Source organism: Xiphophorus couchianus, chromosome 20, assembly GCF_001444195.1.
Source record: "Xiphophorus couchianus chromosome 20, X_couchianus-1.0, whole genome shotgun sequence".
Taxonomy (NCBI): domain Eukaryota; kingdom Metazoa; phylum Chordata; class Actinopteri; order Cyprinodontiformes; family Poeciliidae; genus Xiphophorus; species Xiphophorus couchianus.
This window is the reverse complement of record NC_040247.1, coordinates 25,100,083-25,206,592: the sequence shown is the minus strand read 5'-3', so window position 1 is coordinate 25,206,592 and position 106,510 is coordinate 25,100,083. Positions and strand designations below refer to the sequence as shown.

Genomic DNA, 106,510 nt, shown 5'->3' with positions numbered 1-106,510 from the left:
ATAAAAAAGTATTAACTTTTTTTTAAAGCTTTTGTTGCGTGTATTTTAAAGGTACTTTTTATGCAAGTCACCCTGAATGGAATAAAAAAGTTGAATTTTTCAAACAAAAAAAAAATTCGCGAAATCCCTGCTAATTCAATGCCAAATTAATTCATTAGAGGGTTTCCAACCACGCAGATCCTAAGTTTCACTGCCCCGTGTCATTTGAAAAGTCCAGCCACTACAAAGTGGCGGGTGCAGCATGTGGGTGCAGCCCCCACACAGCTGTCAGATGGTGGGTGGGGTGAAGGAGGCTGAGGAGGAGGAGGAGAACGGACAGGTAGAGGCAACTCCTTCATCACATCCATTTCTGTACAAGTCTCCTCCCGACCTACAAGCTCCTCGCTATCTCACGTACACACACACACACACGCACACGCAGAGAGGGGCTGTGTGCTCCAGCATCACTGTGGAGCGGTGTGCAGGCTGCTGCTGGAGGCACGTACTCACCGCCACGCACTGCGCTCCATCAGACACTCTTCCACGACCATGAGAGGCTGCTCCAGCCGATGCAAGTCCACGCAAGTCCAGGGCAACGCGGGTAAGAGACGTCGCTGTTTTTTATTGTTATGATGATTATTATTATTTTATTGAATCCGTGCGTTTAGCTGCGTTGTTGCTGTCATTTTAGCAAGATAACAGGAAGCGACCGTAGGGTCTGCACGTCTCTTTAAGACGTAAACAGGAGCGCTGCTGCTGCAGCTGCTGCTGCTGCTGCTGCTGCTTCACCTTTCCCCTACATTCAGCATCGGACAATAATCTTTGCTGTTTACAGTCAGCAGCCTGTTGGTAAAAGCAGCCTGGACCGTAACAGGGGACGGAGAGGCAAGGCGGCTCGATCCGGGCTCCAAACCAACATGTCAGATTTATATAAATAAAAGGAAGATGGAAAGAAAAGAGAGAATCAGGACGAGACGTCGCGTTTCAGTGTAATTTCCTGCCTCGGTGGTTGTGGTAGATATGCTGGCTGTGTGAGGACGTGGTCGGATTGTTTACAGCTGTTTGTTGTTGTGATTGTGCGGCTCTTATCGGACTGGACCGCCGCGACGCGACGCAACACGTCCAGTCCAGTGACGTCATGCTTGAAGCCCCAGATCCAGGCTCCGGAGCTGGATCCTTACTGAGGGGATACATACGGCCATCACACACACTTCTATATTGGGAAGTGACTTGTCCGGGCTAAAAGGCAGCTAGCTGCAATCAGAGCCTGGCAGCTGCTGGGAGGAGGAGGAGCTGAGCTCTGCTTCCTGTTCATGCTCTGGTGTAAACTATGCGAGGCACCTCACTGAAGAATCTGTTTCCAACATAAATAGCTGCCCTAAAGTGTCTTAAAAAAGCAGGCGTCGACCTTGACCTTTGACATTTCGTCACAAACTTCAGTGTTTTGCCGCTTTACCAAAAAGGAGTGCGCGACTCTGCCTGGGTTCCGGTTCCTGCAACAAGGACTGAGATAACTTGGTGCGGAATTTTAAGGCTAAATACAAATCTTAAAAGTGTGGTGTGCTTGTGGAATCCAGCCCTCTGAGTTAATGAATAAGCAAACTGGACATCTTTCCATGAACAAGGAAAACGTACAAAAAATAATTTTAAATTGTGGATGTATGATCCATTTCCTACAACAACAAAAAAAAATCGTTCATGCTTAGTTTATTGCTGAGTAATTATTTTAAAAAACAACATTTTTGGTCATTTTAGCTTTTAAAAATGATATTATATTTGGCCCAATATTATTTTTGGCTCATGTGACAAAAAGATTCGACCGTCCAGATCTAGTCTTTAGCTGACTTAATGTTAACCACAACTTTGCTTTGATCTAACGCATGTTATTGTATCTGTGGCTGTAGATTAACTCAGACATCACTGTAAGATCTTTTGCTAGTCCAACTGCTTTTTCTTTTTCAGAAGACACTTTTGTTTTGCTAAACTGCTAAAAAAAAAAAAAAACATGTTTTATGATGGAAATTATTTGGTTCAGAAATACTTTCATTTCGCACATTGATCCAGAATGATTCATCCTCCCATCAACTTACAATCATTTCTCTGTCCCAGCTAAAAATAATTCTACACGTATTAACAAAGCACCCTAACACCATGATGCTGCCACCACCGTGTTCTATGGTGACGGCAATTTGGTTTCAAAATAACTTTATTTTTCACATTGATTCAAAATGATATATCCTCCCATCAACTTGCAACATTGTCTTCTGTTAAAAAAAAAGAAAAAAAGCAGAGCTTTCAAAGAGCATGATGCTGCCACCACCGTGTTTGATGATGGAGGCAATTTTGTTCGGAAATAATTTCATTTTGTATGTAGCTGAACTACGACCTGAGCACATTGTTAACATGCAAATAGGACTATTTCCCTCTTTCTATCAAAGATTTTTTTTCTTGCCCTTTTCCCACAAATGATAGATTTAAGTTGTCATGGCGACAGGTCCTCCAGCGTTACTACGGCCCTCTTGGTTGCTTTATTGTTCAATGCTCTTCCTACCGGACCTGTCGGCTCAGCTGGACGGCCGTGTCTTGGTATGTTTGGAGCCGAATCGTAGTTTTTTTTCTCTCTTTGATGAAATGCATGTGTTCTTACTTTGTGTTGCCACGTAAAATACATTAAAATAAATTAAAAGCTTGTAGATGTTCTGAGAAAGTTCATGGGCTAAGCGTCTCAAGCCACCCCGTTCAGCTAGAGTCGAGACCATCATATAAAGAAAAAAAACCAACATGACCCGCCAGATGAGCGCAGGCCGATAAGAGGCGTCTCAGTTTGTACAGGATCATAAAAGCTCTGCAGCATGTTTACTTTAACCAGCTGAAATTCTAAAAATACGCCGCGAGTCACGGGAGCCACTTCTCTTCCTGGACCCTATGAACCCGACTTAAATTATGGCAGTAAGGGACCATGGATGTTGCAGTCATTTAATTAGAAACACCTCCATCTCGCCACATTTAGGTCACAGGCTCTGCAGCTCCATCTGCGAGACCGACTCTGAGCTTAATATAATCAGCACTAAAGGAAAAAGCACCAAGCAGATGGGCCTACTAACCTGGAAACGCTCGTCCAGCCGCGCAATTTGGTGCTGCTCGGGAGAAGTCCTGCTTGTTGTAGCGTTTTCAGGTGGCTGCACTCGGGCCACACACACACTGAGGGTTTCTGTTCGCCCTGGAGGGAGAGAGATTCTGAGAAGCTTCCTGAAACAAAACAGACATTATATGAAGAGAAGATGTAATTGTAGGTATGGAAGTGTTGGAAATGTGTCCTTTGTTTCAGCTTTGTTTAGGACATGCTGGCGTCAACGGGTAGTGGTGCTTAGCAGACCTGGGTCACCTGATTGACAGTTGAAGGGAGTGCAATAGCGTCACCTAGTGTCGTTTGTCTGAAAGTGATGTGAGAAAGAAGTGCTAAGATTTTATGTAATGGGCCAAAAACAAATTTTAACATAACCGTGATGTGAAAGGAGAAAGAAGGGAAATGGACAATCCTTCAGTCTGCTGCAGCCGCATTTGCAGTGAAAGGTGTTTGTACCAAGTTATAAATACTCTTTTCAGCATTTATCAGGAAAAAAGGTTGAAAACTATCTTATTTTCCTTCTACTCCATTTTTGTGCCACTTTGTGTTGGTCTATGCCATTAAATCCTGATAAACTACATTGACGTTTGTAGAGTTAACTTGAAAAAGATTAAGTGATATAAATAGTTTGCGAGGTTTTACTGACAAAAAAACTTCAGCAATTAAGAACTCACAACTTCTTATGTGCATCACGATTCAACCAGAATCGCACTCATAGCTGGAGTTTTTCTCCGCTGGCTCTCGGAGTATAAGCATTGTGCTGTAAGATTAGCTCGGATTTTAAAAGGTTAGCATTTCATTCAGCAAAGATATTGTTGTTGAATCAGGTGAACGTTGTTTGATGTAATGTCAACAGGAAACCACTGTGCTTGGATAACACAATCTCAAATATAATGAGGTGCTGTAGCAATACAGGAAAGCAGGTTTCCTCATAAGCCCCTCACACACACACACACACACACACACACACGTTTGATTGACTATCTTTATGGAGTATTTCCATTGACTTCCATTCATTTCTACAGCCAAAACCTTAATCTAACCCTAACCATTACATACCTAACCATAACCAAAACTCAATTCACAGCTCAGTCCTAAATCTGACCCCTGACCTAAAAACAGCGTTTCCCCTTTGTAGGGACCAGGCTTCGGTCCCCATAAGTTATTACAAACAAATGCACACACACACACGCACCCCCCCCCCACACACACACAGACATTTTATATTTTAGAATCAGATATAAATATTATGCTGGATGAACATGGATGTTGGACTGAATAGGAGCGCCCGGAGAGAACCCATACATACACGGGGAAACTCCGCCACCGTGCAGCCCTTGCTTTTTCAAATAGAAGTATAAAAGAACTAAAACTAATATTATAACTAATAAAAACTGTAATAAAATTAAGCAATATTTAACTTCTAATAACTAATAAAATGAGCAAATGCACTTTAAAAACTAATTAAAACCACCTGAATTAGACAAACAAAAAGTCACCACTAAATAAAACCAGACTATACTGGAAAAACCTAAAACTGACTTGGGAGGCCCAGACTTACCTCAACTCCCTTTAAAATCTAAAATGTCAGAGATCCATGTTGTAGTCTACTCTGGGTGGTTTTCTCTTCTGTCTTTGTACTGGCGCAGATATGATGGAGTGGTGGCTTTTTTAAAACGCCTGCACAGTGAAACCTTTTTTACCAGGTTATTCTCTTCTTCAGAGATGTTGTCCTGCTCAGCCAAGACAATAACTTCTTGGGTTTCTGATTCCTGAGACTGTTTTTATTTCATCTACAGAAAGTTGTACATTGTTGACTGTTAGAGGCTCAGAGACGGTTTGTGACTTCCTACTTGTTTTAGATTGTAATTCTTCCTGGTTAGATTTCTCTTTGGTTGCAGAGTCCATTTCTGCTTCTCTACCCCTCTGTGTTTTTTCCTCCTGATCGTTCAGCATTTCAGATGAAGCTGCAAGTTGTAAGTTGTGTCTCTTTTTGCTCAAAACTGTCTGGGAGTTCTCTGTTTTTACTTCTAAAATAGTTTGTGGTGCCAGAGTCTTGGCATTTATGCCAGAATCCTGAGTTTCAGAGATGTCCATCTCTGCTTGGTTTTTTAGGGCTTCCAGTTCAGCGGCAGCTTTCATTGCTGCTGTTCTCCTTTTCTCCTATTCAGATTTAGAAAGCTCTTCCTCATCTTGTTGCATGTCAGAGGCCTTCTCTTCTTCAGTGTCCTGGTGTAGTTTAGAGATCACAGTTTCATCTGTGATCTCATCTTTGAAGGTGGCTGTCTGATTCTCAGCTATTTTTGTCATTGAAACTTCTTGTTCAGAGTTTTCTCCAGAAGTCTTTGGATTAGTGAAGGGCTCCAGCTCAGAGATCGCTTTCATTTCCTGCTTCTTTCTCCTTTTCTTACATGTAGATTTCTTAGAGGGCTCTTTTTCCTCTCGGTGATCTCCATTTTGTTGTGTTTCAGAGGCCATTGCTACTTCAGCAATCTGGAGTAACTCAGAGATGAAAGCCTCATCTCCATAAATATCATTTATGAATTTGGCTGTCTGATCCTCAACTCTGTTCCATAATGAAACTTTTTGTTGTTTTCTCCAGAAACATCTTGATTATTGATGGTTTCCAGCTCAGAAACAGCTAACATCGTCCCATTTCCCTCTTTTGGTTTAGATTGTTGAGATGGCTCCTTCTCCACTCGCTGAGCCCCATTTTGTTGTGTTTCAGAGACCATTTCTTCTTTAGCGACTTGGAGTAGTTTAAGGATCAAATCTTGCATGCAAGAGATGCCGTATTATTTTAAACAAACGTAGGGAGTTGGTTGGGCGAACAGACTCCTGCCTAATAACAGAAGGCTGTTAGCGATCAGCAGCACACTGCTGGCGGATGTTTGGTGTAACATCCCTACGTACTTCCAGTGGGTGGCGCAGGTTGCTACAATCGATAGTACACACCAGTGAGTTAAAAACTTCACTAAGTGACTAAAACAATTTTAATATTTTATAGTTTAAATATGCAATGGCCTAGTCAATGTCTGTATTCATTCTTTTTAAAAAAAATCCTTCAATATGACTGAAATAATTCTGGCAAAAGAATGAATAAAAATACCTATTGACATGTCATCGTACAGGCCTGATGATGGTTGTTGATGCCGAGGGGGCAATAGCACCATTTATTAGGTTCAGGGGCAACAGAGCCTGATAACGTTATAACCTTAGTAAATAAATGTATCATTTGAAAACTGATTTTTGTGTTTTCTCGGGTTATCTTTGACTGATATTAAGATTTGCTTGATGGTGTAGCCGATAGTTGTTGCTCACAAGGTATTGGCTCGCTGCATGCATTATGTTTAAAGATCCTCCGGTTGTCTCCAGATTGCTAAATTTGTACAAATCCTGCAAGATTTAAACCTCTACAGGGAAAAATAATAGTAATGCTATATGTAATACATGAAACCTAGATATACTTTTTCAAACTGGTATATGTAGGGCACAAACACACCAGACCTGCAAAGAACCAAATGAGTTACAGACACTTGGAACTGCATGCCATCTGCTAAACATTAGTCAGACTGGATTGGGGTTATGAAGATCAATTTTCAGGTTTTATTCTCTGTAGGATGTAGGTCTCGACTTTGAGTTATTTATTTTTTACTTCAAACGCAAAGGTTGGAAAGTCACGTGATTATACGTCGCTAAGGCAATGAGACAACACCAGAACAGATGTAAATATGACAAACAGCTGGACTCTAAAGTCAGCTGAAAAATACCTATGTGTGCCATTAAGCGATTGGCCTATCCCACCTCATCTGTCACATGAATACATCGTGAACTGAACCACTACATTGTAGCTCTAGCTGCATATTCAGGGTTGTTGTCCTGCTAGAAGGCGAAGTTCCAAGTCTGTCCTCATCTCTCAAGAGCACAGGTCTCAAACTCCAGGCCTCGAGGGCCGCAGTCCTGCAGTTTTTAGATGTGCCACAGGTACAAAACACTGGAATGAAATGGCTTAATTACCTCCTCCTTGTATAGATCAGTTCTCCTTAATGACCTAATTATTCTGTTCAGGTGTGGTGCAGCAGAGGCACATCTAAAAGTTGCAGGACACCGGCCCTTGAGGACTGGAGTTTGACACCCCTGTCTTAGAGGTTAGGCCAAAACTCTTACCACTTCTCCAGATTGTAGATTGTCTGTTAGGAGATTCTCCCACCTGAGCTGTGGACTTCTGCATCCCCTCCAAAGTTACCCAGAGCTTCTTGGCTGCATCTCAGATCAATGCGCTTCTTAATTCGTTCCTTTTTGCGTGCCATGTCTTTATGGGTTTGCAGTCAGGCCATGATAGATTAGATAGAGCTCTGGGAGATTTCAAAGGCAGTCGTATTGTTTGATAACTCTTAAGTGCTTTTGATCTTCTCCACATCCTTCGCCCCGACCTAATGTGTTGTTTGCTCTTCCAATGTTCTCTGTGTCCTTCGCAGATCAGCTACATTTACAGATTAATTCACATACAGGTGGACTCTATTTACTAATTGTGCAACTTCTTATGACAGTTGGTTAAACTGGGTTTCATTGTGGCGACATCACATTTAATTAAAGACATTAAATTAAATCTGTAATTACACATAAAATTACAGATACAGATGTAATTGTATCTGTAATCGAATCAAAATATGTGCCTACAAATCACTGGTGCATAAAGAGGCTGAATCAAAATGCATGTCGCATTTTTCAAAATTTCATTTATAAAAGAACTGTTTTTTTTCTATTAAACAATTATGTGTTACTTTGTCTAAGTCAAGCACGATATAAAATTGAATAAACCTTGTTGTAATCTGACGACATTAGAAAATATAATCTTGTTATAATGTTTTTGCTGGCAGTGCACATTTTATCTAACGTCAACCTGTTGCTCAACTTACTGCGTTACTAGTCCTATCTGTGCTTATCCTGCTGTTATAATAGTTTATCACTATTGTGTGATAGTGTGATGTCATTCAAGGTTCATCGGCTGTTCAAATTAATTACTGCACTGAACCTAACTAAAGTGCTCTTCTCTGTATACCTATTCTAAGGATGAACAGGAACCAAGTTGCGCCTGTACTTCAGTCGTTACGGTCCTGTGTGGCAAGTCAAATTACATTTCATAACTCGGAGCAGAATTGGGATCAACTTTTCTAGTCTTCGCACAAAAACAAGGATTTTTACTTGAGCTCCAATTTGCTCGTGATTATCATTTAAATATAAATATAGAAATTTGGCGGTAAATAAAGACGATTTCACGGACCGGCGTTGTTACAAACAAAGAAGACAAGGTTATATTAGGGCAAATATGCGAAGTAGCTGGGAACAAATGCAATTGGAATTGTGGACTCCATTAGATATGTAAGCATATTCTTAGTAGTTGTAATGTAAATTTTGACTTTAAAAATTATATTTATAATTGAAAAGAAATGAGCTTTACTGTGCCACAGTGGGGGGATTTAGGTGTAACAGCAGCATCAGATTTATTAAAGTTCACACAATATTTTTGGCTAAGAGTAAATGACATTGCTGTTTTTTCACAGAAAAAAAACTTTATTTACGATCAAATTTGATTTGGACATTTTAGATTTCGACATGTTAGATTACAATTTCGGACATATTTAATAAAAAAAATTTCAGGATCTTGAAAAAAATTTTTTATGTAAGGTGGAGTCCCTTGTTTTTGTGCTGAAACTTGGCCATATATATTATAGCTGCTGATTCTGAAAAAGTAAAGGTTGGAGTTTATGATTAAATGTTAAGATATCTTGCCATACTGAGTCGCCGGTTGGGTCCCGTTGAAGCGAAACTGATCACGTGACCGCAACACTAACCTGAGAGAGAGAGAGAGAGAGAGCGCGCGAGCGGCAGTTGCGGGCCTGTCTCCATCTGAACTGAGCCGCGCGGATGAAGCGCCGGTCACCTTCGGAGCCGCATCACGGGAAGCTTCCCCGGGTCAGTGTCCCCGCCGCGGCCGTCTCAGCATCACCGCAGAGCGACATGGAGGACAAATCCACGTTCAGTCCACGGGAACTCACCCAAAACCCTTTGAAGAAGATCTGGATGCCAAATAAAAATGGCCTTCCTGAAAAACACATTTCTCAACGAAGGGGTGCGTATAGACGACGTGGCGACGGTTGCTAAGTTACCGTTACCCTTTCTGGCTCTTTAACGAGACGCGTATGTTGGGCGAACTCGCCCTTTAATGATGAATTAGCGCTGCGTCAGTCCGTCTGTTTTGAAGCGTGTGTTGATGGGGGGGACCGTGCGCAGAGTTCAGATGCAGCGCTGCTGCTCCAACCTTCTGGTTCGCACGGTTATGTAAGGATTCACGTAATCTTCCCCCGCAGATGAGATGTGCTTCCGCCGAGGAGAAAAGATCCGCTCTGTTCGTCTCTGCCTCGCGAAGCACCAGCAGTTGACGGACAGGAACTGTTTGTTTTGCATTCATGCGGAAGACTTGCCGTGTGACAGTCACTCGTTTGTATCTGCGCACAGACTGTGGCGGGCCTCAAAGAGCGGTTTAAAATGTCGAGACCTAACGAGCCTGAAGTTGGCACCCGACTCAGCAGGCTGTTCTGGTGCTTGGCTGAAGCCAAAGCAAACGAAGCGTCTGTTTAGGGCCCTCGTGAGGGCCCCTGAAAGTGGTTGTAAACCTAAACACTTTAAATTCATAGGTAGGTTTATAAGAGTGAAAAAATAGTCGAAATTTGGATCGAATTCTGCTTTGGGCTGCACACAATGTCGGACAGCTTCTGTACTTTTGTTGAGCTGCAGTTCAAGATTGAAATATTTTTTTTAAAATCCAACTGAGTGAATATTTCTACTCAAAATATTTTTTGGAGTTGTAAAACCGTTATTAAGTTGGTGAAAACACACAGAGAGTGAGTTTTTTTAAACTTTGAAACTCTTTAGGAGAAGCCCTCTTAAACCAGTACAACCTATGAAGTTTATAAACCTGTATGAAGCCTCTGTTGTTTTTAATAAAATCTTGATTTAAGGGACTAACCAAAGTTGCTTTAATCAAGCGCTGTGAATCAGACGCGAACGTCAGAGTCGCTCTGTAGGAGCTGTTGAGATGGAGCGACGTCGCTGGATATCGGCTGGTTGGGCGTGCAACAATAGCAAAGCCAGGTTCAGATTTCAGAGAGCCGGTGTGATAAGTACTCCGTGTCTCACAACGACAAAGAAACCAACAAACCGTGCAAACTATGCGTTCTCTGACAGAGTTAAAAGGGCCCCGATGGGGAAAGTTGCTCCTTGCCTTCCTGATCCAGCGTTTCACAACCATAGTGACACGTCCTGGAAACAAAGTGACCTCTGCTCCTTGATCAGCCCTCATAAAAATAATAATAATAAAACAAAACATTCTAGCCTGAGATACGTTCCTTTTAATTACACTTGATGAAAGGCAACAATTAAGTATGCAGTAAAAGTGACACTGTCTGCTTTTTATAGCTGGGGAAGATAATTGGAGTGATTGCCTTGGTGTTTTGAAGCTGAAAACATTTTTTTTGTGTGTCTTCCATGCTCATAAAATATGATGACAGAGGTTTTCTCTTTCCCTTCGTTATTCCAGTATGTATGACCAACTGTCCCACCCTGATCGTCACTGTGGGGCTGCCTGCAAGAGGAAAGACCTACATCTCCAAGAAGCTGACCCGCTATCTGAACTGGATCGGCGTGCCGACCAGAGGTACTAACTTCCAGCGACGGGCTCAGACATTTTGGGGCTGGGAAGGCGGGGAAGGTTCTTGATGCCGCTCACAGGAAAATAAATACTTTTGTCTTTGAAAGAAAATATATATACAAATGTATGTGAATATACTGATACATGTACAGCTCTGGAAAAGACTAAGAGCCCACTGCACTGACCCCCATTGATATTCCACCAAATATTGATTTCTGGACTTTTCCTGAGTTAAAACATTAGTATTGTTGTTTCTAAATAAAAATAAGAACTTGTTTTCTTTGCATCATTTCAGGTCTGAAAGCACAGCCTCTTTCTCGTTATTTTGTCCATTTCCCATTTTCTGAAAATAAATACTAAATGCTTGCTCGGAATTTCAGAGACATGTTGTCAGTGGTTAATAGAATAAAATAATAATGTTCATTTTACTCAAATATTTACATATAAAAAATAAAATCAGAGAATTGATCATTTTGCAGTGGTCTCTTAATTTTTTCCAGAGTTGTATGTTATCATATGTATCACTACTGCTTATACTAATATATATGTATTAGTGAGCACCTATGAAGCAGCTGGTCCTGTCGGGTCCAGCTATATGACCACAAAGTAAAGAAGTGAAAACGTAATGTGAGGAAGGCCTGTTGCAATAAGCAACAAATCAATTAATCGCATGATTGAGTAAAAGAACTTCAATAACCATTGCATGAATTATCGTTTTTCTCTTTTCTCTCTTTCTTTTAAGCACAAACTGGATGACTAAAGTCTTCAGTCTGGTGCTTAGGTCTCAACTAGCCCCATTGTTTTAAGACAATTTTGTTCACATAAACTTCATAATTCATTGTTTCTGTTGTTTTGTTTGTTCATTTTGGATTTTTAAAAAGTCTCCCAGCTCCAGTATTAAGTGTTTGTTGGAACTTGAAGTTTATTGATATTTGCGAATGTGTTCTTTCATTTTTATTCAATTAATTGTTGTTTATCGCAATAACTTCTTGGACAATTTATCGTTCTTCAAATATTTATTATTGTGACAAACAAAAATATAGGGTGGTGGTAATGTAGGCTTTTAAATCCAGAAGCACCACCTTGGGCAACATACAATACGCATAATTTTAAAAAAGCACTTTTTCTCTCCAAAGTTAAAGGGACAGACACTCTAGCACAGGGGTGGGCAACTCCAGGCCTCGAGGGCCGGTCTCCTGCAACTTTTAGATGCATCTCTACTTCAACACACCTGAGTCAAATAATGAGGTCATTAGCAGGACTCTGGAGAACTTGACTGCACTTAGGAGGTGATTCAGTTATTGGATTCAAGTGTGTTGGACCAGGGAGACATCTAAGATTTGCAGGACACCGGCCCTTGAGGACCAGGATTGCCCACCCCTGCTCTAGCACCACATAGTGTCTATCTGTGCACATCCGCGATGACTTCTCAGCGTTTTCAGCCACGGTGAACAGAGGCGAACTCATCGGAAACATGGAGCTCCAGCTGAACAAACATCTGAGAGTATTTATTTGTTTTCCTGTTCTTTTTTTTTTCTCCAGAGTTCAATGTTGGACAGTACCGGAGGGAATTCCTCAAGATCTACAAGTCCTTTGAGTTTTTCCGTCCCGACAACGAGGAAGGGTTGAAGATCAGAAGGTATAATCCGTAGCTGTCGCTATGCTAACTGGTTTTTTTGGGGGTTTTTTCTTGAGCAGCAAATCTATGAATGTCTGCATTGTGTTTGCAGGCAGTGTGCTTCCGCGGCTCTGAACGATGTGCGACAATATTTAACAGAGGATGGAGGCCAAGTCGCCGTAGGTTAAATGTTTACTTTCTTTCTATGCAGCTGAAGGATTAAGAGGCTTGCCTGAAACTTCAGTTTCTGCTTGACAGGTTTTTGATGCGACAAACACAACCAGAGAGAGAAGGGTCACCATCCTGGAGTTTGCAGAACAGAACGGTTTTAAGGTGAAACCTGCAGCAAATCAGTTCAAAATTTAAATGAACTCAATTATTTCCTTTCTAATGAGTCTAATTTCTTGGAGGTCGATTGTTGCTCGCAAAAATGCGTGTGGTTTTAATTTTTCTGTTTTATTTATTGATTTTGCTCATTTTGTTTATTTATTTTTGGTTCTTTACAATATCTTCCCGTTCCAGTGTTAAGCGTTCTTTACAAATTTGAAGTTTGTGGATCTTTAAGAGAGTTGACTTATTTGAATTGCTTGAAAAGAAGCAATATTGGCCTTTATTGTGATCAGTCCTGGGACAATTTGTCCAGTAAAAATTGTTATCATGGCTGTCATGTGAAGATGTAAAGGGAATGTTTCTAATGTTGGCTGCGCTGAACCTGTGTCTTCTCCCTCTTCTTTTAGGCGTTTTTTGTAGAGTCTGTGTGTGAAGACCCTGAAGTCATTCAGGAAAACATCGTTGTAAGTAGCCGCTTTGCAGAAGCCCCTCTCCTTCATGTTCCTCATATATTTAGCCACAGTTTTCATGTTCCTGCTGAAGAAAATCAACCCTACATCACAGTAATACTTTTTTTTTGATGCATCACATAAAATCCTAATGGGAAACTCTGGTATAAAGTGACAAAACGTTAAAAAGTACTGCATCAGATTATTTTGCCTTGGTGTGAATTCACTTTTGTGCTCCCCTGTCTTTCTTTCTGTTCTTTTCTTTTTTGTTTGTTGTTGTTTTTTTTCAGCAAGTGAAGTTGGGAAGCCCAGATTACACTAACTGCAACACGGAAGAAGCAGTGGAGGATTTCATGAAGAGGATAAAGTGTTATGAAAACTCTTATGAGACGCTGGATGAGGTCTTGGACAGGTCAGGATGAACAATGACATCCAGCGAGATTTGACCGGTTCGCAGTCGCTTGTTTGACTCGAAGTTATGAAAGCCAAGCCAACTTACCGTCTTCTTTCAGGGATCTCTCCTTCATCAAGATTATGGATGTCGGCCGGCGCTACTTGGTCAACAGGGTGCTGGACCACGTCCAGAGCCGGATCGTCTACTACCTCATGAACATCCACATCACGCCGCGCTCCATCTACCTGTGTCGCCACGGCGAAAGCGAGCTCAACGTCAAGGGTCGGATCGGAGGCGACTCGGGTCTCACGCCGAGGGGGAAAGAGGTAGAAGAGAAGGAGACTTCAGAAATGTAGTCTCAAGACTAGCAGAGTAAACCTGAACGTCCTTCTTCTCCGTGCAGTTTGCTAAGAAGCTGAACCAGTTCATCCAGACACAGAAAATAAGCGAGCTGAAGGTTTGGACCAGCCAGATGAAGAGAACCATCCAGACGGCAGAGGCCCTCAATGCCCCCTATGAGCAGTGGAAGGTCCTCAACGAGATCGACGCGGTGAGTTCTTACAAGAACGGAGAGCTTCACCTCATCGCTTCCCTTCTCTGAACCTCAGTTGTGTATTAAAGAGTGATTTCAGGCTTGGACCGTCGAGCTAACGGTAGAGCTATCGACTCATTTGATGCAGCCATCCAGGGTTCGATTCCCAGTCCTTTAGGAAGTAGGATCCTTCATGGTTTTTTTTCCACCACTTCCTATGTGATTCCTGTGAATAAAGGCCACACAATCTTTTTTGTAGTGAAAAATAATGGCCACAACACAGTCTATGCGTTGTAATCTTTGGTTGTCCAAAAAGCTTCAGAAATGTATTTTTCTTCAGAGTTTCATAAAAAACTGTTGAAAGGGATTTCTGTTCAGCTTAGAATCATCACATTTAGGTTTGACCAGTGTAGATGTGTAAGATTTAACACCAGAGAGGATCAAATGTTTGTCTAGATTTCCCCCAAAAACAGTGAAATAGTCCTTTAATTTAGAGCTAAATTACAATCTTCCAATCAGATACGAACTTCAGTGAAATTTGCACCACAATATTTTCTTCCTGTGCTCTTCACTAAATAGAATAAGCATCAATTGACTGAAAATGTCAATAAGTAATATAATATTTGGTAGAAATTACCATCAGGGACCATCAAGTACTGTTTTCATAGTGCTGTTTTTAAGCAACGTGTTTTATCCATTTTTTTTTAATTCAATGTGTGTGTGTGTATGTGTGTGTGTGTGTGTGTGTGTATGTTGTAATTTTTAGGGTGTGTGTGAGGAGATGAGGTACGAGGAGATCCAGGAAAATTACCCCCTGGAGTTCGCTCTGAGGGACCAGGACAAATACCGCTATCGCTATCCAAAAGGAGAGGTCAGAGGCAGAGTTTGTTGTTATTATTTATTTGATGAAGTTTTGTCTGATTCTGTGTTTTTCCTTTTGTTTGTTTTTTACCTGCAAACATTTTATGTTCTTAAAACCAGCGAAGCAATTCATTGTTTGCATTCATCCACATTAATATTTGAAGGCTTCCTGAACAAGTCTGAGTCACCCGTTCCAGCATTTAGTAATGAATTTAAATAAAAAAGTGATACTTTGTAAGTTTAGAGTTTTACTGCTGACTTGCAAGATGATTTCTGTTAATTTTTTATGTTTGTTGTGGGTTTCTTATCGGAGCCAAAGTGTGGAACATTTGTGGATCCACGTTTCTGTGGGTAGTGAGGCGACTTTAAAACCTGCCTCGATTAACTCAAACGGCATCATATCCAACTGATGGTCGCTCATAAGAGCATTAGAGAAATAATCATTTTATTATGTTTATGTTCATTTGTAGACCTTCATAATCGGATCTCGGTTTGCCTCTGATCGCCTCGGCTGCTGGTTCACATGTAAACATATTGATGGAAAGTTGAGTGAAAGAAAAATAAAAACATGCACAAACAACAGGATTAACTTTTCAAACATATTTTAATTACTCATATGCATCTGCGCATTGGCAGCCAATAAAAATGTTAGGGCTGATGCGATTAATCGGCTTAATTGTGATTAATCGTCAACTAATTTAGCAGTTGATTAATTGTTAACTGGAGTAAGCAGACTAAAAAAAGGCCAGATGTCTGTTGAAAGAACTACACACTTAAAGCTGTAACTAAGCCCAAACTGTCCAAATATATTTTTATATATTTAGCATTTAGGATAAAGAATTACATATTTTTTTAAATATGTTCTTCCCAGAACTCCTAAAATGGCGTAACTTGGTCCAAATTCTGGAAAAACCCAAATCTATTATTAAGCATCTTTTGCTTTCGAATTATTTATCAGTTAATGCAAAAATTTGTCAATTAATCTGCAAATGATAAACCGCTCACTAAAGGAATTCTCTCTTATTGCGTAAATAAAATGCTTTTTCTATTTTAAAAAAGGAGCTAAATTGCTTGTTTGCATCTTTTAATGTATTTCTAATCTAGTATAAAAAGGCTTTAGTGGTTAAATGAAAAATCTGCAGAAAATTCCTTTTATCCGATCAATTAATTAATCATCCGAATGAAAATAATCACTTACTAAAATATTTGTTAGTTGCAGCCCTAAAAAATATGCACAGGCGGCCATTTTTAGACATACTTTACATAAAGTGATGAATGAACTTGTGTTTTTTTTTTGTGTGTCCACTGGCTGCACATCCCATGTCCACATTGGAGTGACTCAGACTCAGTTCAGTTCTCCGTTGTTAATATAGTAACCACATTATAAACACATTATTCAAATAGCTCCGTTAATGAGCCTCTGCTCGGACATTCAGCCTCCAAGGCGGCTTTAGCTAAACACCAGATCGCAGTAACCAAAGACTTCACATCAGTGGCTCTCTCGCTGAACGCCCGCCCGCCCGCCCGCTCAGCTCAGCTCTCGCCTTCCATTAATCTCCCAGACGAAGACGGATTCGGTCATTATTGTCCATTTTCCACCTCCTCCGATGTTTAGTCTGTTTACCTTTACGGAGAAAGCCTCACTCGGCAGATTTTCCTTCCGTCTTTTGATTGATGACCTGATTAGCCCCTCTGAACATTTTTGCCACGCTCAGTCCTACGAGGACCTGGTACAGCGCCTGGAGCCCGTCATCATGGAGCTGGAGAGGCAGGAGAACGTGCTGGTCATCTGCCACCAGGCGGTCATGCGCTGTCTGCTGGCCTACTTCCTGGACAAGACGGCAGGTGGGTGCTTTAAGAAGTCAAGCATAAAATAAAACCAATGAAACGTTGTGGGGGGATAACCAAAACGGAATTATGAGTAAATGACACATTTGCTTGGGTTTTGTAAGAAAACTATAAAATTTTCTTTAAAAATAAATGCTGGTAATATTTGTGTTGTGAAGTAGGGGTGTCCAAAGTGCGGCTCAGGGGCCATTTATGGCCTTTGGAAAGAATTTCCAAAGTCTTGCTCTCTCTCGCTCACTCAAAGGCTGAATGAATGACAGACATGGCTTAACATGTTACATAAAATACAGTTTTCCTCTGTTTGTTGGTGTTAAGTTGTGATTATTCATTTTTCTGAAAATCATCCAATCCTGGCAGCCAGATGATATACGAATCGAGACTGAAAAATGATTCCAGATCCTTCCTAAGGCGAATTTGAAGGCTAGATCAAGAAATATTTAAATGTGTCATGTAAAATTACCTGAAGTCAAATTCTTTCAACGTATTTATGTATACATATTTTTTAAGAATGTCGTTCAAATGTCCGTATTGATGGACACAGGAAGCGCAGCGAGGTGGTCTTCTGGTGGTTTCATTCATCTGATTTATGTGTGTGTGTAGAGGAGCTGCCGTACCTGAAGTGCCCACTGCACACCGTGCTGAAGCTGACCCCCGTGGCCTACGGTAGGGCTGCCATCTTGTGCTCAATATGCTTAACATGTGGATGTGAAAAAGATCATTTGCTTTACCAACAAATATCCGTCATCACAGGCTGTAAAGTGGAGTCCATCAGCCTAAACGTGGATGCAGTCAACACGCACAGAGAAAAACCAGAGGTGGGTCACGCGACACTGGTATTCGTAGCCTCGGTTGTTGAGCATAGCGGTTGTGTCGTTTGTCTGCAGGGTGCAAACACACTGGATGTGTTCAAAGCTCCCTTTAAAGCTAACGGAAAACATTTGGCACCATTTTAATGAAGCCTCAGGATGCTTTAGCTCTCGAATATCAAATGTATAATATTTAGCATGAGGTGCTATCTTCCTGCTAGCTCACAGCTAACTGTCATATGAAGGAAAAAAAAAATCACTTAAAAGAACCAAACGTGGAAGAGTTTTTATGGTTTCAAGTTGTGTGTTGATGTGTGTATGTAGTGTATCTCTTGTTTTCCTTGTGTTTGATTCCTCCACCTTTGCTTTGTTTTGTTTTTTGTTTCTATCAAACAGAACGTAGATGTGACACGGATGTCAGAGGAGGCTTTGATTACTGTGCCAGCTCACCAGTGAGGCAGTTAGCGCTCTCCGATACCCTCACTCCTTTCCCTCCATTAGCCTCGATTACGCACAATCAACCCTTAAGGCGCACTCTAAAAACCTTGATTGAACCTCTTTTCTTTGGTCTTTGTTTTTTTTTTTTTTCTTCCGCTTGCATTTAAAGGTGCGGTGAAGGTGGCAAGTAAGCGGACTCCGGTTGCTAATCTTTGGGGTTTTCTTTTAATCCTGCCACGAATCTTGCCGCGCTCGCTCTCCCATTCTTGGAGAATGAACGAAAAGCTTTTTAAATGGCGCTGCACTCCAAACCCTGAAGCAACGAAGCTCCGGCACCTCATCTGAGGAAGGACCTTTTATGTGTAGCAAAATCTTGCCTGTACGTCTTAGCAATGTCAATTTTGCTTTACTAGTGCCTCAAAGTTTTTTATCAAAACTCTAATCTACCTACACGACTTTGCAGATTGTTATTTTTTCTTCCTAACAATCTTTAATTTATTAGAATGTGAAAGAGTGTTAAGTCAGAAATGCTGGATTTATGTAGCTGTTTGTGATAAATAGTGTGAAAGATCTTGAAGGATATTCATATCAGTTATCAGAATTAAAAGGAATATTTTTGTTTGCTGTTTGTAAATAAACTTCACCCAAACATCCACTGATTCCTACCAAACTCTCCTTGTGCTTCATTGTTTTTAAGTTTCCATTGACAGCTGGTTTGTTTCAGACATAAGTACAGAAAAACATAAATCAAACAATCACCAGACAAAAAAATGACACCTGTTCTTTTTTTTTACTTAAACACGTGTAGTAGTTTTAGACTTCCTGTCTTATGATTTGGTCTAGAGGTCAGAACTGATGTAGAAATATCTGAAAGCTCAACTTACAATATCCACTGGTGTTCCCCAAAGATCTATGTGAGCCGCCATTTTCTTTTGTTTTTTATTTTTTCGTTTTAAGACACAAGCCACTTTGTCTGACATAAAAGTAAATAAATATTGTCTATATTTTTAAAGAAGTTGGGGCAAAATACACTTGCATGCTAAAGTTGGTGTCTTTTATACAGCAACCTCTTCCTTATTTCACGCTGCAGAACTTTTATAAAAAGATTTTCACTCACGGTGTCGAGTTTATTAAATATGGTTGTAAATATTTAGCATCATCCTAATTTATATTTTGCGTAATTGTTTAGTTTTGCCTTAAAAATAGTAATAATTTTTAAAAAAACTAACATTTCTGACAATGCTCCAACATGCTTTAGTTCATGTTTATGATGACATTTTGACCAGGTCTGCCTGGAGTTATTGACAAAATTAAAGGTAAATTATTATATACATTTTTTTAAACCAGATTTCTAAAAAGGCTACTTTGAGATGAAAAATGTTTAAAAAATTGCCATATACACTGCTCAAAAAAATAAAGGGAACACTTAAACAGGTGTTTAACACTTAAAGTGTTCCCTTTATTTTTTTGAGCAGTATAGTTGACAGACTCCCCAGACCAAGTGCTTCTTTCCTCTGAGGACTCGGATGTTTCCTGGTCATTCATATGCAGAGGTTCCTCTGGGGTTGGATAACAGAGCGGCTGCCTTTGGGCCTGAACAGAATCCTCTCTGTGTCCAGAACAGACTCCCGTCTGCTCAGAGAGGAGCGTCTAATGAATTATGCTCGGCATTTAGTTTCAACTTGTAAATATTTTAACGGGAACTTTGATTATTTTAATGGCAGCAAAGACTTTTTTATATATATATATATATATATGTATAAGACGAAAGAAGAAAATCCCATTTCCAATTGTGTGATGTATTTGAAAAATAAAAACAATTGCAGGTGTCAAACCGCTCTGGGTTTTGGCCTCCGTTACACCAAACTAACTCTACAGACTTGAGTGATTTCATTGGCTGACAAAATGTTGGATATGAAAGCATCATCTGACCCAGCCTCATTCCTCCTTCCAGAACGTTGACATCCATCGTACCACTCAAGACGCCCTGCAGACCGTTCCTGCTCACCTCTGATGTCTGGGTTGGAATCGGGCGATACTGAAGTGAGCTCCCTGCCCCCTCCACCCGTACCGGTCTTGTGCATTTCTCACATTTACTCTAAACGCTTTCCACTGGTGACCCACTGGGTGGCCACACTGCCACAACCTGTAGCTCCTCCTGTGTCCTGTGTTTGTCCTGTTCCAAGTTTAAGGAGGAACGTTTGACCTTTGTGACCCAGATGTTCATATCGTAAACACTCGGCTCACGGCGGTGGTTAAATTCGCCGTTTTCAGCGTTTTGGTGTTGTGCGGCAGCAGACCTGACACTGGGAAGTCACTGTAGCGTGTTTTCAAGTGTTAACCCTGTGGTTTTTACGAAATAATCATGCGATCCGTCTGCTGCATGTTTGACTTTGTGCAATCATAATTTCACATGAAGCCACCTTCATGTGATCATGTGCAATTCTGAAGGTTTTGAACCTGCTCTGATATGAAAACAAAGCTCTTTACGATAACTGTCTGTGCTAATAGGAGTGAACGGAGTAGAGCAGTAAACTAGGAGAAACTGTCACTACAATTGGGTGGAAATAGTTTCCCCCCTCTCCTCCTAGTTACTGTACATGATGGGGGGTAAGCCCACCTGTAAAATATTATTGTGAAGCAACACATTTCAGCAATAGGAATGGATCATTAGCCAAAAATATTGGTGGCGTTAATCTTGACTTGAAAATGTATGACCCAACTCTACTGCAATAAAGATATTTTTCTAAACCACTCAGTATTTTTGTTGTATTGATCTGTTCCACTTATTGTATTTTCTGAATGCTTTACTTTTTCCAACAGCATTTGCCTCTTCTCTGCTCAACACAGCAATATGATATATGACGATGATATATGAAATATGCTTGATATGATTCATTACTAACAGGAAGTTAGGCAAACTCTCACCAGTGGGTGAAGCTAAAGTTTTGTCATAAACCAATTACTTTGTCATTTTCTGGTGTGGCAAGGTAGTATTGTTCAAAAATCTATATATTTTATTGTGCCAAAGTAATGTTTTGTGTGTTAAAAGTGTCAAATGTTACCAACTCGTTTTTACTGCCTGCACTAGTTGTAGAATTAAACAAGAGGAAGTGAACATTTTAGTAGGGCTTTACATCTTGGAGTGACAGCTACTGTTTTATTTAGAAAGCGGTGCCAATGTGAGGTTATTGTCATAACTGAAAGTAATAAAATATAAAAGAAAAGCAGTTAGCTCAATTTTCATCATGACGGCTATTTGCTGCAAGTAAGACATCGAGAACTTTGGAGTAGTCCGCTCAACCCCACTTTAAAACCAAATGACCTTATCTCCCTGAAGTGTCATGCTAACATGCCGTCCGCAGCACTTCCCCTTCCTCGCTGACATGACCTCACTGCCTTCGACGAACCACTTCCTCAGAAAGTGTTTATAGGTGCAGCGGCACCAAACCATGTATGGCGCTTTTCTGACTCCAAACACACAAGTACAAACAGATGACTTTTATTTCTCTCTCATTATTTTTTCTTTCACTGGTTACCATGGCAACTTTAGAGCGGCTTCCCACTCCGTGATTTAATGCCGCGCGGATCGCTCCCCTTAGACATTTTTGTGTTCAAAACTTTGGAGACAATTTTTGAAGCAATGGCGACAGAACATACAGGACTCCGTTAGACGATACAAAAAAAACAAACAAAAAAAAAACCCGGTCATTTTTCTTTTTTTATCTGCAACAACAAATCCTCAGCGCTCCATCGTATTCATGGCTATCAACTTGATTAATACTTTAAGGACCCGCCTTTGTTTGGGGATTTGTTCAGAGAGGCTGACAATGAAACTGGCAAATATTTCATTATATACAGGAATTGATATCCATGAATACGGGGGAAATATTACAGGATGCACACAAAAGGCTGTCGGATTGGTCACAACGATCTCATCTCCTCGCTGATTGGCTGTTTACTCCCTAAGTTCTCCGTGAGTTGATTGGCACCTTAGAGAGACCCCAAAGACAAGGCCAGCATCAGAACTGTGGAAAGGAAGCGGATAATTAGCCTCAGTCATTATGTCAAACAATATTCAAGCCTATAAAAAATTTTAAAAAATAAACGTACGTTCTTGAGGAATTCTTCAGCGACGATGCGGGCCCTGGCGTTGACGGACAGCTTCATCTCGCTGATCTCCTTGTCGATCTCCTCCATGAAGTGAATGACGAAGTCCACCAGCTTGTGTTTGTACATCTGCTCCGTGTGGAAGTTGGTGATCAAGAAACTAATATCATATCCCTGTGGAGATGTGACAGAAGATGCAAACAATTTAGTAAAAAACAAAAAGAAAAGAAAAAATCCATCCGTTTGGCATCTTTCTGCTTATCTCACTCCAGCTTCTGTAGAGGAATATGATTTATGTCAATTCAAATAAGTTGCCTCGGTACTTTATTGTATTCTGTTTGCATATGGATGATTGTACCCTTTGCTGTCATTAAAGGGTTTTAAAAAATCTATATTTTTTTTTTTAAACTGATTCCTTACCTCAACTGGTTTCCTCCTCAGAATGAAGAAGTTCTCAGCTCTCATCATCATGAACCGCATGAACTTGTGGCAAAGAATCTTCTCGATTTCATCAGCCTGCAGTTGAGTAGAATTGCGTTTAGATTCAAAAAGATTGTGGTGTTAAAAAAGCAACAACAACATCAAATTGTGTTAAAATGACCTGCTTGACGGCAATGCTGACTCTGACGGAGTTGATGGACCCCTCGATGAGAACCTTCTCCTTGTCGTTACGGCTGATCACCACGGGCTGGAGAAGCAGCTCCTTACTGCTCCTGTAACCATGTCAACGGAAAACGCATCTTTCAGCCTTCGGGGTCGTTCATTCTTTACAAGATAGCTGCTGAGGGCAAAACAGGCTGCGGCAAGCCCCCTTCCAGCACAACTTCAAAAGCCCTTGCTCGCGCCTGTGCCATTTCTTTCTTCCCTCCCCACGCTTTCTTATGCAAGTCGGATCAAGTCCATACTTGTGTGGCAGCTGCAGGATATCCACAAGAGGCTTGAGGGATGGAATAAAAATGAAAACAACAAACATTCTCGACAGCCACTGGGGCTCCAAATGAGCCAGTGCCAATAAACATACCTGACCTCCACCTCGGGCTTGTTGTGACGCTCCACCACCTGAGAGGAGAAGTTCTCCAGGCAGAGGGCTGCCTGCAGGGTGGCCCTCACAGCGTTCAGGTAGGGGCGCAGAGTCGCCGTCTGAGCAGAAAACGGGAGGAATGGTTATCGCCTGCTATGTTGTTGTGCGATAAAGATCAGAGCAGGAACAAAAGTGAACCTACCAGCTCAAAGGGCCTGACCTCTGAGGTCAGGTTTGACATACATTTCACATTAAGGTTTCATTTCATTCATAATGATTTATTATGCACGTACACACAAAGTTATTAAGCTATAATTCAGCTGTGTGTGGATTTAGGAAGGAAGTGATTGGTTTCTTTAGGAGTAGTGGACGTGATGCCTTCAGGTGACGGTAGCTCGTCGTTATTCTTCAAGCAAATCCTCAACAGTATCGAGAAAAACATATATATATTTTTGCCTTCAAATGTAAAGGTATTGAAAAAATAAATCCGTAACAAGACGCCCGAGAAGAAAAGACAGCTCAGCTAAATCTCCCTTAATTTCTACATATCGTTTCATCAAGAATGTCCGTGCTCTGATTTCTACTGCAGCCCAGCCGCAAAACGGCCACTTAAGCTAGGTAGTTAGCTAATATCGCATTGAACGAACTCGCGATCGGCCGAATTAAAAAGCTAAATATTTAAATATAAAGGTACATGTAGTGTAGGAGACTTACCATTTTTGATCTGTACAAGAAGGAAGTTCCTCAGCCACGCCTGGGACGACTCTTCCGTAAATCCTACATAGTAGAGTACAGCGAAAGTGCGCTCGTTTTCTATTAACTCCTTGTTTGAAGGGGCGGATGTCTGCACGTCACAGAGAAAACCATGAACTAAGTTCAAGCCACCGCCCAGGTCAGAAGTACCTTTAAACAAAACGAGCGTACACCCCGACGAGTCCATTCCATTATTTTATGGGAGAAGACGTTGCGTTTAACGGTTTGTTTTGGGATCATTTCAACGATTTTAGGCCGGTTTCCGAGCAAAGTGTTTATTTTACTACATATTGTACAGTTAGAAAGGTTATAATTAAATTATTAGTAGGAAAGTACTGACGCAGTTACACCATGGTGGGAAAATGGTTTGCTCTGAAGATACTACCTTAGCATTTCAAGTAGATGGGATCGAAACTTGATAATTTTACCCACATATTTGGCGCTACATTGAATGATTAACTTTGTTACCCGCACTAAGGCAGATGTAATTTTACTTTTAAGCGAGTTTTAGCTTTATATGAGGTTACGACGTTGTTTATATACGTTACAAACACCCCTCTCAAAACAATGTTTTTTCCCATCATGGACGCCGTTCACTGACGGTAAATATTGCTACTCTTAAAACATTTAATTTGGGTGCGTATACGCCCCGAATACATAAGAACAGGTTATTAAAACGTTTTTGTATATATTATTTGCGTACGTAATATGAACACTGAAGCAGCTTTCGTGAAAACAGAGCAGTAATTTGGCGGCCGTGTGTTTAGCAGGCAGCCCCGTTTGGACGTGCTTTGGGTTTGAGATGCGAAACGCCGCGCTGTGTGTCCATAAGACGAATGATGAAGAAATGACGACGCTGCCCGTGTGAACAGCCGCTGACAGACACCCCCACCGCCGGACAGCATCATGAGCGAGCTGAAGGACTGTCCCCCGCTTAAATACTACGACTTCAAACCCGTGGAGCATGTGAAGCTGTGCCCCCGCTACACTGCGGTGTTGGGCCGCTCAGAGGACGATGGCATCGGCATTGAGGAGCTGGACACCCTGCAGCTGGAGCTGGAGACCCTGCTGTCCTCGGCCAGCCGCCGCCTGCGGGCCCTGGAGGAGCAGAGACAGGTGCGTGGAGATCCAGGACACTTTATCCACACCTCTTAAACATTTTTGTGTACTTTAAAAAAAAATCACATTATTTCTAAACTTTAATGCAATTTTATTGGGATTTTTACTACGTAGCACATATTTTAAACCTGAAAGGAAGATGCTAAATAGACTTAATGTAAAAAAAATAAATAAATAAATAAATTAGTCTGAAAAGTGTGATGTGTATTTTTATTGAGAGTCTCTTGAGTCAATCCATCCTCCACTTTCCCCTATGGAGCTGGATTATGCTTGTACCAGCTCTCCATATCTGAGCTGAAGTTTTGCTCATTATTCTGTCTATAATGGCTCAAGCTTGGTCAAATCCGGTGAAAATCCATTTTCAAGTTTGTCATAGATGCTCACCCAGTTTTAGCTCTGGACTTTGGCTACATCCTCCTAACAGTTGAATATGCTTTGATCGAATTAAAATTCAGAAATACGTTATTGATCCAAAAGCTAAGTTAAATAAATAAATAAAAGGTATGCACTACTTTGTGACCGCACCACCTTGCCCTCATTGTGGCATGCTCCTCCTCAGATCCTCACAGACTGGCAGGACAAAAAGGGAGACAAGCGTTTTCTGAAGCCGAGCAAGGACCCAGATCCTGCAGCCCCAGTCCGCCACAAGCCCAAGAAGCAAAAACTGGACTGCAAGGGAGGGCACGGGCCGGGCCCAGGACCCGGCAGACCCAAATCCAAAAACCTGCAACCGAAAGTTCAAGAATATGAATTTACAGATGATCCGCAAGATATCCCCCGCACTCCGAAAAACGACGCTCCCAACAGGTAATGAATCCCTGCTTTCCTGTAAACTTACAACCCATAAAAAAAAAATTACAAAAAAAAGTTCTTCAGGCGCCTTTGTGCTACTTTGTTTTTCAGGTTCTGGGCTTCAGTTGAGCCGTATTGTGCGGATATAACCAATGAAGAGACCAGACTGCTGGAGGAGCTTCTGAAACCTCCAGAGGACGAGGCCGAGTATTTCAAAGTATGACAGAAAACCAAACTCGGCTCCTTTATTTGAGGCTAAAACGGCTCAGCTGAGGCTGGATTGTTACTCTACATGTAGACAAGAGGTGTCCCAACCTTATGCCATTACAAAAAAATATTTTCGTAGCATTTTTAAAACTAACATTTTTGCCTTTTTTTTATCTACTAAATAGTCAAGTAAAAGAATGAAAATGTTTGAAGTCAACAAAATAAGTGTTTTTTTGTACAAAATGAATCAGTAAATCATTGTAGATACAAAGTATAAAGGCGGAGTTTCAGAAAAAGCAGGCGTTTTTAAAGAGACAGAGGCCCAAATTCAAGTCGTTAAATTACAAAGTCAAATTTTAGACTTTGAATATTTTACATAATATTTGTATAACGGATTTTGCTATAAACATAATAAGGGGTAGCATTATGGGAAACATAACACAACCCCATTAATAAATGGGAATCTGTTTCTTACACTTAATTCTGTTTCCTGTAGATTCCTGCGTTGGGGAAACACTATTCCCAGCGGTGGGCTCAAGAAGACCTGCTGGAGGAGCAGAGGGAAGGGGCACGAGCCAACGACAAGAAGAAGAGCATCATGGGAGGGCCGCTGTCAGAACTGGATGCTAAAGGTGAGAGAACAACACAGCCATATCTGCCTTTGGCTTTAAAGTGACAGGATCGTATTTCTGCGCAGCCGTGTTTCCATGTCAGCACTCATCCATGTGTTCATCCATGTAGATGTAGACTCACTGCTGAAGAAATCCGAATCTCAGCACGAATCACCAGAAGACGGTTGTCCCTTTGGTCCGCTCACTCAGCGTCTGCTTCAGGCCCTTGTAGAGGTCAGATCCAGGTTTTCTACTCTGATGATTCATGTGACTCCTAAAGCTTAGAGGATTTTTCTTAAAACCCCTTTAAAGAAATCACAGGAGATAAAATATAAAGAAATGATCGTTTGAGTTTTGTTTCACCCCGCATTCCCCCCCGTCGTGTTTTAGGAGAACATTATATCCCCCATGGAGGATTCTCCAATACCGGACATGTCAGGAAAGGACGCTAATGATGGAGCTGGGACTTCCCCTCGAAGTCAGGGAAAAGCTTTCAGGTATTTTTAACATCAACCTAATGTACAGATCCATTCAGTAAACGAGTTTCTCTTAATCATGATGGATTTTATTCTTACAGTTAATGAAAACACGGCATTTAAGACTAAAATATAACATCAGACCAGTAAAAACATCTATTTTATAAAACAAAAATGTGGGCTTTGTAAATACCTGCTTAAAGTTGTTATTTTAAAAAGCTCCTTTTAATCCGATAAACTAGACTCGTCGGGATGTATATTCTAATTTATTGAATATGACTCTGTAAGAACGCCATTGTCTCAACATTAAAAGTCAGCTAGTACTAGCACTGATCTAAGAGCAGCATTTGATGCAGCACTCTGAAGTTGGAAGTTTGGTTGATTTTAAACACGGATGTCAAGGACTAGTCTTACCAATTAATGTCATTAATTTAATATTAATGACATTATGTCCTTTAAAAGGGAGTTGGTGAAACCTGCACACACCCTGGTAGTGACAGTTTCCTGCCGGTTTCTTTGCTCCCAGTGTTCCTCACACACGTTCCCTGGAGGCGCGGATCAAGGAGGAGCTGATAGCTCAAGGGCTTCTGGACTCGGAGGAGCGACCCGGACAAGGAGGAGACTTGGAGGACGAGGTCCTCGCCGAGCTGCAGAAGAGACAAGCAGAACTCAAAGCCCTAATTGCCCACAACAGAGCCAGGAAGCAGGAGCTGCTCCGGTGAGGATTGTACCTTTTTGGTGTAAACTGCACCAACGAAGTCTAGGTGTCAGTTTTGAGCCTTTGACATGCCGCTGTCTCCACAGGTTGGCAAAAGAAGAGATGCGCAAGCAGGAGCTGAGGCAGAGAGTGAGGGTGGCCGATAACGAGGTGATGGAGGGTTTCCGGCGCATCATGGCCGCCAGGCAGAAGAAACGCACACCGACCAAGAAGGAGAAGGATCAGGCCTGGAAAGCTCTGAAGGAGAGAGAAAGCATTCTCAAGCTATTAGATGGATAAAAAGAAGCAATGTTTGGTTTTTCTTCTTTCTTTAACCCACATCTCATCCTGTCCTTACAGACTCAGACAGGAGAAACTGCCCTGTAGTGTAAACATTTATGTGACGTAGTTTTAATAGTGTGTAAAATCAGCCATCTGACTCTCAGCCTTGAGTAACTTTTTTTTTGTACCGTGATTGTTGGATTTTGTCAATCTATGTTGCTCTTTTTTATATGATCATTATTCATTGGTTATGAAACAGAACGACTTAATGTTTTAATTTGTTTTTTCTACATCTACAGTGAGGAAAAGTGCATGATCTGCAGTCTCATTCTCAGAATGTACAGTAAAAGCTGGATAACAAACTAACTCACCTTCTTCAGTAATTAAAAATTCAACATGAGGTTTTTTTGTGTGATTTGTATTTATTTTCTCATCATCTTTTAATTAATCAAATGAGCAGATATGCCTTTTGGTCCAAAGCAATACTGAATATAGCGGCAGGGTGTCCGCATATTTAAAAGTCTTAATTTATCTAAAATTAAGGCTTTAAAATATCTTAAATTCAAACACGAAAATGTAAGTTAGCCTTAAATGTGTCAATTGCAGGCCTTTCAGCATTATTTAATCTCATTCTATCTAGGTTTTTTTTCTTGAAGGACCCTGCAAAAGTTTGAGTTGTGTGCCGACATCTTCACTCGCTGCGTTCTGTGACTCAAAGTGGTTAAGACCATAGACGTGAATACATTATTCATGTAAGGCTACCAGTAACAAGCTGCTAATAGCTGTTTTCTAGCTAGCCGACTAGCAACTAAGTATTAGCAGCAAGCTAGAGAGGTGTATGACATGTGAGAAGCACAAGGTTGTTGCCAAGAGCCACAAAAAGACACACAAAATAACGAAGGGGACCAAAACTGTAAATTTTGTATCTCTGTAGTGATAGAGATTTTACGTTTTATTCATAATTGACCTAAAAAGTCTTAAGTTTGAGTTGGTGAAACCTGTGTCCATGCAAATTGGTCATAATCGTCTGAAGGTTTTTGCTTTCAGATGATTCTAGTTGCACAATAGTTTAAATCGCAAAAAGCACTACAGGAGCTATTGTAGAGAAACACAAAAAAAATCTCTAAAAGAGTTAAATGAAAGCTGATTTATAACTTGAATTGGATGAAGAAAAAACATCTTTTTAATGAAATTAGAGTGGTTTAGCTACATCTTGCATAACTAATTTGCCCCAAAGTTCCCAGCCCAACTTGATTGAAAGTAAAGGTGTGTAAACAACTATCTCCAAACATCAATTCAAATTCAAAAATGTTTCATTGAATCCAAAGAAAAATTTAAATGAACAGAATTAATGTTTTAAAAAAAAGTTGTCCTATTAATGCTTTGACAGTCATGGAACTCCTTCCATAACTTTTCAAGTTTTGTTCATCCATCCATCCATCCATCCATCCATCCATCCATCTTCTTCCGCTTATCCGAGGTCGGGTCGCGGGGGTAGCAGCTTCAGAAGGGAGGCCCAGACTTCCCTCTCCCCAGCCACTTCTTCCAGCTCTTCCGGGGGAATCCCGAGGCGTTCCCAGGCCAGCCGAGAGACATAGTCCCTCCAGCGTGTCCTGGGTCTTCCCCGGGGCCTCCTCCCGGTGGGACGTGCCCGGAACACCTCACCAGGGAGGCGTCCAGGAGGCATCCTGACCAGATGCCCAAGCCACCTCAACTGGCTCCTCTCGATGTGAAGGAGCAGCGGCTCTACTCTGAGTCCCTCCCGGATGACTGAGCTTCTCACCCTATCTCTAAGGGTGGACACCTTCGGTGAGGGATGCCGTCAGGCTGAAGAAGGAGTCCTATCGAGCCTTTTTGGCCTGTGGGACTCCGGAAGCAGCTGATGGGTACCGGCGGGCGAAGCGGCATGCGGCTCGGGCGGTTGCTGAGGCAAAAACACGGGTGTGGGAGGAGTTTGGAGAGGCCATGGAGAAAGACTTCCGCACGGCTTCGAGGCGATTCTGGTCCACCATCCGGCGTCTCAGGGGGGGGAAGCGGTGCAGCACCAACACTGTTTATAGTGGGGATGGTGTGCTGCTGACCTCTACTCGGGACGTTGTGGGCCGGTGGGCAGAGTACTTCGAAGACCTCCTCAATCCCACCAACATGCCTTCCACTGAGGAAGCGGAGCCTGGGGACTCTGGGTTGGGCTCTCCAATCTCTGGGGGCGAGGTCGCCGAGGTGGTTAAAAAGCTCCTCGGTGGCAAGGCCCCGGGGGTGGATGAGATCCGCCCGGAGTTCCTTAAGGCTCTGGATGTTGTAGGGTTGTGTTGGTTGACGCGACTCTGCAATATCGCATGGACATCGGGGGCAGTTCCCCTGGATTGGCAGACTGGGGTGGTGGTCCCCCTGTTCAAAAAGGGGGACCGGAGGGTGTGCTCCAATTATAGAGGGGTCACACTCTTAAGCCTCCCTGGCAAGGTCTATTCAGGGGTCCTGGAGAGGAGGGTCCGTCGGATAGTCGAACCTCGGATTCAGGAAGAGCAGTGTGGTTTTCGTCCTGGTCGTGGAACACTGGACCAGCTCTACACCCTCGGCAGGGTCCTGGAGGGTGCATGGGAGTTCGCCCAACCAGTCTACATGTGTTTTGTGGACTTGGAGAAGGCGTTCGACCGTGTCCCTCGGGGAGCCCTGTGGGGGGTTCTCCGGGAGTATGGGGTACCGGGCCCTTTGATACGGGCTGTCAGGTCCCTGTATGACCGATGTCAGAGTCTGGTCCGCATTGCCGGCAGTAAGTCGGGCTCGTTTCCGGTGAGAGTTGGACTCCGCCAGGGCTGCCCTTTGTCACCGATTCTGTTCATCACTTTCATGGACAGAATTTCTAGGCGCAGCCAAGGTGTTGAGGGGATCCGATTTGGTGGCCTCAGGATCTCATCTCTGCTTTTCGCAGACGATGTGGTCCTTTTGGCTTCATCAGATCGTGATCTGCAGCTCTCGCTGGATCGGTTCGCAGCCGAGTGTGAAGCGGCCGGGATGGGGATCAGTGCCTCCAAATCCGAGGCCATGGTCTTGAGCCGGAAAAGGGTAGAGTGCCTTCTCCGGGTCAGGGGGGGTGTCCTGCCCCAAGTGGAGGAGTTTAAGTATCTCGGGATCTTGTTCACGAATGGGGGAAGAAGGGAGCGGGAGATCGACAGGCGGATTGGCGCAGCGTCTGCTGTCAAGCGGGCGCTGTACCGGTCCGTCGTGGTGAAGAGAGAGCTGAGCCAAAAAGCGAAGCTCTCGATTTACCGGTCGATCTACGTTCCCACCCTCATCTATGGTCATGAGCTTTGGGTCATGACCGAAAGAACGAGATCGCGGATACAAGCGGCCGAAATGGGTTTTCTCCGTAGGGTAGTTTTGTTCACATTATTATTATTTTATTTATTTCACCGTCTTCCCATGCTGACTGTTTTGGGTGTTTTTTTGCTCAGGTTAATTTATGGACAGCTGCATTAGGATTGCCTTTAGTTTTTGTTTTTTTTTAGCTTGGATTTGAAGTGATACTTGTCTTCACTTGTTAATGGATAACTTTAGAGATCTTTTTAAAAAATATTATCAATAATGGTAGTAGTGACTATATTTACACACAAATATTCCCCCCTATGGAAAGACATTTTTCGTATTGGAACAAATAGCGCTCCTCCGCCACTAGATGGCAGTAACACTTTTGTGACTCATCTGAAGTCTCCGTAGCTCATCATGACCTAAGGTTGACATTACCCTGGTGTACAGTGTGTGTTAATGTGGTGTGTGTGTGTCCGGTTGTCTTCAGCTGAAGACATCCTAACTGATGTTGGTCCCAGGAGGAAACGGGAGCCTGTGTGTCTCACACTGAGCAGCTGTGTGTCAGGGGTCAAACGGTTCATCCTGACGGGTTACAGAGCAGCACAGTTATCCACCAGGAGTTTCACAACAGACAACAGTCTGTGAAAAAAATAAAAGAAACAGAAAAAAACACGCTTCTTCCTGATTAAACTGTCACATGATCACAACAGAAACTACCCCCCACAACACTTGCCTGGCTTACAACCCCCCCAAAAAATGTGGTAGTAAAGTAGAGCATGCCCCCTCACTACACTCATGCTTCTCTGATTCTAGTTTGTGCTTCTTAAAAGTTGCTTTTGTTGTGCTAAAATATGAAAACAAAAACTTTATGCAACTTGATGTTAATGTTTTCATTCACCTCACAACACGTCTTGCCTACAGGTAACATCTCACTGAAATCCCTCACTTCATTATTTTGTTGATGTAAAACATTATTGACACCCAAGTCATTTTTCCTTAGGGCCAAAACAATGCAGTGTGCTTGTTTGCATTTTAAACAGGATGAGGCTACACAGACGACAGGTTTGTCCAAGGCATGTAGGTTCAGCGGTGTTTGGAATACTCTGGAAGTTTTATTTCAGGCAGTCATCAGATATGATGTCTGGTATGAGACCATCATACGGTCTCATACAGTCTTCAGTCAGAGGCCTCCTCAGATTCATTTCCAGACTGCTACCAGAGGTCCTTTCTGCCCATAGCATCACCTCTTTGAAGATATTGGATGACATATGGGTTATGATTTCCCTTTGGAATAAAGTTTCTTTTACACTACATTTTTAAATGTAGTAGACCCCCCCACCCCCAACTCCCACTGTGGCTATGGTGTGATGGAAAGGTTTGACAGATTTTAAGTACACGTTGTTACCGGTAACCTAGCCATGCCTTCTGGTTAGCTTGTTCGCGTGCCTATTGTCTGCGTATCCATGTGTTTGGGTGGCGTAATACTTACAAGCTCTATGTTGGAAATCTACTAAATTAAAGCGCTGCAGTAAAATAACCCAATGTTAAGAGCGGCGGCCAGGCCAGACGCTTCAACAAAAGCCGCAACCATCATGTAAAAACCAACTGTTGTTTGAGCGGGTGTCCTCCACGCAAATCATAATGCTGTCAGATCACGTGTATGAAAGCTTTTAATAACATGAGGCCCCATTGAGCCCTTCTCACAGGTGAATGAGAGGCTGAATAGACCGCTACGACAGCCCCCTCGAGGCTGGGCGGATCACCTAAGGCTTTTGTTGCATTTGTTGTCATTAGACCTTAGCTGAAGGGCAGGTGGGTTTTGTGCTGATGCACTGCTCATACATGCTTAATGATGCTCAGCATCTGTTTGCACATCTCATATTGAGCTGTCTCCACATAAACAATAAAAAGGAGGGCCATTTTACCCTATTTATGACCCAGGTGGTACGTCCCTGATCCAAGTTCGGCCTCCAGCTGTACGTTTACCAGTTTTTCCACAACTAAAGATTAAAATGTTTGCCCAATCCTCTTTGCAAATTAGCTAGAGCCCACTCAATTAAGTTCTCAGCAACTGTAAACATTCATTTTCAGCTTTTGCCACAGACCCTCAGATTTAGGTCTTGATTTTAGACCATTCTGATGCATGAGTATGTTTTGATCTAAACTTCCCGACATGGCTCAGGCTGTATGTTTCGACTGTTAACTGGCTTGAAGGTTCATCATTTGCCCCGGTCTTTGGTCTTTTGAATCCTCCATCAGTTTTATTTTCAAAATTGCTCTCTCTGTTGACCAGCCTGTTCTCCACTCAAATGTGACCAGCTTATTGTTGTACCCCACTGTGTTTCCACCCAAGTGGTTTGCCCTCTCATTTTGGAGATGACTTTCTATGTCTTGTAAACATTCATGGCTTTCTGGCGCAAGATCGGCTCCAAAACAAGGAGCAAACGCAGCGTTCTGCGAGGAGCATGCCGGGAGTTTGCGGACACACACTCGGCATCGTTTATCTGAGCCAGCATCAGCGGCGATCAGGAGGGGTTGAGGGCTACTCTCTCTTTGTTTTGCTTCTGTTTATGAGCTACGTTTCTCTCCCCGGGGCTCTCCCACTCCACCTCCGTCCGCGCGTTCCTCAGAGCCTGGAAAGAACGACTGGCGTTCTCGCAGACACGCTCGCACACCAACACACAATGGCCCAGACACACACACGCCGAGAGAAACATGAGTGTAAGGGGGATTTAACATGGATCCTTTCAGCTTTCATGCTGAATTGAAACTGTGTATGTGTATCAGAGATCCAGAGGCTGAGGCAGCTGCTCGGGCCGGTCCCCTAAGAAGAGCCTCTGTCCAGCAAGACCACGCCTTGGCCCTCATCCTGCACAGTAAACTATTGTCTTCGGAGCTGCTGCCCCCCATCACCCCCTCCACCATTCTGACGTCACAGTTTGTCCTTCCCCAGAGGGCAACTGTGGCCGCTGTGGTAAAACCGGACCGGCCTTTTCGCCAAAAGTCAGACACACAAACATTAAACCTTGACGTACGCCACTGCACTGTCAAGCTTCACACGGTACGCATAGCGCCGGTACACTCTCACTTCTTTGACCCGTCCTCTTCCACATCAGTCATATTTGAATACTATTTGCCTCCCATTTGCATGGCAGTTGAGGCTTTTCTTGTGTGACTACTGAAATTGACAGCTGACATGCAAAGCAAGCACTTTCTGTGTCACTAAGCTCCACCTGCCTGGGCTTTGCTCACTGCTGAGGTAGACACAGCCACAAAGACTGCCTGCTGGGGTTTTTTTGTTGTTTTTTTTCACTGAACACAGGCTCGGTCGACCACAGGCAAGCTACGCTGAATGAGGTGAGAGACTGTGAGCAGATCATTTGGTATATTTAGTGAAAACTGGCAGCTATGAGAAGAAATCGAACTCGCTTCAGGGGTAGATTCACAGACATGCTGTAAACTGAAACCAAGCACAAACAAAGTGGAGGGGGAAAAAACACATTAAAATTGAGTCACAATGGTAAAGGATGACAAATGTCAAATGGTTAGGCATATAGTGACATTTTTATAGCAAAATCAGGCAACTATGTTGCCTTCAGTTGTTATAAAAAGGCTGTATATATCAAATATTACTTAAAAGAAAGTTGATTTCATAATATGCCGCCTTAAAATTGGGGTTCTGTCTCTTTAAGAAGCTCCTGCTCTTTCCGACACTCTGCCTTGTCATCACAACAATGCTTCTCCAGTGTTTACAAACGTTCTTAGGAGTGTAGGACCAGGTGGTAGTTCATATTTTCACCTCAGGAAACTCGCAGTTCTGGGACTCGACTGGAGACAGCAGATCCCAGAAGGAGATGTGTGGGAATGGGCGGTGCTTGGTGAGAGCAAGCATTTAGGCACGGCCGAATGGTTGGTTCAGGGATTCCTCAAACATGTGTGAAACAATCAAGGCAACAACCCAGGTACGTTTTTGATAAGGGATTAACATCATAACATGACAAAAAAGTCAATTTTACACAATACTATAGTTTGATGACTGCTGTGTCTGTTTCTTATTTTATACTATTATATTCTAAAATGAATCAATTGAAAAACTATATGCCTATCAGTGAGCATCAGAGGTGGATAGAGTAACCAAAACTTGCACCACAACAACATATGCTTACTCAAGTAAAAGCTAAAATCAGCTGAGTAAGAAACCACTCAAATAAGAGTAAAAAAACATTTGGCAAAAGGCAACTAAAAATATCAATCATTTAATATTTTAAAATTACATTATCAAACAGACATGTATAAAGTTACATGGAAATTTTAGTATTGTAAAGATCAAAATGAAAATAATTAAGAACATGATTACAAAATAAAATCAGGCAAAAGAAACTTTTTTCCTGCGTATGGTGAAGTTTTTGGTTAAAACAAGCCAATTCTTCATTCAGTGACGTTACGCACAGTATCCAGAAATTTTACTCAAGTAAAAATTCTTGAGAAATAAGTTACTCAAGTAAAAGTAAAAAGTACAACATTGTACTCCTAAAAGTACATTTCTTTCAAAAAGTTACTCAAGTAAATGTGACTGAATAAATGTAAATAGTTACTACTCAACTCTGCTGGGCAGGAGATACTTTTTAACCTCCGTTTCACAGCAAAAGCGAAACAAAGGTTCACCAAGTAAGTCGAATCATTACTCGACTTGCTTCCCGATGGTGACTTTTGTAAATGGAAATATCAGCGGTGAAGTTCTACATACTAAAAACAACTATTGACTCTAAAAACAAAACAGATCATCTTTGACATCATGTCTGTCTCAGTCTAGACAGACCTTGCTAAAGTACCCAGAAGCCAATCTGCAGGTATATATTTGCGTTTGAATGTTTTGTACGAAGAGGCCCGTGACCCGGCAGATCCTAAACATGCTCCTCGGTGTGGAGTTTGTTCATCAAACGCCCCAGTTGCTCGTTTCTAAAGTGCTGTCGCGAAACCATGGGCTGTGGAGCCTCCAGGCACTAACCTAAGATCTGACAGAAAGAGATAGTCAGGAGGGCTATTTGTGATCTGGGGGGAGGAGAAAGCTGTTGATAAAACACACTTTACTTTAGAGATAAAACCAGAAAGGAGAGTCTCCCCCCCTCTATCCAGCCTCATCACCAACTAGATAAACCAATCACACAGGATCCATCTTTAAAACCTTTTGGTTTCCTCCAAACTTTAGCATTTATGAACCTGCAGAAGGGGAAAGGAAACGGTAAAAACCTTCTCCTTCACCACCTACCACTGTCATTCCTCCGCCATCTCTCTCTTGTTTCCTCTTCTGTGTTATTATCTCTGAGATCATTATCAGGCTGTGCGATGGGGTGGAGGGCGCCCTCCCACATGGCTCTGGTGAATGATTGGTAACAGCAGCACACGGGAGGAGAGAGCAGTCAAGCAAAGACAAGAGGCCCAATAAAGTCCATCTAAATATAGAGAGGCACCAGGGCCTTTTTTCCCTTGTCCTTATAAAGAGCTGCTGGTGATTCCGGGTGGACTTTCCTGTTAGCTCTGCGTTGAGAGCTGATGACTCCCTCTCTTCCCCCCAAGGATTGGGAACTGCATGGAGACACACAGTGTCTTTTTTACAACTAGGCAGAGGGGCTCAGCCAGGTCTCCCTGTGGAAGATGGTAAATCATGCCTGGTGGAACATACTAAAATAGGAGAGGTCTGAGGAGATGTTCATAAAGAAATGATGGGAGAAACGAGTCGGGGAGGGGGGAGGTGGATGTTCCCGTGCAGAAGATTAGAACAAGTGGGTGCAGAAAGAAAAGAAAAAAAAAACTTCAGGCTGAAAATATCTCAGAGGATGGATTTTATATTGCAGTTTAGATCAACACAATCCCCCATGCCTGATCCAAATAATGCCCCAATTTGGCTCTGAGTCATGGCCATGTTTTCTAGAACTGCTCCCAAGACCCAGATCAGAATATGGTGGGAATTTGAGTGCTTTTTATAAGCGGGCTGGTGCAAACGAACCAGAACAAGGGTTTGTTGCAAGGAGGTTTGTCTTCGGGGAAGCAAAAGTGACTACGAGAAAAACCATTAGTCAGTTACTGAAACTGTGACGTTGATGGATAAAATGCATTTCTTAAAAAGAAAAGAAAACAAAAGTAAAATCCAAAAAGTGTGATTTGGGTTTTTAATTCAGCCCATCCGAGTTCATATTTTGTAGAACCATCTTTTGCTGTAGTTATAGCAGAAAGTGTTTTTACACGTCAAAAGACCAAAATGTTTTCCAAATTCGTTTTGAATCGAGCTTCAATAAATCTATTTACCACAAATTCTTATTGGATGTAGGCTTTGGCTCACTAACACATCGGGACGCTTTGATCTAGTTGGGTTGGATATTTCAGGTTTTTGTCCTACTGGAAGGTGAACAGCCACTTTTTTGTAACTTTTTTTCCCCAGGATTGTCCTGCATTTAGCGTCATCCACCTTTTTCCTACCACCTTCTCTAAATGTGTGACATACCTATTATCAGCATCATTTATTGTACTGGTGTTGATATGAATGTTGACTTGAACCTTGCAAGACTGGAAAACTAAAAAGTAGAAATTTGGAATTTAAAATGCAGATTGGTATTTAAGTGTGCCACATTAAAACACTAAATTTACAACAAACAAGTTAACAAGTTTAATATCTTATATGTCCCTAAACGAGGCAGCAACTAATTCTGTTAGTAAATAGGTTAATAAAACCTCTTATTTTTGTACAAACTATTTTAAACTATTCCTTTTCTATCTGTAATGGTGTTTAGTTTGAATTATTTAATGTTATTCAATTTGTTTTCATCATGCTTGCTTTTTGCTCTTTGGAGCCCTCTGGTGGTGTGGGGGTCCCTAAGCAACCGCTTAACTCGCAGCACCCTGGGCCGGCTCTTTTTTTTTCCTCATTAAAACAACCTTTTTCATTTAAACATATTTATTGTCACTGACTTTTACATTTTGCAGATCCCACATATGCTGGACATGTCCTGTTCAAACTTTTACCTTCAGAGGGCCCATAAAAAGCACCGTGTTGCAAAAACCAGCCAACACAGAGACATTATCTGTGGCATGGTGAACACTTCCTTCCTACATCTTGACTCAAGCAGCAGCTTTCCACCGTCTCTCTTAGGTTCACTAACAGTGACGTACTTTTAGTGCTGCACGACAGAAAGAAAAAAAATCTGTAATTGTGCACATTTTTGGCACGGCTGTGACGCTCGCCGCCACATGTGTGAATCAGAGAGGGGATCATTTTCACAGCTGTCCTCGTGTATATCAGCAGTGACAGCGAAGGTTCAGAAGTCAAAGGAGGAGACAAAAGCGTTTGCTCTGTTCCTCCAAATGCCCCCGTTCACCTGTTGCTCCCGCTCCGCCCGCCGCTGCGTTTGACCACACACCAGGACACAAGGTAAAACTACTACTATAGCCAATAAAAACTAAGCTAAAATTAATCAGTATTTAACTAATAAAAACTAGCAAACACACTCTTAAAAACTGATTAAAAGTAACTGAATTAGACAAACGAAAAGTCACAATGAAATGAAACTACACTATCATGAAAAACTGAAAACTATAACCCTGCCATGACACTTTCTGAATAAAGTCGCTTTACAATGTAAAGCGACTTTATTTTATTAAATACATACTATGTATTTTTAGGCTGAAACTGTTAAATAATGAGTATTTTCACAGTACAGACAAATATGTTAACGGTTCTGTCCGGAGGAATGGTCCAGAACGCCTGCAAACTATCATGAGAAGCTTGTGGAAGAAAACTCTAAAAGTTTGACCCAATTCATACATTGTAAAAGATTAAATACTGGCTGACTGTAAATGTTTGAAATTCAAGGAAAGTTACAAACAAAAATACTGTGAAACATTTTCTCGCTACGTTTTCTGACATTTAGGAAATTGAAATAGTTTGGACTATTCTGACCTAAAACAACAGAAAAAATTGTTGGTCTGATTTAACTTTGCACAGTGAGTAAAAAAAAACATTTTTTGTGTAAATTTGTGTTTTCGACTAAGTGGTTCTCTTCCTGTTGCAGTCTGAGAGTAGTCAGAATTTGTGCCAGTGGGTTATAGAAGACGGCTAAACGGGAGCAATGCGTGTGTGTGTGAGGGAGTGTGTCAGTTTGTGGTCATGAAACCCCCGCAGAGAGAGGAAGCTCAGCTGTCAGTGGTCGTCAGGCGCTTGTAGGGGGGGGGCCTCCTCCTCCGCCCCCCGTCTCAGTTTGTGCGCCGCCCCTGCTGCAATTAACCTCAACCCCCTTCGCCCCTCTTTCTCTTTCCTTTCCACCTCTTGCTCTGGTTCCCTGCCCAGCAGCAGCAGCTTGGCCCTGTCTGAGGCAGAGGAGCTCCTCGTCACGGCAGGCGTGTTGGCCGGAGATAAGACGAGATGCCGCGGCACCAGCAACCTTTCAGAGCACGGCGAACGAGTGTCAAGACACTCGGACGCTAAAAGGTCAGCCTGTTTTCGTTCTGTGCGCGGCTCGCTGAATGGCACCGAAGGAACAGGCTCTCGGCGTGTTCTGTGGGGGTGAAGATGTTGCCATGAAAGCGGCTGCCAGGGCAGACGTTTGGGGAGGATGTGAGGCTGGAGGCGTCGGTGACTCCTGCAGCTCTGAGACATGCGGGGGCGTGACGTGTCATTGTTCTGCTCCTGGATGTTGGCTCGTCTGGGGGATCGCGTTACAGAGCCGGAGGCTCGACTTGGTCCAGAAGAAAAAAATAACAAAAAAGATGAATGTAAAAACAAAGTTGATCCCAATTGGGTGTGCACCAGTTGCACAGATTTCTTTAATTTTGGGAGATTGGTGATCAGCCGATACCTGCATGCGAAGCCGATCTTATCCTCCGATCTTATCAACCTTGGTAAAGGTCTAAAATTCAACCACTGTCCTCTTCTGCTCTCCTGTTAGAGAGGTTTGATTGATAGACCGGCCCACCAGGTTATGTCTGCAAGTTTGCAGTTAACACTAGTGACCCCACTGTTGCCAACTCAGTGACTTTCTTGGTATATTTAGCCACCTTTCGGACAATAACAAAACTGGCATTGGGCAAAATAAGACTCAGCAGGTCAGGTTTTGTAAAGATCGACGATCGGCCACAGAACTGCAGTAGGTGCAGTCAAAGTCCTAAAAGTTTGAAGTTGTTGGGGGGTTTTTTTTCCCGGCACCAAATCAAAACATAAATACACACATCTTGGAAAATGACTCAAATTAACTTTTTCACACTTTGTGCGTTACCAGGAATTTCAAAATCCCAACCTCCAGCTCAGAGATATTTGTTTTTATATAAACCCGGCTACGTGTGCACAAGACCTCAATCTGTAGGCTACAACCAGCTCACCTTGCTCTTAAAGCAGAGAGGATCTAAAGTTTACCATTTGCACCTTGACAAAGATGTTCAGACTGACATTCACTGGGAAGACATACAGCGTGGATAGCGTGAAACGTTCAGGAGGTTTGTGATTTAAGTCCATGCGAGCCGGTGAAAGCAGTTAAACCCGCACTGCTGGCTCCAGGGTGTGATAAAGCCAGGAGTATCTCTGGATCAGAGTGAGTTTTAAAGGTTCTGGCAGACATTAAACCGACAGCAGGCCTGCAACTTCTCAACCACCGTTCGACGACCCGGCGGGCCGCTCAAAGAGCCTCCAGGTCCAGCTGGCATTCCGACCGAGGCCGGTGACCATGAGACGAGCCGGAGGAGACGCAGTCTCTCTCAGAGGGAGCCCGAGTGAGGGACGTTAGCCGGTGGGACAGTAAAAGCTGGACAGCTGTAAAAGGGTGGAGGGAGTGAAGGAAGTCAGTTCACTGGCTGAACGGCTCAGGTGGGAGAATCTGTTGACAACCGTCGGTCTCAGGAACCACAAATCCGGCATCCGAGGAACGTCGTGGTGGAAGAAAGCTGTGACGTAAATTGTGGTAAGCCATATGGAGCAGGGGCCTCATAATGATTACGAATGCACTCCAAGGGCCAATTGTGGTAACAATTTATCAATAAAACTATCTATTAAACTGCTAAAATATAAATAAATCAATAAACAGGTGTCTCTTTAACTTCTTAAAGTCAAATAACATTGGAAATTTTTCACATTGTTGTAATTAGGCAAAATAAAGATAAAAAGCGCTTTGATTTAATTAATAAAATAATATTTAAGTACACAACTTTTTCTTTTTTTTAAGGCTCTATTTACGTCTATCTAGAGCTCCGTTGTCAAACTGAAGGTCCAGGGGCCAAGACCGGCCCGTCATAGCTTTTTTATGTGACCCACCAGACTCCAGACAGACACAGACATATCTGCTCAAGAAAGCAGATATGTGTATTATTTTATCAAATCAAAGCAGGTTTTTTCCATATTCTTACCTCCATGTGAAAATGTTATTTAACTTGAGGATGGACTCATCGAAAAAGCTAAAAGCCACCTCAAACTTAAGAACCGTTTTGTGAAACTAAAGAAGTTATTTCAAATTTTGCAGTTTCCAACAGAAATTTCCAATGTGATATTTCAAAGAGCGCTTGGAAAAACACTGCCTGGTGAGAGCATTTGATGTACACTTAGCTAAACTTTACATTAGAATGAAAAACGCAAGTTCATAGCACTTGAATATATTGGCACACCAATCACTTCTGTATGACTTTGACATTGAGGTATATTAATCCCTTTTTGCTAAAAGGGTGTTTTTGTGTTTTATGCCACTATCACTTTTGACCATTATTTTGTAAATTCAGTCTATCTGGCCTTGATCATATCACATCCATCTCCTTCCTCGGGCTTGAAGATTGAGTTGGTTTTTTTTTAGATCTGTCCCTCATGTGCAAAGATTCTCCTGGATCCTGCATTCGGTTCAACGTTTTGCACCAAAGGGACTCACTTCAGAGAAGGTCAAACTGTTGAACTAACTCCCCGTCGTGGTAAAAGATCTGCCTGTCTTTACACATTCAACACTTTGCCTGTTTTCTTTTTAAACAGAAGGCACTCCTCGCTGTGCGTGAAGACACTCATCCCACGGAGACAATAGGTAGATAGACGATAGAAATCTACCTGTTTAAGGCTCCGCAGTGTGGCCAGTTTTTCTCGCTGAGCCCGCCTGATTCTTCCGAACCGACTGAGGGTTTTGGCATCTTTTCATTTAGTCAATCAGGTTTCTGTTCACAGATCTTTTTCCCTCTCTTCATCCTCATCCACATTTTTCAGGAGTGTGGCATTGCTAATAAACTGCTTTTAGCTCGTGTCGCTTTGAGTTCTTGTTCTTCATTGCTCGCAGCTGATATAATTTGTTTTACTTCCTCATGTAGACAATTTTAATCACACTTCTTAAACTTTTTCACGTGTGGTTACAGTACAACACGGGTTGACACTTCAGGAAGGAACTTGTGGATTAGATTAAAACAGGATTATGTTATAAAGCAAGATTCCTATCCTAGATTATCTCACAAGCACCTGTTCTGGCACACCTGCAGATCTACCAAGAAATGGCCGTCGACCGTAGTAACACTGGAGGTGCTGCAGCTTACAGGACAGTTCTTAGCTGTACTCGGTAATATGCCTGCAAAGAAAACATCCTACCAAGTACTTGTGGTCTAATTTCTAGTGCAAATATCTTAGCATGCTTGAAATAAGTCAAAATCAACTTAAAGGTAACTTTTCAACGTGATAGAGGAGCTTAAGTTTTTAGTCAGCAATTTCTTAAAGGGACAGTATTATGTGTTATCCAGGCACACAGTGCCATTTTATTGCACAGTCAAGTAATTATGCTACTTCCAGTTGTTAAAAAATACTTTACACCCGGAAATTGAGAGTTTGCCTCTTTAAGAACTCCTGCTCATTCTGAAAACTTTCCCTTCAGGAAGTCATCCCAACATTGCTCCTATAGTAACCCTTAGCCAGATTTGCAGTGAGAAGTAGTTCAGCAAATGAGCAGTTCCATCAGGTGATTGCTAAACGCTGCGGGCTAGTCTGAGGGGACTGAGTGGGGAAGGCAGGAGACATGGGTGCTCTCTGTGGCTGGAAGCTCAAAACTTGGAAACTGCAGGAGGAGAAGCTTCTTCCTTTTGCACATTTGGATGTTGTGTCCACAGCAAATTAAAGGATTTCTCAAACATGCATGAAAGAATCAAGGCAACACTTGAGGTATGTTTTTGATGAGGGAAAAACATTATATCATGATGTAAAGCTCAAAAAATAACGTTTTTCGTAATACTGCCAGTTGGATATTAATTAAAACGTACTAGTTATAAGTGAAATAATCTGCCAGTGGAACAACACATTTTTTGCCATATCGTAAGTTAAAATGTTTTGCTCTACTTGCAGATTATTTCTCATGTAGCTAGCACTTTTTAATCAATATTTAGGAATTACTGACTTAAAAAAAGCTCCCATTTCTTGCTAAAATGTTGCTTTTAAGTTGGCTTTGTCCTACATCAAGTGTACTAAGACATCTGCTCTAGAAACTAGAACAAAAATACTTGGCAAGATTTTGTGTTTTTGCAGTGTGGCCTTTCTACAAAAAAAATTGCAAGAAGAAATCTTGAAAGAAAGCAAGGAAGATTTTGCTCTGCAAATTGTCACAGCACTGCGAACATGTGGAAGAACATGCTGTGGTCAGACAAAATGACAACAAAACGCTTTACGCCAACACACATGCACAACACTTCACACAGAGCTCCGTCAAAATAACACGATCCAGCCCTGATGTCAAGTATCTTTCTGTGAACAAAATGACACAGTTTTCATTAAACATCGATGTCCATGAGAAGTGATTTTGGTCCTAGTACGTGGGAACCTTAACACTGACGTATCACAAAACTAGCTTATTTGACCTTCATTGTGATATTTTAGCGGTTAACAGTCAAGGAAGGATGTTTTCTTTTCGGTATTGCAGACATAAAGAACCTCAGTAATAACATCTTTTACCCCACATACTCCTAGACATACAAAAAAGTTTTTTCCCCCCTCATGAAATCTGTCGATAGACAGGAATATTTATATCTAATTTTCATTTGTTGCATGAGAACTTTTAAACCCATTGGGAAAAATATAAGACTTAAAAATATCTCTAAAAGTGATCAACTCTACCAACCTTGAATTGTTGGATTAAGACATTTGCGTCTTCTCCTAGAGTTGAGGATCACCTCTCTTGGTATCTCAATGGGAGCTCCCGTCTGTAAAACACAAAGAAAACCAACATCACATGTTTGCTTGACATCATCATGTTCTTCTCAGCTTGAACGATAAAATGTCTTCCTAAATTGGCTTCAAAAGTCAAACAACCCCCCTTAAGTACTTTGTGGAGTTACCCTTATGGTGCATTCACACCAAATGCGTTTTGAGCGTCTGGTTTACATTCAGTCTATGTGGAGCGTCGGATGCGTTGGACGCGCTCAACGCGTCAAACGCTCAAAACGGTTCAAATTTCGCCGCGCTAGACGCTCGAAACGCACCGCAACGGCCCTCGACGCCTCCACTTACGTAGACCAGACGCGCCTGACAGCTCAAAATGTGTTTGGTGTGAACGCAGCATCACGTCATCTGCTTGGTAGTAAGAACTTGACTTTCTTCTTCTTGAAGTAGATGTCGCTTTCCACTGACCTGCAGGTTTTAGCCGATAGCTCCGCCATAAGTTAGTGTCCGGCCATTGACTGGTGTTGTGCAAAAGGAAAGAGGATGTCCCATGAGGCCGCGCGCTCTTCCCGCGTGTAATAATCGTTATCGAGTTAAACTTAAAATTGTAATTTGTTTCTGACATTTAATATTCGCTAGATAGATAGGCATATGTATATGTTTATGTATAAATAGAATGAATTAGTCCATCACGAACCACACTCCATGCCAATAGGTGGCGGTAATGCTTCTAAAGGTTTTTTGCCAACCGCCAATAAAAAGCAACAAGAAGACATTTAATATCTTAAATGTCTATGATACTGATAAGTTTAAATACCTCTTTCTCAAACTGTCACATAAAATATTAAGTTTTTGAAAGAATGATATTTTGTGAAATAATTACTTACCTTTTTCTGTTAAATAAATGTAAATAAAATTCCTTAGTTTATCACAAAAACATTTGTTAAATTTTTAAATAATTATTTCAGTACACCCTACTGAAATAATCACTTATACGATATTCTGAGATTTTATTAAGTTCATCTAACTTATAAATGCAACATTTACTAAGCCTCTGAATGAGTTTGTAGAGTGTAGACGGAAATGAATACAGGGACATTCTAGATGAACATTTGTTTAAGGCTGCAAAAGATTTGAGACTGAGATTGATGTTTACTTTCCAGCAAGAAGACAACACCAAATATTACAGACCTGCAGCTGTGACCACAGGAAAAAGGTGGTTCAAAGGAGTATTTATTCTGGTGGGATTCGTGTAAATGAATGTCACACTTAGGATTTTTACATGTAAACTATTTTGAAAACCACATATCCCTTTTTCTTTCAGTTTACAGTAAAGGCTTTTTTTTTATTTAACTTTTAGTTCTAGGGGTACAAATACTTTCTCTAAGGATTGCATAAACAAATCTGCAGAGACGACTTTACCAGGAAGCGTCACTCCCTTAGATAAAGTCATCCTCAGAAACACCTTTTGTCTCGTGTTCTTGTCACTCTCTGCATTTATTTATGTCTGACTCTCTCCAGACCCTTCATTTTATCCAAAACGTTGGAGGTGCTTCAAAAACGGCCACGTGAGTCAGAAGGTGACGGCTTTCTGGAGTCTGGTCGCCTTCCAGTGAGAGGCCGGGTAAATTTAGCCTGTGGCTGGAGCTTATCTGAGGCAGCAGCAGCAACACTCCCCAGGCCCGGACAGGCCCACTGCGGGGCTGAGTCACACCGGGGTGGGGGGCGGGATCTGCAGACGGGACAAGTCAGGTGGAACGGGCTCGGTCTGAACTTTACAGGGGTTGGATTTGCATAAAGTAATTGATTATTTGTGCCCAACGAAAATGCCCTTTTTGTTTGACCTGAACTTTAGGAAAAAGAGGAGTATTGTGTTTAATATTAAATATTTACTTTGTGTTTAACATAAGTAGATACGCTAGTTCTATAACTTGAGATGGTGTGTTGTTTTTAACCTAGAAACCTTTGTAAAGTTAGCGTAGCTGGAGTTGCTACTATAAACGGTTCAGCGAGGCTGAAACGGTTAATCGGATAAATTGCGATTAATTCGGCATTGAAATACTCATCAACTAATTCTGTAATGGATTAATCGTTATCTAGAGCAGTGGTTCTCAAACTTTTTTCAGTGATGTACCCCCTTACAAATATATTTTTAGTCAAGTACCCCCTGACACGGGCAAAACATTTTTGGAATTAAAAAGGGGTACAGTGCTGTAAAATCACTGTCTGATTTATTAAAGCCAAACAACTTATATCAGTTAACCTGACAAATACATTCATATTGCAAACATTGCATGGTTAAACAAAAAAGAAAAACAGAAGACGGTGACCACCAGGAAGGTATAAAACCAGTCAAACCGTTTTATTTTAAAGGATATTGAAACTAAATACTGAATATAAAATTCAGTGCATGAACACACATTTATATTTTATCGAACTTTTTACAAAATTAATCTTCCCAAGACTTATCATGGGGAGCCTACTGATTTTTTAAAGATATTTTGAAAAGCTTCACGTACCCCCTGCAGTACCTCCACGTACCCCCAGGGGTACACGTACCTCCATTTGAGAACCACTGATCTAGAGGATGCAGACAAAAAAAGGCCATTTGTTGAAAAACATAGAGCAATAACTAAGCCAAAACTGTAGAAATATATATATATATTGCATTTAAGATTTAAAAAAACCCTCCTAAAACGGTTTAGCTTAAGCTTCACCCACTTCTGTAAAAAAATTTTTTTTAAAATTTTTATTAAGCTCCTTTTAATCCCAAAAAATAATCAACAGATTAGCGCTATACTGTGTCGATGTTAGGTCGAGCATGTTAGCATTTATTTTTAAATGTTTATTACTCTATTTTAAAAATAAAATTATACTTGTATATAAGTGCATTTGAAAAGTTTTTAAAAAAAATTATTTCTAATATCAGACGAGAATAAGCTAATGTGGTGAAATAAAAAGAAAACCACAGAATGTGTCAATTTTTTATCCAATTAATCGTTCGTTGCCGCCATGGTTTACGTCAAATCAAGACACAGAACTTCTCCAGTTTGTTTCTCACCTCACAAATATCATAACGCATGTGGAAAGAACAGTCTCTTTTTTTTTTTGATGCAAGTGTTTGACATCATGGAAACTAGAGGTTATCTCCAGCAGGTTGCTGTGATTAAACTGAAGCTGCCGGCTGATAAGGAGCGATGATGATGTTTCTGAGGAAGCACCGGACGTCAGAGTTACACGACAGAGCGAGATGTGTGCAGGGAGTGAGACTCGGCCGTGCCTATTTTGTATGTGCATGTTAAAGTGAAGATGAGGTGGGAGGAGAGGGGGGGGAGGGAGAGAGGCTTTATGATGACCCAGCATTTAACACGGTCTGCTGGGCCTGCGTGTGACCTCATTCGTCAAGTTGACACCCGGTTCTGTTTCTGCCCTGTGATTCACCAGAAGGGAAAAAAAACCCAAAAAACAACAACAAAAACAGCGAGAACGGAGGAACTAGAGGGTGAGGCAGGGGTGCAGATGTGCAGTAAGAAAAAAATTAAAAGCCACAAATGAGAAGTGGGGAAAAAGTAAACAAATGTGTGTGAAAGACAAGAGAGAGAGGGAGAGCAAGCGGAAAGCACGGGGTGAGATAGCGAGAGATAAACAGTGACAACGTGAGGAGGACGAGAGGAGGACCAGAGCCGCCTTGCTTCACTGACGTCCAGTAAACACCAGCAAGCAGCAGCAGCAGCAACGGAGACATCCATTCTGCTGAGCACCAGTGTTTGGAAAAACCGTGACATGATTCAGCGATATTTAAAATGCAGCTTGTCTTTTGGTGTTGGCATCCTGCAGCCTGTCCTCCTAACACATGTCATGGTTTCCATCAAAACCATTGTTGTGTTGTATTTTTTTCCCCCCTTAAGTTAGTAGAGAACATGTCTTCTTCCAAACACAAACGCACCGAATCATGTCGACATCAAAACACTTTGAATATTTGAGGTGCAGCGTCACTTTTACATGTTACCTCGCATGACACTCATCATGAGGGTTTTGCGGAAATATTCAAACCCCTTGATCTATTTCTCATTTTTGTCACGCTATGCCGCAAGCTTCCGTGTATTTCATTTTTTCATTTCAAAGTAGTGCATAACGACGAATTGGAATGGAGAATATTATGGACTTAAGACTTTTGAACGATAAAAAATCTAAAAAAAGAAGCCACAGTACTCGAAGCGGCGGTCCTGGGTTCGATTCCCGTTCTGAGACCATTCGCTTCCTATTTTCCTCTTCTCTCTCCAACCTATTTCCTCTCCATCTACTGTTCAATCACTGCAAAAACACAACATCTTGCCAAGTATTTTTGGGGGTGGGGGTTGAGTTTATAGTGCAAATATCTTAGCTTACTAAAAATAAGACAAAACTAGCTTACAAGTAACTTCACAGCATGATATAAGAGCTTATTTCAAGTCAATAATTCCTTCATATTGTTGAAAAACCACTTGTTCCACTGGCAGATTATTTCACTTGTAACATTTTTTCAACAGATTTTCATTCAGAAAACATACAATTTTCCTTCCACCACACACTTTGTGTTGCTCTGTCAATTAAATACTTTGACAAAATTTGAAAAAACTGGCAGGGTATGAATACTCTCGCAAGATGCTGTAGCAAAGCTGCCTTCATTAGCTGGACATCCTCAAAGGGGTTTAGAAATCCCACTAAGTCCTCTTTTGTTTACTTAAATGTTGCTCGGCTCTTGCACGCAGTGATGTCATCTGATCCCAAAGCCAGTGTAGTCAAATATCACTAATTTACATTCATATTCAGCCCCCCCTTTTTTTTGCATGATGAAATATAATCCAAAGGCAATTATTGCTTCCTGGTTTGAGGAACGTGGGAAGTACAGCGATCCTCCCAGACACTGCAGCCATCCTACTGCTCCGACTGGTTGTGATGTATTTGGGATTTTCTCGTTTTCAACCTTCCCACACTTCAAACGACTAAAGCCATTCAATGTTTCCTTGGAAAGCCTCATACTGTAGTCTGATTAAATCATTTCTGGGATGCACGTTCAGACATGTTCCTTTGCATGTATCCCCACCTTAAGAGAAAAATGACAAGAAACTGACACCTTAAAACTCGATGCTTAAAGTGAAAATAAAAACAGATTCTGGTTTAAAACAACCTTGTGAACTCAAGCTCCCACTAAGGAGCATGTAGCCTTAAGGGCAACATGTCTGTGTAACAAGTGGAACAATCTTAAGAGTAAATAAGCTCTTAATGAAGTTCAATCAAAAGCAAACGCATTTTAGAAAAAACTCTATTCAGTTTAAAGCTGTGTTGTAAATCATTACCAAGTAGATGAATTAAAGCTAAAGAGAGGACAACAAGATAATGGATGGGCTTTTTGTCTCCACTAACCTTGTCTCTGTTGTGCTCTGCGGGCTCAGAGGAGGACTCTGAAGTGACACGTTTTGTGAAACAGCTGATGTAAGCACAAACATGTAAAAGCGCTGCTGGGAAAAACTGAGCCAGCTTAGCTTGTTTGGCAATGTGGGGGAAAAAAAGAATTAAAGAAAAGATTTTTACACGACGCTCCGGGCAACATGGCTTTAAATTGATAGCTTGTGGTTTCTGAAGTAGAGTTCAGTTCTTATCTGCAATAAATAGCTTTCCACATTTCCAAACTAGCTGCTCCTGGGGTGAAGAAGCTAACGGCTAGCTCGAGAAAAGGAGATCCAAGGCTATGGCCTGGCTGAGCAACGTGTCACAATATGCTTAATATCAGTCAATAGATAATTATTTTTTGTTTGAAATATATCTACAGTATATCTACAAAACTGCCAAATTAATAACATAGTCCGTTCACTCCACACCGTTTTTTAAATTTATTTTATTTTTATTTTTAAGCAGGCGAGGCAGGTGGCAAAGCATAGAGCTGCTGCGGTGCACGTTAACAAGGTTGTTGCTAGGTAACCAAAGCAAACGGTTGATCCAACTAGCCTAGTTTTATCGGACATTTTCAATCCTGTTTATCACATTGTTTATGATTTATTACCCAATCCTACCAAAGATATAAAAACGTCATGGCGGTTTTACCCAAAGGCTATTTTACAACCACCTTTACTATTTCTGACTTGGGCCATTATTTCTAAAGACATTATTTACCCCTTCTTGAATACTCAGAACAGAATATAAGAAAAGTGTTCCCATGAGGTAAAAATGTAAAGAAGGGTAAATTTTAAAATAAAATTGATTTAATTTTTTTTAATCACCTGCAATACTACCCTTCAGTGTCTGCGACTAACTAATCTGGGTTTAGAGAGTCTTAAAAAGATGAACTATCCCCTTAACAACTTTGCTACTAGCGCTCTCCTTATTCCTTCAAAACAGAAACGTCTCAGTAAACTAGCAAGGCCACGTCATGTGCCGGCCCAAGGGAACACCCAGCCTCCCTGGCAGGTGGTGGTGGTGGTGTTGTGGCTTGATAAAAAGGGTCTGGGCCCCCTCCCCCTGGCTGATGTGCTGCTCCTGACAGCCTTGATAACAAACACGTATAACTGCACCCTATAACCTCTGAGTTGCTGCACACTGACAGCATGCTGCGTGACAAATTCAGCTGTTATGAAATATTTGCCACCACTAAAGACACCAGCAGTTAGTGTAGAAGCTAAAAGTTATTATAAACTTTATTAAAACTCCAGAAGATCAGCTTGCATAATGTGTAAAGCAGCAGACTGCAAGCTAGCTTAGCCTGACTAATCAACCAGCAAATTACTTATGGTTCTGTTGCTCTAAAAAAGGTGTGTATTTTTCTGTAAATATTGTTGAGCCGCACTATTTTTCTTTACTTATTTACATGGTCTCCATGTGACTTTTGTTTCCTTTATCATGAAAAAAAAAAAAAAGAACAGCCAGAGGGCATCTTGAGTAGAAATTTTTATTCTTTATGGCTTGTTTCAAAGGATTGTAAAGAACAATCTTACTGGAAAATTAAAAAATAAAAAGAATTTCCAATGAACCCAGTCAAAGATCCACTGGTAATATGATGAAAAGAACGACGACACTTTGTGGATCTGCAGCAAACGACTGCGAGTTAAATGACGTCAGCGTCACAACTACAATCACAATAACAAACTTTAAAATAAAAAAAGGAAAAAAAGTTTTTTTTTTTTTTTTTTTTAAACTTAGTACCTCTTATAAATACCTACGTATAAATATTGAAAAATGCAGGTGGTGACATCTGAATGTGCTGTACATGGAGCAACAGTCCAACCATCTCAGTACAGAAACAGAAATAAAAACACTGGTGTTTTTGCTCAGTGTCGGCGACCTCATCGATACACACAGCTCCTCACCCCCTCCGATACTGTTTATGATTATCTACATCAAATCGAAGTTAGCTCTGTTACAAAAGGGGCTCTCTGTCCTTAAACTTGGTTTAGAGTGGAGAGGCACAGGAAAAAATTATCTGGAGATTCTCTTTGTTTTATATCCATTTATTAAGGCCTCTTGAAATCAAATATTGGGAGTAAAAAAAAAAAGCTGTGCAGTCACTGAGTTGAAATCTCTCCTGGTGTTCCTGCGTTGTGGACGTCTGTTGGTGAGGCAGAGCTCTGCTGCGTTTCTCTATCGCCGTCATAGAAAAAAAAAACAAATAAAAAAGACTAACATGAACGTCCCTCAGCATCTTCAAAATGTCTGCCGTGTCCAGCCAAGACGCTCTGGACTTTGAGAAAAATAAAAAAATAAATAAACCAATATCTAGCAAGGACATGCATGACCTCTGCTGATTGAGCTACAAAACGACGCCAACATGGATAATAATGGCAAACGAATAGTGACAAAGACATTAATAATACAATAATAGAGAACAATAAAATAATATTAATTATAATAATAATAATGATAAAAAATTGAAGTGTCATGTTCTGGAAGCCCTTGGAAGCAACCACATACTGAATGCTGGTTCGGCTTCCCCTCCTGTACTCCCAGCAGTCCTCCCTCCCCTTGTACCAATGAGCAAGCAGCCCATCTTAGTCGTATAGTGCAATAATCCCGACATTGTTTTTCCTGAAACCTGCTGCTGACGACAGCGGTGGTACCCTAAAGGGGTCAGCTCTTCTGTCCTCTTCCACTTCCTGTCACCCTGCCGTCCCCCGTCGCCTCTGACTTCACTGCATCCTCTCTGGCTGGATGTGCTGCTGAGGGGCGTAGTGCAGGAAGGTCGGGGCCTGGGCGGTGGCGGAGGGCAAGGTGGGGTGCACGGTGGCTGTTGCCGTGGTGGCGGCGGCGGACGGGCCGGCGGACGCTGTGGGGCTGGTGGTGTAACCGTAGCCCAGGAAGCCGGCCGGAGAAGCGGCGTAAGGGTACTGCTGGTCGAAGGCGGCGTGGGCGTACTGGGCGTAGGCTGAGCTGTAGTCCAGGTAGGGGCTGGTGCCGACCGAGGCAGCCGACACCTGAGTGGGCAGCAGCAGGCTGGGCTGCACGAACGCTTGGGGGTAGATGTACGGCTGGGCCAACCTGCACAGAGACACGCAGAAAGGGGGGTTAGGGCCAGGCTACGAGAATTTTTGTTCCACTCTGAGAATATTAGCAGAAAAAAAAAAAAAAAAAAAAAGAATTTCACAAAAAAAACATCGTAAAATTGTGCGAAAAAGATTGTTTAAATGAGAAAAGAAAAGCTTACTTATCCAATTAGCTCAGTTTGTGCATTTCTTGGAAACAGTCATTTGCTTGATTATTTCAAAGACTTGCTACTGATAATAATTAGATTCTGACGTGTTAAAAGATGATGTTATACCAAAGCATAACTTCACGAGGTGTCCAACATTCCTCATTTTAATTCTTAGGACTTTATTCTGGTAATTAAAAAAAAATAAATAAATAAATTTTAGCCTGGCTTTAATATTTCGTTGTAGAGTTGACCTGAATTCAAATTGCAAATAAACAGAAGAATCAAAACATGACTTTTTTTGATTGTCACCCTGTGCGTGCTGACATCACTCTGAACGATGGAAACACAAACGGTGGATTGGTGGGAAAAACAAATATAATTTTCCAAAACATAAATCTTCAAAAACCAAATATCTGATTAATCGATTTTAAAAATAAAAATGTATTGCCCAGCCCTAGAAACAATTAAACAAAGAGGTTAGTATCGAAGGTGACTCAATTCTCTGTGTAAACCAATGAGTTAAAAAAAAAAAACAACAACCACCAAACCTGTTGGGTCGGACCTCCTGCGCTGTACGAAAGGGACAAGCAGGGGGGTGGGGGGGTAAATGACAGAGGCAGCCGTTACTGGCAGCTTTTCAAGCTCAGGCATCAGCAATGTTTTAACAGCTGCTGCTCTTCACCCTCTGAACACACACACACACACAGAAACGGGAGAGGGGAAAAAAGAAAAAAGAAGAAAAAAAAGGGGAAGTGCTTTAAGGGAGGGCAGAAGTGAGTCTTTTAGTTCTCAATCAGTTTGTAACTCTGCCTCACACACACACACACACAGTCTCACAGGTGGTGGTGGTGGCTGGGGAGCTGATCAGGACCGGTGGCTGCTGGGTGGGAGTGATTGGTGGATGAACAGCGTTTATCCACAGAAGAAAGAGAAATGTTTTTCAGGTGAGATTAAAATATAAAAAACGTTCCCCATTCCTACTACCCTCTAACAAAGCAGGTAGGGTTGACCAACGCTGCATATCAAGGAGTTGACGGTTCTGGCTCTAGAGACATCTTGAACCCTTGACATTACAGACTTAGAGCAAAAACAGCACGGAGAGCTAAGGTGGCAAAAAAAAACAAACAAAAAAAATGTCACACTTCAGTTGCATACAAGGAACCATCAAAGTCAACTCAGTTTCACCGTTTTGCCGCTGCAAGCAGGTCCCATTAGATAAATATTGCTTATGAAAGTCACCTACGAAATCAAAGCATGCATGTAGAGCGCCTTGTGAAGTTATGCTGCTTGGCGTTTCTCCACGTCGTCGCATTACGGCCAGCAACTTCAACGTATTATTGGAAGTTTAGGTGGTAGACCAACACAAAGTAGTGATAATGATAATCAGAGAAACAGCCAGGAGGCCCATAATGACTCTGGAGGAGTTTCAGATATATATATATATATATATATATAATGTCCATTTGTAGTCTGCCTGGGACACAGTAAGCATGTGCAATGTGGTGTTCTGCTCAAATGAGAAAAAAAAAATTCTAAACCAGCCCTAGTTATTAGTTGACACAAATAATGTGTCGACTAGGGCTGGGTGACAAATATAGAAAATATAGGAAATACAGTTCAGAGTGATGTCATCACATCCAATGCCTAAGTTTGTTTGTCAAGCTTGTTTTACAGCTATTTATTTGAATTTAGGTCAACTCACACATGGGGATGATTGAAAATGATAAATAATAATTTACTAACATTTTTTTGTCATTCATTTCTTTTTAGGAAAAAAAGGCAAGAAATAAAATTGGATTTGATATGAAAGTAATCAAGATTTAATTTTTACACCACATTGCCCAGCCCTGATAAGCCATATATAATTTTCTCACCACTTCAGAATACGTCATCAGTTTGGTCCATCACATAAAACCCACTGAAGCCTGTGGCTGTAATGCAACAAGTTGTGAAAAATCCAGAGTATAAAACTCCCAAGGCACTGGATAAGGATGTACTCACTTTACATACTTCCTGCGCACACAAACGCGCTGTTACCTCTGCTCACACACCAGTTACCACTGCAAACCCCCAAACCATGCCATAATAGGGAAAGAGTCACACCGCAGTCAGCATAAGCTCTTCAGTTCATATCACACAAACAGGAGAGGGAAAAAAAAAAAAAAAAAAAAGATAAGACACTCCAGTCCATCACAGCACACTGCACTGCACTCTCAAGCCGTCACTGGCACCTTGTAGAGAGGCTGGCTGAGGGGAGGCAGGAGAGTGTGGGCAGATATTTTCCCAAAATGAGGGCATCACCTGATCCTGAACTGGTGCACTTGGTCAGCTGGCAGCAGAGGGCAACCGTGGCATAAAAATGAAATTAAAGTGATTAATTTGCACACAAATAAAAAAAGAAGAAGAAAAAAAAGAGGCTTGGGGTCAACGTGAATCCTCGTGCAACTGAAAGGAGAGTTGGACCTTAAATGCCCATATAAAAATCTACAAAAGCAAAAAAATAAAAACAAGAAACAAGGATGTGTTAAACAGTGCATGAACATTTGAATTGTGTACTAAACAAAAGTAAATGAGAAGTGAAGGGAACATACAGGCTATGGACAATAGGGGATTCAGAGGAAGTAAAAATCCCACCACTGGGGAGCTTCATCCACACTTCAGCCTTGGGAGACGACTGAACGTCATTGGCTGCGGGGCATGAAAGCCCTCGCGCCAACTCTAAACGACCTCAACCTTGCGTAAGACAGGATGATGGTGGACCGCTGCTCTGGTGCAGGAATAAAAGACGAGAAGAAAAAGCAGGGATTGGGATCACAGCGAGTCCAGGGGGCAGCATAGATGCCAAGCACGCTGCGTAAACAAGTAAAAAATAAAAACAAAAACGATGGGAGAGAGGCCATAGATGACAGCCGGAATATTGTTGGTAAGCTGGATTTCTGCTGACGGCTGGTCATAGCGGGGCGCTGAGTGGCAGGCTGGGACACCGGAGAGACGGGCTCGCCAGAAAACGCTGGCTGGCAAAGAGCGAGCCAGTCTAAAGGCTGGAGCGTTCGTCAATGAGGGGAGAAACATAATGAGCTGCTGGGGGGGAAAAAAGGAAAATGCCTAAGAGACGTCGCACCAAGCAGCTAAATATCTCACGGATGGTCTCCAGCGCATGACTCGATGCGACGTGAAGTGTGAAACCAGGCAAGACTGAACTGGGTTGGTGTGGATGAGGTAAAGCCCACCTCTTAAAACGTCTCCCCCCCGGAAGAACTGCAACGGTTCTTTGAATGGGGAGCGGCAGGGGGGGGGACAAAGGTGTTTTATTTGACACCTGTAGAGGAGAGTTACCATGGAAGCGCCCCATTAAACATTAAGTCAGAGGATCTCCCTCTCTCCCCCCCCCCTTTGATTCTACTTCTCAATCCCCCTCCAAGTCTCACAGAGGTGTCGGTTTTCAGAGACTCCATCGGATTCAGAAATGGAGGGAGGACTCTAATGGAAGAAGAAAAACAAAGAAAAAAAGTGGCAAGAATCCAACAGGATGGAGGGAAGGAGTCGATTCGAGACAAGAGATGAGTCGTCTACAAAGGCCGCAGCTCTGGTGACCCCGTCGGCCCACCCCTCCCTTACAGTCCACACCTTATCCACAGTAGTCTCTACATGCAGCATCAGCGCACAGCTCAAAATCCTGCTCAACACCCCGTCTTCCTCTCGCCATATGTCCACAAGCGTCGTGGGGTCGGGGGAGGGGGAGGTAGGAAAGAAAAGCCCCCCCCCTTGTGCAATCTGCATCCTTAGCAACGTCTCCGTGTCCAACACTCGAGCCGTGCAGAGGAACCTCGGGAGGACAGGTGTTGGGCGAGCCTTGGAACGTCTCAGGGGCGGTGGTCACAGGAGATTACGGAGGGTGGAGTTACTGAGGGTGGAGGGGAGCAGCACCTGTTGGGCACACGCCTCAGACAGCAGTCGAGCAAAACACAGGAAACATTCAGAGTTTGTCCAACCCTCTCTGGACCGGCGGGACGTTGACATGGACGGGACTTTCCTTTGTCCTCCCCCCTGAGGTTTTGGAACATGATGGGACGTGTTCCTAGTGGGACTCCAGCTAATTTAAGCAGATACAAAATCCTGCCAAGTTTTTTTTTTCTCTTTTTTTCTAATTTTACTTATTTGTGGAATTCTATGAACATCTCATCCTTTTAAAGCTCTTCATCCGACGTTACTACAACCATCTCAATACAAACCAAAAAGTTTAATTTCACTGTATTCAGAAAATGGGAGTTTAAAAATTATATAGGCTGGTTTCACATATAAAAGTGTTTATTTTAGCTAACTTTGCTAATTATAGGCTGCAGTGACAACCCAAATTAGATTTTCTCAAAAATTCTGGTTATTACCTCTCTACAATAAATAAAATTAATAACTGATTAAAAGGAAGAGTTACTATCCCACACCCTCCAAAAGAAGGGTAACCCGCAAAAAGGTTTTTGGTAAAGAAGCTGGTTATTGGAGGTGCTATACACGTCCTGATCCAGCCATGTTGGTGGGAAGCAGAGAGGAAGGAGCAAAAGGGAAAATCAGAACCTGTCAGCAGTTCTGTGGAGATTCCTCATATTAAGTCACTTTCTGAAGTAGAGAAAAAGAACCGGACTGTGACTCAGTGGGCCAAAGTCGGTTTTTCAGAGTAGATTTTACACTTCATTTGGAAACCAACTCCTCAGAGTTAGAACAAGTTGTTTGTCAGCAGTATTCTAAATTTCATTCGCTGCAAGCTGCAATCATCGAGATGAACAGAAATAAACACCTTAAATAGATCCATCTGTTATAAATCTATATAAACTGTGTCCATTTTTCAACAAAACTACTGAAATAAGTAACATTTTTAAGGTTTCCCACTTTGTATTATAAGCCTGGCTTTACTTGTGCCCACAACAGGCTTAGCATTATTTATTTATTTTAGTTGTTTTTTTTTATTATTATTATTGCCTTTTTTAAAGACTTTATAGTAGGTGTTTAGGTTTCAATCTTCCAGTCTTCCAATAACGCAGAAAAAGGGGAGGCGAGGCCGCCATGTTAACCCAAAAACATGGCGGCCAGCTGGATGACTGTCCGAGCACCTCGAGTACCGGGCTTAGCAAGTTTTCTGGGGGAAACCCTGCATTATGATAAGATTACATTTTTTTTAAGATGACGTTTGGCATTATGTTAGTTTGAAACTAAATTGCTAAATTTAAAATCAATTTACTCTACAACCACAAAAATAAAAAACAACATCTAAACTTGATACTGATAAGTAACTATGCTCTTACTGTTTAACTTTATTTGCTAGCAGATTAAGCGACTTGGAATTTCACGCAACCACAACAACAAATGCCAAACAACTCACTCCGATTAACTTCCTGAACTCCTGCTCTTCTAACAGAAAAGGAGGCTGTGCATGTAAAATCCAAACAGGCCTTGGGCTGCAGCTTGGAGCTTGATATCTGAGAGCTGCAGGGGGAGTCAGAAGAGTCATAACAGTGAAATGGTCGTTAGCTGCTCGGCCGACCGTGGCTTCCAGACTCTGTGGATTTTCCCGCCCCCCATTTTCCACAACGCTGATAGAACTCCCCCGTCGGTGACGGAGCTCGCTCGGGCTGGACCACGAGTCAGGAGGCCCCTCACGGAGGTTAACGAGTGAGTCACACGTTCACCTCTGGAACGCGCGTCCATTACCACGGAGATCTCTACGGCCTCCTTGCCCCAGACGGGACTCGATGTATGCTAATGGAGGGGAGGCTGGAGTTGCGTGTCGACACTGGAACTGGCGTGTGCTTTCCAGAGGCTGCGTTTTGTCAAAGAAATAGCAGCCCGGTGGCATAATAGCAGAGAGCATAACAAGCGCCCACTCCCTGCTCACTTACCCATACTGCCTCTGGATGAGTGCCGGGTGGATGGGCTGCACTCCGATGGATATGCCTGGAAGAGAGAGAGGGAGAAGAGAGGAGGATGGCTGTCAGACACACATCTGCATTTACAGAGGAGGAGCAGAAGAACAATGCACAGAGGGCACTGAGACACAGAGGCACGGCCTGTTTCCAGCCTACCATGGAAGAAATATTTCAAATGTTCCAGAAAGCAAGCAAAGAAAACATACACGCCGTTTCAGAGCTGCGTGGCATTTGTCGCTTAAATCCGAGGTATGCGAGTTCCTAGATGGAGCTGCAGGCTGTGATCATGTGACCCGGCAAATTAAAAACAGCAACAATTTGTCTGTTAGCCTGTAAAACAGCCAGTTTTTTAACAATTAGGCGTCCAGCAGCCCTGTCAGACGCTTTCTCTCCACTATACCTGCTGCTAGGGACGATGGGCATTTATCATAATGTCTATCATTTATCGGCAGAAATTTCGTACAAGATTTTTGATTTACAATAGTCACAATAAATTCTGTCTGTTTTGTTTTTCTCCAATGTTTGTTCAACGATGGAGCATCAATAAATATGAATAAATGCAGTCACTGTGGGCGTTTTAGAGATGCAAATCGCACTTTTGGATGTGATCGATGTCCTATAGAAGTGGTGTGTTTTTCCAAGAGCGGCGTTTGTGTTTGTGGGGTTATCGATGCTGTGCTGTCACAGCCATGTAGTTACGTAAAAAAGTAGCAACAAATAGTTCCTATTGTTACTTTGATCATCATCACAATGCTACCACAAAATACCGTGATAAAACTTTATGTCCCCCATTATGTCGCCCACCCCTACCTGCTGCACTGGTGGGATAAAACAAGGGTTTTCAGGTTTCATCAACAAATTTAAGGCTTTTTAAAAGTGAAACTTAAGACCTGTATCATGACAGAAATGTACAAAAGAATTTGTTTGGCGCAGAATGCCCACATCATCGTTTGGGTTGACGACAGAAGTGAGTTGGTGGCGACGATGAACTTCATCCAGCCCACCGGCGATAAATTTACACTTAGTCAGGATGGATGCAATAAAGCTAGCTCTCTAGCTAGCTATCAAGAGTATGTCGGGAGCTAATTAGCGATAGCCGCATGGAATAAAAATGTCTGGGTGTGACTCAAACCTTTGCCTGAGAAAAGCGGCGTGGGAAAAACAAACCAGAAAATAAAAGAATAAATAGTCCTGCCACGACAAAATTTAAAACCTGTGATTAACATATTTAACGCCAACTTACTTTTTAAAATAAATTTAAGACATTTTAAGGCCTTACTTGTAGATACATAAATGTAACACTTTTTAAGGATGCATAGACACCCCATAAAATGTCACATTGCAATAAATCATTAAAATGATTTTAAAAATTCAGTATTTCATTAAAAAGTACATAAAATGTTAAAACCATTAATTTAATGTTATTGTGGTGAAATCAAATGTATTGCAGGTATTCCAGTATTTATTGACTCATTTCATTTTCCTGTGCTGCAGAACATTGTCACTTATTCTATCCATCAGTCTCAGTGTGTAGAGCTAACACTGCTAAACATGCAGATTAACACACAGATTAGCCAATCAAATGCTAGGCTCTATTTAACAAACCACAGTGACTGTTTAGATTCAAGCTCTGTAGCACAGGACATATTTTATAATTAAATACCAGCATAATTACACATCATTTCACATGTGTTTTATATACACAGTTATCTGTTCTACTTAATACAGTCATTATACATTGACTTAACCTATATAAAAACATTTAAAAACATAGATATTTACTGCAAAATTGTTGAATTGTGGAACTGTTAGACCTCAACACTCATCACTGTCTGCAAAGACGTAGCACCCCCCCCATACTTTCTAGCTAGTCTGAGCTCTGCGCAGCCCCTCTGTATCTCACCTGTCTGCAGGCTGCGGGGCTTGGCGCCCAGGTACGCCAGGTTGACGTTGGCCTTTCTACCGTCTATGATGGGGTTGGGATCCTTGCAGGCTCTCTCTGCAGCTCCTCGGTCAGTCATCGTCACCTGGCAACCACAGACGCAACTGATAATCAATCATGGTTTAGAATCGTAGAAAAAAACAAAACAAAACATGTGCAACAGGATTTCAACTGGTCCACTTTAAGAAAGACCAGTTTTTAAAAAAAGCTGATATTTGCTTGTTCAGAAATAGGGCTAACTGCTCCGGTACCAGCGGCCTTTAGCTTGACAACCGGTTTAGAAAATTGCATTGGGTGGCGCTTCTTGAGTTTCTACACTAAAACTGGTTATTTGTGGCTGGATATGTGTCAAAAAAAGACACAGTTTGTCAAAAATACAGCAGTTTCTTTCAGCCAGCTGACAGACTGTGCTTTTTCTGTCATCTCAGACTGAATTTAAATCATAGGAAAGATGTGGTTCGGATTTTAGTAGTTTTGAAATGGCAACTTATTAGAAACCCCCGTGCACCCTGATCTTCTCACTTAGTTTGGGCCCGTTCATATGAAGAAAATCAGAAAACTACCACTGAGGCAATAAATAAATAAATAAAAAATGCCCACAGCAGCAGTAGCCAGCCTATGACTGCCACTCAGACATGGGCAGAGCTGCTGAAATATGGATCTGGCCAACAAGGAGCTTATCCAATTAGGAACAAAATAAGGAGATTGGTATTAGCCCACCCCACCCCTTCCCCCCGGCTCCCTCCTGGCATTAGACGAGCCCTTCTGCCTCAATTGCCACATCCCTGCCAGTTCTCCGTCTCCTCCGCACATGATCCGACCCTATCACAGAACATGGAGCTGAATAGTTTCGGAGGACACTCTGCATCTTTTACGGTGAGGCTTATTGGGAACAAAGCCCACTGCGGCGCCTGTGTTGTGAACACACAGGAAGGAAACAGGCTGTGTTTACAGTGAAGCGCCTTGCTGCGGGGTTAGGGTGGTGCTGGGAGGTGGGGGTCCGCTAATCCACCTCTGAAGTGTGTTTAAGACAAAAAAAAAAAAGTGCACTTAGCTTCAGGCTCCTTCTTGTTTCAAGCCAGACAGAAAAAAAGCAAAAAGCAAACAAAAAGCGACCCAGGAGTAAAAACCGGTGAGGTTAACATCCCTGGAAGCAACCCGCACCGTTTGACGAAGAGCCCGTTTAACCTGAAATGCCGGCCCACCGACAGAAAGCCGGTCGGTACCTGCTCGACTCACCGGACAGCTTCCCCCTCCGACTTTCATCAGCTTACGTGTAAACAAGGAACAATTGTCTTCCAATTCCCCTTTAGAGGTACACGGAACCGTTTTCCACTCCTTCTTTGGCCCGATCAGACAGCCGAGCTGAAGCGTCTCTGCTAAGTTCTGGTAAATATTTGCATTTTTTTTTTTTTCCTCCCCAACTGCTGCTTCTGTTCTTTATGGTTTCATCTCCCAGGGACCAGATAAATCACCTATTAACGCAGATAAAAACCCGGTATTGCAAAGAATCTTGGATCATTTCGAGTTGTGTTTTTTTTTTGTTGTTTTTAAAAAGAAGAAGTTGTTGAAGTTATGGAATTATAAACAAGAGTCATTTTCCCACAGAACTCCAAGAACTGGGATAACAAGGAGCAGCTAAAAATGCTAGGATGATTTCATTGGTCCAGAGAGATTAGATCAAAGAAAATGTAATCGGTTTCTAAAACTGGAACATGAAAAGTTGACATGAAAGCTGGGTAACGAAGTATGGATTTCTACAGCAGGATTTCACAGAAAAAAGAAGAAAGACAAAAAGAAGAACCCAAAACAAAAATGGTTCCCGTTTGTCAGCATTTGGCTGGATGGCACCACAAAGATCACACATCAGCCTGATCAGGTTGCATTAGTAACCATTGGCAGCCACTTTTATTAGATATTGACATAGCGATCCCGTCGAGTCCAACCTCCAGCGTTTGATTTTGAATCCTGCTTTGAGAATCAGGATCCAATGTCATTTTCAACCGTCTCCTCATGCTGTAAGTGAACGCGGTTAAACGAGTCCAGCGACATCAAGCAGTAGGAACTCACTTTGCTCCGATTGCCGTTTTGGTTCGATTGTGATGCACAACCTGTCATATTTCACTCAACTAGCCCAAAAAGGGGACCATAACCAAAACTATATGGACCGCAGGGCCACATCTATTCCGTATCCGTGGATTCACCCAGTCGCGAACTTTCCTGTGGAAATAATCTCCAAATTAGTTGCCGATAATTTGCCAAGTTGCTTATTTTTCTACTAAAAACAGGCAAAAGACACAGGTTTCGGTAGCTGAAATACATAGCCGAAGTAATACTTTGCAAATCAGCCAATCCAGGCGCCCAATTTAATTCTTCCTGCTGATTGGCTGAAGCGTTTCCAATGTGCACATTAATGCATATTGAGGTATATTTAGTGTTCAAACTATTAAAAGAAGACAGCTACAAGTTTTTGTAGGGCGGGTTTTGAGTATTTTGCAGAGATTATATATTTTGACCCCCCCTGGAGTTTCCAGGAAATTTACAATGGAAGTATACAATAGATTTGACATTTCAATGGACTGCTCATAATTCATCAACATACCCAACTATGGAGGCAAACAAACTGGTACCATATGGACAGGGTACATATTGGAGGTAAACATGGACAAAACAGCAATGTAGTGGTACAAAATGAGGGTATAAATTGGGGGGCGGGGGGAAATCATGAAATTGTGATAACATTGTTGAATGTTGTATACGACAAATGATTATAATTAACCTGCATATTCTCCATCTCCAGTTCTCAAAACTTGGTCACTAAGATTTTGAATATTTGGGCAGCAATAGTTTATCGAAACTGATGGAGTCATTATTGACATGCAGAGTCAGAATGAAGAGCACTTGCAAATATTTCAGTGTTGATTAGCTATTGACATTAACCCGATTAAATCATTTAAACCGACCATGACAGGTTGTTCTATAGCAGAAAAACTACATCTGAAGAGATTTTTCTGAAAACTCTAGCATGCATCTTAATGTCCCCTTTTCAGCAGCCCGAACTGTGATGTAAATCATGTCTTCTGGTTCCTGACAATGGAAAGCCAGAGTGTGCAAGGTCAACCTCCCCAGTGCTCTGAAATAACCATATAAAGCAAGCAAAGAGTCCAGCCTCTCTCTCTCTCTCTCTCTCTACACACTTCCAGAGCAATAAGCTGGGGCTGCTCAGGGTTGAGGGGAGGTGGTGGTGGGGGGGGGGGTTATAAATGAGGAGTGGACATTAGACATATGCTGAAATATAATCTTCTTAGTTACCCATCAACTTCTGTGATCCCTCATCCTCATTAATCGAAAAGAACAGCCAACCAGGCAACAAGGCAAGACAAAAACAAAGATGCTGCGCAATTGTGCGTTTAAGCCTGCGACGTCTGCACGACTGACTTCAGACTTTAAACGTGTTCTACAGCCAATGACCCAGAAAACAACTTTTTACAAACTGACAGAAACTTGGATGATAAGTGTATAAAAAAAATATTAAAAAAGCCAGGTTTGATGGAGCTAAGCAAAAACGAGTGCGTGTTGTTCATACTTACAAAGCCGTAGCCCCTGGATTTACCGGTCTGCCTGTCAGTTATCACAACGGCCTCGTCGATGTCCCCGAAAGCCTCGAAGTATTTTCGGAGCGAGGCGTCAGTCGTGTGGTACGGCAGCCCGCCGACGAAGATTTTAGTGAACGTGGTGTCTTTCTGGACCGGCGTGGGAGGCATGACTTCCAGGGATCCGTTCATGTACTGATGCAGGAGCATTGGTCAAGGCGGAGAGACGGACCGAGGCACACAGAGTAACTACTACACTAAGCGCTCAACAGTTCCGCCGACATCAAAAAAAAAAAAAACCCACGCTCTAAATCTCTAGTGGAGCGACGCCGTTTTGTTTTCGCTCTCTGTAGACTCTGGTAAAATTACACACACAAAAAAAAAAAAAAAAAAGTAAGAAAGAAAAGAAAAGAAAAAAAAAAAAAGTTGCGACAACCTGTAGGAATCCGCGCTTCACGCCGCGTGTAAGCCGTCAACAGCCAGCACACCTAGCCGGGTTTGTAGTCATGACGAGAAACCGTGCTAGGAGTATTTATACCAAACGATATGACTCCACCCCCCAGCACAACTGTTGGCCAATGAGCGTGGACTCTTCGTGCACAACTGTTGAAGCGGGTCCTCCCATTGGCTCATCGTTTCACGGTGCCAGTTGCACCTGCTTTTGTCTCTTTGAGCACAAAGAAAAACCTGTACTGTACTGGACTGCTCTGAAACTGGAGGGGAAATACCGCCGACCTGTCGCCTAAAGCCTTCCCTACATGTAATACTTAGTAGCACAAATTTGCCTTTTGCAGATATGACGTGGTATATGTGGTCTAGAAACATAGACATTATAAACATGTTTACAATTTAAGCCAATAGCGACCAAACTTATTTTAGATGTAGTTTACACCTGCAGAAATGCTTTTGCTCTTTCGTTGGTAACACATTTACTCAGGATAAACGCTACCCCCTCGAAAACAAAACGTTACAAACTTTCATAACTCGGGTGAGATAACACAGAAAGAAACTAACAAAGAGCTCTTTTGAGTGCGACCATTTGCATTCGCTGTGTTCAGATTGTCTCAGTTGTGGGAGTTTGGATCTGGGACAGATGTAATGGTCCACTCTACTTGCAAGTCGGAAACCCAGCAAAAATTTCCCCCTCGTTGTTACGAGCTTATAAAATTGTATCTTCATTTTTCTGCGTTCAAATACTAAATGAGCATGTTCAGAGAGAGAATTTCTACTCATGCCGCTTGTGCTTGTTTAATGACATGGAAATACACTGAAAACATTTCCAGAGGTGCTAATATTCTGATAACACAGCATTCCAAAATAAAAACAAAAAAAAAAAGTTCACGCTTGTTCTAAATCTAAAGGAACAAGCGGACATTTGTTAAAGATAGATATCTACATTTTCTCACTATGGGTCAATAAAGGATCATTCTATTCTTGCTTCAAAGGAAACTATTTTAGAGGTTTCTTTTAAAACCACTAAAAAAAAAAAATCTAATTACTCTGAAAATCTTTGAAATTATGGTCATGTAACCACTGTGGGAACAGGTATTTCTGCCCCAGATCATTTAATTAAAATTCCAAAATTAATGTGCATTTCTTCTTATCACCTCAGAAGTAAATGGTTTTTTTTTTAATGCTTTTTTGATCTAGAACGGAGATTACTCTGGATATTCTGGAGTCATTTCTTTTCTTCCCCATCTTTTATCTTTTAGTTTCCATTTCAAAGTATTCAAGATCAAATCATCCTCTGCAATTTTTTGACGTTTTCCCCTCTCCCATGAACCTTTCGATGAAAGCATGCTGTCCTCAACAGTGTCCAGGATCAACCTATCTTACTCAAACTGCACAACAATTATTTGCTTAATTTTTTAAATGGGGTCACGATGAATGACATCAGTGGCAGACGTCCACACTATTAGTTTGAGCAAAGCATGAATGATTCATTTATACAGAATAAGCATCATAACTCCACTATGCCTCAATAAATTGCTTGGGTATGTCTCCCATAGAGATATCCTAGTCTGTTTATAATGGTATTGGACTGCTTTTGTCTTGAACGCAAATTGCCCGTTGCAACTTGTAGTAGTGTGGCACATCACAACAAACATAACGTAAAGCTTAAATTCCAAAGAATCTGAAAAGTAATGCTTTTTATAACTCAGGTTAGTTGGCACTCCATCCATTTGGCTGTTTTCTGCATGTGTAAGAGTTGTTGCATCTCCAGCTCCAGAGAGACACGTTAACCCTGCAGAACAAGCTGATTTTAAGACCTGAAGGGATTTTATTGCAGCTTCGCTGAAACGTTGCGGAACCTGATAAAGTGAAGGTTGTTCTCCGAAAGCGTAGCGGGGACGTTGAACTGTGGTGGCTTTAAACCTTTCCGCCACCGTTGCCTTGGAGGTCTACTGCTAACTACCTAGGGTCAGTCTGACAAAGAGGTGACGCTCTAATGACCTTTATAAAAAGTCACTTAACTCGCACCTCTACCTCTATGATCTGGTCCACTCTTCACACAAGGCCTTTGTAGTGGCCCCAACTACCTCATTCAGATCCTCCTGAAATCCTCGACCCATCCAGGGGAACTGGATGGGAAGAGTCTCATCACACACCTTTGGTCCCATTTGTCCTGCTGAGTTAAAACTGTTGGGGAAAATACTCCACCTGCTGGTTAACTGTGAGTATAACAGGCAGGCGAGAGGGAGTAGTTAAAACATTTAGCATCCAAAACGTAAGGCGAGATATTTAAATATTCCCTTTGTTCTGCAGCCTCCGAACACAGAACTTTACTGAGATCCTTTTGGTCACAGTTGACTGTCTTGTCGAAACGCAACGTTGGAATCTACGAGGGCGCACTTATTTATTTTACATCCCAATATCTTTAATGGAACAATAACAGCAAAATTACAAGAAAATGAAAAACCTTTTCGAAGTTGGGGTGGGGGTGGGGGTGGAAACCAACAAACCTGGACACAATGAAATAGTCATTAAAAAAATATCAAGACAAATATCAAATTAAAGCCCTCTTCCCCTTCTACGAAAAACTTAAAAAGGCCAACTATCATGCAACATCGAGATGGGTTGGCCCCTCTGATTGGTCCATGCAAGGCACCAGAGAGCCACGGCATTGGTCCAGACGTCTGTCGAAAAGGAAGGAGCATGTCTCGAACGCATACACGCACAGTAAAGCAGCAGGTCTTCTGCAATTCTCCACAGGAGGTGCGACTTGCCGCGGCGAATCTGGAGACAAGAAGTAGCAGTCAGTGACAGAGCAGGAAGGTTGTTTTATCGCTCGTTTATTTCTGAACAAAAGGATGAATGGCTATTCTACAGGCAAAGCGCTTACAAAATATGCTTGGTTTCTGTATTTAGGATATTTTTCATTTTTGAACTTCAATATTCCAATAAACAACATCTTTAAGTACCTCTCCTTAACATTAAATACTTCATGTTTACAGGCTAGACTCTTTAGCTAAGACAGAAGGCTCCATCCTTTACATACAACCTGGTTTGAGTACAAGAGTAGCTTGTGCACACACACATTTGGAGCAAACGACATTACATATTTAAAGTGCAAAGTGCTTTTACCAAACCGGGTGGCTACAAAGAGAGGCTGAATTAAAAAAAATATATCATGTCAGTGTCCTTACTGCCCACATTCATGCATGCCCTTGAGAGCCCACAGTCAGAGCCACAACAGCAATCAGGAAATGGGGCAGCCCCAGTCATTGACCACGGTCTCCACGGTAACAAGACGGCGGCTGCCCTTCTCTCACCATTTCTTGTTCCGAGGCTTCAGCTCCTCAGCGGCATTCCTCAGAAAGATGTAGTTCTTTTTCTGGGGGTTGTAGTACTCATGGCCCTAGAAGATCAGGACTCGTTTCTTTTTCTTTTGTTTTTTTAAAAGTAAAACGATAAAGAGAGGTGAAGAAGCGACCGTGCGCCTCGTACCTTTGACCAGTCGTAGCTCGAGGCGTACGCGAAGATGTTGCCGTTGTGGTTGAAGCAGCAAGCTGTGATTGGCTGGTCGAGCTGCTCGGAGGTCTTCAGCTTGGTGCGCGCGTCTTTGTCCCAGAAGCTGAAGCGTCCGTCGGAGCCCACGGTGGCCAGCGTGCCGTGGACAGGATGGAAGGAGATGGCGTTAACCTGGTCAGGAGAAACGGAAGTGCAGTAAGGCTGACGACTAACGATTATTTTAGTGATCGATTGGAATAATCGATTATTCTGACGATTAACCGGAGAAAAAAATGTGGCACTTTATACAGCTTTCTCATTTAACCACTCGAGCCTCTTGTATACAATCTTAGAAATATATCGAAAGATACAAATAAAACAATTCAATTCTTTTTTTAATTAAGAAAAATACAATATAAGCATTCTTTTAGTGAATTTGAACTGGGTGAAGCTAAAACTGGGCCATTTGAGGAGTTTGGGGAAAACGTGTCTACAGACAACAGGTTTTCTTTATATTAAATGCGAAACATATACAGATATTACATACAGTTTTGGCTTAATTACTGCTCAAAAGATGTTTTTTTCAGCAAACTCATGTTAATTACCAAATTAGGCCACAATTAATTCAATAACTGATTCAAGATTAATCCAGTTATTTGTTTTGTTAATCTAGCTAGTTGATAACTGTACAGTCTCCCATTAAGATTTAATGAGACAGACCAACAGAGGAAAATGATGCATCATTTTTTAAAATGGTTTCCACATACAAATCTGAAAAGTGTGGCACGCATTTCTATTTAGCCCTTTGTCTTGTCGATACAGCTGCATCTCTCATGACAGGTTTATGCTGTCAAATTGAAATTTCTGTTTCTTGTCCCAAATTAACAATTGGATTAAGGTCTGGACTTTGACCGGGACACTATAACACAAAAATACATGTTAATCTAAAACCATTATGCCTCGGTGTGTAGGGTTGATGCTCTGTTGGGACTTGAACCTTCAACCCAACGCTCAAGTGTCTTTGAAGTTTAACATGTTTCAGGATACTCCTCTGATTTCCATCCATCTTCACTGTCTCTGCTGAATACAAGCAGCGGCATGATGCTGACACCACCGTATTTCACCATAGTTGGGATGTGTTCCTGGTGATGTGTAGTGCTAGTTGCTTTTGCCAAACTTGGATCAAAAAGTGGAGAAAATCTGTATTCCATCCCTAACTGTTAATACAAGAAGATCAACTTACAGCATAGATGTCCTGTGGAGTGGTTGTGTTGGTTCCATTGGACCTGTGGCACTTGAAGGTGAAATTATCTTTGGCTCTAAAGAAGATTAGAAGATACGGTAAAGTTGTTTTTTTTTTTTTTTTTACTTTTTTAGGTGTGGAGCAGGAAGCTTGTATGTGGGTTGTGTGTTTTAGAAAAACTCACGGGTTTGGCGGATTGATGTAATGAATCGCCACTCTGCCCTCAATGCTTCCCAGTGCAAAGCCTGTTGGCTTGTTCTGTTTGTCCTTAAATATGGCAACACAACGGTGCTGAAAAGCAAAAAAATAAAAAATACAGACAACACTGAATTTGCATAACAATTAAACATCGCAACATATATAAAACCTCAAAGAGTTATAGAACAGCTCACCTGATGTTTGAGAGGGGAGTCTATTCTGCGAAACTCAGAAGGCTGGTTCTCTAACTGGTACACTATAAGGCCTCTTTCAGCTGTGGCTACCACTGCCATGGGATACACCTACGTCCAACAGGGTGAGTCAGTTCTCTCACCAGGAAGCTTTTAGAAATGACCTCATGCTGTTTATAACGGACTTACAACGTCGGCACAGTAGCATCTCTCGGGCATCTGCAGGGACATCATGGGGTTGGGGGAGCGGGTGTCCCAAAACTTTAAAGAGAAAAACGTCAATGTTTCTAAATGCGACAAAACGTCAGACGGATAGATAGATGTGTCTCAGACTCGAAATTACTTTCTCTATAAATGCAACAAACAAATGTGTTCAAAGTGCTTAAAGTAGCAGGCTTTCCCACAGAGTTTTATGAGCCTGGCGGGCCACCAGGCTAAGAATTGTTTGTTTGTTATAGGGGTTTTTTATACACCAGTTTCTGCAACCACTGCCGATGTTTACTGGTCTACATGCCAAGAACAAGCAAATAAAGTTGGCGGATAAAGGATCAACAAATTTTGGACACTTCAATTAGTGTCTGAAACTACTGCTTTTTTGTTTGCCTTTTTAAAGACTTTACAGTTGGTGTTTAGGTATTGCGAATAATATCTTCCAATAACACATAACTACCTAGTCATATTTTCACATTTCCTTTCAACTTTAAAACATTTTTAACTCAAAAACATGGTGGGCTGCAGGATGACTGCCCTAGCGCTCCTACCACCGGGCTTAACAAGTTTTCTGTGGGAAACCCAGAAGAAGGCTGTCGTACTTTAAGCGTTTTATCCCAGCTGCCGGTCATGACACAGCTGTAGTTTGGGGCTTTTATCCAGTGGATTGATTTGATTGGACCGTCATGCTGGGGAGAGAAAGGAGGAGACGTGTGAGATGAAATCAAGCCGATAGCAGGGCGGACCCGGCGGGATCTCGGCCAACCTGTGCAATCTGCATCGCTTGGTTGCTGTTAAGATCCCACATCTTGGCCGTCTTGTCGCATGAAGCGGTGAACACCTTACTGCCATCCTGCAGAATAAAAAAACCAAACATGACATCATAAGCTTTTTTTGCAATCCAGCAGCAAATATCCAACACGTGGATTCAGCGTCCGTACACTTTCCCCACATTAAAATTCGAGTACTTTACAAGCATATTCGAGGAATGTTTTTAAACTTTTCCAGCATCAAACTTTGGGGATAAAAACGACACAAATGAACTAAAACAAATTTTTTTTTTTTTTAAACTTTCAATTTACTATTACGTCATTTATTACTGTTAATGTCTTGTGAAAATAAATATTCATCACACTGATACAATACGAGGTATGATAAATGATATTGCTGATCCAATTAAATATTTAAACAAAATATACATTAAAAGTTACAAAAAATCTCCCCCCCAAAAAAATTTCTTGCCAAGTTTTCTGGCATTTAGCAAAAAAAGATCATTTTGTTAATTCTAACTGACCCAAAACATGAAGAGTTTAGTCTGATTTAATTACAGACAGTGAGAAAAAGTGTCCGTCTTTTTATTACCTGTACTAAAATATCACATTTCAACTGTAAATAATGTCAAAGTTTAGGACTTTAAGCGTTAGATTTCATTTTATTACAAAACTCTGCTACTGAAATATCAAACACTTTCAACGGCTTTATAAATAAACCAAGCACTTTCCAAACCTTGAAAACCCCTAATTTAAACTCAAGCGTTTTCAAGGATTTCAAGCACCCTTATGAGCCGTGTGGGTCGTTTTATTTTTGTAAAATGACACCTACGTCGCTCCAGCAGACACCCAGCACCGGACCCGTGTGCATCTGTTGGGCTTTGGGGACGGTCTGTCCGTTGTCCTGCACCTCCCAACATCTCACCTGAAATCACACAGAAACAACAAAATGCGACTGCAACTGTGCGACTTTTGTCCGGGTTGTGGAAACGAAGCTGCGCTCTGCTTGTCATGCAACAGGATGGATTTGAGAGAAACACCTTCAAGTCCTGAAGCAAAACCTCTAAACCCAGAAATTGTTCGAAAAAAAATAAAGAAAGTGCTGCAAGTCTGGCTTTACGCAAGATAATGACCCAAAGCAGTCCTCCACGTTGGTCACAAACGTTTTAACTAGTACACAAAATGTTTTGTCTAACCAACCTTTATTTAGTCACACTTGGCACAATTTCATTGCTAGCATGTTTAAAAAGGATGTTTTCCATCATACAACAAAAATGTTTTTAAATTTTTAACATGGAGCTCCCTTTCTTCATCTTTTTAAAATGTGACTAATGCTAGAGCTTTTTGAAAGATATTAAATAATTTATCACAAAACAAATACGGCATCCAATGATACTACCATAATAATGAATTTGACAGCTTGTCCCAGTTAAAGTAAGGAACTACAACAGACCTTTAGAGCTCTACTGTAGCAACATTTTACAGCAGCTGCTCTCTAACAAGCACATTGGGTCACAAATCGTACACAAAATCCATCCTTGGTTTCTGTCGACATAGATTTCTACTGATTGACTCAACAACCAACTCACATCATTCGCCCAGGATCCCGCAATAAGGAAGTTTCCTGGCATGGTTGGAGGACTGAACGCCATGCAGCTGATGCTGTCATCTGGAGGCGAGGTCACTTCGACATCCTGTAAGAGAATATCCGGCGAACAGGTGAGAGAGGGATGCACGGGAGTCACGATTACTGCACTACGTCCAACGAGTTCTTTCAGTTCACCTTCATGGGATTATGGCTGTCGGTTGTCGTGCTTCCAAAAACACCAGTCCCTCCTGTTCCAAAGCCGGAAGCCGCTCCGAACAAACTCATAATGCGTTAAAGGCGCACCGAGTGTACGGCTGCGGGAAAAGGCGCAGAGATGAGAAACAACCCATTATTTTCATTTTAACTATTTAAATTAACCATTACAGACTAAAAATACATGCGCAAAAGGCAGAACACAATCATATGTAGCGAATGTTGTCACAGGTGAAACCAGAAGGTAATTTCATGACATAATATGGACTAGCTTTACAGCTAAAGTAACGGTCTTGCTAACAACATGTCAAGCGCCGATTGAATATGGTTTACTCTAACACTCTTTTAAACAAATAAAATAATAAATGACCAATTATAAATAGCGCTCAACAAAGACCTAAGGGTATATGAAACTAGTCTTGGTTTAATAAAGTTGAGAAATAAACGCGAATGAGCAGTTCAGACACTAATGTTAGCTCCGTCCGTCTGTAGCTGCGGGGCTAAATACATTTTTAACTTCTTCACTCATCATTTTAATATTAGCAGCTGTTTCTAGAAGCTGTATTAATAACGAAGCTCTAATGGGTTAAATTAGATCATTAACACAAGGTCTAAATACAACAAACATACATTATTACAGAGCAAAGGTGTGGCGCTCACCACTGCAGTGCGTCTGTGTCGCAGTTTGATGACTTCGTTTAATTCGGCGATTCCATAGATGTTCGAAAACCAGCTTATAGCCTCATTATCGCCACCTGCTGGATTGAAATGTGAAAGACGAAAGGAATCCCTCAAAATACCCGGAAGCGTCTCCTTTAAGAGTTGAATGATTTTCCCAAACGACAGTGTTGGGATTGTCCTAATTTTTCTGTACGCGTTTCGCATATTTCATAACTACAAACTTCAACATGTTTCAAAAGGAGTTGAAAGAGAATGAAAACCTGTCGTCTAAAAGGTTTGGTGTGTGTATAGGTATTCAGGCTCCTTCACTTTTTGAAAATGGTTCGGTGTTCTTCAAATTTGTGCTTGTGCCACTATAGGCATGGTGTGTTCACGGCCAGGATGAGTGTTAATTTTAGCTGAGAATAAACTAGATTTAAGTGACTTGGCTCTGACTTTAATTTTAGGGCACCGTGACCTGCATGTGTCGGTGCATCTTAACACAAATGCATATGATATTTTTCAGATTTTTATATTAAAACATTTAAATTTCTTTCATATTTTATTATGTTACATAATACTGTTTACATTTTAATGAATGCAAAATATTATCCATATATTATGTAGAATCTGTTTTTTTTTTTATTCATGATACTAACTCCCTAAAGATATCAGCATATGATAAAAAAAAAAAAAAGGTACGAAATGTTGTGTTTATGTCACTTAAAACAACATAAAAGTCTGCCTTACATTGTGTAGCTGTGTCTGTTTACATCCAGAGATAATTTAATCAATTTAGAGGAACAAACTGTAGTCTAAATAATTACAGCTAAGGGGATGCTGAGGTTTACAAATGTTTGTGTCCCACTTGGACGACTCGTGAGTTAATTTGAGTTTACGAGGGACGAGTCACATTACGTGACCTGCATGTGTAAACAACTTCAGCTGCGTAATGTCTGCTGCGGCTCAAACCGAGTTTTCTGCTCATTCAGAAGCTGCTGCTCATGAAAGTCACATTTTGAGGATAACATAAAATTTTGTTTTATTTTATGGGGATTTTATTAGATGAACCAGTGCAAAGCAGTAGATAATTGTGAAAAGAAAAGAAAAAGGTGGCTTTCAACTTTTTTTTATGAATATAAATATTTCAGCACCAGTTACACTGATGACTTGAATTAAAATCCTTTGTTATGTCCTGTTACGGCTCTGAAGTGTGTTTGTTGTTTTTCGTGCGTTCCAGTAATGAATAGTGGGCGAGTATTGGGATCAACGTTGTGGAAGTCACAGTGTTCTGCCAAGATAACAGGGTGTGTTACTTTTGCCATGACGATACCGCCTCGTTTATTCATTGTTTTGCCTTTTTGAATTTAAAGTTAATCTGTCTGCTTAAGGATGGGGGAAAAAAGTAAATTCTACAGTAAAAATCGGCTTCAGCTGTGGTAAAATTACGGGTAAAACACTTTTGCTTTCATGTTTACATGGCATTGTTTTTGTTGATTTTATGGTTATAAATGGTGCTGGAATCAATGTTTTACTTTAAATGAATCGTTTTAACTTAAGGAAAAATAAAAAAAATTCTAAAACAAATGTACAAATCGCTGTTTTCACTGCAACTTCATATCATATTTATAGTTCTACGTCTTTTTTTTTTTTTATCATTTACTGATTTTTCCTGTCTCAATTTTACAGTTCATTGACGTGAAATATACGGGTATTTGTTTTTAGGGCAGAGACCTTGAACACTGTTCCAGAGCTGCGTTGATGGCTTAGTTCAAAGCATGCGGCCTAGTCAAAGTAGAGACCTAATTCGGATTGCGTAAACCTTAAGTTTGAGAATAGTATGAAAAGAAAAAAATGGAGAAAAAAAAAAGAATTGCAAACCTGGTAAAGCTCAAAATACTTGAAATAAATACACATGTACATATAATACACTGCTCAAAAAAATAAAGGGAACACTTTAAGTGTTAAACACCTGTTTAAGTGTTCCCTTTATTTTTTTGAGCAGTGTATTCTAGATTTGTACTTTAAAGTGATTTCAGAGTTCATGCCTTCTCCTCAGAGTATAATGTGCTTCTTTGTGCTGGTTCACCTCATAAAGCCTCACGAAAAACGCAACAAAGACAACAGGTGACATGTGACAAATGTGAAAAACTAAATTGAAGGTGTACAAATAGCAGCGGTATTCCTCTTATGCTTTACTTAAGCCGCAGTAAAGCTGGCCTCGCTTCTCACCTGCTCCCCTGCTCTGTGAAAGCGGAGCTGCGGCGTCTCTTTGGAAGCACATTTGCATGTCCCGTCATGCACCCAGACTACCGCTGATCACTCAGCAATTAGGGCGGGCCTCCCTTTATTGTCTCTGTTCAAAGAATTTCTGCGCGGTAAAGGGGATTATGGGATTTGCCCCTTTTTCAATGCAGATTGTTCACAACAATTCAAACCACTTTATGATAGACAGATAGGAGGGGGTTTGTGTAAGAGCTGGCCTCAGAGTCCGGAAATGCAAGAAAAGGACTTTAAATGCCGAACTACTTGATCTGGCTTTAAACAAGCAGCACCTAAAGCAGTCTCATCCAAACCAGACGGCACTCTGACCCCGAGCCTTCAACGGAATATCAAAGCTTCACACCCATTCATTTAAGATAAATGGCACTTTGTGTCTTCCATCCGCTCCTCCGTGCACAGTAAAAACGTAAGTTTTAGAGGGTACTAAATGCTGGCTACCAAAATAATTGGTATTTTAATTTGTGAATGGAATATTCAACAGTTCAATTGTATCACAATGAGCTCATTTGTGTTTTCAAAAATAATAATAAAGGATTCTTAACACACTTTTTTTTTTTGTGGTAATTCTTATTTTTGTCGTACCTATCCAACAGCAGGTGAAGAGTTTTATCATCAGTGAAAAATAAATTCACTTCGCAAAGGCGCAGAACTGCCCTAACACTCGAACTGCATCATCGTTTCTGTTTGTAAGTTGGATTTATTTCGGAAATACAACAAGATTTGTCCCCGAGTCGTCAGGAAAATGACCTATACAGTATGTCACCCTTGTTAGAGAAGATTTTTAAAACCTTCTTCTATTTTGGTTTCTTTTAAACAAAGCAGGGGGGAAAAAAATCCAATAAGACGTTAGGAGAAGAAAATTTAGTTCAATTCACATTAGTTCACGTTTGTGAACAAAAATGGTTGAAATTTAACCCATTTATTTTGGTGTCTTAAACGTGTATCTTTTTTTACTGGATTAAATCTTTAGAAAACGTTGTGGAGAGTTTGTTGTTTAAATGTCGTGTCGCCCCTCCTCTGACGCAGCGCCGTCATAAAAATCTTTTCCCCGTGGAGCCGTCAGAGGAGCGCGCGCGGCTGTATCACGGCTGCACGCTGCCGCGCAAACGGGGAATTATGAATGAATGAATGACACACCGCGTTGATAGTGGGCGGCGTGTTGTTTTTTTTTTTTTTAACTCTCTGCACATGTCCGAGGACCGCCTGGGGAACAGATCGCATCTCCGGCGTCTCCTTTAAGGATTAGAGTCGTGCGTAAAAGTTGGGAGAGTTTAAAAGAAACATAAACTAAAATGCTTGTGGCTCTGCTCCTGCTGTCGTGCTGGGGATCCTGCGCGTCGGCCACGCGCGTCTCCTTCTCCAACTTCTCCGTGGACAGCGAGGCGCGCTCCAGCTTCATCCACCGGAGACTGCGGAGCCAAGAGCGCAGGGAGATCCAGCGGGAGATCCTCTCCATCCTGGGCCTGCCACAGCGCCCGCGGCCGCACGCCCACGCCAAGCACAACGCCGCGCCGACGTTCATGCTGGATCTGTACAACACGGTGTCCACGGAGGCAGAGCCGCGCGCTGTCTCGCGGTACAGGGCGGTTTTGCAGGGTCAGGCGTCGGCGGCGGTGAGCCAGCAGGACAGCCGCTTCCTGGACGACGCGGACACGGTGATGAGCTTCGTCAACCTCGGTGAGCGCTCACACTGATTATTATTATTATTACTATCGTAACAATTAAGCTGCTGCTGTGTGTGAGACATGGAAATGTTTAATCTGGAAAACATTACAGCAAGTTCATATTTAATAGCACCGCATTCCTGATGGGCTAAGTAATCCCCCCCCCCCCAAAAGTGATTTTGAAAAAACAAAACAAAAAGCAAACAAATTTTTCCCCCAAAAATATGATTTAGGCAAAAAACAAACATAAAATAAATAAATAAATAAATAAATCACTTCTTAGGCCATTATTTTAGCACGCTATATGACGTCATCCATAAAGTACAACAAAACGTTTCATACGTAAAGAAAGAACATCCTCTATCATTTGTCAGTGTTTACGTGCAAGATCACAATAAAACATAAAAAAAAAGCAGAACAAAATAATAATAAAAAAAAAACCTTCGATGAAGCCAAATTAATGTCGGAATGTGTGGGAAAAACAAAGAAAATCCACATTTCAGTAGCTTTTTCAGCCTCCTTTAACAGTAATATTTTGGATAAATGTTTTTATTTTTTATTTATGATCAATGGCTTTTCTTTTTTTTTACTTAAAAAATTCATTGGTATACAGATTAGGTCATTTCCCAGTGAGTTCCAGAGTCCAGGGCCAAATCATCAGCACTCCACCACCGTGCCTGACATTTGTGTTGGTCCTGGTGCAGGCTGTGCTCTGAGCAGCCGGGCTTCTCGTTTTTTTGGGGGGTCTCAGCAGTTCAAAGAACATTGTTCCAGAAGTTTTGTGGTTCATTACAACGCAGCTGGGCAAACCCACAATGTTCGGCCCTTAAGTCGTTTTGGAGAGAAGACTCTTTTATTGTGGCATTCCTGCTGAAACAGCCGTTCGTCTTTCATGACTTTCTTTTTTTGGAGTTCTTTGTAATTGTACTGTCATTAAATTCAACTTTCTTAACATGCTAAGTGATGTATGAAGAGAGTTGGATACTCTGGCGATGGCCTTTCCATGCCTGGGAAGATTGTTTCAAATGTCTTGCACTCGTAAATCATCTTTCTGTGTGAAGAATAATTGTGATCATAAAACTCGCTCCATGTTGAATTTCTCCTCTAAGACTGCTCACGCTGTTGTCTTTTGTTCTTGGTAACACACTTTTTATCTCGTGTGTTAATTCACGAGATGATCGAAAGGAGAACATTTGCACTTTTGCTGAGGTGATCACAATTGCTGATTTTCACTTGGCAGCACCTGATTCCTTTGCTCTTAAAGGGGCAGCATCATGAATTAACTAGGCACATAATGCCGTATGAGCACAATCAAGTAACTATGTTCCCTTCAGTTGCTATAGAAATGCTGAAGGTATTAAATGTGACTCAAAAGACATCTGAATTTGTGTTTTAGTGCCTTGAAACTGGGCCTCTGTCGCTTTAAAAACTCCTGCTCTTTCTGAAATTCCGCCTTCAGGAAGTCACCACAACATGGCTCCTCTATTAACCCTTAAATAACGTTTTTACCAACATTTCACTGAGAAGTAGCTTGATTAAAGTGCTGACCAAATGCACAGCTCCTGCTAATTGCTGCTGGCTAGTCTGAAGGAGCTGAGTGGTGGAGATACAAACGATAGCTGCTCTGAAGGTGAGCTTGGAAACTGCAGCTCAGAGAAGGAGCTTCATCCTCGAAGGCGGTGCTACGTCCACTCAGGCGTTTGGTACATCTGAATGGTTGCCATGGGAGATTAAAGGATTTCTTAAACATGCATGAAAGAATGAAGGCAACACCGCAGGTGTGGATTTGATAAGGGGATAACATTATTACATGTCATAAAGCTCTAAATAATCATTTTAAAACTTAATATTGCCCCATTAAGGGACTATCAGATATTGAGGGTGTGGGAGCTGTCACGCGGTTTTGAGGCTAAATTCAAATGAATTTGGAACATGGTAGAAACCAGTTCTTATTGATTCCTGAAACTGCAAACTGTATAATTAAAGGACAGTGTACTTCCTTTCAAAACATATACCTGTACATTGTTACCCGTGGGTCACTTTCGTTGTGATAAATCGTTGCCATGCTGCACACGTTGTGGCCACATGCATACATCGGATTTCTCTGCTCAACCTTACAACTTAACGTGTGACTGTCAGTTTCCTGCAGTTATCAGGAGCACAATGCTGTGCATTGTGCTCCAGCGGTTTGTGATCGGTCGGGGACAGATGAAAAGTCGGGGAAACCGAAGTGGCATTGAGTTAATAAAGGGAGGAATCCAAGTTGTTTGCCTTAGAGGAGGAAAGCTCTGAAGTGTGTGTGTGTGTTTGTTTCTAATACCTTGTGGGGACCATTTTCCTGACATACTACGTTGTGGGGACACACTGCTCCTTGTGGGGACCGAAGCCTTCCAGACCGAAGCCTGGTCCCCACAAGGGGAATCGCTGTTTTTGGGTCAGGGGTCAGATTTAGGATGAAGGTGTGAATTGAGTTTTGGTTAGGGTTAGGGTACCCTTATGAGGGTAAGGTTTAGGGTAAAGAAATGAATGGAAGTCAATGGAAAGTCCCCACAAAGATAGCCATGCAAACGTGTGTGTGTGTGGGTGAAGCAGCAGGCGGTATGGTGTTTGTGCTTGTTTTGTTACACTAGCAAACCTGCCTAGGGGCGCGGACCGGGTGGAGAGAATGAAACTAGTTTTTGCCACCCCTCTTATCAGCAGCGGGATTCAAAATGTTCACCCTAAGTCAACGGTAAAACAATCGGACGTCGTGAGAACGTCCCACTCCGCGCAGCTATAATGGTGAACTTTTCACTTCAGTTAACGAGATGTGGAAATATGTTTCCAAACACCAAAGGCACATTCATGCGGTTTCACATTTGGAGAGTTCTGAGGCAGGAGCGGGAGAAAAAAAGACAAAATACAGACAATTAGTGGGTGGCATTTCTTCTTTCGAGCTCACTTCGCCCAGCTGTTTTTCTCCACCGCATTTGACTGAAGGCATTGTTTCCTGGTGGCTTTGCAATCGTTTCAAGACGTCCTTCCAAACGTGACACGCCGATGCTGCCGATGATTTGAGATGGGACATAAATGGCAAACAGGCACGCTGTAAATAAACACTTCGGTGAGTGGTCGCGCTGTTATGCGGTGCCAGCAAAAGCAGTAAGTCATGACAGCGGTAATCAGTAGGTGGGAGATCTAACAAACCAGCACCCTCCGGTTGGATTTCATAAGCGCTCTGATGATTAAAGGCTGGTTGTGACAATTGATTTGGTCTACTTTTCAAAAAAACAAAAATTAATAAAATCTCCTTAACGTGAGGTCTGTCTCATATTGTTAGGGGACGATTAATCGAATAACCTTTCAGAATCACTCCTTGAAAATCCTAACAACTGAAGGACTGTTTAGTCATTTTAACCTATTATTTTTGGTTGAAAACTTCACCCAGTGTTCTCCACATGAACCGTATGAATTTATGATATCTAGTGAAGATGCAGCTGACGAGTTGCAGAAGAATCGAGAAATACCTTTTGAACCAAAGCAGGAAGAAACAAGCTTAGACGATAGTAAAATGGGTAATTTTGATATTTACTTTAATTGTGCTATAAAACTTCATGCACCTACTTATTTATTACTCGATTTTATGTGTGGTTTATTTAATGGTTGTCGTCGTTTTTTTTGCATGAATATCAAACATCATAGTCAAAGTTTCCAGAAGGAGGCCGAGGCCACTTTCACCAGGATGTTTGGAGTTCTACATCAATAAGAAATTTCACAATTCACTTCACTTATCAAATAATAACCTTTCATGAAGCGTAATTACGACCTCAGACTTTGCGACGAAATTGATTTAGTGTAAAAAAAAAAAAAAAAAGAAAGAAAGAACAAAAGTCCATATAGGTTCATTATAGCCGTGTTGCTGTGTGGCCCCGCAGCGTCGGGAGCAATCTGTAGTGTCGAAATGTCTCCCAGAGGGAAGTTTGCATATCTGAGGTCTGATCTGTGCAGCTAATGGGCCCAAACGTAAACACACCAAGTCCTTACAAGCAATTATTGCTTTCATAAAATCACCCCTCGTTCCCCCTGCAGCATTTAATTGCGGTCAAACAAATGACTAGCAGGGTTCAGAATGCGGCACTCGGGGCTCCTGGCATGTGTGTGTTTTTATGTTGTTAAGAGGAGTTTTTAGAGGACTGTGAGTCATCGTGCGGTGCCGTAAAAGAAACGTTCCGGATTTTTGTTTCTTCTTCTTCTTTTTTAACGTCAGGGGCCATGACAAGATGTAAGGATGTTCCTCTCAGATATCCGCAAACCGTCCGCGGGATCTCCGGATGATGTCATCGGTATGGATGGATGGTTGGCGCTTCAAACTAAAAGGGCGAGAGAGATCTCTACTTCTCAAGGGCGCACTTGGTTGCTAAAGAAACATCTCACCGCTTTTTTCCTGCTTTTTATTTATTTCTTTTTTAACTATCGGGGAGGGGAAAAAACCAAAAAACTCTTCAGGATGGGTGGAAACCTTTGTGGTGCCACCGGTTACCGCTGTTCCGCTTTCTTCTCTCCAATCAAAAGGAAATCACTGCGCGGCGACGCATTGCGAGATGATTACGGAGGTGTGGCGGGAGCCGACCCAGGCGGTGAGGGCGCGCATGAAATTGCCGTGTGGCTTTCCGTACTTTTGTGTTGCGCGTTCGAGGAAGCGCACTTGCTGCTGCGGTTTTCCGGGCAGAGCCCGAGCGAGGCCTTTTCTTGTGGTCAGCACATGTGTGCGATTTTAAACGGAGAGCCAAGGCGAGCCACGAATGTGTTTTTATCTTCACTCCACCCCCCATAGTGGCATTTAAGGTGTGTGTGTGTGTGTGTGTGTGTGGGTGTGGGCGTGTGTGTGTGTGTGTGTGTGTGGGGAGGGGGGGGGGGGAGGGGGTGAGTTAAATAATGTTTACATTAGTCATTATTTCACTCATGGAAGTAGGATTTTTATTTATTTTTCCCTGACAGAGCGCTTGCGGGAAGCGGAACACCCAGCAGAGGGACGTTTAAATAAACAAGTTTACCGCTGACTGGTTTTCCATAATAAACTGCTTTTTATTATGCCTTTTATTGCCACATGCCCCCCCCCCCACACACAATTGAATGTATCTCATTTGGGATTTTATAGGGCAGACCTGGGGTCACCACCTTTCACAATCGAAAGCACTTTATTTGCCTCTCGGTCTGATGATATACAATTGGGTCAGAGCTGCAAAAATCTGCAACTCTTCTAAAAAAAATAAAAAAATTTTTTTAAAGGGTAACACCAACTTTTATACATGTGTAATACAGGAAATTTGTTTTTATTTTTTAATAAAAAAATAAAAAACTAAATTGTTGTTTGGGTGATTTTAGAAAAAATGTAACTTGCAAAGGTTAATAATAATAATAATAATAATAATAATAATAATAATAATAATATCCTGTGGCACTCTATGGTGTATTTTGGAGACTGATGACACCAAAATGCACCACAGGAGATCACCTCTACCATAGCCTTCAGATTTTGATTTTGAGTCTTTAAATCTAAGTTTTCCATGGACTAATTTATAGATTCATTCGTAGATTAATGTGCATGCTTGTCCTTGTCTTATTTTTATTTAGTTTATATATATATATATATATATATATATTTAGTCATATTTAAATTGCTTACAATATCACACTTATGTATCTATAATTAAAAAAAAAAAATGTGTCACTTGTATATGTAAAGTACTATTGTATTTATTTATATACTGTATAACACATTGGATAAAGTAGCTTGTCAATGAATAAGCAATTTCCCGTTGGGAAACAATAAAGTCTATTCTATTTTATTCTTTTTTTAAACACATTTTTCCCATAAAGAAGTCAGTCTTTGCGAACAAAATTGCAAAAACAAAGTACAAAGTTTGTAATCTAATATAACATTTTTTTTAAATTAATTAATTATTATTAATACTATTTATTTATTTTTTACAAACATTCATGTAATTAAAACATCTTATTAGCAGATCTGTAAAGACTGGGGGGCTTTATTAGAGGAGATTGATGAAACAACAGTATCATGCAGAGCGCGCAACACAGACAGGTGAGAGTCAAAGTTGTGGAGATTATTGGTGCAGAACCAAATTTTGCCTTAAAGGGGGAAAAAAATGAGAGGTAGAAAGTTTGAGTTGCATAAAAAAATAACAAACAAAAAAGAAATTCCAGTGGCAGTTTGCAGAGAAACAGCAAATGTGGAGAGCAAGGCTCTCTGAACAGACGAGGCTTGGTGGTGGATCATCCTGAACACACCATTTAGAAGGTAAAGCATGGTGGTGGTACCATCATGCTGTGGGGAAGCTTCTGTTTGCCAGGGAATCAGGTCAAACTTGATGGGAAGACGGATGAATTTTAGGCTAATTCTCTGAAGAGAACCTGCATGTGTGAGTAGTGGCACCGTCATTTGGATGAAGTTTAAATCAGAAGCTTTCTGTCACCACTGTCTCTCTCTCTCCGTCTCCCTCTCTCTCCCTTTCTCCACCTGCCAGTCGATGGGGATCGTGACCTCCTGGACCGGACGCACGCGCAGGCGTTTCGGTTCGATATTTCCCGTATTCCAGAGGGCGAGGCCATCACTGCCGCAGAGTTCAGGATCTACAAGGATTTCATCCGGGAGCGTGACGGGAACGAAACCTTCCGAGTCAGTGTCTACCAAGTCGTCCAGGAGCCTCCAGACAGGTGAACATGTCCTGGTGTCACATTCTTCATTCCTGCTCAGCACATTTCATAGACGCCCCCCCCCCCCACCTCCCCAACGCCCTGACAGTACTAACCACAAGACAGTTAAGCGTCTTGTTTTCCATCACTCTTTCATTAATGATTGTGTCAAAACTTTCTGCAGTTTTGGGGTCGAACAGACTGGATTTTAATCGGTTGGGTCTGACTTAAACGAGCTCCAGACTTGTTTATCGCAATTTAAAAAGAAAAATAAATAGTGCTAATACGAGGATACGTTTAATTTCTCTCAGACGGGATGAACTTCAGCATTGTGCAGGGTGGTGCTTCCATCGTGACGAGGTAGAAGTCCCTTCACTCGCTCGCGCTTAGCAAAACGAATGGAAAACATTTTCCAGGCGACCTTTAAAGTGCTATAAACGTCGGATCGGTTTGTCCGATTATCCTCAGATGGTCTAGATAAGCACCCGGGCCCCACACATGCCACTTCAGCTCGCGTGAATGTCAGAGCCCAAATGTTTCTGCAGACAGACAGTGTTAATTACAGAAAACACAGAGACTTTCTCTGCGGCGATTTTTGGCCTCACCGTATCCAAACAGGACTGCTCTCAGGAGACCTGCAATTTCGCCGCACTCCTCGCACCACAAGTGATACCAAATATCCCTTGGACGTCACATGTAGTTACTCCTTCGTTTTGCCGGTCTTGCTTGCTGTGCTTTGTTTGCCAGCTTCTGTTTCGCTTCTTCTTTGCCACTTTCGATATTCAAAATACCGACTTTAATTACAGCTCGACGAGCAACTCCTAAAATTACACCTTCTCGGACTAATCTAAACCTCAGGCACTTAGAACACAACTGTTGCTGTAACGTTTGGATGAAAGAGGTCTTGAGCTTTTGCGTTGCTGCCCCCCGCCCTCCGAATCCCAGTAAATCTGCTGTTCTGTGGAACAAGTCTTGTAAAAAGTTGCAATTTGAGCAATCATTTCTTTCATGCTGAAACAAAACAATCAGCAATTGTCTTGTGGTATTCTTCTCCGATGGAATAGACAACATACTTTTATCCTTTTTGGTTCTTTGGCATTGACTAGGTTTTTTTTTTTTCAAAAGGGGTGATTCAGTAATGACCTTATTTTTTTTAAATCTATATTTTCTTTTGGTCTTTAAACGAAAACACATACAAAAGGCTAGTTAGAAGATAGAAAGACTGAAACGTTATCCTCACAGGCAAAGGGTAAAAAATGATTGAAGAAAATGTTCAAACATGTAGCTACTTCTATATAAAATGTTTCCGAAGTCATTCTCACACTATATTTATCTATGCCAGTGTATCAACACAAATTAGTGCCTAATTATTAATCGTAAGACAAATCATACCTGATTTTCACTTGTAAACATCTTAAAAGAAGGATTATTTTCCCTGAACTTCTTTAAAAAAATCCAATGCAACCAACTGTCTTCAAAAGCCACTTCATTGGGAAGCAGAATCCACAAATCCAGCTGTTCTGCAAAGGCCCCAGAGGTTTATAGAGAACAATAATGACCACATGCCAGATTAAGGAACACAGCAGACAAGTCAGGGATTAAGTTGTGGACTAGTTTAAGTCAGGGTTGGGTTGTAAATTAGAATCCCAAACTCCGAACATTTAACGTAGCACCGTTTTGACGACTCATCTGAAAATGGAAAGACTTTGGCACAACCACAAACATACCAAGTCATGACCTTCTACCTAAACTGACAGGTGGACCAATGGGAGCATTAATCATAGAGAAGAGGTCCAAGGTAACGGTGGGGGAGCTGCAGAGATCTGAGAACGGGTTAACCTGACAACTGTTTGTCCTTAAGAAAACCGACTTTTACGGGGGAAAAGTTGAAAGAAAGCCATGAAAAGTCTCATCTAACATTTGTACCAAGTCATACAACAACAACGGGAGTCGCATGAGTAGATTTAGATTGATTGAGACCAAAGTCCAATTTAGCATTTCCTCTATAATCTGAAGATTGATTCTCGTAGATTTATTTAGCCTTTTGCTTTAGCTTAGACCTTTAGCTGCTCTGCAACAAGGAATGGACAACAGTTAAATAGGCAAAGTTTGTGGAGACATAGCGCCAGAGACTTGCAGCTGCAATTGTTGCAAAATATTTTATAGTTGATGCGACTACGGTATCAACGTTCAAGAACAACATCATCTGCGTACAACATGCACATTTTGAACTAATTCTAAATTGTTCCACAGTGACATTCAGCCTTTCTGTATGGAAAGAGCGGACAGCATGAATAAGAGTAAAAACCTTCATTTCCATTAAAAAAGGGTGATCATTGTGGTGCCAGAAGGTCGGTACTTAGGTGTTTGATTTGGGTCAGTCAGTCTGACGATGGTAGTAAAATAACACCATTGTCATTCACAGACAACCCCAAACAGACCCGAAGGCAGCAGGACAAGCCATCCTGACGTCTGCAAGCAGCTCAATTGTCTTTGAAATTCCTTACAAAGATGAGAGGTCTGAGAGCTGAATCCCTGTTTATGCGAAAACCGGTTTTGGAGATTGATCTAGCTTTTTTTTTTCTTAAAAATCATATATACAGCTCTTTATAGGTTTATGTTTGAATGAAATCAACATTGCTCTTTTATTCTTTGAACTACTGACAACATGTCTCTGAAATTCCAACCAAAAATTTAGCATTTATTTGAAGAAAATGAGAAATGGTCCGAATAAAAAAAAAAAGATGCAGCACTTTCAGGTCTCAAATATGCAAAGAAAACAAGTTAATATTCATTTAGAAACAACAAAACTAATGTTTTAACTCAGGAAGAGTTCAGGAATCAATATTTGGTGGAATAACCAGCAGGTTTTCAATGGGGTTCAGAGCAGTGGGCTCTTCATTTTTTCCAGAGCTGTATATTATAATCTAAACACCAAATTTTTTTTTATACATTTTAAAAGACAAGCTTGTTTTTGTTAAATAAAGGAGGTATCTAAACGTCACTGTCTTGCATGTTTTCTCAACCCAGGAAAGGTTTAAATCTTCAATTATCTTGGTGTATAAAATAAAACAATTTTTTCTATTCTCAGCAATAAAAACTGGATGTATCATCTTTTACTTGAAAATGCTTGTTGTACTTTGCCAAGTTTAAAGCCCAAGTGAGACTGAATTTTTCTTAGAGTAAAAGTCCCTGGGTTTCTAATGTGAGATTACGTTTAGATTATTCATCTGTAACCTCTTTTCTCCCTTTTTGTTGAGTGGAGTCTACCAGCTTTAAAACAAGAACGCTGTCGACGTTCTTGTCGACGTTTCCCCCCCCCAAATGTTTTCAACAGGTGGAAACGCTTCAGCGTGCAGAAACATTAATGTTATTGATTGAATATCACATCACATTTTTGCTCTTCCAGCGATGTGGCACTGCTACTTCTGGATCAGCGAGACGTTTGGGCTTCAGATGACGGATGGCTTGTGTTTGATCTGACCGCTACCAGCACCCTGTGGCAGCTCAGCCCTGAGCAGAACCTGGGACTGCACCTGGTTCTCGAGGACAACAACAGTCAGTACCAACTGTTATCCTGCACGGGCATCGCAAAGTTTGTATTTACAGAAGATACATGGAACCACAGCTAAAAATTTAAAGGGAATCTGGATAAAAGCTACTTTGTTCATTTTTACACTTTTTCTTGCTTTGGGAGCTACAAGAACTGGAAGATTAATAACAGCAGAACCATAACTGCCAGTTCTTTGTGTAAATACCAATAAACTTTGGTCGATATCACCATTAAAGCCAGTTATTGAAGTTCAAAGGTTTATAAAATAGTGTTCCTATGATCTGAGATGATCTGTGCATTTTTCACATTTAGTGTAGAAGAATAATTCCCAGTTTTGTTGGAGCTTAGGTGTGTATTTTTGCCACATTTAGCCAGCTCTTTATACTTTAAAATAAGATTAGGTATCGTTACTATGAAGATGATACACAGCTCTACAATACAACGTCATCCATGCACTAAAAAGTGCATGGATGGGTGCACTTAGAACTAGTCAGTATGTGGATGTGCCATACCTTCCTGATGTGGAACAAAAACAAAACTGGACTTATCAGCTTTGGACCTAAAGAGGAAAGTTCAAGAGTCAGCATGCAGCTTCTGTTATTACAGCTGGAAACTAGCGATCAGCCCTGAAAAATGGGTGTAGCGATGAACTCTGACCTGAACCTTCATCGCTACACAAAGACAGTTACAAAGTCAGCCTTCTATCAGCTGAAGAACATTTATAGAATCAAAGGTCCAATATCCTGTTTAGTGGCACTGATTACTGTAACCGCACTGCCTAAACAAATCAGACAGCTGTTGTTGATCAACATATTTGGTGCGTATTTGCTTGATGATTTTGATGATGGCTTTTGACAAATTGGCTACAATGTTTTTATGACATAAAGAACTTTGAACTGCCTTGTTGCTGACATGTGCCGTACAAATAAACTGGACTTGACTTAAATCTTGCCCTGCAAAGGCCAGAAGAGGAATCCCAGAAGAGCTGGGCTGCTGACTGGGAGTGAGCCTAAAGACAAGCAGCCCTTTCTCGTTGTGTTTTTTAAAGTCAACGAGGTGCGGTTCCGTGGCGCTCGCTCAGCCCCCGGCCAAAAAGGACGGCAGTCAAACCGCTCCAAACAACAGAAGGCGGTCCAAGAAGCACTGAGGGCAGCAGAGGCCGGAACTGGTACTTAAGACGTTAAATATTGCCAGCATGGAGCGATGGTCTCCCTGATGTTTTGTGCTAAAACCTTGGTTTTGCATGTTTCAGATGCCTTCGGATTATCAAAAGAGGGCTGTAAGAAACACGAGCTCTATGTCAGTTTCAGAGACTTAGGGTGGCAGGTACAAAGCAAAGGATATCATTTTACACGCAGTTTTATTGTAGGCAGCGTCAGTTACTGTGGTTGTGGTTTTCCTCTGATCAGGACTGGATAATAGCGCCGGAGGGCTACGCTGCGTATTACTGTGAGGGCGAGTGTGCTTTCCCTCTCAACTCCGACATGAATGCCACCAATCACGCCATCGTGCAAACTCTGGTAAGTCCCAAACAGTCCCTGATCGCTGGTACTTTCACAACAGCCTCCACATGCTCTGCAGATTAACTCGTACTTCCTCTAACCGCAGGTGCACTTCATCAACCCGGAGACAGTCCCCCAGCCCTGCTGCGCCCCAACGCAGCTCAATGGCATCTCGGTGCTGTACTTTGACGACAGCTCCAATGTCATCCTCAAGAAGTACCGCAACATGGTGGTCAGAGCCTGTGGCTGTCATTAAAGTTTTTTTTAATGCCTTTTGCCCGACTTCTGCAAGTGTAAAAGAATGTCATGAGGCAGAAAGAGGAGTGGAGTGGCTGGACGCAAGAGAAGATGGACTCTCTGGTCTGCAAACGCTTGAGCCAAAGTGGTGAATCACTATGACAAGGAGCAGCTACAGCAGACTGTCTAAAAGGAGAAAATTTCAGACTTTTGAAGACTTTTCGAGCACAAACCAAACTTAGAGGAAGTTAACAGTTTGCAGAGATTGGATCTGAAGCATCACATACTGAATTTGCAGTCTTCTGGATGAATCTGGGTTTCCTGGGTCAGGTGTGCGACGTTTGACAGCTGCCCACACTGCACAGCCAAAAAATTTGTCACGCCGGATCGCCTTTAGCTTTACGGCACTCGTCGTCTGAAAACTTCTGCAGTTTGTCCAGATTTGCCTAACTTTTGTACCTCCATATTTTAGAGATGATGGGAGAGTCACACTGCTCTGCACATCCCAAACATTCTCTGTTGAGTTAAGGTTTGACCGCACGCAACTACTCTTGCACAATTTGAACCCAATGGATCCTTGGATGATTGCTTTTTTAAAAAAAAAAATTTTTTTTAAGGGGACACAGCTGTTTAATTCTAATCCCTTGATTTTCCTTCGCGTTGTGCGTGTGGAAATGTTTTTTTACTTTTACAACTGAACATAGCCTTGAGTTGTTTCATTTTTTAACAATTTAATTTCATGAAAAGCTTAAAGCCACAGGATGTAACTTTTACAAAAGTAATTTTTTTCCGTATTTGTTATGAAACGATCAAACTCCTCCCAGTGCTGCCGTTGCTGTCTGAAGAGATGCACCGCTCCCAGTCAAAAACAACCAATCAGAGACAGGAGAAGGGTCTTAGTGCTGTCTATCATCCTCGTCTACGTGCTGCTAAATGTGTTAATGGCGGAGAAACAATTTACCGTTCCAGGAAAACCATTTATCCACCATCATCGAAGCCCATGTTAGCTAGCCTCAGCATTCATGGCAGGCTATGTGGTCAACCAGTCTAGAGAGAAAGGGGAAGGGTGTGAGTGGCATTCGTACATGAGTGATTGACAGCGCTAAGACCCTCCTTCGGGCTCTGATTGGCTGTTTGTGTGGTGTATTTCTGCAGTTAGTACTGGGAACACTGGGAGAAGACAGAGGAGAAAGTTTATCACAGATTATCTGTCACAGGGTGATAACTTAAACAAATATGTAAAAACATCTTTTTCTATATGTACATACATATAAAAGCGACATACCTTAGCTTTAAGTAATCTTTTTCTATGAAAGAAAACAATCGTGATCATTTTTTCCAAAAATATTTTTTACATAAAAATGATGGTTCTTCTTAATATTGATCCCAATTTTAAAAATGCATTGGACGGTTGTTGACTCCATTTCAGTAGTTCCAGCGATCATTTGCCTTTGCTTGATACAGGCCAATAATTTGAGCTTCCTGGAGCCCATCGCCACATTTTCCATGATGCGTTTTCTTACATGGTTGTTCAAGAAATGAGATACTACTCATCGCACTACTGAGGGTAAATAACTTGCCACCTGCTTTAAACTTACAATCCACGCTGTAATTATCCGGTGGGAGGCTCTTACCTATTTTCTTTGTTAAGTCCAGTTGACGACATGTTTTCCACCTGGCAGTGTAGATGGACAAGGTTGCAGTGATTCATCTTTATAGTGTCCATTACCTGTAAACAACAGTTGCCCTGAAGTATCAAACCAAAGCTGCAGAGGTTTAACTTTGCCTGATTAAAAAGGTCAACTGGAAACAGCGGATGCAGGCGGTGTTTTTATCTACAAGAACATTCACACATGGTCCTTTTGGGTTAGAAATGGCACAAAAACAAAAACTAAGTTAATTATGTAACTGGAACCAGCTAAATACCCTATCGGCTCAGAGAGTTGGTGTCACTTCATGTGTGTTTGTTTGCAGAACAACATGGAAAATCTACTGCTACGCCTGGGTTCTGTGAAGTATTTATTGAACAAAAAGCTGCAGGTGGTGCCATTTCCTCAATCAGGAGCTCAAGAAATGAAGAGGGAGACAAAGCAAAGGTGGATTGAAAACCTCTCTGTGAGTTAGTTTTGCAGAGACGTGAACCAAATCAGCTCTTTGGTGAGTTATGGAAATCATTGCAAATCTTAACAAAAGGTCAAATATAAGAGAATGGTTAGAAATTGTGAAATTGGAGTCCATCTAGCTGGATGGATGGCTCAGTTTGAAATTTTTCTTCTTTTTATGTTTCAGCAAATGGAGTTAAGATTTCAAAAAAGAATATGTTAGTGGTGTCAAATCATTCAGACTGATCTCAATATTAGGCAACAAAATAAAATAATGCTGCGAAAATATACTCTTTTGTGTGTGCAGAGAAAGACTAACGGATTAATAATAAAAGCATGGAATAGTTCAATGAATAGTAACTCTTAGATTTTGAATTAGAGATCAGATGCCGACCTGGCGATTTAAAAAAAAAAAAAAAACCCAGCGTAAAATCTCTTTAGAGGTCTTGAATTAGGCCTCAACTTCAACATTGCTGTTTAGGTTCATGCGCAGCCATATTTTCTAATAGCGCTTACACTTAGTTAGCATAGTTGCACGCAACGAAAAATGTGGATCTGGTCGCAGCTGAAAACGTGATTTAATAATATTTATATTCTTCTGGTGCGTTCACATCAAACGTGTTTTGAGCGCCAGGCTTGTCTGGCTAACATTCAAAGTGTATGTGGAGGCACGTCGAGGCCACGTCATGGAGCGTTTTAGGCTTCTAGCATGGCGCGATTTGAACCGTTTGGCGCGTAAAGAGCGTCCAATGTGTGCGACAAATAGGCCAGCAACGGAAAACAACGGCTTGAGGGATTTTGACACGTTTGACACGGCTAACGCTAGGTGTAGAGCAAAATGTCTGCATTCAAAGTGCACACGCGTCAAACTTGAAGAGTCAGATGCGTTTGGTGTGAAGTTGTAGTTTTTGTCCGGGTCAAAAACTACACCTGCTCGCCAGTATTTATATTTTTGACGTGAATCCAGCCCTATTTATGCATGTGAATAAAAACTGATCACTTGATATTTCGTCCCACTCCTAACTCAAATGGAATTTGTTCGCTAAACTCGTCGCTGTTGCATTTTTCCATTTTATCTGTATAAGATCATAAACGCTTTCTTCATCCAGTTGTTGTCAGCTACAAAATGAAAACAAAGAGAGATAACAAGTGGGTGCAAATGCTTACAGATGAAGTCACGTGATTCACTCTTTAATTTCATCCCATTAAAAATTATTTGTGTGGTGTTGTTTTTTTTGTTTTTTTTTACACAATTTCAACTTCGAAGAACCAGAAAAAAAAAATCAAGTATCTCTGCTTGGTGCTTCCGTCGTGTCACGTCACAGCCCACACAAGTCAGAAACACAGATCCTACATTGAAGAGAGAGGTAGAACGAAGCTTTACAAGTGTTGCAGTTCAGAATCAGTCGGTTCACATGTTATTTGGCAGTAGAGGGTTGAACTTTAGATGCAGTGAAAGACCTGAGAGGCAGAAATCCCACAAAGGAGCAGATATCGTCAGAATTGCAAGAAAAGGAGTTTAAGTCGGAACAGTGCAACTCACCAAGGCAGCATCAGTTCATGCTTTGGTTCTCCGTTATCACTTAACGACATATTACATGACCTTTAACCCTGAGAGGTGAGCTCACCGTAGCTGTCCTCTTTAGCTGACACTACTTAAAAGCCAATAAAGATGACAAGTCAAGCACAGAAGCATGATCCAGGAGGTAGAAAGACAAGACGCTGATCACAGCACAAATCCAAAGAAATCCCAGATTAACAGTGCCTTACAAGACCGTTCCCACCCCTGAAATTTTTCCGATTTTTGTCACGCTACAACCACAAGTGCCTTTTTTTGTTTAGGAGTTTGTGTGGTGGACCAAAAAGAAATGCTGATGGTTTCCATGTTCTGTTTTTGTTTCAGAAATAAAACAAATTGTAGTTGTAGTTTTTGCTACAATTACAGCTGAAAGTTTTTTGGGCCATGTCTCTATCATCTGTGCAAATTCTGGATAATTATTCTTGTGAGAACAGCTAAAGCTCAGCCAGACCGTCTACGATCAGCAATTTCCAAGTGTTACCACTGGGGCCAGATTTACAAGGATGTGGGCCCCTGGGCTGGAACCAGTGTTGGTGCACCAGACCTGGCTCCAGAGGAATTTTGCTGGGGGAAACAGTAAAAGGAGGATTTAATTTAAGCAATAAGACAAAACTGAGTAATTACGCTCAGATTAGCATAACCGTTAGCTCAGATGTAGCAGAAATCTAAAAATCTTTATCTCTGAAGTCAGTTTCTTTAAATGGAAAATAAATCTAAAAAAGAAAAAGTAGCAATAGTTCATATTACTTGTAACAGTAAAAAGTACAGTCAGCTAAAACTACTCCTATACATTTTTTCCCTAAAAAAGTTACTCGTGTAAATGTAACCCACCTCTGACAATAATGGAAATCGCCTGCTGTTTTCTTTCCACTTTTCAGTTTTGTGCTACTTTGTATTGGTCAGTCACTAGGAAATTACTCTTAAGTTTGTGGTTTTAATGTGCCAAAGTGTAAAAAAGTTCAAAAGGTGTGAATGCTTTTGCAAGGCACAATATATCATTTGAAAACCGCGTCCCTAGTGGTTGAATTTCACGGGGCCGAACAGTGCCTCCTGCGGGACGCCTTTGTCCCCGTTCTCTGCTCCCCTGAGAGCTCCTTCGGTTCGGGTAGAACCTGGCTGCACAGCGCAGCGTTTGCCTCTGGGGAATCAAGACTGTCCTTGGGTTCTTTGGGGCCAGTTTTTGGCCCGGGGGAGTCTGACGGCAGCGGCTCGGGAGCGGAGACGGGCGTGAGGGCCAAGCAGACGTCTCCCACACTGAGCTGGCGGCACTGCAGGCCGCAAAGACGGGCCGTCTTCTGGGGGCTGCAGGACGACCAGCCCTGCCCGCGCACAAAGAAAGGATACTCCACGTACACATCCACCAGCTCCTGAAGGGAGGACGTACACGCACACACACACACACACACACACACAAGCCAGTTACACAATAATGTGTGCAATGTTGCTCTGTTAGAGCACTAAACTTACCTGCTATGATGTTACAGACGCAGCTACAATGATTTAACCCAAACAGCAAATTTGGTTCATGTAGCAATAAATACATTTAACTAAAACAATTTAAATATTTTATCTAAATTTACTTAAATATCATATAAATTCAACAAGAAATCCTACTTTAAGTAGAAATCCTTATAAAAATACACAATCACAAACCAGCTGTGGTCTCAGGCTGAGACACCTCAAATATCTGGACTGGTGACAGTCACATTTCACTGCAGGGAAAAGGAAACACAAAAATGGACCTGACACCAGAATGATACTTGAGAAGCACAGTTCATGTTTGAAGTTAAAGGAACAGTACTTACGCCACCTGGTGGCAGAAAGAGGAAACTGTCAAAGATTGCCATCACACCCCCAAGCACCAAAATATTCTAATAGTAGCACCACTTTGTTCTATTTTTACTCAAGTAAAAGTAAAAATTAGAAATTACTCAAGTGAGAGTGAAAAGGTACTGTGAAAAAAAGCTACTAAAGTATGGAGTAATTGATCAGAAAGTCTGACTTATCATTTTAAAATGACATAATTAGACACACAAAAAAGTAGTTATGTGCATATTATGGTATTTTAAAGACTCAAAATGAAAAGATATATAAATAGCATCATTATAAAATACTCATTTTAAGCAGAAGAAACACTTAAAACAAAATATATATATATACATTTTATGAAACCACTATTCACAGTAGGTAATGTGTGTCATTCATTTTCATGCATTTATAAATATCATAATTGAGCTTACAAACTATTTATTTTCCAAACTAAAAACTTAATTTAACTTAATCTAAACTAAACATATAATGTTTAATCTAAATGTGTAGTTTGGTCTTACAAACTAAATATTGAGCTCAAACCAAAAATATCTAGCTTGCTAAATGTTTAGGTTGCCAGCTAAATATTTAGCTAATGTTTTAATTAACCTGCCGATAAGCGGAAGTGGACTGTTAAAACAAAAGCTGGGTTTTGAGAACTTTAAATATTTTCCTGCTGCTGGCGAGACTGAACCGCTTCCGTCGTCGCTTGGGTAATATTTTCTTCATTTCTTAAATCTTCGATTCGTTCACTCTCGACACGTCCAGCGTGTTAGCTGAAAACGTAGGACCAAACTATTGCTGTTAATTATTTCCCGTCTAACTTTAGAAGCGGCGACAGCTCGTAATTAAAAGTGTAATTTTTGTGTTCAATTTGGAGAAACCACTTGTAATTTTGGTTGTATTTAACATTTGTTCTTGTTTGACTTGTTTTTTCCAAGCAGCAGCTGTAGTTTCAATTTGCAGTCGGTGTTGAATGTAGGTGGATATTATAGGAGATGCTAGCGGGGTTTGGTTACTGAAATCTACATTTATTGGGAAAGTGTCCATCTGTTTCTTTTGTTGGCTCATTTTCAAAAGCTTAAAAGAACTTGCGATATTTCAAATGATTCATCTTGCAACTGCGATGAAGTGAAAGAGGCTTGACGCGCCGTATAAAAGGACTATTAACAGCTATTTGTGCGGGGGCCGCAGGCCGCGGTGCATAATAATAATAGCCACAGAGTGATTTCCCCTCACCTGGGACTGCTGCTCGTGAAGCAGGATGAGGAGGCGGGAGACGGAGGAGGCGGCTGAAGGGGAGATGCTCTGCACCGTGCAGCAGCTCAGGCGCAGGTCCGGGCAGGCCAGAGAGCCGAGCAGGAAGTCCTCGGTTTGCAGGTTCTCCACCCTCCTCAGCCGGCCATCTCTGAGCTCAATCAGGGACCCGGCGACGAAGTGGGGCAGCAGCCAGGGGAAGCGGTTAGGGCCGGTGGGAGTGGACAGGGGCACCACAGGAGACCTCTGCTTGTTTTCTTTCATGGGAGTGCTTGTGCCGTTTAGGCTGTTGGGGGAAACTCTCATGAGGGATTGTCCAGATGTAATTTTTGTAGAGTTGAACAATGAACTGTGCTTCAAAGTGTTGTCCTCATGCGTGGAGTGAGGTAGGTAAGCGCCTCCTCTTTCAGCTCTGTGCAAATCATCAGTTCTTCTTTCTCCTCTCCTGGCATAGGGACCTTTGTGAGAGCCATAGGTTTTGTCTTTTAACACTTTGAGCCTCTCCCAGCCTCCGCTCCCCCTCTGGATGCCCTCGGACACCAGAGACCCCGCGCTGAGTCTAGAGACATAGTTTGGATATCCAGAGTGGAGAGCCCGTGCTCCGGATAAATGGTTCTGCAGTTGGTACTGATGGGAAAAGTCCCATCTGGGAGGCAGAGGACTGAAGTCTCTCCACTCTGCCCAGCCGTGGTGCTCTCTGAAGGCGGACGGGATGTGCTGTTTGGGCCTGGGAGGGGGTTGTACCTGCATCCAGGGTTGGTACAGGGCCGTGACCCGCCTCGGCACAGGCCGAAACAGACCCATGTGGTTCGTCTTTAAGTCGGTGTGGCTCTTGTACGGATAGGGTGCCTTGAAGTTTGTGGCGTCGCATTGCAGCAGCTGCTGCTGCTGAGGGGAGCTCACTCTTTGGTCTCTCTTCTTAAACGGGAGGCTGTCCCTGTGTGGGACCAGAGCCGGGCTTGTTGTGAAGCTCATTGCCTCACCTTGCCTGTCATTCACTCCAAGAATACATAGCCTTTGTTTGAGATAGAGCTGGTCCGGAGATCGTGTGTCAAACCCGCCATTAGTCTCTTGGCAACTGTCACACACTCAAGGTCATCTTGATCTAGGCAAAGGAGACAGATATTGATGAGTTTCATTTAGTCAAGTTTAATTAAAACCCAGGCTGCACAGTGGCGCAGTTGGTAGCACTGTTGCCTTGCAGCAAGAAGATCCCGGCCGGGGTCTTTCTGCATGGAGTTTGCATGTTCTCCCTGTGCATGCGTGGGTTCTCTCTGGGTACTCTGGCTTCCTCCCACAGTCCAAAAACATGACTGTCAGGTTAATTGGTCTCTCTAAATTCTCCCTAGGTGTGAGTGTGTGTGTGCATGGTTGTTTGTCCTGTATGTCTCTGTGTTGCCCTGCGACAGACTGGCGACCTGTACAGGGTGAACCCCGCCTCTCGCCCGGAACGTAGCTGGAGATAGGCACCAGCAACCCTCCTGACCCCATTAGGGACAAAGGGTGAACAGAAAATGGATGGATGGATTAATTAAATCCCTCCCATGAAGGCACAGGAAAGTGCAAGAGCACGTTTAGGGTTTTAAAAATGAATTATTAGTACGTAGGAAAAAAACACGGCATCAACAATGCTTTGAGAAATCACCCGCAACGGTTTTCTTCAATCTTTATGCATTTTCTATGTTGCAGCCATGATCCAAAGTATTGTAATGTTTTATGTGATAAGCCATGATTACATGAGTTTTAAAATCTTTAGATAGAAAAATCTGAAAAGTGGAAAAATCAGTCAATCGTAGCTGCAAGTCCTCAAAGGTATGTCTCTACCAGCTTTGCACCATCTAGGGATGGTGATTGTTCTAGTTTAGATTTGTAGTGTATGAACAGTGGGGAAAAAAATCACAAGATAATAGTTTGAAAGTGTCTGCTGATCTTGCCAGCTGGGGACATCCCAACAAAGCATGCAGAAACTCAGGAAAATTGCAAAAATCCGCACATAGCTACGTCTCAGGCTCTGTAGGCCTCGGTGAGTAAACTTAAAGTTCAAGTTGATTCTTGTAAGAAAAAACAAACATAAGAATTATGGATTCCTTGGAAGCATTTCCTAGGCAAAGAATTTATCTTAATGAAAGATAACACGGCAGCACAGATTGAATTTGTAAAGTTGCTTCTGAAAGAACCGAAAGACTTGTGGACTCGTGTCATTACAAATCGAAAAGGTTTACTGGTGTTGAGAAACAACAACTCCAGAAATACCTCATGCTAACTGTTAGGCATGCTACTGAAAGGGTGATGATCTGGGTTTCGTTAGCTGGTTTACTAAATTAGCCACAATCTCCTTTTGTACAGAAAACAATCTGGAACTATGAGCAAATAAAATAAAATGATTCTGGATGCCTTGTCAGAAAGTCCTCCAGAAAAACACAGCAAATCTCAGAAAAATTAACCAATGGTGAAACATGTTTGTACAAGTTCCAGTTGCTTTATTATTCTTTTTAAATATGGGAGTAATTATTTCCTCCATGCTGGTTTTCTATTTTGGCTTCCTCCCCCCCTACCTTCAGTAAATATTGGCAGCTTAAAATTGGCACTTGCTCACATCTTGTTGTCATTAAGTTTTATATAATCTCCGGATATGTCAAACTTTGCAAATAAAATAGGAGATTCTCTTTTCTCCATCTTGTTAGGAGTGAGAGAAAATTTTTTTCCCCAACAAAAAGTAACATGCAGTTAGATCACTGCCTATAAATATCCCCTTGACGTGCGAACAATGACTTCACCATCAGCTCCAAATTACAGCTTTCCAACCACAATTTGCTGTTCTGAAAGTTTTTTTTTTCTTTTGATGGACATATACCAACTCCTTTGCAAAGAAGAAGAAAAAAAAAGAGAAGTTACTATGGTTACAAAGTGCTCCGCAGTGTGGTTGATGAAGGAAAGAGTGCGGAGAGAACAAGGCAGAGTAAAAATGTGGGTAGTGGGTGTGAAGCTAGAGGTCAGATTAGAATGTATTTTTTCACACCCCTTGAGGTTGCGAAAGTAACATTTTCCAATAGAAAAGAAGAATAAAAGAAAAAAAACAACGACATAAACGTATGGTGGTAAACACACAAACCCAGGTTGCATCTGAAACACCCATAGATCCCTCTTCATCTACCGTAAGCGCTCGCACAGTGAGTCAGCTCACTTCGGTGGGATAAATATAAGAACCTTGTGGCCAGAAACACCACAGTGTGTTGCAATCAACGACTGTGTGTCGTGTTTTTAGATAAACGTGGCTAACAGCACTGGCCGTTTTACTGTTTTTACAGCCTGTCAATGCACAAACCTCGTCTCATTAAGACCGTGTTCACCACCAGGACTGGCAGAGTGCTTTCACAAGCCTGTACACCCCTGGTGTCAAACTTCAAAAACTGCAGCATGTCATTGAGATTTCAACGTAAAGCTGTGCGCAGTGATGAAGCGACTGAAAGATGATGTATGCTTTTAAGAAGAGAAGACATGGAAAGGTGTGTAATTGTTTTTGCATTTGTTTTGTGAAGACTTCAGAGGTTCGACTGAAAACATTAGGGAACAAACAGCATCATGAAGACCAAAGAATAAACCATTCAGGTCTGGAAGAAATTTAAAGCAGAGTTAGGTTATTATATGTTATCTTTACCTTTGAATATCTCACAATGCTCTGTTCATGGAAAGAGTGTCACTACCATTTTAAAATGTTAAGGTATTTATAAAGAATTTATTTGACCTTTATTTCTACGGGTTGGTTACAAATGTGTCCAAAACTTTGTTGATATTCCGATAATGTCCAAAAAACACAATTTCACTATTGCCGTGTTTTCATTAAATAAGATGCACAATTAAAATCAGTTGTGAATAAGTTTGTTTGCGCAATGAGTTTTTAAAAATTATGCTGCGCCACCATCCTCTTATCGCTTCCTGTCTTTGTCTTTTCCGCCAGCAGTAGCATCGGGTTGTTGATCATGTGATTCGTGTGATGAAGAAAAAAGGATTTCTGTTGCAGTTCTCCAAAATACACTATTTTGAGACAGCCAACAAAAACCTTGTCGAAAACCCTGTTTTTCGAAATCTGCGTGCTTCTAATTAAACAAATTTATTTCGTTAATCTAATTTGTGCAATTTTAACACAAATGAAAACGCAGACATTGAGATCCAGGATCTCATTTTACAAGAGAAACCTATTTCGATAAAATATTGCACAATAAAAAATTACAAACCCAGCAGTAATGCAAATGTTTAAGAAATCCGACTCAATTAAATAAGCTAATCGAATATAAGATTACAGCAAGTTTCATGACAAATTTTCTCTTTAGGCCGTTCATCTTAACCAGCAGGGAGAATAAGTACAGCAACAATGAGAAAAGTAACAGAAAAAGCCCATGGTAGCTCTGGAGGAGCTGCAGAGATCCAGCGCTCAGGTGGGAGAATCTGTTGGCATGGCAACTATCAGTCATACTCTCTCTAAATCTGGCTTTTATGGACGAGTGGCGAGGACCCATCGCTAGAAAAAATAATTATAAATTCTCAATACAAGCCAGGGGCTCTGCAAGAAGCTTTTAGGCCTAATGTAAAGTTTAACAGTGGACTATCACATGCATTGTGTTGTTTCTAACTTTTCTTTTTCAGCTGGTTGGAGTTGATGGGACCAGTGATGGACAAGGCTACATATTTGGTAAACCCAGAAGACAACCTGTAGGAGGCTGCTGAACAATTAGACTGAGACTAACATGAAGCCAGAACAATGTCAATGTCCAGACTTAAATATAGTTAAGATTTTGCCTCAGGACTTGAAAAATTACATCAACAGATGTTCTTCCAATCTGGCTAAAATGTAGCTATTTTGCTAAACAAAAGTGGGCAAACACTGCCAAAAACACCAAATTTTACCAAGCACTTTCATCTAGTTTTTAGTGCCGATATCTTAGTGCGCGTGAAATAAGGCAAAGCTAACTTTCAGCAAGAAACAGAAGTCAATGATTCCTTAATATTGATGAAAAAGTACCAGTCCTACTGATAAATTATTTTACTTATAACACAATAAGTCAAACTTATAAAATTGTGTTATAGGTTCTACTTATTACATCTCGTCACACGTGAAGTAATCTGCCACTGGGACCAGTACTGGTGTGAGTCAGTTTTGTCTCAGTTCAATTGTAATATATTTGCACTAGAAACTAGGCCAAAAATGTATTATTTTACTACAAAAGTTTTGTTTTTGTAGTGAAATATCTGTCTCCAGAAGTGCAAAGCTTGTGTAGAAACCTCATATCGACATGATGCTGTAATTCCAGTGAAAGGTGTTTTTTTACAAAATACTGAAAAACTTAATTTCAATTGAAAACCTTGTATTATTTTGTATTATTTCTGGGCTGCACAGTGCCTCAGTTGGTAGCACTTGTTGCCTTGCAGCAAGAAGGTCATGCATTTGAATCCCAGCCAGGGGTCTTTCTGCATGGAGTTTGCATATTCTGTCTGTGCATGTGTGGGTTCCCTCTGGGTACTCCAACTTCATCCCACAGTCCAAAAACAGGACTGTTAGGTTAGTTAGTCTCTCTAAATCGTCCTGAGCTGTGAGTGTACGTCCATGGTTGCCCACTGTGTGACTATGTTGCCCTATGATGGACTGACGATCTGTCTAGGATGTACCTTGCCTCTCGATGACTCCAAGGACAAATGGGTTTTGATAATGCATTGGATGAATTATTCCCTCCCATCCACTATCCCAATAAAACACATTTTCTTTAGTTTGTAGTTGAGGCATCACAAAATAGGAAAACGTTCTTGGTGTATGACTACTTTTATCACAGCCCTGTAAGTTTCTGGTGTGAGTTCTGAATGGGGTGTGTGATGTGTGTGTGTACTTGTCTACCTATCCTATTCAGGAGCATTTCTGGGACATGTACTAACCCTCTGAAGACTGATGGGTAGGGTTGGGCAATCTGGACTGTCACGTTTTAATACTTGTGATAATGACAAACGTGACAGTAAGAACTACATATCACCTTTTCTAGGTAACTACGGATTTGACTGCATGGCCATCAGTCATAACCGCACAAACACGTATACAACTCTTGAAAAACGTCCGTAATGCGCTTCATTAGAACATCAGACACATAGAGAACTGTGATTTGTATCACTAAGCTGTTCACAGTAACTGCATTTAAACAAATGTCCAAATCTATTGATATTAACATTGATAAACAGTGGAGAAAAATAGAAAAATAATCAATGTGAACAGCTTTAGGCATTTTTAATCATTAATTGGAATTTTTTGTGACAATAAATCAAAATTTATCACGATAAATGATAAACGATATGATAAATGTCCACCACTACCGATGGGACCAAAGCTTGGTCCTAACAGGGTGAATCCAATTCTTCAGGGTTAGGGGAGAGATTAAGGTGTGAATGAAATCTCAGGGTTAGAAAACAATGTCAGTGTTAGCCATAAGTGCGGTGACTAAAATGAATGCAAGTCTATACAAAGTCTTAATGTGAGTAGGAATACAAACTTGTGTGTGATGAGACTGTGTCCTCACACAGACACGTCCCTGTGTGAGCAGTCCGTCTCGCATAGACACGCTCACCGTGACAATGTTTGTCAGCTGAACGCCTGCAGTTTGCATGTAAATTCATTCAAATTGCACTGCTGTGTGGGCTCCACACTCTCACAGTGTGATCTGCACAGGTATGGTCACATCATGACTCGAACATGCCAGTGATGTCAGGCTTCTGCAGCCTTCTGCATCCATAAGAGGAGACGCTGATCACTACAGCCTGCCTATCTAAGGGAAATGACATGTAAACACATCAGTGTTTTGTGTGTTTGCTGCCATCGTTCTGAAGCTAATCAGGACTGTGGATGAAACTATTTGCATATCGGTAGTGGCAATTTTGCTCTTGGTCAGTTTAATGGTTCCTTCTATGAAGAAGGGAGATAAGGGAGTTCAGTCTCTGGTTGTGACTGTCAGACTGACTCAGGCATCTTTTCAAACACATCACAATTGTCTTAGTCAAGAAGATGATGCGTATATAAACATAATTACATGCATACATAAAAAAAAAAAAGTCAACTTACATGTTGCCTCTTCCACACACCTGTGCCTCTAGTCTTCATGCTGCATGTCCATCAGTCATCCCTTCACACACACACCTGTGTGTCCTGTGTCATGCTCACACACTGCAGGTGAGAAAGCAGAATGAGCACAGGCATCCAGACGAGCTCACCAGACACTCCTTCTCTCCTCTCTCTTTTTTTCTCTCTCTCTTCCCTCCTACTCACTTTTACATTTTTGCACTCCCACTCTGCTCACTCACTCAGTCCTGTTAACCTTTCTCAGACAGATTCCCCATCTCGTGCTCTCTTTCTCTCTCAGTCTCTCCCGTCTGAACTTGCTCACCCTGTTGCTCTTGAATCTCTCCTCCGTTCGCAATCAACCCTTCTGTTCTTCGCCGTTGCTGCACGCTCCACGCCGTGCTGTTGTCGGGTGTATAATTAGAGATGAGAGTGTTGTGCAACTCCTTGGCTGGTGGTAGGCGTATGATTGCCTGATGGCATTGGCGATGCGCCCGGTTCAGTAAGTTGCTTCAGACCGGGGTGGACACCAACATTCACGAAAAAAACAAGAAACACCGTTTTCGTTCGATTGAACTCTCTTGAATCTTCGTGGCGTAGACGCAACAGGCCGTTGGAAACATTTCTTTGAGATTTGTTTTACTCATAATCACAAGATAGCATCTCTTCACATTCCTGATTCAAATCTCCACTTTCACTACATAACAAAGGTGCTCTACTGGACGGAGGTCTGGTGAGGCTTTTGGAGTAGCGTGAACTCGCTGTCACGTTTAAGAAACCAGACGATCTGAGTAAGCTTTGTGACATGACTCATTATCTTGTCAGAAAATGAGCAAACTGTGGTCCGAAAGTGATGGAAACGGACAGTGACAATACTCAGCTAGACTACGGTGCTCAGTGGGTACAACAGACCAAATCGTGCCAAGAAGATACAGTCCATACTGTCACACAAGTTCATGATGTAAAGCACCTTGTTGCTGAAATGTGTTAGGAAATAAACTTGACTTGACTACACCACCTCCACCTGTCTGACATAATGGTATCAATACTTTCATGTTGCTACACCAAATTCTGACCAAACTATCAGAATATTGAACCTGAAAAAGCCAAACTCCTTTCATCTCCGTCCTGAAGCACGGTTTAAGGCACAGAGACTTCTTCATGCCTAAATGCATTGAGTTGGTGCAACATGATTGCGCTGCGTGTTACGAATAACCAAAAAATCTCTACCCAATGACTTTGGTGTGTGATGACATTGACCTGCCGATCGTTTCTCCTGCTGTAACTCACTTCCTGTTTTTCTCTCATTGGTGGAACTTCTGTGAATTAATATTGTTTCACGAGTGAATAAACGAGAAAGTCCTTCAGACGGCTTTTGTTGAAATCACTGAAAGGTTGACATCAAAGATTCCAACAAGCTACAGATAAAAAAAACCCTGAAAGAAAGCCCTTTCATGGTGGTGCAGGAAACTCGCTGTTTGTTTTATCTCGTAGAAGAAAGAGGACATGTCTTTTGCTCCGCCAGCCTCTGTCTCAGCTATTGATTTTGCAGGGCCTCAGCAGGTGAACCCCCAGTCATGAGAAAGCCCACGCACGATTTATTATGTGGTGAAGAGGATTTCTCACTTTGACTCACACTGTGCTTCCTCTGCCCACTCTCTCTTTCTGTGCCTCTTTTCTTCAATTCTCTGGTTCTTGTCTACTGACGAACACACACACGCACACACACGGTTGATGGAGGTTCATGGCAATGGTGAGAGCTTGCATTGCATGCCTTTGCCACGATTAGCATATTTAGGCTGAACCACAGCAACCGGTGACATTTATAACCAATGTGTTTTTATTGATAGAAATCGCCAGTCACTCCCACCACTTCCCAACTGCTGCACAACAGCTTGTACTTGCAGTTTCCCTTTGCAGCTTGGCACACAGACCAAAGTGAGAGTTTCACTCGCGATTCTTTATTTCCCCCATGCTGTGGTAAGCTGTGGGAGGGACAGGTTTGTTGTTCTCATACCAGACAAAAGGAGTTTGTTTTATTTATCAATAAATACATGGCTTCTTCTAGGGATTCAGAAGGAATATATTCATAACCATCATGTCGTGTATCTTCGTACTGATTCGTGTCGCTGCTCTCTCCTGCGTTGACTCACAATCGCTATTTGTTCCTCCACGTAACTGAAACAAGACAGCGTGACAGCTTCTCATTGATCTCAGTGCTGTGTTTTGGAATAAGAAAGAAAAAAAAAGAGATTTTCAAATATGAAGCTTTAAACTCCTGAGTGGAATTTAGTCTGGAAATAACATATTTTGTCCACTAGGTGGCGACAAGTGAGCAGTATGTTTTTATTTTCTTTCTTTTGTTTTTACGGTTTTTTTTTTTTTTTTACGTTTCTATCCGGGACCTAAAGTGCCACAATTTTTCACCAAGTTCTTTAAGTAAAATTGTATGTGAAAATTTGATTAATCTTGGAAATGAATGGACTGAATAAATAAACAAAACTATCATGATTATTGAAATAATGTATTTATCATAAGCTGAAACATTAATACAATTATTTACATTTGTACTGGATACATGATAAAAAAAAGAATATAACTCCCAAAATAATACAACTGTGAATTATTTAAGCAATTATTTAGTTAGTTCAGTTATTTCTCATTTTAATGTCTATCTTTTAACATGTGTTACCTAAAGATATAGAAAACCTTGGTCTCTTTGGCACTTTGTTCGACATTTCATTAAAATAACTTTAAATCGCAGAAGAAGCAGGAGGACAAATTTCAGCTGTTTTGAAACTGTAACTTTTTAAAACTTTGCCATTCATTGATACTGGAACAATTCTCCCTTACTAGTGTCAACATAATAACATGGTTTCACCTGGTTCTAAAATTATTTATAATATAACCACAGGTGTACAAAACCATATACCACAAACAAAACTGGTTGTTGCACCCGTACTGTACTTCTTCAGACAAAAGGGAAGC

At 41.5% G+C, this 106,510-nt stretch overlaps 7 protein-coding genes and 2 long non-coding RNA genes across 20 annotated transcripts; 4 read left to right on the top strand and 5 right to left on the bottom strand.

The window, feature by feature from the left end:
- Window positions 1-308: 308 nt before the first annotated feature.
- On the top strand, window positions 309-20,847 carry pfkfb4a (6-phosphofructo-2-kinase/fructose-2,6-biphosphatase 4a). 6 transcript variants are annotated; one of them, XM_028003668.1, is made up of 14 exons: window positions 309-580; window positions 10,707-10,823; window positions 12,360-12,456; window positions 12,548-12,614; window positions 12,694-12,768; window positions 13,173-13,229; window positions 13,505-13,626; window positions 13,727-13,934; window positions 14,012-14,158; window positions 14,907-15,011; window positions 16,717-16,846; window positions 17,450-17,512; window positions 17,600-17,664; window positions 20,048-20,847. In XM_028003668.1, exons 1-14 carry the CDS (start codon window positions 529-531, stop codon window positions 20,105-20,107), a joined length of 1,365 nt encoding a protein of 454 aa, XP_027859469.1. In that variant the 5' UTR covers window positions 309-528; the 3' UTR covers window positions 20,108-20,847. The 6 variants fall into 6 exon arrangements, with proteins under 6 accessions (XP_027859469.1, XP_027859471.1, XP_027859467.1 ...); XM_028003670.1 differs by lacking the exon at window positions 309-580 and adding an exon at window positions 8,964-9,082; XM_028003666.1 differs by lacking the exon at window positions 309-580 and adding an exon at window positions 8,974-9,239.
- Window positions 20,848-21,579: 732 nt separating this feature from the next.
- arpc4l (actin related protein 2/3 complex, subunit 4, like) lies at window positions 21,580-24,075 on the bottom strand. Its single transcript, XM_028003673.1, has 6 exons — window positions 23,939-24,075; window positions 23,225-23,343; window positions 22,805-22,916; window positions 22,624-22,719; window positions 22,207-22,377; window positions 21,580-22,121 (listed from the first exon to the last, which is right to left on the bottom strand). The coding sequence occupies exons 1-6, from the start codon at window positions 23,939-23,941 to the stop codon at window positions 22,116-22,118; spliced, it is 507 nt and encodes a 168-aa protein (XP_027859474.1). The 5' UTR covers window positions 23,942-24,075; the 3' UTR covers window positions 21,580-22,115.
- Window positions 24,076-24,223: 148 nt separating this feature from the next.
- Window positions 24,224-28,561, top strand: tada3l (transcriptional adaptor 3 (NGG1 homolog, yeast)-like). Its single transcript, XM_028003671.1, has 9 exons — window positions 24,224-24,579; window positions 24,850-25,093; window positions 25,656-25,903; window positions 26,000-26,105; window positions 26,592-26,727; window positions 26,837-26,940; window positions 27,097-27,203; window positions 27,709-27,900; window positions 27,987-28,561. Exons 2-9 carry the CDS (start codon window positions 24,884-24,886, stop codon window positions 28,177-28,179), a joined length of 1,296 nt encoding a protein of 431 aa, XP_027859472.1. The 5' UTR covers window positions 24,224-24,579; window positions 24,850-24,883; the 3' UTR covers window positions 28,180-28,561.
- Window positions 26,587-27,787, bottom strand: LOC114135947 (uncharacterized). The gene is made up of 3 exons (XR_003593700.1): window positions 27,669-27,787; window positions 26,849-27,010; window positions 26,587-26,721 (listed from the first exon to the last, which is right to left on the bottom strand). It is a non-coding gene; the product is annotated as an uncharacterized LOC114135947 (long non-coding RNA).
- An 11,183-nt stretch (window positions 28,562-39,744) lies between the features above and the next one.
- Window positions 39,745-42,724, top strand: LOC114136275 (uncharacterized). The gene is made up of 3 exons (XR_003593769.1): window positions 39,745-41,411; window positions 42,291-42,372; window positions 42,461-42,724. It is a non-coding gene; the product is annotated as an uncharacterized LOC114136275 (long non-coding RNA).
- An 8,796-nt stretch (window positions 42,725-51,520) lies between these two features.
- On the bottom strand, window positions 51,521-65,876 carry LOC114135448 (RNA-binding protein 38-like). The gene is made up of 4 exons (XM_028002756.1): window positions 64,724-65,876; window positions 61,095-61,218; window positions 59,165-59,219; window positions 51,521-53,119 (listed from the first exon to the last, which is right to left on the bottom strand). Exons 1-4 carry the CDS (start codon window positions 64,934-64,936, stop codon window positions 52,771-52,773), a joined length of 741 nt encoding a protein of 246 aa, XP_027858557.1. The 5' UTR covers window positions 64,937-65,876; the 3' UTR covers window positions 51,521-52,770.
- Window positions 65,877-67,566: 1,690 nt separating this feature from the next.
- On the bottom strand, window positions 67,567-73,879 carry rae1 (ribonucleic acid export 1). Of its 4 annotated transcripts, XM_028002755.1 has the most exons (13): window positions 73,751-73,879; window positions 73,073-73,191; window positions 72,879-72,983; window positions 72,122-72,214; window positions 71,286-71,372; window positions 71,122-71,208; window positions 70,499-70,570; window positions 70,313-70,420; window positions 70,105-70,211; window positions 69,921-69,996; window positions 68,675-68,869; window positions 68,500-68,585; window positions 67,567-67,963 (listed from the first exon to the last, which is right to left on the bottom strand). In XM_028002755.1, coding segments are annotated over exons 2-13 (1,107 nt in total). In that variant the 5' UTR covers window positions 73,163-73,191; window positions 73,751-73,879; the 3' UTR covers window positions 67,567-67,962. The 4 variants fall into 4 exon arrangements, with proteins under 4 accessions (XP_027858556.1, XP_027858553.1, XP_027858554.1 ...); XM_028002752.1 differs by lacking the exon at window positions 67,567-67,963 and having other exon boundaries at window positions 68,496-68,585; XM_028002753.1 differs by lacking the exon at window positions 67,567-67,963 and having other exon boundaries at window positions 68,496-68,585; window positions 73,721-73,836.
- Window positions 73,880-77,115: 3,236 nt separating this feature from the next.
- Window positions 77,116-92,105, top strand: LOC114135903 (bone morphogenetic protein 7-like). 3 transcript variants are annotated; one of them, XM_028003575.1, is made up of 8 exons: window positions 77,116-77,710; window positions 84,222-84,411; window positions 86,816-86,908; window positions 87,800-87,948; window positions 88,905-89,111; window positions 89,196-89,269; window positions 89,353-89,463; window positions 89,552-91,492. In XM_028003575.1, exons 1-8 carry the CDS (start codon window positions 77,326-77,328, stop codon window positions 89,699-89,701), a joined length of 1,359 nt encoding a protein of 452 aa, XP_027859376.1. In that variant the 5' UTR covers window positions 77,116-77,325; the 3' UTR covers window positions 89,702-91,492. The 3 variants fall into 3 exon arrangements, with proteins under 3 accessions (XP_027859376.1, XP_027859378.1, XP_027859379.1); XM_028003578.1 differs by lacking the exon at window positions 77,116-77,710 and adding an exon at window positions 80,291-82,019; XM_028003577.1 differs by lacking the exon at window positions 86,816-86,908 and having other exon boundaries at window positions 77,126-77,710; window positions 89,552-92,105.
- On the bottom strand, window positions 90,291-104,034 carry LOC114135904 (ataxin-1-like). 2 transcript variants are annotated; one of them, XM_028003579.1, is made up of 4 exons: window positions 103,848-104,034; window positions 103,526-103,627; window positions 96,412-97,534; window positions 90,291-94,730 (listed from the first exon to the last, which is right to left on the bottom strand). In XM_028003579.1, exons 3-4 carry the CDS (start codon window positions 97,402-97,404, stop codon window positions 94,392-94,394), a joined length of 1,332 nt encoding a protein of 443 aa, XP_027859380.1. In that variant the 5' UTR covers window positions 97,405-97,534; window positions 103,526-103,627; window positions 103,848-104,034; the 3' UTR covers window positions 90,291-94,391. The 2 variants fall into 2 exon arrangements, with proteins under 2 accessions (XP_027859380.1, XP_027859381.1); XM_028003580.1 differs by lacking the exon at window positions 103,848-104,034 and having other exon boundaries at window positions 103,526-103,799.
- Window positions 104,035-106,510: the final 2,476 nt, after the last annotated feature.

What these genes read in the sequence shown, in the direction of transcription:
- arpc4l (XM_028003673.1), bottom strand. An exon ending in TCAGCATTGCCGTCAAGCAG is followed by an intron (nt 22,720 to 22,804) that starts GTCATTTTAACA and finishes ACTCAACTGCAG; the next exon opens with GCTGATGAAATCGAGAAGAT. An exon ending in TGAGGAGGAAACCAGTTGAG is followed by an intron (nt 22,378 to 22,623) that starts GTAAGGAATCAG and finishes ACATCTCCACAG; the next exon opens with GGATATGATATTAGTTTCTT.
- pfkfb4a (XM_028003664.1), top strand. Translation starts at nt 9,483, where the DNA reads ATGTGCTTCCGCCGAGGAGAAAAGATCCGCTCTGTTCGTCTCTGCCTC. An exon ending in AGGATGGAGGCCAAGTCGCC is followed by an intron (nt 12,615 to 12,693) that starts GTAGGTTAAATG and finishes TCTGCTTGACAG; the next exon opens with GTTTTTGATGCGACAAACAC. An exon ending in CGCACAGAGAAAAACCAGAG is followed by an intron (nt 17,665 to 20,047) that starts GTGGGTCACGCG and finishes TCCTCCTTCCAG; the next exon opens with AACGTTGACATCCATCGTAC.
- LOC114135903 (XM_028003575.1), top strand. Translation starts at nt 77,326, where the DNA reads ATGCTTGTGGCTCTGCTCCTGCTGTCGTGCTGGGGATCCTGCGCGTCG. An exon ending in GTCCAGGAGCCTCCAGACAG is followed by an intron (nt 84,412 to 86,815) that starts GTGAACATGTCC and finishes TGTCATTCACAG; the next exon opens with ACAACCCCAAACAGACCCGA. An exon ending in GGTTCTCGAGGACAACAACA is followed by an intron (nt 87,949 to 88,904) that starts GTCAGTACCAAC and finishes TGCCCTGCAAAG; the next exon opens with GCCAGAAGAGGAATCCCAGA.
- tada3l (XM_028003671.1), top strand. Translation starts at nt 24,884, where the DNA reads ATGAGCGAGCTGAAGGACTGTCCCCCGCTTAAATACTACGACTTCAAA. An exon ending in CCCTGGAGGAGCAGAGACAG is followed by an intron (nt 25,094 to 25,655) that starts GTGCGTGGAGAT and finishes GCTCCTCCTCAG; the next exon opens with ATCCTCACAGACTGGCAGGA. An exon ending in AGGAAGCAGGAGCTGCTCCG is followed by an intron (nt 27,901 to 27,986) that starts GTGAGGATTGTA and finishes CTGTCTCCACAG; the next exon opens with GTTGGCAAAAGAAGAGATGC.
- LOC114135448 (XM_028002756.1), bottom strand. Translation starts at nt 64,936, where the DNA reads ATGCTCCTGCATCAGTACATGAACGGATCCCTGGAAGTCATGCCTCCC. An exon ending in GCCCCGCAGCCTGCAGACAG is followed by an intron (nt 59,220 to 61,094) that starts GTGAGATACAGA and finishes TCTCTCTTCCAG; the next exon opens with GCATATCCATCGGAGTGCAG. An exon ending in CTCATCCAGAGGCAGTATGG is followed by an intron (nt 53,120 to 59,164) that starts GTAAGTGAGCAG and finishes GTCTCTGTGCAG; the next exon opens with GTTGGCCCAGCCGTACATCT.
- LOC114135904 (XM_028003579.1), bottom strand. Translation starts at nt 97,404, where the DNA reads ATGAGCTTCACAACAAGCCCGGCTCTGGTCCCACACAGGGACAGCCTC. An exon ending in TTCACGAGCAGCAGTCCCAG is followed by an intron (nt 94,731 to 96,411) that starts GTGAGGGGAAAT and finishes TCCTCCCTTCAG; the next exon opens with GAGCTGGTGGATGTGTACGT.
- rae1 (XM_028002752.1), bottom strand. Translation starts at nt 73,162, where the DNA reads ATGAGTTTGTTCGGAGCGGCTTCCGGCTTTGGAACAGGAGGGACTGGT. An exon ending in CTCCACAGGACATCTATGCT is followed by an intron (nt 68,870 to 69,920) that starts GTAAGTTGATCT and finishes TCTCCTGACCAG; the next exon opens with GTTAACGCCATCTCCTTCCA. An exon ending in CGAGCTACGACTGGTCAAAG is followed by an intron (nt 68,586 to 68,674) that starts GTACGAGGCGCA and finishes CTGATCTTCTAG; the next exon opens with GGCCATGAGTACTACAACCC.